This window comes from Gobio gobio, assembly GCF_949357685.1.
Source record: "Gobio gobio genome assembly, chromosome: 20".
NCBI lineage: Eukaryota > Metazoa > Chordata > Actinopteri > Cypriniformes > Gobionidae > Gobio > Gobio gobio.
In genome coordinates this window covers 4013024-4157202 of record NC_137113.1, presented here as the reverse complement: position 1 = coordinate 4157202, position 144179 = coordinate 4013024, and the positions used below count along the sequence as shown (strand labels likewise).

General features: G+C 40.5%; 3 protein-coding genes and 1 pseudogene across 4 annotated transcripts in view; 1 reads left to right on the top strand and 3 right to left on the bottom strand.

The window, feature by feature from the left end:
• Window positions 1-39059: 39059 nt before the first annotated feature.
• Window positions 39060-65375, bottom strand: LOC307143775 (uncharacterized protein; the record flags this gene model as incomplete). The annotated part of the gene is made up of 18 exons (XM_079845536.1): window positions 39060-39163; window positions 39268-39370; window positions 39619-39781; window positions 40012-40257; window positions 40417-40574; window positions 43463-43647; window positions 48354-48506; window positions 48900-49283; window positions 49400-49786; window positions 50018-50089; window positions 51089-51478; window positions 52019-52414; window positions 59073-59132; window positions 59265-59324; window positions 59829-59918; window positions 64467-64569; window positions 64823-64985; window positions 65179-65375. 18 exons carry the CDS (start codon window positions 65373-65375, stop codon window positions 39060-39062), a joined length of 3414 nt encoding a protein of 1137 aa, XP_079701662.1.
• A 1502-nt stretch (window positions 65376-66877) lies between these two features.
• LOC307143774 (uncharacterized protein) lies at window positions 66878-106229 on the bottom strand (the record flags this gene model as incomplete). Its single annotated transcript, XM_079845535.1, has 20 exons — window positions 66878-67048; window positions 69800-70068; window positions 71631-71903; window positions 73316-73717; window positions 76209-76315; window positions 78147-78214; window positions 90349-90434; window positions 90539-90641; window positions 90901-91063; window positions 98854-99099; window positions 99269-99426; window positions 99922-100106; window positions 100181-100300; window positions 100668-100841; window positions 101044-101445; window positions 101572-101964; window positions 102193-102264; window positions 102351-102740; window positions 105539-105961; window positions 106187-106229. The coding sequence occupies 20 exons, from the start codon at window positions 106227-106229 to the stop codon at window positions 66878-66880; spliced, it is 4248 nt and encodes a 1415-aa protein (XP_079701661.1).
• Window positions 106230-112663: 6434 nt separating this feature from the next.
• On the bottom strand, window positions 112664-123369 carry LOC307143773 (annotated as a pseudogene). The gene is made up of 13 exons: window positions 123321-123369; window positions 122288-122689; window positions 118469-118858; window positions 118308-118379; window positions 117755-118147; window positions 117227-117628; window positions 114642-114746; window positions 114361-114545; window positions 113926-114083; window positions 113502-113747; window positions 113232-113394; window positions 112872-112974; window positions 112664-112767 (listed from the first exon to the last, which is right to left on the bottom strand). The product of its transcript is annotated as an uncharacterized misc_RNA (transcript).
• Window positions 123370-136096: 12727 nt separating this feature from the next.
• The window catches only part of hid1b (HID1 domain containing b), a 25786-nt gene continuing 17703 nt past the window's right edge, over window positions 136097-144179 (top strand). The window contains exons 1-5 of the mRNA XM_079845487.1: window positions 136097-136227; window positions 136811-136960; window positions 139439-139609; window positions 140815-140928; window positions 142830-142936. Coding sequence (XP_079701613.1) covers window positions 136162-136227; window positions 136811-136960; window positions 139439-139609; window positions 140815-140928; window positions 142830-142936 — 608 coding nt within the window. The 5' untranslated portion in view covers window positions 136097-136161. The remainder of the gene's footprint in view (window positions 136228-136810; window positions 136961-139438; window positions 139610-140814; window positions 140929-142829; window positions 142937-144179) is intronic.

Genomic DNA, 144179 nt, shown 5'->3' with positions numbered 1-144179 from the left:
GCACAAAGTGTTGCTTTTGCAAGAGATGTCTGATGTTTTGTGTGTTTTGTGTGTAGAGTTACAAGAAATGGAGCCATATTTTCAGAAATTGTGTGTAAGCAATTAGATAAAACTGTAAATGAATCCAGTTTATTTTAGTTCAGGACTCATAGTCCAGGTGTTAGTAATCTGTGCTTAATCTTTGTTCCAGGCAACAATTTTTTAACTCACGATTAAATAGATTAAGGCCTACTCTTGGCATAATTTAAACCCTGTCCAGGAAACCACCTCTTGAAAATCTGCATTGATAATTCATAAAATGTGGTGTGAGCTCAATGTAAATGACAATTACAGAAAAACACAATCTGACTTAACTATAAACAAACAAACTTGTACTTTTCACATTTATGATTAATAGCCATTTAAAAAATCATTCACAGTGCAGGGTGGAAAAAAAATTTTGGTATGTAAACTGTATGCTTTACTTGATTTATTTGTGTGCTTTGGTTCATTGTCTTGTTGCATCACATAACCTCTCTAAAGGTTGAAGACATGAACTGCTGTCCTGTATTTTTTATTTTTTTTTACATAACATTGGTTATTGCTAATGACATACAGAGTAATTAATCTACACTGTGAGCCCGGACAAGTTGAATCTACTTAAAAAATTGGAGCAAACTGGTTGCCCTAAAAATTTAGTAATGTGAACTAAAACGAGTACATTTAACTTAAATTTAAGTTAACATTTTAACTTAAACTTTAAACTTGTTTTAGTAAAAAAAATTCAGAACCTAGATAAAACTCCCCCTGCTGCTACTCTGATTTGCATTTGTGTAGCTCACAGCATCTTCATTTACATGTTAAAGCCTCCCCTAGAATTAAGGGGAGGGGGGGTCATGGGGGGACAACTGCCAAGCAAGGCCCACGTCAATTTACGACAATTTATGGCAGTTTTCGGTGTTGCCTGCAAATTGCCGTGCACAGTCGTAAACCTGAAGTTTCACGGCAATCTACAGTGCCACATTCTGACGAAAATCCCACTTTTCATGCAGTGTCTCTTCTTGGGGCTTCTCTTTGGCTCTTCTCTTGATTCTCTGACTCTCTTCTTGTGGCTGCTCTCTGGCTCTTCTTTTTGCTGGGGCTTCTTTGCTCTGGCTCTTTCTCTCTTCTATTTTCTAAAGCATCTCTCTCTCCCTTCCAATCTCTCAGGTAACATTATATACATGCTGGGTACGATTAATGGTATAAGTTTTTTATCATCTCATACATCTATTTTGCAATTATTTTAAGTGTAACCAAAACCAGAAATTGTCATTAAACATTTTATATTACAAATTATGTGCTATCTAGTTTTGATCCAGTATTAACTTTAATATGCTACCTATTGCAATACAATACACTATCGCAGGGCTCTACCACATATTTTGCTATTGTAACTGCGCTTATTTCCATCGTTGGTGGTAATTGGGTTTGCCAACTTCTGGAAAAGAACATAAGGGACAAACGTGGTTCTTTATAGGAAAATAAGAGACACTCAAAATATTTGTACTGTACCGCACAGTGTATGTCATTTCAGTATCTGCAGCTAAGTGTGTTGTTACATCCCCGCCTTAGTCTAGGGGTATAAGGAGGGAGTAAAAAAAGAAAAATTAAAATTATAACTGAATAAATTAATAAATAAACGTTGAGGAATCTCCTTGTCCACTATCCCAGCTCTGTTCACTCTTATTACACTTGTTTTTTTAGTAAAAAGTTTCCCTAAGCTTTTTACTAACGCTTTTTACTAACACAAACAAAAAAGCAGAACAAGAATCTAGTAAACCAGTGTTTTATTAAAGGGGTTAACAAATCCAGGGTTAAGATAAAGAACAGAAAAAATATAACAGACTTCAATAACCAAATCATCAGGAGAGGGCAAGGCCAAAATAACAAACATAAACGTCTCTTACTAAAGGGTATCAAGCGAACTAAATTCCCTAACACAGAGAGTGAAAATACAGAAAAGACAATAATCTTACCTCTCTCCCTACTAAAAAGAATAAACAGGAGAAAACTTAGGAGTGGGTAAACCACCTGACTGCTTTGATAGCCCAATCCAGCACTTATATAGCCTGGATGCCAGCCGAACTAAAATATAGTAGTAAAATATGTTATTTTGGCAGGGCTGGCAGCTAAAAATCGCATTCCTGGGTCTGTATGTCACATAATTGGGGTCGCTTCAACCCGCAGACATGGCAACACAGTGCAGTTGAGTTCTGTTGACATTTGATAACTAACGTTATGCATCGCTCCGTTGCTCTGATTGGTTGTAGGTCTATCCAATTGAGGTCTTTCCTGGTTCGGTTGAAACACGCCCCATAATCACAGCCCAACGGAGCAGTATCAGACTCACATTCTGACTAGAATTGAGTATGACGACGTCAGGCTAGCACTTATCATTCTATTAATTTTCTGTCTGTCTAATTTATATAAAAAAACAATAAAAAAAACAACAACTGTCCTGTGTGTTCTGAGCTAGATTAACTGAGACTTGCTACAGCACTTGCATACTGTTGCCCTTGACTGTTCTAGTTGCTTCTTTTGCTCTCATTTGTAAGTCGCTTTGGATAAAAGCGTCTGCAAAATGACTAAATGTAAATGTAAATGTAAATGTTGACAGGTTTGAAACCTGGCGGCTGAATTTCTTTTAAAAATGAAGCTAAACCATGGCAACACCGTGGGTTGTAGTAGTCGGTGTCTGGTGTTTGGATTGACGTTATTGTTGAGGAGAGTGGATTGAGTTTATTTCAGTGTCACCCTCTGTCACATTTTTATTTATTTGTATTATTAATTAGAGAACATATGAACATTGTTACATAAAAACACACATCAAAGACAGAAACTTCAAAAACCCTCTGCTACATAATACAAGTACCAGTTACACAAGCACATCCTTTTCAACATACAAAAATATCAGTCCCACCAGTTAACAAGTTATAGAGTTCTGCTTCCCACAGCTAAGCAAGATAAAGCTTTCACACATGATACTGCCCTGCTAAAAAAACTATAGAAACCATTACAGAAATTCTATAGTTTTCATGGGAATTTTATTGGTTGTAATGGGAATTACAGTGGTCTCTGTGGGTCTCTACTGATATACGTTGGGTTCTATTGGTGGGGGCATTAAATCCTAATGGAATATGTCCCAAAAACTCTACCAAAAATAATTCTGTAGTGGTTTAAATGGTAAAAGCCAATGGTTCCTATTGGTATTTTAATAGAAACCATTAGAATTTCTGTGATGGTTTCCAACTTTTTTTAAGCTGGTCTGATCTTCTGTCCTTGTCTAAAGAAATAATTACACACACACACACACACACACACACACACACACACACACACACACACACACACACACACACACACACACACACACACACACACACACACACACACATCATGCTTAATGTTTTATTATCAAGGTGAACACATGAAATTCATCAGTATCTGTGAAATTCACCTACATAAATGAGATTCACAGCACTAACTGTTTCAGCTTTGATCGCCTCGGTAAACACGTATTAAACGTTAACATATACGCCTACTTGCATTTTATCGTTGTCAGCTTTGTTGCATTACATTTACTTCACCAGGAGATGGTGCTGCAATTTCTATCTGAATGAATCTTCGAGTAATGAACCATTTTCGACACAATTGTATCAGAAAGCAATAATGCTTCGAAACGCTTCATTTGGCCATCACTTCTCACACCGAGTCTAAGTGGAAAAGTCTTTGTGATGGCACCACGGATTCACAATACACAATTTGCTCAATAGCAACTAAAGCCACTCTGCGTCTGGGTTAGTGGAAAAGGGACTCCTCCCGAGCGTTGTCTCACTGCTACTTTTATATCCACCACGTTCCCGCTAATTAGAATCAGCTGTGGGTCGTTTGGAGCACTGCAAGACACAGATGCTGCGTCCCAATTCGCATACTCTCCGTACTAAATAGTTTTTTGTAATGAAACGTATCATTACAAAAGTTCTCAATGCTGCTGCAGGTGAAATATAATGTGGCTAACATTGAATAAATATATTTTCGTCAGGTTAAATACTGATAATTGACTCACTCAAGCCCCTTTATCTAATCCTCTCTACTTAACCGTCAGACTCGCGTAACCGTCATGTTTGTAGTTTTTTAACACTTTTTATCCGCGTTTGTAGTTCTCGCAATGGGTTGTGGGCAATATCAGCCGTCTGCACTTCGAATTCTGACCAGAAATAGTAGACCATCCGGGAATCTTTGGAATACTCTTTTCAACATACTACGATTTGGGACATACTAATTCTTTTTCCGAATACTATTTAGTACGGATAGTATGCGAATTGGGACGCAGCATATATTTCTCTCCGATACGGTAGGAAATTAGTATAAAAGTTGACCAGTATAAAAGTTGGTCCAGTGGCTTAAAACCATGGAACTGATATGCAGAAGGTTGCTGGTTCGATCCCAGCAGTCACCACCAGTGTGTCCTTGAACAAGGCACTTTTCTCCATGTTGCTCCGGGGGAATTGTCCCTGTAATAAGGCCACTGTAACTCAGTCCACTTTGGATAAAAGTGTCTGCCAAATGCATAAATGTAAATGTAAAAAAAGGTTGGTTTCACGTGTCACCACAGTGATTTTCAGCCACTGGAAATGCCAGGCGCTTGGCTAATTTGTATGTGTAACCACCAAAGACACATTAAAAGCCACTGCCGATTCTAGCAGCACTGGCGGGCGTTAATGTTAAAGCTGTTCTCGGTGGGAACGGCTGATGATGACTGGAGCTCAAAAACGTTGAAGCAACTTTAAATAGGAGCTATCTTTATGAATAAATGGTATATTTTACGTTTATAAAGCAACATTCTTGCCAAAAAATATCTTAAAAGTACATTACATGACATAAATCGGTAGTATTTGTATATAAGGCTGCCGGCGCGCGAGGTAACTTTTGTGATCGATGGCCGCTGTGGAATTTTGTCCAATATGCGTTCTGAACCTTTTATATTCTTTAACGTTATAGTCAACAAACTATTTTTGTGATAAACAGTAATGTATAATTTGAAATATTACTTACCGTGCGAATCCATCGAATGTTGAAACTCGATTCAACTCTCACTGCGTGAAACCTATGCGTGAAACTGACTGCAAAGGCGCCAAAGAAACAGTATTCAAGCGCATGCGCAGAGAACACGTAAATGTAGCGTTTGTGTAAGTTACATAGAAAAACAATGGAATGGAAAACGCGTTCTGTGTGAAAAGCCTCCAAAATATCAGTCAACGACTGTGTGTGTGTGTGTGTGTGTGTGTGTGTGTGTGTGTGTGTGTGTGTGTGTGTGTGTGTGTGTGTGTGTGTGTGTGTGTGTGTGTGTGTGTGTGTGTGTGTGTGTGTGTGTGTGTGTGTGTGTGCGCTGTAATATTTTATAATATGTGGAGAATTTCCACATATTTCCTATAGTTCAAATTCACATTCACAGTATAGCATTGGAATTCTGAACCTTTTTAGTGTTAAGGCCCGGGTATACTCCGGGTATACTTCGCCGCACACCCCGTCCGCGCGCAGCCCAAATTTTGTGACCGCGCGGACGGTCCGCGTGCAACAGCGCATGCGCCAGCAGTACAGAAGAGTCCACTAGGTGGCAATAAACAAAGTATTGAGCACAGTGTTCAGCCGTCGAAGAAGAGTGTGCAAAGACCGGTTTAAAAACAACACGCTTGGAAAAAAAAGAGAGAATTTTTGATTCTTCAGTGTTTCTTCAAAACTATGTAGCAATGGTGGATGCACAACAGTTCTTCTCCGATCATGCCCAGCGAATGTCCCGTTGATGACAGGACTCAGTGCTGCCCTCCGATGTCTGGTGGAGCATAGACACTTTTTTACTGCGCATGTGTCGAACGCGATCCTCCGCGCATCCGTTGTGTAGTATACTTTGAAAGACGCGCGGACAGGGCTGCGCGCGTGACGCGTCCGGGCGCGGTAAGTGAAGTATACCCGGGCCTTTACACGTTAACAAGGGGTTACTATGATCCTGCAAATATCTTTACCACTGAAGCCATTCATTTTGCTAACTTTAATAGTCTGATAAATGTATCCAGAATGAACAATAATAATCATTGTATGCTTGCTTTTCTTTGAGGTGTTCCTTGCACAGACGGAGTTTCCAGGTTCACATTTTAGTCCAGTCCCAGAGTTTTGTTCCAACAATTTGCACAGTAAGTAGTATTTCATTATGGAGCATCATTCAATATAGTAAACATTTAAGAAAATAGTGGTTATGAAGCATTATATAATATGCTCAACGCTAGAACATTTATATTTGGTTATGGATTTTTTTTTTTATCTTTACTACAGAGACATCCCTTCTTTTTGCTAGCTTTAATAGTGTGGTAAATGTATCCAGAATGAACAATAATAATCATTGTGTGCTTGCTTTCATTTGAGGTGTTCCTTGCACATGCGAGTGACAACAGACAGAGTTTCCAGGTTTACATTTTCAGTCCACTCCGAGAGTTTTGTTCCAACAATTTGCACAATAAGTAGTATTTCATTATGGAGCATCATTCAATATAGTAAACAATCTGTTGACTGATTTAAGAAAATAGTGGTTATGAAGCATTACATAAAATGCTCAACGCTAGAACATTTATATTTGTGATGAAGAGGCTGAAGCGTTCGGATCCATTTGCAGGACTTTATTCACACAGGTAAGCCAACAGAGAAAGGCAGTCATAAAGTTCAAACACAAGAAATAAGCCAGAGGCAGAGTAAGGGTAAATCAAGACTTCACAAATGAACAATGAGCAGAGCAGTCCAGATAAAGGTGAGCTGAGGGTCCACAGGTGATAATAATGAACTAATAATTAGCAGAGGAGCAAGGAAGGGAAATGCAGTCTTAATACGCAGGAGAGAGAGATCTGGTGAAACCAGGAGGAGGCGTTGTCGAGCGTTCCGTGACAGAGCCCCTCCCCTGCGAGCGGCTCCGGAAGCGAGGACCTGGTCGACGGCGGGGTCTACCACGGGGTCTTGGAGCCGGTCGATCTGGGTGGTGTCGGTGAAAAGCAGCAGTTAATGTAGGATCCAGGATATCATGAGACCTGACCCAGGAGCATTCCTCGGGACCGTACCCCTCCCAGTCGATAAGGTATTGCAACACCCCGCCGTGACGCCTGGAGTTCAGGATCTCTCGCACCCGGAAAGCCTCCGAACCGTCTACTTCAATGGGAGGAGTCTGCACAGGAGCGACCTCCTCCCGGCTCCTCTCTCTCCTGGGAGCGACAGCGGGTCTGAAAAGGGACACATGAAATGTGGGTGAGATCTTGTAATGAGCAGGAAGTTCCAAACGAAAAGAAACAGGAGTTATCTGACGAAGGATCTTAAATGGTCTGACGAAACGAGGAGAAAGTTTCTTGCTCGGGAGCTTGAGCCGGAGATCTCGTGCAGAGAGCCACACCCACTGACCGGGTCGGTACCGAGGACCCTCGCGCCTCCTCCGATCTGCATGATGCTGGAAACGGCGTATGGCGTGCTGCAAGTGGACGTGAGCAGCATCCCAGGTGGCCTCACTGCGCTGAAGCCACGCATCTACTGCTGGGAGGTCGGATGGCTCCCCAGCCCACGGGAAGAGGGGAGGTTGGAACCCTAAAACACATTTGAAAGGGGTTAGACCAGTGGCAGGTTTTAACAAAGAATTCTGGGCATACTCAGCCCAGGCCAGGAAGCGACTCCAGTCCTGCTGATTCTGGTGGCAGTAAGTTCTCAGAAATCGAATCAAATCCTGGTTTAGACGTTCAACTTGCCCGTTGGCCTGAGGATGGTAACCAGAAGTTAAACTGACATTGATATTTAGTTTGCAGCACAATTCTCTCCAGACACGGGAGGTAAACTGAGGACCGCGGTCAGAGACAATGTCCTCGGGCAGACCAAAGAGACGGAACACCTGGTTGAAAAGAGCCTCGGCTGTCTGTAAAGCCGTGGGCAAACCGGTCAGAGGAATGAAACGACAGGACTTAGAGAAACGATCCACCACGGAGAGAATAGTTGTAAAAATAGTTGAATTTGTAAAATCAGTCACAAAATCCACTGCGATGTGCGACCAGGGACGCTGTGGTACTGGCAGAGGTTGTAACAGTCCAGCTGGTTTGAGATGAGAGGATTTCACAGTGTTACAAACAGAGCATTGATGAATAAACTTTATGACATCAGACTGGAGTGAAGCCCACCAAAAGCGATTGGAAACTAACTGTATGGTAGCAGCGATACCAGGATGACCGGCGCTGGGAGTGCAGTGAACCCACTGAAGCACACGGTGGCGGAACCCGGGGGGAACAAAGAGACGATCCGCGGGACATTCTGGCGGAGCAGGGTGATTACTTAGGGATGCGGTGATCTCAGTGATAATGTCCCATTGAACAGGAGCCACGATTAGAGTAGTGGGAATAATGGGTTCAGGCTTAGATTCCTCACAAGGACCGTCGAACTGTCGAGACAGGGCGTCAGCTTTGCCATTCTGAGAACCTGGCCTGTAGGTGATCTTAAAATCGAATCTAGAGAAAAACAGAGACCAACGAGCCTGGCGAGCGTTTAAGCGCTTAGCTGATCTGATATACTCTAGATTTCTGTGATCAGTGAGTACCGTAAAAGGCTGACGAGCTCCCTCCAGCCAGTGTCTCCACTCCTCAAAGGCGGTCTTCATGGCCAGAAGTTCGCGATCACCCACGTCATAGTTGCGCTCTGCAGAGTTGAGCTTACGAGAATAAAAGGCACACAGGAACATTTTCGCAGGCTTACCACACCGCTGTGACAGGACAGCCCCCACTCCTGTGTTAGACGCATCCACCTCTATGATAAACTCCCTCTCAGGATCCGGGTGACGGAGGATGGGAGCAGAAGTGAATCTCTCCTTGAGCTGAGCAAAGGCCGCGGTGCAATCCGCTGTCCACTTAAAGAATTTTCCCCCTCCTTGAAGCAGAGAGGTGAGCGGTGCTACAATTACGCTGAAATTGCGGATAAATCTGCGGTAAAAATTGGCAAAGCCCAAAAAGCGCTGCAACTCTTTAACAGAGGAAGGTTGGGGCCAATTCACCACTGCTCTGACCTTGCTGTCATCCATCAAGACTCCGTCCGCACTGATGACATAGCCCAGAAAGGAGATACGCGTCTGGTGAAACTCACATTTGGAGAGCTTGGCATAAAGCTGGTTCTCAATCAGGCGCGTGAGGACTGCTCGCACATCTTGGACATGCTCCTCAAGGGAATCAGAGAAAATCAAAATATCATCAATATAGACAATAACTCTCTGCTGTAACATGTCTCGGAACACCTCATTTACAAAAGCTTGAAAAACTGAAGGACTGTTAGAAAGGCCGAATGGCATTACCCGATATTCGTAGTGCCCGGATGTAGTAGAGAACGCAGTTTTCCACTCGTCACCCCTCCGTATGCGAATTAGGTTGTATGCGTTCCTCAAATCCAGCTTGGTAAAGTAGCGGGCGGTACGGAGCATCTCCAGGGCGGCTGGAACTAACGGGAGAGGATAGCGATATTTCACTGTCACTTCATTAAGACCACGATAGTCAATACACGGCCGAAGACCCCCATCCTTCTTCTTGACAAAAAAGAATCCGGCGGAAGCCGGAGATGTAGAGGTAGTGATGAAACCTTTCGCCAGTTGTTCGTCAATGTACGCCCTCATGGTCTCTGTTTCAGGTTGTGACAACGGGTAAACTCTTCCACGTGGAGGTACAGCTCCAGGCAAAAGCTCAATAGCACAGTCGCCAGCACGGTGAGCGGGAAGATGAGAAGCCTCAGCTTCGCTGAAAGCCAGAGCTAGGTCGTGGTAATCTGGGGGAATTCTCTGAAAATCTACTCCCTTGAGGGAAGCGCTGTGGTGTTCAGTACCTTGGATAGCGACCATGCAGTTGCTCTGACAGAATGCGGACCACCGGGATATCCTCCCTTCAGACCAGGAAATTTGGGGGTTATGTTTCTCCAGCCACGGAAGCCCCAAAATTATGGGATACATAGGCGAATGAATCGTGAATAACTGGATGGTCTCAGAATGCTGTGTCCCGATGCTGAGCGTTAGAGGTTGTGTGGTGTATTGCACCTCTCCTGACCCCAGGGGGCGCCCATCAAGCGCTTCCACTGTTACACCAGGCTCACATGCGAGGAGAGAAACACAAAGAGTTTTGGCGAATGCAAGATCGATGAAGTTTCCAGCAGCACCAGAATCAATCAAGGTTTTTACATTTAGAGTCTGTCCATTAAACTTCAAAGAACAATCCACATGAAATAACTTAGAAGAGGGATTCGAACTCACCGCAGTAGACCTCTTGAGCACTGGGTTAACCGGACATGTGGCCCTCAGATGTCCCGCCTCTCCGCAATACATGCAGAGATGATCTCGGCGTCTCCTCTCCCGCTCCGCCGTAGAGAGGCGTGTGTAACCAATCTGCATGGGCTCCGACTCCGCGTTAGAGGAAGCATACTCAAAGAAGCTGGTCCTGAGAGGTGTGCGTCGGGAGCGAATCAAGTTGTCGAGGCGGATAGCGAGCTCCATGATTTGATTCAAGGATTTACCGTCGTCGCGGCATGCCAGCTCTCCCTGGAGATCCGGGTTCAATCCCTTGCGATACAGGAGCTTTAGAGGTTCCTCCTCCCATCCAGTTTGGGCTGCCAGGGTCCGAAAAGAGAGTGTGTAGTCTGCTGCGGTAGACCTTCCCTGCCGTAACGTAAGCAAAAGTTCTCCTGGATCCTCTCCTCCTGCTGAGTGTTCAAATACTTCTCGAAATTGGGTCAAAAACTCATTATAAGAGGGAAAAGAGAGCTGACCTCCAGACCAGAGCGCAGTAGCCCATTCCAGAGCCCGACCAGTGAGTAGGGAACATATGAAGGAAACGCGGCTCGCATCAGTGGAATAGGACTGTGTCTGCTGGTTGAAATACAAGCTGCACTGCAACAGAAATCCCTTACAGGCAGAAGGTGAGCCATCAAATTTCTCGGGAAGGGATAATTTTGGATGGTTTGAATTGTTACTCACGGCGGGGGGAACGGCTGCAGGTGCAGATGGATTCTCAGCCGCGCTCGGCGGGGTAAGGGCTCGGACCGATCTCACGAGCTCCTCGGTGAGAGCTGTTAATTTCACCAGCTGTTGTTGATGAGTGAGCAGCACCTCCGCTTGAGAGGATACCTCGGAGGCCAGTCGATGAAAATCTGCTGGATCCTGTTTTGGTGAAGTCTTCTGTGATGAAGAGGCTGAAGCGTTCGGATCCATTTGCAGGACTTTATTCACACAGGTAAGCCAACAGAGAAAGGCAGTCATAAAGTTCAAACACAAGAAATAAGCCAGAGGCAGAGTAAGGGTAAATCAAGACTTCACAAATGAACAATGAGCAGAGCAGTCCATATAAAGGTGAGCTGAGGGTCCACAGGTGATAATAATGAACTAATAATTAGCAGAGGAGCAAGGAAGGGAAATGCAGTCTTAATACGCAGGAGAGAGAGATCTGGTGAAACCAGGAGGAGGCGTTGTCGAGCGTTCCGTGACAATATTTGGTTATGGATGTTTGGTTTTATCTTTACTACAGAGACATCCCTTCTTTTTGCTAGCTTTAATAGTGTGGTAAATGTATCCAGAATGAACAATAATAATCATTGTGTGCTTGCTTTCATTTGAGGTGTTCCTTGCACATGCGAGTGACAACAGACGGAGTTTCCAGGTTCACATTTTCAGTCAACTCCGAGAGTTTTGTTCCAACAATTTGCACAGTAAGTAGTATTTCATTATGGAGCATCATTCAATACAGTAAACAATCTTTCTAAAAACACGAAACAAATGTTTTAACCATGCATGTAATACTAGCTTTTCCGAAATGTATGAAAGATTATTTTATAGAAGGGTCGAGTGGTGTGTGTATGAGAGGAAATGGAAACAAGCACAATATGGTGCGTGTCTACTGCCACGGAGCGAGTGTATTCAGTTCATTCCTATGGAAGTTGAGCATCTTCAGGTTCGCAAGAGTGGAGCTCCCCTAGTGTCAACTGGTACGGAGCAGGAGGAGCATTTTCAGTTAATTCTTATTAAAGTTGAGCGTGAAGATCAACTTTTAAAGGAATGAACAGAAAATGCTTTGCTCGCTTCATGCCAGTATTACCATTACGCTGCAGAACAAATATTGCCCAGCACTTAACCTCCAACTTCAGGGAGAAACTGCTGTCTTTCCAGTGCTATGTGACAGGCCTAAGCGAAAAACAAAACATGCATGTTCTCAGATAGGTAATGTGGATCAAACCCCTGTTTGTCATGCCAAAATCTGTCACTATACATAAAAAAGAAAATAAATCAGTCATTGTGAAATCTACTGGAAATGAGAACTACAGGTGATTTTTATTTTTATTGTATTGAAGTCTTTTTTTATTTTTACCAGTATTTACCAAACATACAATATAAAAATAAAAATGTGCAATGTGAAAGTATTTTCAATTTGGTTCTAAAAAGTTTGTCTTATATTCAAAACAATGGGGTATAATTAAGGTAATTCATTTTTCTGCCAACTGTTTATGGATTGTAAAAATTACAAATTTGATAATTTTTTTCAGACAAGTGATGTCCATATAAAGTGAGAGGCTATCCTTAGAGCTCGATGTATCAACCTTGGAGGATGAGGCATGCCTGGTGAAGGAGTACATGGTGAGTGTTGGTATTTTTCTGAAGAACAGTGGGCAATTTAAATGTGCTGGACAAACTGGTGATTCAACTATCACAAAAAGTTGTTGCTCATTTAGGTAATCAGGGCTTTTCGTGGCTCATAAATGGTTAAAAACTCAAGTTGTGTTTGCTCACCAAGGCTGCATTTATTTAATTACGTACAGGAAAAACAGTAATATTGTGAAATATTATTAAAATTGAAATAACTCTTTTCCACTTGAATATGTTACAAAGTTGAATTTTTTTTTTTCATCATTACTCCAGTCTTCAGTGTCACATGATCCTAAATAATTTTTTTAATTAATTTGTTTTCAAAATTATCAATGTTGAAAACTTTTTTTTTTTTCAGGATTCCTTGATGAATAGAAAGTTCAAAAGAACAGCATTTATCTAAAATGCAAAGCTTTTGTAACAATACACTACCATTTAAAAGTTTGGGGTCAGTAAGAATTTAATTTTAATTAGAAATTAATACTTCGTAGTATTTTTCGAGCATCAAATCATCATATTAGAATGATTTCTGAAGGGTCATGTGACACTGAAGACTGGAGTAATGATGATAAATTCAGCTTTGATCACAGGAATAAATTACATTTTAAAATATTTTCAAATAGAAAAGAGTTATTTTAAATTAAGTTTTTACTGTAGTTTTAATTCAATAAATGCAGCCTTGGTGAGCAGACGAAACTTCTTTTAAAGGGATAGTTCACCCAAAAATGAAAATTCTGTCATCATTTGCTCACCCTGAAGTTGTTTCAAACCTGTATGAGTTCTGCTGAACACAAAAAAAGATATTTTGATGAATGTTTGTAACCAAACAGAGAGAGAGCAACCATTCACTACCATAGTATTTATTTCCCCTTCTAGTGAATGGTTGCTCTCTCTGTTTAGTTACAAACATTCTTCACTCAATCTTCTTTTGTGTTCAGCAGAGCAAAGAAACTCATACAGGTTTGAAACAACTTGAGGGTGAGCAAATGATGACAGAATTTTCATTTTTGGGAGAACTATCACTTTAAAAACATTAAAAAATCTTATCAATCACCTTTGATTGTATAAACTTGTCAAACTGTTATGAATCACAAACAATGTCTAATAATGTTTTTTGTTGTTGTTGTTGTTTTTGAATATAGGACAGTCAAAGAGATGACTTCTTGAAAGACCTGGCAAACATCACTATGGGCATGTGTGATTAAAAAGGAAGAAGGAGTTATCTTGGAGACTGACGATATTGGAATTGTTGTTGATGGAGTAATGATTCTTGAGCAGATCAAATCAGCAGATCAAAAGTGTGTTTGTAGAAATTGACTGTTATTATGGGCAATGTTATAAACGTAAGCCATTTGTTAGCAATTGCATTCTAATAAATTGTGTCTGGTTACTTGTGTGGCCAATTGTTACCATACAGTTTTAACAAGAAAGGATGTAACTGACTGTTAATAAACAAGTTTGCTACATTTGCAATCATTAAAGATACGTTTACCAGTCCTTCCAGAAAAATGCGGCTTTTTTTTGTGATTGTTGCGGGCAAAAATCCTTGATTATGCGGCACGTTTTCTTAAAAAATGCGATGAAAAATGCGGGATATTTATGCAATTTTATGCGATAAAATTGCGGGACCTTGCAAAAACTGCGGTTTGATGAGAAAGAGAAAAAAAGCACTACATCACAGAAAGTGCTGGAATATTTAAGTTCTCATCTTGTTTTATTGAAGACCTTAATAATGGCTCAAATTTACAAAACATTTAGTCAATCAAGTTCTGTAGCTTTACAAAAGGAATATGCTACAACTTCTGAAAAAATTAATAAATAACTCCCTGTTTTACAGATGTCGCTATACAAAACAGACATTTGAGTGCTTCCAATGCACAAAGTGCAATCTCTTAAAGGGTTAGTTGACCTAAAAATGAAAATTCTGTCATTAATGACTTCCCTTTATGTTGTTGGACACAAATTAAGATATTTTAGTTGAATTCTGATGGCTCAGAAAGGCCTCCATTGGCACAATGTACACTCTCAAGACCCATAAAAGGTAGCCTACTAAAGACGTCGTTACAAAGTCCATCTCACTACAGTGGTTCTACAATAACTTTATGAAGCGACGATAATAGTTATTGTGTGCAAAAAAAACTAAATAATGACTTATATAGTGATGACTGATTTCAAAACACAGCATCATGATGCTATGAATCATCGAGTCGATTCATGATTCGGATCGCGTGTCAAACTGCTGAAATACGTGACTTTGGCGATCCAACCCGCTGAATCGACTCATTGATTCATAACGCTTCAAACCGCTAAATCAACTCATTGATTCATAACGCTTCAAACCGCTGATCGACTCATTGATTCATAACGCTTCAAAGCTTCATGATGCCGTGTTTTGAAATCAGTCAGCACACAGGGAAACTGCTTTGCTCTTTTGCTGTTATTTTTGTTGGCCAATGGGAGTTTGTGCTTCATCATGGTTTCACCGGTATCTACGGTTTCTCCACGGGGTTTGAAGCTTTTCGATGACGTTCGCGTCGGGTAATCACGTCACTTCAAAACGTTCTCATGGCAATAGGCGGAAATGGCGGCTCTTGTGTGAAGTAAACAAAAATTTTTCAACTTTCTGCTAATATATATGACTTTTTTTGCAACGAAAATGCGGGGATTATGAAATCATGATAGCCCCGCATATTTTGCACGCGGAAATAGGCAATTTATGCGGCGAAAGTGCGGCGTATTTGAAAAAATGCGGACTTTGGCTGATTATGCGTTAAATCACGCGATCGCATAATCGCGTTTTTCTGGAGGGACTGGTTTACAAAATTAAAGTATTTTCTGTGTGCATTTGAAAGCCATATGGCTTATTTATGTAGATGTTTAGCTGGTAGAATAAACAATAAAAATAAAGTAAAAAAAAAAAAGGAAATAAGTAACGATTAAATAGGGGTGGAATCATTTTTTTATACTAAGGTAACTAAATAAAATTGATTAAGTTCAACTAAATGTGTTAAGTATAAGTAACATGATTAAATTGGGGTGGAATTACTAATTCTTTTTACATTAAGGTAACTAAATAAAATTGATTAAGTTCAACTTAATATGTTTGTTTAAATTGAGATAAAAATCAATTGAGTGCAACAACTTACGATAATTTTTTTGTGTATAAGTGTATAAGTAGGCGAATTGGGACGCACGCAGCAAGAGAGATAGCAAGAGAGAACAAGAGGGAGGGGAGAAAACACATCATCACACTGTTCAACAATCATTACTTCAGGACATAACAGTGTGTATAAACTAAACAGTAATTAAGTTGCTGTGGACTGGTTATTTTCTTTTTAAATTGTAGTTTTCTTCCGATTAGTTGTAAATGTCTAACGTGAACCGCGTGGTCATTTGTACAGTGCAGTTCATGACGCCATTTTATGATCACGCACGCCTGTAATAGAGGTGCGCCTGTGTGAGAGCAAAAATCGATCAAAGGTAAAGAATTAATTCATCCATCCTGTGAAAATGATGTATGTTATTGGTAATGTGATTACTTCAGTTTAAGCAGTTACAGTGAACCGCATGGTTATTTGTTCATTTCAGAGTTTCACCGTCGCCATTGTTGGCCATGTGTCTGTATAAGCGAAACGCTATTGATTCAGAGGTAAATTGATGTAATTATATCAGTTTATGAAGAAATTGTAAATGTAGCTGTGTATTAGATGTCCTGGATCTTTGATGTGGAATTTATTTTGAAATTCACTAAATGAATGTTCTGGTCTGTGATCAGGCCAGGTTTTTTTTTTTTGTCTTTCTTGTTTCTATTTTTTCTTCCTTCTTCTCTCTTTTCTTCTTTCTTGATTCTTGGAAACGTGACACCCAAGCGATCTTCTGTGACACCCTGTGAACTTCATGGTTGATGGCGAGCCAAGCAAACCTTTAGCAGAGTAGAAGAAAATACGTCATGGAGAGGACGACGATATCCTTTCTTTGAGTTTTCCAGTTATCGTGAAGCAAGACAAATTTTGATCTAAAGAACTCTTAAAGCTACACTGTGTAACTTTTTTAGTCTATTCTTAGCTAAAAACACTTAGTTCTTTCAAAAATATATGTGCTCATTAATGTATATTTACTTCTTTCAAGTAATAAAGTATTCTCGTAAGTTTATAATATGCCATTGAAAATACATTAGGTAATGGGATCTAACGGTGGTCGCCATGTTGCCCCTCCATCTTGAAAGTACATTAGCCAAAGAGGGACATACCCGTAAATTCAAGCTTCGCCTTTCGCGTTTTAACCGGTTTTAACACTGTGCGCGTCAACTTGTTCAGACTTGTCTGGTGCATGCGCAGAGAGTTTTCATCTCAGCAGCTCCAGTAACAGAGTTATACAGAGTTTTCCTGGCTTGTTTATTCCTCAAAAGTCTGTTTTTCCTTGTGTGGTATTTCTGTGCGTTAATAATAATAACTCCGTAAGTAATAATAGTTATTGTCATTGTGGATGTGTTTCAGAGTGTGTCATCGCGTAATTCAGTTGATGTCACCTCAGAAGTCTTTTTGTGTCATACAATAGCGTATAATGCTCACCTATTTGAATAATCATTCAGTTATTAACAATGTTTATTCGTTTATAGAAAATATTTGCTTGTAATGTATATTGATGGAAATATGTATCAGGTCTGATCGGCATATTAACACTTGTTATACAGAGCTAAACCTGCGCGCACACACTTTTGTAATCCGACACCGCTTGTTAGCAGCAGCAGTGGCAGCTCCGCTCCTTTTAATGCAGCTGCATTTAGCGCCTATATATGTAACTTATAAGTATAGTTATACAGTTCTTAACTGTGTATATTCTGTCATGTCATTATCATGTATATTTACCATCCTAATTTGTTCTCTCACAGAAACCACATTTATGTACATATCCATGCAAACCTGTTTATGCCTTGCAATTGGATGACTGAATAAACATTACTATCATCAAAGTTCACTCTGGATTAGCTGCAGTTCTTTCTAGCCGAATAATTAGGCCAGTTGAGTTCCAACCATCCCACTGCGCACAGAATATCCCACAGGCACCGTGTCGAATGTGGACGAGGTCGAACTGGAAGCCATATTAATCTTGGACTAAATCGGCCACCGTAGGAGTTAAAACGAAATCGGAATTGAACAGAACAGAAACTAAAATTCACTGGAAGTTCACCACTAGATGGGGGAAAATATCACACAGTGTGCTTTAAGGGTGTATGGTCATCCATATACCAGATCAAGAGACATTGTAACCGTATGAGAACACTTGAGGTCTTTTGAGAGAGACACTATACTTTCTCTTTGTGTATTCTTTTATTTTTATTTTATTTATTTATTTTTTATTACTTTTGATGTACTGAATTGACCGGTCTGTGCATATATTTAAGGGAAAAACCGAGTGCACTCAGAGGGAATTTTCAGTCAGTTTTATTGTTTGTCCATGTGATCTTGTAATTTACTTTATTTTATTTTATTAACTTTCTATATTTTCTTTAAAAGTGAAATCAATTATATTTCTATTTCAAATTTAATCTTGTGTCTGTCTGTTGTTTCTCAGTGTAACCCGCTACCTCCTTAGCGATCCCTAAATCTTCTGACAAGTTCAAATCCTAACTGTATTATACAGTAAGCAATCCATTAAACTATTGCTAATTCTTAGACAAGTGCTACATTTGCATCATTTAAATGTAATTGTAAGTGGTTGATGGTCCTCTTAACAGCATGAAAAACAAAACTTATATTCAAATTGTCACTGGGTTATAAATGGAATGCAAGCAAAAAAGTGCTCCCATTACAATGACTAGCTGTCATCAGATCAATGGGTTCACGGCACTCTTGAAAAACCTGTTATAAATCAAGTAAATAAGTCCACAATTAATTCTTCTTGCGTCACTGTATTTCTTGTTACCTTCAGCACTATATCTTCGTGATCCACCATCTACACACATTCCACAATCATCACCAACTGTTATTAATCCCCTCATCACCAGATATAAACACACACACACAGAGAGAGAGAGAGAGAGAGAGAGAGAGAGAGAGAGAGAGAGAGAGAGAGAGAGAGAGAGAGAGAGAGAGAGTGTCTGGCCTCCTCTCGTCTAATGCTTAGACTGCTATCATTTGGATCGACAACTTCCCCTTGTATCAATAAAGTTGATTGTTTACACTCACCTAAAGGATTATACGGAACACCTGTTCAATTTCACATGAATGCAATTATCTAATCAACCAATCACATGGCAGTTGCTTCAATGCATTTAGGGGTGTGGTCCTGGTCAAGACAATCTCCTGAACTCCAAACTGAATGTCAGAATGGGAAAGAAAGGTGATTTAAGCAATTTTGAGCGTGGCATGGTTGTTGGTGCCAGAAGGGCCGGTCTGAGTATTTCACAATCTGCTCAGTTACTGGGATTTTCACGCACAACCATTTCTAGGATTTACAAAGAATGGTGTGAAAAGGGAAAAGCATCCAGTCTGCGGCAGTCCTGTGGGCGAAAATGCCTTGTTGATGCTAGAGGTCAGAGGAGAATGGGCCGACTGATTCAAGCTGATAGAAGAGCAACTTTGACTGAAATAACCACTCGTTACAACCGAGGTATGCAGCAAAGCATTTGTGAAGCCACAACACACACAACCTTGAGGCGGATGGGCTACAACAGCAGAAGACCCCACCGGGTACCACTCATCTCCACTACAAATAGGAAAAAGAGGCTACAATTTGCACAAGCTCACCAAAATTGGACAGTTGAATACTGGAAAAATGCTGCCTGGTCTGATGAGTCTGGATTTCTGTTGAGACATTCAGATGGTAGAGTCAGAATTTGGCGTAAACAGAATGAGAACATGGATCCATCATGCCTTGTTACCACTGTGCAGGCTGGTGGTGGTGGTGTAATGGTGTGGGGGATGTTTTCTTGGCACACTTTAGGCCCCTTAGTGCCAATTGGGCATGGTTTAAATGCCACGGCCTACCTGAGCATTGTTTCTGACCATGTCCATCCCTTTATGACCACCATGTACCCATCCTCTGATGGCTACTTCCAGCAGGATAATGCCACATAATGTCACAAAGCTCCAATCATTTCAAATTGGTTTCTTGAACATGACAATGAGTTCACTAAACTAAAATGGCCCCCACAGTCACCAGATCTCAACCCAATAGAGCATCTTTGGGATGTGGTGGAACGGGAGCTTCGTGCCCTGGATGTGCATCCCACAAATCTCCATCATCTGCAAGATGCTCTCCTATCAATATGGGCCAACATTTCTAAAGAATGCTTTCAGCACCTTGTTGAATCAATGCCACGTAGAATTAAGGCAGTTCTGAAGGCGAAAGGGGGTCAAACACAGTATTAGTATGTGTTCCTAATAATCCTTTAGGTGAGTGTATACTTACCAATCTCTCCAGTCTGTATCACAGTGTGTTTATAATTGCTTGGTTGAAATGAGAGTATTCGTGTGTGTGCAGAACTCAAAAAGCGTTTTGAGGGGTAGCTATTGAGGAAATTCTCACTAACTTAAAAGTTAGATGTATTATTAGTAGTAGGCCTAGTTTTAGTAATAATAGTAATACAATTTTGTAAAGAGACCCTGAATAAAAAAACACACCATATAAATAAAGCATACAATAATTAATTGAACATTTTGTCACACCCAGCTCAATGATGTGACATAAACGGGAAAAAGCACAGCAGAATAAATTCATAGAAAGAATTTCTTAAATCCAAATGAATAAAACAACATAAAGCGTCAGTCATCAGTAATATCAGTAATTATACTACGGGTGTCACCATTCTGTTTAGTTTTGATCATGGATTTTCAGTTTGGTTTCTTTGTTCTGACTCCCGCCACTCGTCTGTCACCATAGTAACGTCATTATTAGTTTATATGTGTCAGCTGTGTGCTATTATCATCCTTGTTTGTGTTTACTACTTAAGTTGTTCCTTCTCCTGCACTCCTTGTCTGGTCACCGTTATGTTTAGTCATTTGCTATTGCCTGCCTGTCTGCCTGTTTTTGGATTAGCTGTGATTTTTGTCTGCCTGCGCGCACCCGTGACAGATGACCGGACCTCCTAAATGAATTTTAGAGCTCGATTTATTTTGATTGCTCAGGAGAGCACAGATTTTCTCACCTTTTCCAACAACTTCTGTCATCTTGCATTCACCAGCCCCTTTGATGACAAGACCCTGAAGAACCTGTTCTGGATCGGGGCTAATTTCCATCAGCACATTGACCTCCCAGACACCACCGGACTGAACTGGAGGGAAACCGTCATTAGGTGTTTGGAGAGCATCCGATCCAGGACACAGCCAGACCCCGAGCCTGAATCACTTCCATCGACTGCATCGCACTCGTGCAAGCCCCCCGCAGACGGAGAGCTACCACCCGCCACGACGCGTCAGCCACACTGCATGAAAAGTGGGATTTTCGTCAGTATGTGGCACTGTAGATTGTCGTGAAACTTCAGGTTTACGACTGTGCACGGCAATTTGCAGGCAACACCGAAAACTGCCGTAAATTGACGGAAATTGACGTGGGCCTTGCTTGGCAGTTGTCCCCCCATGACCCCCCCTCCCCTTAATTCTAGGGGAGGCTTTAACATGTAAATGAACATGCTGTGAGCTACACAAATGCAAATCAGAGTAGCAGCAGGGGGAGTTTTATCTAGGTTCTGAATTTTTTTAACTAAAACATTTTAAGTTAAATGTACTCGTTTTAGTTCACATTACTACATTTTTAGGGCAACCAGTTTGCTCCAATTTTTTAAGTAGATTCAACTTGTCCGGGCTAACAGAGTAGATTAATTACTCTGTATGTCATTAGCAATAACCAATGTTATGTAAAAAAAAATACACACAAAATAAAAAGTTACGGTGTTATGCCTATATGTAATTGAAGCACATTTGCCACACCCATTAACTTAAATAAAGTGAAAATAAATATAAAAGGTTTTTCTGGAGCTCCTTGATGGTCTGAAACCTCAATGAGGTTGAAGAATATAGGGATAAATTAAGCCCCTCTGTGGACTGATTTCCGGACTCTTGTGATTCTCTATCTCTCTCTCTCTCTCTCTCTCTCTCTCTCTCTCTCACACACACACACACACATCTGTGCAGGCAGACACACACACACACACACACACACACGCACACAGCCAAAATACATCAACATTTTTTTTTTTTATTCACCTCTTAACATTCTTTTGTTTCATTTTCTTGTTAATTTAATACATTTCTTAAAATCAGTTTGTTGTTAGACTCCCTTCTTTGTAAACTGTCATAAACTGACGAGATCTCTCGTTCAGACTCAATAAAAGCAACTCGGTCAGTGATGGACATGTTCGTTACCTCCAATAATATCGCATTTTTTATTTGTTTTACAGTTTTTGGAGAAATGCATGACATGATTCAAACGTAATGAAGTAATTTGTATTCATTTTATAAAACAACAACAATGACAACAACAAAAATATATAATACAAACACAATACATCAGTCCTTAAGTAATCATTTAACCATCAGCCTGCATTATTACACTGTTTTCGTTAAAATGGTAAAGTGTAACGTTACACGTCTTTCTTTGCTGCATACCGTATATGCCTAACTACACAAGCCGAGCTCTACATGTTCGCTATCAGTATCGTTCAATAGCTGGTTCATTTCGTTCACAAACAAGTCGAGGAGGAGATCAGTCTTTGGTTCAGAGTCAGAGTCGGACTCAAAAGCATCTCGGTCAGTAAAAGGCGTATTCGTTCACTGAATTCAACAAATCACATGCTCCGTCACATCTTATACTCAAACGCTATTGGCTCGAAGTTTTGTCATTGACAGGATGAAAGAGTCCACACAGCTGCGCATGCGCTCGCTCCTCGCTGCTAATAGTGCCACGCTGCTGTGGAGGGAGGAATTTCAGTGAACGAGAAATATGAGTCAGTGGACCACTTGAACGAGAACGATTCGTTCACCTAAAAGATTCGTTCAAAAAGAACGATTCGTTCACAAACGTAACATCACTACTGCTTTGCTTTTTCGTGATCAACAATGACTGGACGCCGTCTCGCCTTCAGCTCCCCTTCAACTCCTCTGCATGGACGCGACCAACTTTTTCGAAAAATGTTCAGGATTTTCTGTCTGGCGTCTTCACAACTCTGAGGCAAACTGCAGGCGCTATGAACCAGAGCATGGGTAATGTAACGTTACCATTTAAAGAATATGCTTTTATTCAGCTGTATAAGGAAATGGATGCGTTAATAGATCCGAGCTTAAAACTGCACATTTTGTTTACACAGACTATCCTCGCCTCATAACGAAGCCGTGACCTCTTATCTGCTTGGAGCGATTTCCGCGAGTCCAGATTTAACCGCTGATCACGACGAAATTGTGTGTAAGTATAACTTCTAATGTTTTTCTCATTCTTTGTTTAATTTTACTGTGACTGTTTTTATTAATACCAGTCTCATGTAATTGTTTTCCAGCTGCCTGTAAGACGTATTATGAATCGACACGCCGGTGCGGAAACTGCAAAGTTTAGCTCGGAGTCGATCAAGAAGAAAAAGGGTAAGATTTATTATATTAGATCCGTTTTTTGTCAATGTGAGTATTTTTCAGGTTGCTTATTGTCTTTATGGATTGTATTACAGTTGCTGGAAGCGAGAGTGTGCTGGCTGGCTGAGGATGAGGTGGACATTTGGAAGTCCGCGACCATTGAACTCATATCTGATGAGGAAGACGGCTTTGTTGACAGTGTGTCTGGATGGATTGTGCGGCCACCGCCCTCTCGCAGCCTGGAGCTCGCCGAACTTTACATTACATTATGAGACATTACTGCTGCACTGTACATAGTTGTGTGTTTAACAATAAAGCTCTATCTTTGAATAAACAGCTGTGTTTTATAAATGAAGCCCTTTCTTTGAATGAACAGCACGGTCTGTATAATTTTCCCATATATTCCTTGATGGTATGAATACTTCATAGCACAATAACATTGTCAATGTTGTGAGTGACACAAACCAACTGTCACTCATTCTCTCACACATTTTCTGTATTTTCTCACAGAGTGGAAAAATGCAAATCATATAGGACCCTGACAGTTAGACAAACAGAGCAGGTTACTTTTGTATTACGAAATGCAAACCATAAATACCAATGTGACGTGACAGAAAGCTGTTAATAGTTAATAGTAAATAAACACATATGAACATTAGAAGGTATGTTGAAAGATATAGTACAACTTACCTGAATACATTATTTTTCATGTAATCTTTCATGTAATCAATCAATCAGTGTTTAAATTGCGAAAAAAGGTCATATGGAAAATTGCATCCTATGTTTTCACTTAAAGCCATCAATGAAGCATTTATAGAGGTTAGTGACTGTATTATTACTCACAATAACTATTTATAAGAACACAACATGGCTATTAATAACAATATATTCACTTATTTGACAGAAGTAAATCTGAATTACTAAAGTCATTATAACTAAAATATAATAACATATGACTGACTAACTAATACTTATAATTCAGAGTATAAGGGTTTATGAGAATGCATAAATGCATGATTTACAAGTAATTATTTAAAAAAAACTATAACTGTTCCAATAATGCAGTATAAATGGTAAATGGCCTGTAAATATAGCGCTTTCAACAGACCCATGGCCATCCAAAGCGCTTTACATATTGCCTCACATTCACCCATTCATACACCGACGGCGGTGTCAGCCATGCAAGGCGCCATCCAGCTCGTCGGGAGCAGCTGAGGTTACGTGTCTTGCTCATGGACACCTCAACACTTGGTCAGGTGGAACCGGGGATTGAACCACCAACCTTCCGGTTTGTAGACAACCTACATGAACCACTGAGGCACTGCCGCCCATTGAGTATAGGTCTTAATGAGTCTTTATAAATATATTCATAGAATATTAATACTTATAAATAAGTATAAATGGATCCATCCCTCCCCCAAGACCGCCCCCCCCCCCCCCCCCCCCAAGACTTTGATTACTGTTGGGGTATAGGTTATGTTTGGGCATCAGGGGCCGCCCAAAGACGGGGGGATCTGTCACAGGGTGTTTTGGTGACGGTTCATGTTTCATGTTTTCAGTTTGTCATGTTCACAGTCATGTTTTGTCTTGTCATGCACTTCCTGGTCTTGTCATGTGATTCCCTTGCCCTCATGTGATCCTGCCATATGTTGTCATGTCATTGGTTCATTGTTTAATCACTGTTCACTGGTGTCACTTGTCTAGTCATTTGTCTCAGTGTATTTAAGCCCTCATGTTTGCCATGTGTCTTCGTCTGTTATTGACGTTGAAACCTGTTATAAGGCAAGTTTGTTTTTGTCACGTTTTTTGCCAAGTCTTTGTTTTATGTTTTGTTTTGAGTTAAAGTGGACATTCGTTACAACTAAATTCACTTTTATTTATTTTTGATTTATTTAAACATCATTAACAGGTTAAGTAAAATATAATGAATATTTAGGCTAATGTTGTGCATAAATTAAGCAAAAGAGTTATTTTCTCTAGCAAACTAACAATCTTTGGACACTGAATAACTTGCCTGAGGTAAATGTTGTGACATGTTGTTTACAAGCTGTAATTGTAAATTTACTGATGTCTTTCTGCTGCTGATTGAGCGATTACACAAGATGTGATACTTTTCAGTTTTTCTTGCGCCCAACTGAGACGCCTCAGTTGGGCGCATATTAAAGAATGTCAAAACTGTATTTATTGTTTTGTGATAAAATGGAATTTGAAAGATGACACTTATTTCTTATCGAAAGTAACAAAACGCAGAGCTTATTGCGATTATTGGTGGTTAGGCTACAGCACTGTATTCGTCTTGTATACTCCTTTCGTCTTATCCACCTGTCTTTGTCTGTTGACGTAATTCAACGGGAAAACAAAGTGTTCCCAAATGCATTCGTGTAATGCATTCGGTACACATGGGCACCATACCAGAAGTCCTGTACTGAAACGATACGGTATGAATATGTGTACCGTTACACCCCTACTGCACACATTTGTGAATCGCTTCCTGCGCATTTGTGGATCACAGCACATTTGTGGATTTTGAAACATTTATAGCATTAGACGTGCAGACAAACACAAATTAGTGGACTCCACCCACCGTCGACTTAAGCCAAACAGCCACGTTGCACTTACCATTTTTCCTCAGCTCTGGAAAACCTCTGTTATAGTCCCTATCCATAAGTAGCCTACATGTAAGAAGTCTCACTCTTTTAATGATTAACAGCCTTTTGCATTAACCTCGTTAGTTATGAAAGCCTTGGAAAGGGAGATTAAGTTACAGCTTATGACAGTTGCAGGTGAGATGTAAGACCCATTAGTTTGCATATCACGCTAAGTGACGTGGATGATGCAAAACTGTTCCTTTTGAACATTTTACATCAACATTTGGAGAGTGGAGGCACCTTTGCTAGACTGATGTTTGTTGATTTCTCCTCAGTGTTTCGCACCCTGCATCCTAATGTTTTAGTTATATAAAAACAAAAATGTATTGTCATCATGCACAGGTCTTATGGTTTTGGACTTTTTGACAGGTAGGCAGAAAAGAGCAAGAGGTTAAAGCTCGGAGTATGATGATAGTCATGTACTTCATGAGTTTATTACATGGTGCAATGGAGCTGAACTGCAACTAATCTCCAAAACAAAGGAGATGGTGACTGATTTGAGGAGAAATATATAACTGTATATATAACTGAAATATATAACTAAAAAGAGAATTGATTCATATTGGTTATCATTTTCTTTTAAGAGTAAGAATCTTTTGCAAATCATAGTTAGGAACTGTTAAAAAATTACCGGTGTGTCTCTGCAGAGTTTATTACGAGTGGCAAGAGGAAGGCCGATGCACTAGGGGTTGCGTTTACAGACTTATTAAACTCCTTTGGGGTCAAGCAAAACGTGACTTGGCCCACTCATCGTTTTAATCATACACTAGAATTAATTATATCACATAGAATCAATCCTACTGATATAGACATCATACCACAAAGTGATGATGTCACTGATCACCTTGTAACGTGCACACTGCGTACTGCTGATATTTTCCATACTGCTCTGCGTTATCGACCAGGTAAAACGATTCTCCCAAACACTATAGATAAATTCACAAATAACGTGATTTATCTCAGCTGCTCAGTGTGCTGCTCAGTGTGCCCAAACACAAAAATGAACTAGAGGAAATGACAAGCAATATGATCACCATTTTCTCTAGTACACTAGAAACGGTTGCACCGATCAGATTAAAAAAGGTTAGAGAAAAGTAGCCTACTGCACCGTGGTACAACAGTATTACTCATGTTATCAAGAGAGAAACTTGTAATCTAGAGCGCAAATGGAAACAAACTCATTTAGAGGTCTTCAAAATCGCATGAAAAAAAGGCAGCACTTACCATTATAAAAAGGCTCTAAAAGCAGCCAGGACTGAGCATTACAATAAACTGATAGAAAATAACCAAAACAACCCCAGGTTTTTATTTAGTACAGTGGTCAGATTAACAAATAAACACACATCACCTGAACAAAATATTCTAGTACAGTTTAGTTGTAATGACTTTATGAATTTCTTCACTAACAAAATCGAAAGCATCAGAAATACAATTATAAATGTACAACCTTTGACGCATTTTATGATTCAGTCTCAATTATCACCCCTGAAGAACAATTGCAGTGCTTTACAACTATAGGACAGGAAGAGCTAAATAAACGTATCATTGCTTCTACACCAACAACTTGTTGATTAGATCCAATACCCACTAAATAATGAAAGAGTTGTTACCTGTAGCAGAAGAGCCTCTTATTATTAACGCGTCTTTATCTCTAGGTCATGTCCCAAGACCATTCAAGATGGCAGTTATTAAACCTCTCATTAAGAAACCACAACTAGATCTAAATGAATTAGCAAATTACAAACCCATTTCAAATTTTCAATTTCTGCCTAAAATAGTAGAAGAAATTATATCTGCTCAATTGTGTTCTTACAAGAAAACAATATCTATGAAAAATGTATGTCTGGATTCAGACCCCATCATAGCACAGAAACTGTACTCGTTAGAACTACAAATGACTTACTCTTAGCTGCTGACCAAGGCTGTATCTCAATACTGGTTTTACTTGATCTTTGTGCTGCATTCGACACCATAGATCAAAACTCTTACTCTTAGATACTCTTAGATCGTCTACAAAATTACACTGGTATTCAGGGACAGGCATTAAAGTGGTTTAGATTTTATCTATCAGAACGTTACCAATTTGTCTATTTAAACGGGGGTAAATCTAAGATAATGTCTGTAAATTATGGAGTGCCACAAGGATCTGTGTTAGGCCCTCTGTTATTCTCAATATATATGCTGCCACTTGGTAATATTATAAGATAACATGGAATTAGTTTCCACTGTTATGCCAATGATACTCAGTTACACTGCATGAAAAGTGGGATTTTCGACCCCGTAAACGCCTGTAGACTCCCGGAAATCTCCCTAATTTTCGGCAGTTTTCGACAATTTAGAGGCAGCAAACGTCGCGTTCGCCTGTGCCACAAATTGTCGTAAACGAACCATGACGTAGGTGGAGAGCCCCCCGCTGAGAGACCGCGGAGGTGCGACGCCTCTAATTAGCATATGAATAGCAGCGAAACCAGAGAGTCAACGGCCTGACTTGAATTTACTCACTCAGTATTGGCTGAAGCCACTACTTTTAAACAAGAAAAATCCCTCGTGATTGGTTGGCAGATCACTGCAAACCAATCATTATTGGTCACCCTGGCTCATTATAAATGTAAACCCCAATAATAATAATAATAAATATATAATTTATGTTGTAATAATTTATGTTTTATATTAATGTTATTGTGCTATGAACTACACTATTCATACCATCAAGGAATATATGGGAAAATTTGCCCGGACCGTGCCGTTTATTCAAAGAAAGAGCTTTATTTATAAACACACAGCTGTTTATTCAGAGAAAGAGCTTTATTTTTAAACACACAACTATGTAGAGTGCAGCAGTAATGTCTCTTATGTTGTCCTCCAAAAACGTCAAAAAGAAGCGCCCAACACATTCGGGAAACACAGGCATAAATAGTGAGTTGCCCTGTATTTCGGTATCGCCTCTAATCTGGATTGCAAAGTGGCACAGAGTTCGGAGAGCTCCAGGCTGCAAGAGGGCGTGGTCGCACAATCCATCCAGACACCCCGTCAACAATGCCGTCTTCCTCATCAGACATGAGTTCAATGGTCGCGCACTTCCAAATGTCCACCTCATCCTCAGCCAGCACACTTCGTCTCGCTTCCAGCAACTGTAATATAATCCATAAAGACAATAAGCAACCTGAAAAATACTCACATTGACAAAAAACGGATCTAATATAATAAATCTTACCCTTTTTCTTCTTGATCGACTCCGAGCTAAACTTTGCAGTTTCCGCCTGCAATGTAAGTTCAGGTTGTTTGTATCCGAAGCTCCAGCGTGTCGATTCATAATACGTCTTACAGGCAGCTGGAAAACAATTACATGAGACTGGTATTAATAAAAACAGTCCCGGTAAAATTAAACAAGGAATGAGAAAAACATTAGAAGTTATACTTACACACAATGTCGTCGTGATCAGCGGTTAATGCTGCCTTCACGTGCACTCGGAATTATCATAAATACGAGTTTCCTAGGAAAACATTGCACATGAACGCCCTCACATTTTGAAACTTGAATGCAATGCGCTCGTAATCACGACTTCAGAAGTCGGAATCATCATATTTCCGATAGCACGTGAAGGCAGCATAAATGTGAACTCGCGGTAATAGCTCCAAGCAGATAAGAGGTCACGGCTTCGTTATGAGGCGAGGATAGTCTGTGTAAACAAAATGTGCAGTTTTAAGCTCGGATCTATTAACGCATCCATTTCCTTATACAGCTGAATAAAAGCATATTCTTTAAATGGTAACGTTACATTACCCATGCTCTGGTTCATAGCGCCTGCAGTTTGCCTCAGAGTTGTGAAGATGAGCTGAAGGCGAGACAGCGTCCTGTCATTGTTGATCACGAAAAACCAAAGCAGCAAAAACACAGGATATGTATAAAAAAAAAGAGTCCAAAACACGTCTGTTTAAAGCTCGTCTTCAAGTTTTGTACGCGTCATGGCCATGACCTCGCACGTGATTGGACGAGGACGAGAAGCTCGTCGGGCTCCTCCAATCACATGCAAGGTCATTGTTATAAGGATGTTTTCCAGAATTAATGAAAAAACTCTGTATTAATACATTTTCCTGGACAGAATGGAAAATGTATTTAGTACCACATGCATGTACAGACTACAGTTCTCGCTCACAAATTTGATGGGATTAGGATTGATTGTCTTGATATAGACAGTTTATGACAGTTTACAAAGCAAGCCAAGCAAGGCCCACGTCAATTTCCGACAATTTACGGCAGTTTTCGGTGTTGCCTGCAAATTGCCATGCAAAGTCGTAAACCTGAAGTTTCACGGCAATCTACAGTGCCACATACTGACGAAAATCCCACTTTTCAGGCATTGTTATATATTTCAGCACGACCAGATGAAATCTCTAAATTATCCAAGCTGACAGAGTGTGCTAAAGATATAAAATATGTGATGACCTGTAACTTTCTCATATTGAATTCAGAAAAGACTGAGGTATTACTTATTGGACAAAAAACCTGTATGCAGAATCTCTTAGAATACAATTGGCATTTAGACGGATGTACTGTTACTTCATCCTCTACAGTAAAAGACCTGGGTGTTATATTAGACAGCAACTTGTCTTTCAAAAATCATATTTCAAATGTTACAAAATCAGCCTTCTTCCACCTCAGAAACATAGCTAAGCTTCGGAACATGTTATTAGCTCCAGTCTGCCAGCCGCTTATGAAGACTTCAGATGACCATCACCTGTGAAGAGACTACTCAAATCCGTCGAGGACTTCAGATGACCATCACCTGTGAAGAGACGACTCCAACTCCTGCTAGGACTACAGATGACCATCACCTGTGAAGAGACGACTCCAACTCCTGCTAGGACTACAGATGACCATCACCTGTTAAGAGACGACTCAAATCCGTCGAGGACTTGCGCGGGTTGTGAGCACGTTGTTTGTGATTGAGCTCCGTCAAATTGATTCATAATCCTTGATTTTCTTCTTAATACTCGCTTACAAACAAATACTTTCTATTATTTACATCGTGTGAACATATCACAGATACGATTCTCTATAAAAAACAATCGGATTGCTTTGATATCGCTACTTATATCCGAACTTCCGCTACTAGCTGTAGCCCGCTAGCCTTGCACGCGTGGTAACTTGTTTAACGTTACACCCGGTAAACACTGATAGCTACAATTCGCCATCGTAGCACTTCTGCTACAATGGCGAATAACTCGGATGTGTGTCTAATGTTACCTTTGAGTGCAGGCGAGGACACGTTCGAGCTGCATTCGGTGCAGTTGGAGTTGGAGTCGTTGGAGAAGCAGATTCGCGATCTACTAGATAGACAAGCTGTGCTGAGAGAGCGGCGAACGGCGCTTGAAACATCGCGAGCCGATGCTCTCAAGTCAGTGGATAGTAACATTTTGACTCCGACCTCGTCTACTCCGTGTGTTTCTCTGCACAGGACCCAAGCACCCAGGACGCGATCATCATCCCTGGTTTCATTCACTCCGGCACCGACACAGCACCATGGACCCTGGGTGTTTCCACAGCGGAAGACGCGAGCCAGGACCAGAGCTAGGACCTCTCCGCCCCTCCCGGTCTTCGAGATATCCACCCAGAACCGCTTCTCCCCTCTTCGCGAGACGGAACGCGACGCTGTGGTCATCGGTACTTCCATCGTCCGGCATGTCCACGCTACCTCAGGTAAAGGCAAGGTTATCACTCACTGCTTTCCTGGTGCTCGTGTTCTCGATGTCGCTGCGCAGGTTCCCGAGATCCTGAACGGTGACGAGCGCATCGGAGCTGTCGTGCTGCACGCGGGAACGAACGACACCAGGCTGCGGCAGACGGAGGTTCTGAAGAAGGACTACAGGAGCCTGATCGAGACGGTGTGCAGAACATCGCCTGAAGCAACGATCATCGTGTCTGGACCGCTTCCCACATACCGACTAGGACATGAAAAGTTCAGTAGATTATTTGCTCTAAATGAATGGTTAATGTCATGGTGTAATGAACAGAAGCTGCTCTTTGTAAATAATTGGAATCTGTTTTGGGAGCGACCTAGGCTCTTCCGTCCTGATGGCCTTCACCCCAGCAGAATCGGAGCGGCTCTTCTGTCGGACAACATCTCGAGAGCGCTGCACACCGCCATCATATGACTAGTAAGTCAAAGTCCAAATCACAGTATTTGCTGTCCTAACTTAATTGACATAAGTACCAATGTAGAACATTATATAGAAACTGTGTCTATTCCTCGTTTAGTGAGGTCAAACATTAAATCTACTGTAGGATCTAGGAAAAATCTAATTGTGATTAAACCAGAAAATCTCAATATTAGTGAACAAAACCAATTTTGTCCTAACTTAATTGACATAAGTACCAATGTAGAACATTATATAGAAACTGTGTCTATTCCTCGTTTAGTGAGGTCAAACATTAAATCTACTGTAGGATCTAGGAAAAATCTAATTGTGATTAAACCAGAAAATCGCAATATTAGTGAACAAAAACCATTTCTAAAACTAGGTCTTCTAAACATTAGATCGCTCACACCTAAGGCGGTTATTGTAAATGAAATGGTCACAGATAATAGTTTCGATGTACTTTGCCTTACTGAAACCTGGCTTAAGCCAAATGATTATTTCGGTCTTAATGAGTCTACTCCACCAGGATACTGTTATAAGCATGAGCCCCGTCTGATTGGTCGTGGCGGCGGTGTTGCAACAATCTATAGAGATATTCTAAATGTTACCCAGAAAACAGGTCACAGGTTTAATTCGTTTGAAGTACTAGTGGTAAATGTTACACTCTTAGATGTAAGAAAGAAATCCGTATTATCTCTAGCCCTGGCTACTGTATATAGACCTCCAGGGCCCTATGCTGATTTCCTAAAAGAGTTTGCAGACTTTCTCTCAGATCTATTGGTCAACGTCGATAAAGCATTAATTGTTGGAGATTTTAACATACACGTAGATAACACAAATGATGCGTTAGGGGCTGCGTTTACAGATCTATTAAACTCCTTTGGGGTCAAGCAAAACGTCACTGGACCCACTCATCGTCTTAATCACACACTAGATTTAATTATATCACATGGAACCAACCCAACCGATATAGATATTATACCGCAAAGTGAGGATGTCACTGACCATTACATGGTAACTTGCATAATGCGTACTGCTAAAATCTGTCATGTTGCGCCACGTTATCGACCAGGCAGAACAATCCTTCCAACCACTATAGATAGATTCTCAAATAGCTTACCTGATCTGTCTCAGCTGCTAAGTGAACCCAAACAAACAGATGAACTAGAGGAAATGACTAGCAGTATGAGCACCATTTTCTCTAGTACATTAGAAATTGTAGCACCAATTAGATTAATAAAGGTTAAGGAGAAAACTAAAGCACCATGGTACAACAGTGCTACACATGTTATCAAGAGAGAAACTCGTAACTTAGAGCGTAAATGGAAACAAACTAATTTAGAGGTCTTTAGAATCGCATGGAAAGATAGTATGTCACGTTATAAAAAGGCCCTAAAAGCAGCCAGGGCTGAGCATCTCCGCAAACTAATAGAAAATAACCAAAATAATCCAAGATTTTTATTTAACACTGTGGCTAGACTAACAAATAAACAAGCATCGCCTGAACAAAATATTCCGTTACAGTTTAGTAGTAATGATTTTATGAACTTCTTCACTGACAAAATAGAAAGCATCAGAAACAAAATTGTAAATGTACAATCATTAATGATGTCTTATGATTCAACCGCAATTATCCCTCTGAACTACTACACCGCTTTACAACCATAGGACAGGAAGAGCTAAATGAACTTATCATTGCATCTAAACCAACAACATGTTTATTAGATCCAATACCCACTAAACTACTGAAAGAGTTGTTACCTGTAGTGGAAGAGCATCTTCTCAATATTATTAACTCGTCTTTATCTTTAGGTCATGTTCCAAGAATATTCAAGTTGGCAGTCATAAAACCTCTCATTAAGAAGCCACAATTAGATCATAATAACCTAGCAAATTACAGACCATTTTCAAATCTTCCATTCATGTCGAAAATACTAGAAAAAGTTGTGTCCGCTCAATTGTGCTCTTTCTTGCAAGAAAATGATATCTATGAAAAAATTCAATCAGGATTCAGGCCGCATCACAGCACAGAAACCGCGCTCTTAAAATCACAAATGATTTACTTCTAGCTTCTGACCAAGGCTGTATCTCAATACTAGTTCTGCTCGATCTTAGTGCTGCGTTCGATACTATAGATCATAAAATACTATTAGATCGACTTCAAAATTACACTGGTGTTAAGGAACAGGCATTAAACTGGTTTACATCGCATTTATCAGACCGCTACCATTTTGTCTGTCTAAATGGGGAAAAATCAAAGATAACATCAGTAGACTATGGGGTGCCGCAAGGATCCGTGCTAGGCCCTCTGCTATTCTCTATGTATATATGCTGCCACTTGGTATTATTATTAGAAAACATGGAATTAATTTCCACTGTTATGCTGATGACACTCAATTATATATTTCATCACGACCAGATGAAAACGCTAAATTATCTAAACTGACAGCGTGTGTTGATGATATTAAACACTGGATGACGTGTAATTTTATGCTATTGAATTCAGATAAAACGGAGGTATTACTTATTGGTCCAAAAAACTGCCCACAAAACCTCTCACAATACAACTTTAACTTGGAAGGATGTCCTGTCGCTTTATCCACTACAGTAAAAGACCTGGGTGTTATATTAGACCGCAACTTGTCTTTCGAAAATCATATTTCATATGTTACAAGAACGGCATTTTTCCACCTTAGAAACATTGCTAAGCTACGTAACATGCTATCTATCCCTGATGCAGAAAAGTTAGTTCATGCATTCATGACCTCGAGACTAGATTACTGTAATGCTTTATTAGCTGGTTGTCCTGCATCATCAATAAACAAGCTACAGTTAGTCCAAAACGCAGCTGCTAGAGTTCTTACTAGGTCAAGAAAATATGATCATATAACACCAATTTTATCATCTCTACACTGGTTACCTATTAAGTTCCGTATCAATTACAAAGTATTGCTACTGACCTATAAAGCCCTAAATGGTTTAGCTCCAGTGTATTTAACAGATCTTTTATCGCCCTACAATCCATCGCGCTCTTTAAGATCACTAAACTCGAGGCTTCTGGTCATTCCTAGGATATCTAAGTCCACTAAAGGAGGGAGGGCATTTTCACATTTAGCTCCTAAACTCTGGAATAGTCTTCCTGATATTGTTCGAGGTTCAGACTCGCTGTCCCAGTTTAAAACTAAATTAAAGACGCATCTCTTTAGCCAAGCATTCACATTATAAATACGTTTTATACTACAGTTAAATCGCACCAACAGCATTAATATTCTGAACAGCAGCTATGCTAATTATTTCCCATCTGCTTTTCTGTTGTTATCTCGGGACAGTAGTCCCGAGGTAACTAGTTCGTCAGCTCCAGTTTGTATCCAGCCTCTCATGGAGACTTCAGATGCCCCTGTGAAGAGACGACTCGACGCCTGTGAAGAGACGACTTGACGCCTGTGAAGAGACGACTCAACGCCAGCGTTGTTATGGCCTAAAATAATACATGATTGATTAACTTATCTTAACATTTTTCTTTAACATTCTCTTTCTAACATTTTTCAATGTACATTTATGAAATGCACTTTCTGTGAAGCTGCTTTGAAACAATGTGTATTGTGAAAAGCGCTATACAAATAAATTTGAATTGAATTGAATTGAATTGACTTCAGATGACCATCACCTGTGAAGAGACTACTCAAATCCGTCGAGGACCTCAGATGACCATTACCTGTGTAGAGACGACTCCAACTCCTGCGAGGACTTCTGATGACCATCACCTGTGAAGAGACGACTCAAATCCGTCGTGGACTTCAGATGACCATCACCTGTGAAGAGACTACTCAAATCCGTCGAGGACCTCAGATGACCATCACCTGTGTAGAGACGACTCCAACTCCTGCGAGGACTTCTGATGACCATCACCTGTGAAGAGACGACTCAAATCCGTCGAGGATTTCAGATGACCATCACCTGTGAAGAGACTACTCAAATTCGTCGAGGACTTCAGATGACCATCACCTGTGAAGAGACTACTCAAATCCGTCGAGGACTTCTGATGACCATCACCTGTGAAGAGACGACTCCAACTCCTGCGAGGACTACAGATGACCATCACCTGTGAAGAGACTACTCAAATCCGTCGAGGACTTCAGATGACCATCACCTATGAAGAGACGACTCAACTCCTGCGAGGACTTCTGATGACCATCACCTGTGAAGAGACGACTCAAATCCGTCGAGGACTTCAGATGACCATCACCTGTGAAGAGACGACTCAGCTCCTGCGAGGACTTCAGATGACCATCACCTGTGAAGAGATGACTCAACTCCTGCGAGGACTTCAGATGACCATCACCTGTGAAGAGACGACTCAGCTCCTACAAGGACTTCAGATGACCATCACCTGTGAAGAGATGACTCCAACTCCAGCGAGAACTTCAGATGACCATCACCTGTGAAGAGATGACTCAAATCCGTCGAGGACTTCAGATGACCATCACCTGTGAAGAGACGACTCAACTTCTGCGAGGAATTCAGATGACCATCACCTGTGAAGAGACAACTCAACTCCTGCGAGGACTTCAGATGACCATCACCTGTGAAGAGACTACTCAAATCCGTCGAGGACCTCAGATGACCATTACCTGTGTAGAGACGACTCCAACTCCTGCGAGGACTTCTGATGACCATCACCTGTGAAGAGACGACTCAAATCCGTCGTGGACTTCAGATGACCATCACCTGTGAAGAGACTACTCAAATCCGTCGAGGACCTCAGATGACCATCACCTGTGTAGAGACGACTCCAACTCCTGCGAGGACTTCTGATGACCATCACCTGTGAAGAGACGACTCAAATCCGTCGAGGATTTCAGATGACCATCACCTGTGAAGAGACTACTCAAATTCGTCGAGGACTTCAGATGACCATCACCTGTGAAGAGACTACTCAAATCCGTCGAGGACTTCTGATGACCATCACCTGTGAAGAGACGACTCCAACTCCTGCGAGGACTACAGATGACCATCACCTGTGAAGAGACTACTCAAATCCGTCGAGGACTTCAGATGACCATCACCTATGAAGAGACGACTCAACTCCTGCGAGGACTTCTGATGACCATCACCTGTGAAGAGACGACTCAAATCCGTCGAGGACTTCAGATGACCATCACCTGTGAAGAGACGACTCAGCTCCTGCGAGGACTTCAGATGACCATCACCTGTGAAGAGATGACTCAACTCCTGCGAGGACTTCAGATGACCATCACCTGTGAAGAGACGACTCAGCTCCTACAAGGACTTCAGATGACCATCACCTGTGAAGAGATGACTCCAACTCCAGCGAGAACTTCAGATGACCATCACCTGTGAAGAGATGACTCAAATCCGTCGAGGACTTCAGATGACCATCACCTGTGAAGAGACGACTCAACTTCTGCGAGGAATTCAGATGACCATCACCTGTGAAGAGACAACTCAACTCCTGCGAGGACTTCAGATGACCATCACCTGTGAATAGACGACTCAAATCCGTCGAGGACTTCAGATGACCATCACCTGTGAAGAGATGACTCCAACTCCAGCGAGAACTTCAGATGACCATCACCTGTGAAGAGATGACTCAAATCCATCGAGGACTTCAGATGACCATCACCTGTGAAGAGACGACTCAACTCCTGCGAGGGCTTCAGATGACCATCACCTGTGGAGAGACGACTCAAATCCATCGAGGGCTTCAGATGACCATCATCTGTGGAGAGACGACTCAAATCCATCGAGGACTACAGATGACCATCACCTATGAAGAGATGAATCAACTCCTGTGAGGACTTCAGATGACCATCACCTGTGAAGAGACGACTCAACTCCTGGAAGGACTTCAGATGACCATCACCTATGAAGAGACGACTCAGCTCCTATGAGGACTTCAGATGACCATCACCTATGAAGAGACGACTCAACTCCTGCGAGGACTTCAGATGACCATCACCTGTGAAGAGACGACTCCAACTCCTGCAAGGACTTCAGACGCAGCTCTACATCAACATGCACCTATGCTCAATTATCTATATACCCTAATCATTGTTAACCACATGTATTCTTTTTCACTTAAACCACTAACAGTTGAGCGTGGAATATTTAGCAGTGAGGAAATGTCACGAATGGACTTATTGCGTAGGTGGCAACCTATCACTGTACCACGCTTGAGTTCACTGAGCTCCTGAGAGCGACCCATTCTTTCACAAATGTTTGTAGAAGCGTCTGTATGTCTAGTGCTTGATTTATACACCTGTGGCCATGAAGTGATTGAACACCTGAATTCAATTATTTGGAGGGGTGCCCCAATGCTTTTGGCAATATAGTGTATATCACATTGATGTATATGCAAGTATGACTCACATTAAATTCCCTCATTTCAGTTTCTCTTCACATTTTTTAATTAAAAACTTAACTCAGTATAATATAAAAACAATTTTGTTATTTGAGCAATGACTGAACCTGAATTTACATTACCATAAAGAACAATTCAAACAGTACTGACATTGTTTTTAAAGCCCAGAAATGTATTCTGAAATAATTGAGGTGTTTCTTTATTTTCTCATTCTCTAACTGAAATGTTTAAAGCTAGACAGTATTCTTGGGATTTTTATGTTTAATTCGAAATCAATGCATGTCTAACCATAACTGTCTTAGGTGACTAAAACATTACATCCTGTTTGATCAAAAAACATTGAATGCAACATGAGCAAATTCAAATGTTCAAAGGTTGTATTTCAAGGGTTTTTAATACTGGGTTATAAAACTGAAAGGAATCATAGAACAGGAATATTTTAATGATTTGAATAAACATTAATCTGATTGTCTTTGTTATTGTAGCACATTGTGTTGTGTAAACTAGTAGTTGATTAAGTCATTTATCATCTGTAGACAAAGGCTACATGAGTTAAGAAACCCAAAATCTGTGCCATATTCATTAAAATGGAATCAGACAATATGCATGTAAAATGTTGTGGTACTAAACTAAAAGTGCGTCAGGACACTCATCAGAGGAACAAGGAACAGCATCAGAGAAGCACACAGACAAGAAGCCTCAGATACCTTCACTTGGTCTGGGACCCACTCATCTGTGAACAGGGAATATAATGCAATGCAGTGAAATGTAATGTATACATGACAGAAATCATCATAAACCTTTATTACAAATTATTATAACAAATTAAATGTTCACCTGTGTTCCCTCCAGACCACACCAGAGGACCCATGGATATGGAAGCACTGTCATGGAAGTCCAGAGACCTGCCCTCTCTCCGCTGGTGTCCAGAGTCACAGTCCTGATAGAGAAAAGAGCAAAATCCAGCTGTGTGAATCCCTGTTAAATATCACTGAACTAACATGAAACAAAGGTAAGTCTCCAGCAGAGGACAGCAAAAACAGGTGTTTTAGCAGCATTACACACTGACACTGAAGCATTTTATCAAAGATCTAATAAGGAATTTAACAGACATTTTTATATTTATAAAGTGATCCATTACATTTAATATCAATTACTCCTTCATTTAGAGAGGTTTTGTAAACTGACCATTGGGCAGCGATTGCTTGACAGAAGGCAAAGGTGAACAGCACAGTGCAGGTAAAGCTTAGTGGAGTTTGCAGTGAAGATAAACATCCTGAAGGAGAAACGGCTGGATGTGGAGACGCCGTTCTGCAGCAGCTCCACTGTGTCATCATTTGGATTGGGACACCTGAGAATATCAATAATGACAAATTATTTTATTTGAAACATTCAATACAAAAGTGATCCCCTGTAAATTACATTTCATGTTCAAAAATGGAGCTTTGTGCTTCAATTCTGAAATATTGAAACAAAGTTTCTAAGGTAATCATATAAGTGATATGACTGTAATTTATTCAGTAAAATAGTTACATTGAGTTGAGGCTAAGCTTAAAAGAATAGAAAAAAGCACAGCTTTACTCTGAAAGGATGAGATCCCAGCGGAGGCTGTAATCAGGATCATTCACAGGTGTAGCCCAACACGTGTCCATCACCAGGGCAAACTGGCGGCTGTCGACCCCCTCAACACGAACTTCCACATGCATCTCCTGGTCGAGCTCTGCATCCACTCTACCAGTGAAGGGCCGGATAAACTCATCATCCTCATATGGAATCATCCGGACCCGATATCTGCCTTCACCAGCGGGAAGAGTCTTGTGCACAATGCTGATGAAATGTTCAAGATCCATTTAAAACCAAGATTTCAACTTTATCTATGCTTAGAAATATAGAACATTTAGGAGCATAGCATATAGTATTCGGGTATATTCACATTTACTCATTTTTATACTGTGCATTAGTTTTTCCTGCTTTAAAGATCCCCACCTCTCCAGTGAGTTGATCTCCACATTCATGGAAAGTGTTTGTGTTTGAGGATAAGCACAGCTGAAAGAAAGCTTCAGGATTTTCTTTCTGCTGATGAGACCTTCTGACCTCGGTGCCCCCAGAATAAAGTTTTCATAGATGAAGTTGGTGCTGTTAGCCTGTGGACAACAGATATATTATTTGAACGTCAAATGTACCAATATCTCTCCAATTTTTTTCCAGCAAAAGCATGCAGCAACTAGCCTGGTCCTACCAGACTCTCGTACATTTAATTTGTAATGTACAGAGAGTCTGGCCACTCTCCATTGACAAGCGTTTACTTCCTTGGGGCGGGTACTCTGCTGAAGTTTAAAACTATTGGATCTGCCCAGTACCACTCTGGATCTGCCATAACCGATCACTAACGTTTGGTCGTGACGTATGTCATGCGCCGTTCGCCTTTTTTTCTCACATGGAAATCCGTAAAAATAACTGTGCAGATTGTGCAGCCACCTCAGTGATAAAACCTTGTGCATTCGGATTGTGATTTATTCACAGTGGAGGGGAGAGTTTTGTGTTCGGGAACGCACTGCTCACATGGTCCATAACATACTGTAAATAAAATATCATAAGCTTGGTACGATAAGAATAAATGTTGCTGTAAATAACGGCCCAATTCAAATGTTTATGTGCTTTTCTTCGTTTTATTTTTTGAGCGTGATGAAATATATTGCTCTCGAAAATACTTGCCAGCATTTAAAGAAAAAGAAGTCTAGAAATGCATCCAAATGACAGCGAAGTGCGGCCGTACGGTGCTCTGCAGGGGTCAAAAAGGATATAAACAGTGAATTTTGAAGTGTGATATATTTTTGAAAACTCAGAGATGTAGATTCGGACAGCAATTAAATGACCACACAACCTCTGTGTTTGACTAAAACAGTAGGTAATTCTGCCGGGGAATTTTATGCTGGTGGTGGGAGACGGATGGCAATAAAATCACTGACTAGCCCCTGTAAATGATGACAATGCCCTACGACTGCACGCAAAACAATTAACTTACCGGGCTTCAGCCGACTCCTTCACCACTAACAGAGCGAGCTGAAAAGGCTTTAACTTCTGGATATTCGACTGCGGTGCCACAACGGAATGAATGGCTTTGCTTGCATCTTTCTCTGCCGCCATTACTGAACTACAACTCAAACTAGCGCACGACATCAACCTCATCGTTCTCAGCCACTCCCTCTGTTCGCTGATTGGACCGGTAAAAATTTGTCCAGAGAAAACCTAAGACTATACAGCAGTCCCAGACGGAGTACTGAAGGAAAATGAAAATTTAGCGGAAGTACGTAGGAGGGCGGAGCCAGGCTATGCAGCAACAGGGCTTTTGTTAAAATGCCCAGTGCATTATGTGTGCAGAAATTTCCTTACTGGGAATGCCACACGCTTTTTATCTGTTTTCCTAGTCAGGTAGCACATATTATTTAAAAAATGCCATTCTATTGCATAAACAGTTTTCTTATTTGCATATTAAAACAGCTTTGTATAAATCATTGATATGACTGAAGTGTTTGGCATGGTAATGGGTACGACAATGTTAATATGTTTGGTATTGGTGTAATAGATCTGCTACGCGGCTGCTGCTATACAGCAAGTACGGGACTTGTTATTGACAATACATACACGTAGCGATGGCAATTTCAAAACACTGCTTCATGAAGCTTCGAAGCTATACGAATCTTCTGCTTCGACTCAAATGGTCCGGAGCGCATATCAAACTGCCAAAGTCACGTGATTTCAGTAAATGAGGCTTTGTTACGTCATCACAGGCTGAATCCGAAAACGCCCCCTAAACCCTCATTCACTATTCACTATGTTAGTCCACTAATACAGTTCACTTGAAGGAGTGAATGAAAACGAGTGCGTGGAGTCGAACAGCCGTTGTGTATTACATCGGCTGTACACTCGTTATTGCGGTGCAAAGTGGGATTGAAAGAGTGCACTCAATAACGTCCACTATGGTTTCGGACACCCCTACAAATGGCTGTCTCCTCAAATAATGCCCTATTTGAGGGTATAGGGGGCGATTTCGGATTCAGCCTCGGTTTCGAAACACTTTGAAATGTCAATGGTTCACCTCTAGGGGGCGATGATCTCTGTGAACACATGAATCATGAGCAGTCACTGAGAACCATTGAACAAGTGTCTGTGGGTTTTACCTGATCTCTGATCAGTTTAATACATATGTAGACATTTTAATTAGACATTAGTAAAATTAAAATTAATAATGGTGGTTAATAGTCAGTTAAAAGAACTTATTGGCCTGTTTAGCTGAGCCATCCATGGCACAATCAAACAAGCCCTAACAATTGATAAAATAACATATAGATACTTAATATTCAATTTTATTAGATGGTTTTGAAAGATTTTACTTTCAATAAAACATTTGCAATAGATTTGTAAAATGTGTTTTTATGCATGTTTGGCATGGGTTTTGTTGCATTTACACTGTTCGGACCAGCAGGGGTCGCCGTGGAGACGGGTGTCAGATTGATTCGAAGCCTCGACAAAATACAACACATTTGCTTCAACTGTTTTAGTGTTTCACAAAGCCTCTGTGTGCCCATCACTACATACACGACACGCTCCTGTGAGCAAGTAAGACATGCTGCTGCTGTACAATAGAGCGTACATGAATTACCCGTAGCAGATCTATACAGGTGGAGCTGGAAAAGGTAAAGGGTTTCTGAAAGCGTGCTGCACTGCTATAGCAAATGCTACCTGAGTATTTGAAGGTTGAGCAAGCAAGCTCATTGGCTACTGATACAGCAGGAACCAATCAGCTGAGCCCTAAAGATGACGATCTGATTATGAACAAGTAGTTAAAGGACCTATTAGCCTTTCATGACAGAACTTTGTATTTCTTTAGATGTAAAACTTGCCAGAGCAGCGTTTTTAAATCAACATTAGAAACTGCAACAGAAAAATCTAAATGGGTGTATGAGTGTATGAGTAGAAAGAGATTTGCGATGATATGCATTGATTTAGCATTGTGTGTAATATATCCTACCACAAGATTTGTACCGCAGATGTGTTCCTCGTTGTCAAAATGGAATTCCACTCTGCCATTCCGGACTGTTCCTTTGCAGCTGGGATCATTGAGGTGTAAGACATCAGCTGGAAAACCAGCCTCAAAGAGCTGACAGCGCGACACAGACATGGAGCCAGAGCTGCTTTCACAGGTTTCTGAGAAATCTGAGAGGAAACAGCCAAAAGATGGCTGGAATTAATAACAATAATAAAAACAAATTGCAGAAAACCATGTTGTCATGATTCACCAGTGAGAGTGCCCATGATTCCATCAAATTACCCATAATACTTTGCCCATACTCATCAGCACTCATAGACTTGGTCGGCATTACTGGGAGCGCCCACAAATACGTCATATCCGCTTATGCCGCAGGGGAAAACAATCCATTAGAATGAATGCAGGTAGATTTACTCTTTGTAATGATTACGATGTATTTTTGCTTGGTGCAGTCCCGAAAAGTTGCCATGTGGCGTTCTGCACCTATAGTAAGTTAAAAAAAAACCTTATCTGAAGTCTTACTGCCAAATAAACAGACGGAGCCGTTTGTCAATTCCGAAAACATTTGCACTACATGATGCTCGTATTATTGTAAAGATTAAAAAAAGAGATGGCAAAAGTTTGTTGAACAAAACGCCAATAAAGTCATATTTCTCACAGGACTCAATTTATCATTAAAGCAGTTTTTCACGGTGAGCAATCACATACCCACATAATGCGTGAGGTTATTAATGTTCAAAACATTCAAAGTCTTCTTTATTTCATGATGGGAAGGGCTGGGCTCATGCTTGTGCTTCAAGCTGATAGTCACATTACATGTACAACACTTGTACACTTTCTCGTCAAAATGCGGCTGCTCCCACAAATATTACACGACCGTTGCCGTAAAAAAAGTAAATAAAAAACTTTGCTATTGTCAGTAATTCTAATAATATTGTGACTCCAAATATCAATTTAATAGCACAAGACATGTTTTATGATTATTTTAAAATGTTAAATGTATGTAATACATACTTTTAATCCATTATATTCAGGAACACTTAATCGTCTTCATCGGAAGACAGGGTGATTTATGAAGTAGGCATGTCATACCTATATGGGGATCGGCTCTGGCCATTGATTCCGTTGGGTCGTTCATCAGTCACAGATACTGTACAGACAATCTGACCCAATACGGCTCAGTTTTTCTATATATCTGGCTCTGTCGAGCGGCAAAAGGGATTCTACACAGGCTAAACTGGGTTAACCCCATGCATTTCCATTGTGGGGTAATTAACTGTTTTGCCCCACATCGACTCCGCCCCCATGCCGCGCCACTACCTATGACACGACGCCGACCAAGTCTATTGTTTACACCTGTGTCTCATTGACCTCATTTCCTCTGCCTATATCTAGCCTGTTCACCCTGTCATTCACTGTGAGGTTGTGTATGTGTTACACTGCATCTCTGAGCGTTTATGGTCTCTTGTTTTTTGGATTTCATGCCTGTCTTTGGATTACTCTTTTGCCTGTGTCCACTGCCAGTGATGCCAGTAACGCGTTACTTAGTAACGCGTTACTCTAATTTGACCACTTTTTCCAGTAACGAGTAATCTAACGCGTTACTATTTCCAAACCAGTAATCAGATTAAAGTAACTTATCCAAGTCACTGTGAGTTACTTTTTTTTGTCATTTTCCTTAGTAAAAATATATATTTTTGCTTTCTTTTTAGTCTCAGCAGGGGTTTTCCGGCATAGAGAATTACGAGGCGGTCGCCTCCGTCTGTCGACAAAACTCAAGACAGGCAGTCACTTGTTCAGATTAGGCATGTCGTGATAATTAAATAATCATCAGAAATATATATTGTCACATTATCCTTCAGCAATCATTATTAGTATATTATTATTTGCTAGTAGCCTACAAAGTCATCTAAAGCCATAGCTGAATGTCTTTCCTCCGCTGCTCTGTCATTCTCCGTTCAGCATTCAAACTGCGCGTCGTTCGATTCCAGTCAGCAGCAGCACGGTAAAGCTCACTCCATATGATATATACCCGTTATAATACTTGATATGTTGATAAAATAATTTATCTTCCTGGAGTTTATCTTGCGATTTCTGAAAGATGTTGTGCTCGCTACTCAGGCATACCTGTCAAGTATCCCGTTTTGGCCGGGAAAGTCCCGTATTTTACCCTTCTTTCCCGCCGTCCTCCCGTATTAGTATTTTCCTGTAAATCTCCCGTATTTTAACCTGCGTTATTAAAAAACAATGATACCGGAGTAAAAAAACAAAAACATTTCCAATCTGAGCTCTGTAACTAGCCTCGCGATAACTGGCATCTGCAGTAGCCTACAGTATAGGTGTCAGTTGTCGCGAGGCTAGTGTGTGAGGTCAGATGACGAGTGACAATGCGGGAAAAAAACAAAACAGAGACGGATGATGATGGACGTAACGATAGAGACGGATTAAGGCACTCCTGCCAAAACAAAACAAAAAAAAACCCTCGTGTAAATACCGTGATCAATGGGACAGCGAATTTAATTATAAAATGTAAGTGACTTAATGTTAATTAATTGTTTATGGAACTGGCGTATGAAATCAGTGTCATTTCCAGTCGTGATGGTATTCTGGAAAACAACACTCTTGTTAGTGTAATGTTGCTTAACTGTATCATATGTTATAAATATAATAACTACACCATTTTAACAGTGTATGTTAACTGAGTTTCTGTGTGTGAGCGCCGCTCATTTGTTTTCGATTTTCTCTTCGAGAGGCTGCGCGAGCCTCAACCACTCAACATTTTTGTCAGTTCGTTTGATATTATTATCCACTATCGATCGCCACTTACACTAACTGAATGCAGAATCATTATTGCACTTTGGTGATTCCCTAGTTATTTTTTTGTTTTGACATTTTACTCAGGATACTTGTCTGTTGGGCAAGTAAAATTATTTTTCACTTGCCCCTTCAAAAAATCCACTTGTCCCGGTGTTCTGACGATTTGTCCTACCTTGTCAGATTTTGCTATACCTCCCATTAAAACAGTAGGTAGCACGATTCGACAGCAAAAAATGCTGCCTATCAGATTGTGCTACCAGCATCATATTCATCTGATTTGAGGCTTTATTAATATCCATACCTACTCCTACCCTGAACCTACCCTTAAAACTATGTAAATATTTTAAATAAATAAATATTAAATATGGATGTAAAATGCTACCTATCAGATTGTGCTACCAGAATCATATTAATGTGAGTTGCTTTATTAATATCCATTAATATCCATACCTACCCCTATCCCTACCATAAACCTACCCTTAAAATGTAAATATAAAAAATATTGATGTGGGCATGCGCAGTAAGCCTTGGTAGGACAATCTGACGGGTAGGATGAAATGTCAGGACACCGGACAAGCGTACAAGCGTTCATGTCGAGCCCTGCCCATAGCAATGCAAGTTCAGAAAGGGTATTTATGGTACGAAAGATTGTTACAGAGAATAGGATGACATTAGACAACAGAACTGTTTGTGCTCTACTCTCATGTAAAATGAACAACTCTGGCCCAGCCCACAAATACACTCCTTCCAAAACAGTCTTAAAGAATGCAAAGTCTGCAACAAATGTGTACAATAACTCACTAAAAGAGTAAAGAAAAGTTGTGTGAAATGAAAAGAAAAGAAAAACTGTAAAAGAAAAGCAATATGAAATGAAAAGAATGTGTGGAATGAAAATAAAATCTAAAGACAAGCAATTTTAAATGAACAGAAAATATGCAAATAAGCCTTTAAATAAATGCTCATTATATATACCCTTTTGTGTTTTCATTTGGGATATAACACCTGTCTTAAAATGTAAGGGATACTGGAGCTTGGTTGGGGTGGTGGGACTGCTTGCGGTGGGCGCCGAAAAATTTCCCTTATTTTCAAATCCAAAACTTGACAGGTATGTACTCAGGTGACAACACAAGGATTATTAATTAGCATCACACGCACAATAACCAGAATTAAAAACTGTGAAGAAACAAATAATCAGTGAATGTTTGGACCGATAGGCTACATAGTAGACTAGGATTTGTGGGCTCGACGCTCATCTTCTCTTTATGCCGTGGACTTTTCAATGTGCACTCGCGCTGCACTGCACACTCTGATTCCATGTTGCTTTAAGCGCATCATTCTGCACCCGGGATGCGCATAAGCGCTTTGTTGCCGCTCTGTTTTGAAGCGTTTCATATATTTTCATAGTTTTGTGCACTTAAAGATTATTAAAAAATATATTGTTCTCACGGATCGATCATATATTTGTTGTCCCTTTACAGAGCTGCACATTACGTTTACAATAAAATATAAATCTTGTAATTTTATATTATTTGTGTAGGCCCATATAATTATTTACATTCATATATAAATATAAATTAAAAATTAAATATAAATTGTTTTTCATAAATGTATTTAATAAAAACAAAGTAATTTGTACCTTTTCATTAACATGTTTAGGGTTTTATGTTTAGTGTTTTATGTTTAGTATAGTGTAACATGTTTTATGTTTAGTGTTTTATGTTTAGTATAGTGTAACATGTTTTATGTTTAGTGTTGGCAAAAACGGTTGTCATTTTTATGTTGAGGCTGCAGAGGTGTTGTCGGCAACTGATGAATGTAACTAATAAAGTAACTTGTAATCTAACTTAGTTACTTTTAAAATCAAGTAATCTGTAAAGTAACTAAGTTACTTTTTCAAAGTAACTGTGGCAACACTGTCCACTGCCTTGTTTGCTCGTTTGAACTGCCTACCTGTGTTTTTACCTGTTGCCTGCACTTTGGATTACGTATCTGGATTGTCCTTCTAATAAAGCTGCGTTTGGATCTCCAACTCAAAGTCTCAGAGCAGTTCCCTAACACATGTATCCATTTTCGTATTCATTTTCAGTTGTAGAATGAGTTTCACCAAAAGAATCTGATCTGGTCTGGTTCCTGTTACACAAACAGCCATAGACGCCGTTTTTCTCTCCACACCATTCATCCTCTGTGCAGTTGAGTTTGGCACAGGGGTCTGAAGGGGGAAAACACAGAATTAATTAAATGATACAAGGGCATAAACTTTAAATTATTTTCAGAATTATGCACAAATAAGGTCAGCAATACCGCTTATTAAAAATATAAATAAAAGTCAGTATAATGTAAATTCATGTGTAGAAATAAATGGGAAACACACCAGCTAATGTGTTTCTTACTCGTCTTTATTCATTTAATTACAGTTATTAGTTGTGTAATAGTGTAATTTACTGGGGGGGGGTGCATGTCAAAAATGGTATACTGTTACTGTACCAGTGGATGACGTCTCATTAAGGCCTCTGACATCTAAAATGAAAATGATTTCTGTTAATGTCACTCATTTGAAAAAATACGGAAAAAGTTCATGAAAGTGTATGTGATTAATTCTCACCTGCACAGTAAGCGGAACACAATGGTGGCTTGACAAACTGATAAACATAGTAATTTCCTGGACAGGCTTTCACTTGTATAGGGTGGGATGTGTAATAACAGCAGTCACCCCATAAGGAAGCACAGACCTGACGGGTGACCACTCCATCTTCCAGCTGTGGGTGAGATCCATTGAGCCACAGTGGGGTACAAGTGCCACACATGTTCTGATTAACACATGATTCTGGCATCTTAGCATTTCGATCTTTGTATTCCAGCCTGTACCAGCCATTCCACTCCACATTATTATCACACATGCCGATGTCAGAATGGTCTATGGCTCTCCAAGACTCATTCAGACTGGTATAGTTGTAGCAGGGGTCGACACTTGGGGTGGAGAAAGGTACTATTATGAAAAAGAGAACATTATATGCTACAGATTAAATGGATTCAAGGTAATAATATGCAAACCTCAATACATTTCGAAATTGGCATGTCAAACACAAACACAAATTAAAGTACCTGCACAATATACAGGAGCTGGGATTGAAAGAGGTCTGGTAAATTTGTAGACATAATAATTTCCAGGACAAGCTTTGACTTGGATTGGGTCGGATCTGTAGTAACTGCAATGATAATAGCGAGTACCATAAATTTCACGAGTAACAACTCCATCTTCCAGCCGAGGATGAGAGCCACCAAGCCACAGAGAACTAAAACCTCCACATGTCATGTAAGTCACACACCACTCAGGCATCTGAGCACTCAAGCCATTCATGAAGAGTCGATACCAGCCATCCCATTCTACACGAGTGTCATCATGTTCGTATAATCTATACACAGGCTCGTAATTGAGTGTGCTTCTCCATTGGTTGTCGAGTATGTTGTAGTTATTGCACGGGTCATCATCTGTTAGTGAGATCAAAAAAGACCAGTTATATTTCAATGAGCTTCACAAGTATGACCCGGTCGAACACAGTAACAATCATGAGATTCTTAAACCATTCATACACAACATGACTGAACAATAGCGATACTACAAGTCCATGCAGAAAAAGTGCCATTTTATATTGTCTTTTTTTGTGTGATTACCTTTAATAACCCACATATATTAATTTATAAATAACTATAAAAACTTACTTAAGGTCATGCTGGACCCAGTGATATTATCTGGATTTAGAGATGAAACCGTCGGTGAAATGGTGTTGACATCTAAAAGTATATTTAAAGGAAATTAATACGTAACACTTAATATGAAGACAATGCTTGCAATGAATTATAGCCCCATGTATACTTATACTGTATTTATAGAATAGTAATTATATAATAGCAACTTTTATAAATCTTTGTAAAGACTCATTAAGACCTAGCCTACAGCCTACTCCATTATGAGAACATTTATAGTTACATTTATATAATTTTTATAATCACTTATAAATCAGGCATTGTGCATGCTCATAATTATACAATGATTTATAAATGGTCAAATATAAAATAGTTCCAGAGACACCAATTAGTTATTGATTATGTCTGTCACGATCACCAATGAGAGTGCCCGTGATTACCACCAGAGGGCACTCCACCCCGGACTATTTCCATACCATCTTAGACTACATCTCCCATAATCCTTTGCCCGGACACATCATCCATGATTGTTTTCAGCTGTGTCTCATTAACCTCATTATTCTTCATTATTTTATTACAGGTTCATTATTGTTGGAATTATTGTTCATTAGTTACATTTTACAAATAAACAACTGTATGAGCACATCTTCATGTTTCTTAACATTTGTTTTAGGAAAATTGCATCCTTTGTTTTCACTTAAAGCCATCAATGAAGCATTTATAGAGGTTAGTAACTGTCGCAATGCAGTTAGTAACAATGCAGGCTTCATCTTTATAAATACATGGAACCATACGACTGACTAATTAATACTTATAAATCAGTATATAATGGATTATGAGCATGCGCATTGAAAAAGCATATACATGACTTACAATTATAAAAAATATATATAAATGTAGCTATAACTGTTCTTATAATGTTATATAAGGTCTTATTGAGTCTTTATAAATATATTTATAGAATAGTAATACTTTTAATGAATTATAGCTCCATTTATACTTATAAGCACGGCCTTCATAGAAAGTATTACCATAATTTCAAAGGGCTTGAAAGTCTTTGTTAATAAGTGGGGGAAACCACAGTACCTGTGCAGTATCCAGTACACCCATATAGTGGATTCACAAGTTCATAGACATAGTAATTGCCATGACACGCTTTCACTCTGATGGGTCTTGTCTTGTAATAACAGCAGCCTCCCCAATAAGACCTTCCACAGACCTCCCTGATCACCACTCCATCCTCTATCTGAGGGTGAGGATCACTGAGCCACAGACTATAGTGTGTGTTACAGCTGTGTGAACTAACACAGGTCTCTGGCATCCTGATGTCCATTCCATTGTAGAAGAGCCGGTACCAGCCACTCCAGGAGAAACGTTCATCACAAATCTCATCTCCACTTTCATTGTTGGCTCTCCAGGGACGATCCAGAGACTCATAGTTATAGCAGGGATCACTGCTGAGGTTTTGAAAAGCAACTGTCATGGGCGAAAGAAAAATCCAGTATTTCAGTATTTTACATGTTACATAATGATGTGTGTTTTGATATGTATTCAATCACCTTTTGTGTGATTGGATAGTAAGATGTATGATGTAATTTCACAACACTTTCTCCTGTCAAATATAACAGCCACATTTAAGGGCCAAAAATAAGTCGTTTTTAGGTTGAGTTTCCCAAAGACTGAAAATGATCTTTCAGAACATTCATTGCTCTGTTTGTTTGAGGAGCTCAACATGAAAAAATATGGCTCAACAACATAACGTCATTATTTGGAGATAATGGAGCTGTAAAAGTCTGTTTAACATGGACCTAATTATTTTTTTCTGATCAAGGAAGGGTGTTTGGGAAACCTGTTTGAAAATAGTAAATATTGTACCTATTCTGTTTTGAATGGAAATTACAGATTTTGTTCAATTATTGAGTAACATTTGGAAGTGGATCATTAGAATAGCATTAGTATAACATTTGTAAATCATTTAAAAAACACATATTTTGTAAACAGAGCCTTGAACTTCACCTGCACAGTATGTTGGTCTGTGGATCGTCACATCTGGCTTGACGAGTTTATACACGTAATAATCTCCTGGACAGGCTTTGACTTGGATGGACGTGGATCTGTGGCTGCCACACTCGCTGTTCCAATATGTTCCCAAGACTTCACGGGTCACCACTCCATCCTCAAGTGTTGGATGAGAACCATTGAGATACAGTCCAGTGTAACCACCACATCTCACATTACTCACACACCACTCAGACATCTGGGCACTTTCTCCATTCAAATACAGCCGATACCAGCCACTCCATTCAACAAGGGTGTCATCATGCCCATAGAATTCTCTTTTCCCCATGTCTCTCCAATGGTCATCAAGTTTAGTATAATTATAGCATGGAACAGAGCTGGAATTTGTAGGTTCTGTGAGAACAGAGTGAAGATAATACATCTCTAATCAAACTTTCAAAACAGTATAAAGCAGTAACAAATGTGTACAAGCTGTGTAGGGGAATGTTATTTTCAAAAGTAATATGTTACAATATTACATGTTGAGTAACAAATTACGTTTCATTGTTACTTCTTATGGTAAGTAACTATTCTGCTGACTCTCCTCTCGTGTATTTACACATGAATCAGAAATGTGGTATACAATCTACCATGAACCCAAATGCTACCCCACAAAAAAGATTGGTTTGTTTGGTTCGAGTCATAAATCTGTGAATAGATGTGCATTTTGTTCTTATTCAGGTAACAAAACGACAACAGACTGGATTGAATACTACAGACACAAGTGATTTTCAAATAAAAACTTGCCACTTACAATGTTTGAATGGAAAACCAGCAAGGAACAATTTTTTACATTACTAAATGAAATCGAGGGATTGTACAGGAATAAAGTGAAGGGACCCACTTTATATTAGGTGGCCTTAACTACTATGCACTAACATTTAAATAAATAATTTGATGCAATGCACTTATTGTGTACATACATGTTTTTACAATCTAGGCCTACTTAAAATTACCTGCATGTGATTACATCTGTAATTAATTTTTGTAGTTAAATTTATAATTACACTATTGACACTTCCCTTACGCCTAACCCTACCCTTAAACTTACCCACACCACCACACCTGTCCCTAACTTTACCCTTAAACTGACCCACACCACCACACCTGTCCCTAACTTTACCCTTAAACTTTCACATACCAACACACCTGTCCCTAACTTTACCCTTAAACTTACCCACACCACCACACCTGTCCCTAACTTTACCCTTAAACTGACCCACACCACCACACCTGTCCCTAACTTTACCCTTAAACTTTCACATACCAACACACCTGTCCCTAACTTTACCCTTAAACTTACACATACCACCACACCTGTCCCTAACTTTACCCTTAAACTGACCCATACCACCACACCTGTCCCTAACTTTACCCTTAAACTGACCCACACCACCACACCTGTCCCTAACTTTACCCTTAAACTTTCACATACCAACACACCTGTCCCTAACTTTACCCTTAAACTTACACATACCACCACACCTGTCCCTAACTTTACCCTTAAACTGACCCATACCACCACACCTGTCCCTAACTTTACCCTTAAACTGACCCATACCACCACACCTGTCCCTAACTTTACCCTTAAACTTACTCATACCACCACACCTGCCCCTAACTTTACCCTTAAACTGACCCACACCACCACACCTGTCCCTAACTTTACCCTTAAACTGACCCACACCACCACACCTGTCCCTAACTTTACCCTTAAACTGACCCACACCACCACACCTGTCCCTAACTTTACCCTTAAACTAACCCATACCACCACACCTGTCCCTAACTTTACCCTTAAACTTACACATACCAACACACCTGTCCCTAACTTTACCCTTAAACTTACACATACCACCACACCTGTCCCTAACTTTACCCTTAAACTGACCCATACCACCACACCTGTCCCTAACTTTACCCTTAAACTGACCCATACCACCACACCTGTCCCTAACTTTACCCTTAAACTTACTCATACCACCACACCTGCCCCTAACTTTACCCTTAAACTTACACATACCACCACACCTGTCCCTAACTTTACCCTTAAACTGACCCACACCACCACACCTGTCCCTAACTTTACCCTTAAACTGACCCATACCACCACACCTGTCCCTAACTTTACCCTTAAACTTACTCATACCACCACACCTGTCCCTAACTTTACCCTTAAACTGACCCATACCAAGATTCAAGATTCAAGATTCAAGATTCAAGAGTTTTATTTGTCACATACACAGTTATATACACAATATACAACTGGCAGTGAAATGTAAACAGGTCCGCTCCATGGACAGTGCAAATAACAGTTACAAGAAATTAAATAGAAATAGAATAAAATTAGAATAAAAAGTATTAACATAAGTAGAATTATAAATAAATCAAGTAAAAGATAAAATAGGAAATAAGATAAAAATAAAAATATAAAAAATATGTGGATATGATAAGTGAGATAAACTGTAGACTTAAAAATAAGTGGTTAACATAAAATATATAATATGTATATATAAAGAAGTATAATGTGCAAGGTTTATTACAGGTTGTTACGCAGTAACAATAGGGACGTAAAGTGCAGTGCAATTGCAGTATGTGGATGTTAATGTTAAAAGACTGTATGTTTATGTGTGTGCGGGGGTGAAGTGAGTCACGTGACTGAGTTCAGGAGTCTGATGGCCTGGGGGAAGAAACTCCTCCTGAGTCTTTCAGTCTTTGCCATCAGGCTACGGAAGCGCTTACCAGATGGCAGCAGGGTGAAGTGAGAGTTTGCAGGGTGATTAATGTCTCTGATGATTTTAGTAGCTCTACCTCTGCAGCGTTTGGTGTAGATGTCCTGCAGAGACGGGAGAGCTGAGCCTGAGATGCGCTCGGATAAGCGCACCACTCTTTGCAGGGCTTTGCAGTCGTGACTGGTGCTGTTCCCGTACCACGCTGTGATCTGAGTCAGGACACTTTCTATCGCCCCTCGATAGAAAGTTTTCAGGATGGCTGGTGAAACCCTGAATTTCCTCAGCTGGCGCAGGTGGTACAGTCTTTGCCTGGCTTTTTTCACCTGTGTCTGGATGTGTGTAGTCCAGGTCAGATCCTCGGAGATGTTCACACCCAGGTATTTGAAGCTGCTCACTCTCTCTACCGGTGTCCCGCTGATCATGAGAGGGGAGTATGACCGATGCTGTCTCTTCCTGAAGTCCACAATCAGTTCTTTGGTCTTGTTAACATTCAGAGAGAGACAGTTGTCCTGGCACCATGATGTCAGTTGCTCCACTTCGTCCAAGTATGCCGTCTCATTGTTGTTGGAGATGAGACCCAGGACAACAGTATCATCAGCAAACTTGATGATCGAGGTGGAGCTGTGTGTGGACAAACAGTCATGGGTGTAGAGAGAGTAGAGCAGGGGACTCAGCACACAGCCCTGTGGAGCTCCAACACTCAGGGTGATGGAGGTGGAGGTGAACTGGCCTACTCTCACCGCCTGGGGTCTGCCAGTGAGGAAATCTTCAATCCAGAGGCAGAGAGAAGAATTCAGGCCTAGATCCAGGAGTTTGTGTGTTAGCTTAATGGGAACTATGGTGTTAAAGGCTGAGCTATAGTCAATAAATAGCAGCCTGACATAGTTCCCACTTTTGCTGTCGATGTGAGTGAGGCAGGAGTGAAGGACGTGAGAAATGGCATCTTCAGTCGATCTATTGGGACGATAGGCAAACTGAAGAGGGTCCAAAGTGTCAGGAATGGAGGAGCAAATGTTGTTTTTAATGAGTCTCTCAAAGACCTTCATGACTAAAGATGTGAGAGCCACTGGACGATAGTCATTTAGGCAAGAGGGTTTACTGATCTTAGGTACAGGGATGATGGAGGATCGTTTGAAGGAGGTGGGGACAACAGATGTAGCAAGGGACTCGTTGAATATGGATGTAAAGAGCCCTGCGAGCTGATCAGCACAGGACCGCAGAACACGACCTGAAATACCATCCGGCCCAGCAGCTTTCCTGACATCCACACGTTTGAGTGCCCTCCGAACCTCGTCCTCCGAGACAGAGATCACGTGACTGTTGCTGCTCTGAGGGACTCTCTCTGACGCGTCACTCGCCGGAGTCGCGCTGCCGCGATTACCATCAAAGCGAGCGTAGAAAGAGTTTAACTCGTTCACCAGCAACGGATCAGCTCTCACCTCTGCAGAGGATTTAGTTCCAAAAGCACAGATGGTTCTCAGTCCCTGCCACATCCGCCGGGAGTCGTTGAGTTGGAAATGAGATTCCACTCGGTCTTTATAGCGGAGTTTTGCGGCTTTAACGGCGCGCCGGAGGGCGTAACATGAAGCTTTGTACTCCCTCATATCCCCCGTTTGGAGACCGGCATTGTAAGCGGTGGTGCGCGAGTTTACTGCAGTGCGAATTGAACTGTCCACCCACGGTTTCTGATTAGGGAAGGACGTTATAGTTATTGTTTGTGTGGCTTGCTCTGTCAGTGTGTTAATAAAGCAGAGCGCCACTTCTGTGAACTCGCTGACGTCTTCAGAACTCGCGCGGAACATGTCCCAGTCGACGTCATCAAGAGCTGCCTGTAGCGTGATCTCTGAATGGGATGACCAGCGTTTGACTTCCCTCCTCACCGGGGGCTCTTGAACGAGCCTTTGTTTATATTCCGGTGTGAGGAAAATGGCGGCATGGTCCGATTTGCCAAAAGCTGGCTGTGAACGAGCTTTGTAGGCGTTCTTAAACGGAGAGTAGCAATGATCCAGTGTGTTTGCTCCTCGTGTGGGACAGGAGACATGCTGGTGAAAGTTTGGCAATACTTTCTTTAGGTTTGCTTTGTTAAAATCACCCGCGACGATGAAAGCAGCGTCGGGGTGTTTGTTTATGAAGCCGCTGGTCACATCATGGAGGGCAGATAAAGCCAGCCCCGTGTCTGCTTGTGGTGGAATATAAACGGCAGTAGCGATGACCGAGGAAAACTCCCTCGGCAGGTAGAAAGGCCGGCACATGAGAGTTAAATGTTCCAAGTGAGGCGAGCAGGATCGCGAAAGAATGGAGATGTTCCTAGGATCGCACCATTTCTTGTTTATCATGAAACACACTCCACCGCCTTTAGATTTCCCGGCCTCGGCTGTTCTGTCCATCCGAAAAACAGAGAAGTTCTCGGACGGCGTCACGGCTGTATCCGGGACCGCTGGCGTGAGCCATGTTTCGGACAGACAATAGATGTTGCAGTCTCTCATGTCCCGTTGAAAACTTATCCTGGCTCTAAGATCGTCCATCTTATTCTCCAAGGATTGGACATTTGCGAGCAAAATGCTCGGGAGAGGAGGACTGAATGCTCTTTTTCTCAGTCTGTTGCGGATCCCAGCGCGTTTCCCGCGGTGTTTTTTGAATCTTCGCCGTCGACTCGAGTGGCCATTGTTCAACTCGGCGTCCCGGCGAATCTCAGATGGAAGATTGGAGAAAGTGTCCTGAAACAGGTCAGTGTAGCGGTAACCAATTTCCAGAAGTGTTTTGCTGTCATAACAGATCAAAGCAGATGATCCGTTGGAAAAAATAGAGAGTAAAAGAGAGTAGAATAATAAATAAAAGCAAAGTCTTAGCGGAGCGACCTGAACGGCGACCGAGCACGGCGGCGCCATCTTGTCTAACCACACCATACCACCACACCTGTCCCTAACTTTACCCTTAAACTGACCCATACCACCACACCTGTCCCTAACTTTACCCTTAAACTTACTCATACCACCACACCTGTCCCTGACTTTACCCTTAAACTTACACATACCACCACACCTGTCCCTAAACTTACCCACACCACCACACCTGTCCCTAACTTTACCCTTAAACTTACCCACACCACCACACCTGTCCCTAACTTTACCCTTAAACTTACCCACACCACCACACCTGTCCCTAACTTTACCCTTAAACTAACCCATACCACCACACCTGTCCCTAACTTTACCCTTAATCTTACCCATACCACTACCACACCTGTCCCTAACTTTACCCTAAACTTACCCATACCACCACACCTGTCACTAACTTTACCCTTAAACTTACCCATACCACTACCACACCTGTCCCTAACTTTACCCTAAACTTACCCATACCACCACACCTGTCACTAACTTTACCCTAAACTTACCCATACCACCACACCTGTCACTAACTTTACCCTTAAACTTACCCATACCACTACCACACCTGTCCCTAACTTTACCCTAAACTTACCCATACCACCACACCTGTCCTTAACTTTACCCTTAAACTTACCCATACTACCACACCTGTCCCTAACTTTACCCTTAAACTTACCCATACTACCACACCTGTCCCTAACTTTACCCTAAACTTACCCATACCACCACACCTGTCCCTAACTTTACCCTAAACTTACCCATACCACCACACCTGTCCCTAACTTTACCCTTAATCTTACCCACACCACCACACCTGTCCCTAACTTTACCCTTAAACTTACACACACCACCACACCTGTCCCTAACTTTACCCTTAAACTTACCCATACTACCACACCTGTCCTTAACTTTACCCTTAAACTTACCCATACTACCACACCTGTCCCTAACTTTACCCTTAAACTTACCCATACTACCACACCTGTCCCTAACTTTACCCTAAACTTACCCATACCACCACACCTGTCCCTAACTTTACCCTAAACTTACCCATACCACCACACCTGTCCCTAACTTTACCCTTAATCTTACCCACACCACCACACCTGTCCCTAACTTTACCCTTAAACTTACACACACCACCACACCTGTCCCTAACTTTACCCTTAAAATTACCCATACCACTACCACACCTGTCCCTAACTTTACCCATATCTCGCCTCAATATCAGAAAAAGTGTTTTGCAATACGATATGAACACAATAAGTACGGTGTACTTATTTTTGTATGTAAGTACATAGTAGTTAAGCCCACCCTAATATAAAGTGGAACCAAGTGAAGGATTATAATTTATGATAAAGTCAACTATAAGTCGAAGAATGATTGTACTTGAAACTGGAGGGATGATTGTAGCTGTATGACTGATGATTGGTCCATTGGTTATTTCACCTGTTAAACACAAAATTCAAGCATAAAGATTTAACTTTAGAGCACCTTGTTGGTACACACATACTTAAGTATCATTCTAACATGAGAAATTTTGGTCAGTTATACATTTAATTATGTGTGTAAAACACTCACCGTTAACCACCAGCAGCGACACACACAGTAAGATTAGAAACCTCATGGTGATAAACTGACCTGTAAAAACAACGTCATCAAGATTATACAAATTCAAATGCAAAAGGTGTAACATGCATTCACAATTTATTTTTCCTATTGCTATAGGCCAGGGGTAGGGAACGTTGATCCTGGAGAGCCACTGCCCTGCAGAGTTTAGCTCCAACCCTGAAAAAACACACACCTGCCTGTGACTCTAGTAATCCCGAAGACCTTGATTAACTTGTTCAGGTGTGTTTGATTAGGGTTAGAGCTAAACTCTGCAGGGCAGTGGCTCTCCAGGATCAATGTTCCCTACCCCTGCTATAGGCACATGACCTGTCAGTAATTATTTGCATGAATGACGATATTTGTTTTCTAAAGTATTTTGTTTTTTTATTCACTGAAACCATGCAAAACTACTTAAACTATTGTTACCTAAACAAACCAGATTCATGGCAACAAAAACAATTAGATGCATCAAAAGCAGATGACTAAAAGAGCGATTAGAGCTTAAAGTGATAAAGTGAAGAGAAATAACTTTACCTGAGATCAGAGCAAACTCAGGTTTCTTCAGCCGCTCAATACAGTGATGTTGAACTGCAGATTTCACAATCTCATCAGTGCCTTTAATAACTGTGGGAGGATCATTACTGGAAAAGGGAGTAATCTCTAAACAATGCCTTGAAGAAGTCAGTCCTTGAAGTTCTCTTTATGTTGTTGGAGATTGTATCGATGCTCTGTTGTACTGGCTGCTCTGATATTACAATGAAAACAATAGTATATGTTGACCTACAATCAGATCATGTTCCTGTTCATCTGGATCAGTAAGATTCCCAGCAACATTATATTAATATATAATAGAATAGAATATAATAGAATATACTTTATTGTCCCATTGAAATGTGTCTTGAACATCATGACACGGCCAGTGCACAAAAACAAAACATAATAATAAATACAACAACAAAAAAACACATTCCAATATATAAAAATACAGCATCATATCTCAGTCTTGAGATTCTCTATTTAAAATTTTAACAACAGTTGGCATACAAGTATATTCCTCCCTAATGGTAACAAATTAGAATTCACATGTAAAATGTGTGTATCAGCAACATTTTTTTTAGCTTGCTTAAAAAAAGATGCCTCGTACATCACTTGTATGGTTTGTTTTTCCACCAACCCTAATTTTTGAGCAGTATGTTGTGCTAGTTTAGATGAATTTAGATGATTGAACAGTCAGATTTCCATACCATGCAGTGATACCATATCTTATTAAACTCTCAAATACAGTCTGATAAAACAAAAACAAGATCTTCTGGTTCGCCCCCAAACACTTTTAACCTTTTCAGGAAATATAACCTCTGCTGCAATCTAGAACACAGACTGTTGATGTGAGAAGACCAGCATAATAAATTGACTTACGTATATGAAGAAATCTGATCAATAATATTACCATGTATTATTACAGGACTAGGATCTAGGATCAGATCTAGGATCGAAAATCATTTCAACAGGCTTCGTTTCATTTAAAATCAAAGAATTAGTATCACACCAGCCTACAAACCTGGCAACATCAGAAAAGTTTGTCTTGACAAAATCGGAGTCGGACCAACAAGATCTAAAAGCTGCTGAATTTGCTGCCATGGCAGGCGGTATTTATTTAGAATAGCAGCTTCTGCCATGGTAGCCAGGGGACTAAAGTTTTCAAGGATGAAATCGTACACATAGAAATGGCCATAGTTTGACCAAACTCCCCTCCACAATCATGCCCTTTAAATAGACTCCATAATGCTTTGCCTGCTGATGTACCTTTGGATAATATAATTAAAAAGCTAACAACCATCAGTGTAATGGCAATTGTATTATTTGCATGAAAAACGTTTAAATTAACAGAATTATATTCGTATAGACTGAGATGTAAAGAAACAGTGGTGGCCACTATCGGAATGAACTGTCAATAGTGATAGGGCATAGCTAAGAGTGATCCAGACCAACCTTACGAAAGAATTTCTTAAAAAAGGTATTCTTAACTAAGATCGTTTCAGGAAACACATATTAACGTTAAGATACACCTTAAGGTATAACTTAAGAACGACATAGTGTTAAGAAGGTTTCGGGAAATCCAGCCCTGATTCTTTAAAACAGTTACAACAAGTCTTTCAAAGCATTTCATAATATTTGAAGTCAAAGCCACATGTCTAAAAATCACAATTCTCAATTGTGCAAGTTTTCTTAGGAACTGGTGTAATTATAGATTTTTTCCCACAAAGATGGAATAAAAACAGCTGCTAGAGTGAGCTAAATATGATCATATAACAGCACTTTTATCATCTCTACACTGGTTACTATTAAGCTATGTATAAAAAAGTATTGATACTGACCTAAAAAGCCCTAAATGGTTTAGCTCCTGTGTATTTAACTGATCTTCAATCGCCCTACAATCCATCACGCTCTTTACATTCACAAAACACTGGACTTCTGGTAGTACCTAGGATATCTAAATCCACTAAAGGAGGGACAGCAATTTAACACTTGGCTTCTAAACCCTGGATAGCCTTCCTGGTAATGTTCGTGGCTCAGATTCAATCTAGATTAAAGACGCATCTCTGTAGCCAAGCATTCTCATAATACACCCCAAAACCTTGTACTTCAGATATATCTGATCAAATGCATTATCGTAGCTTGAAATGTTTAGAACAACAGCTACACTAATTATTTTCCATCTCGGGATGCCCATCCTGAGGTAACTAGTCTGTCAGCTCCAGTTTGGATCCAGCGGCCAGCCTGTAGTATGTATTTGATAAACTACACCACACAGCCTCTTACGAAGACTTCAGACGACCAACACCTGTGAAGAGACAACTCCAACTCCTGCGAGGAAACTCTGAATCAACATGGACCAATGCAACATTTTCTATATATTGTTATCATTATGTTCACAACTTGTAATTACTTCTTCAATGAGCTCATTGTTTCTGCCTAAAATGAATACATGATGTTAGCTAAATGCGAGATGTTAGAAATGTACATTTCTGAAATATGGACATAACTTGGACACAGTCTCCTCTGATAACAAATCACTTTAAATTTAGTTTAGTTTAGAGTAGTTTAGTTTATTGATTTATAAAGCACATTTAAAACAACAGAGGTTGTAACCAAAGTGCTGTACAAGAAAATTAAAACAAAATCAAAACAAAATTACATATTTGATCCAAACCATTGAGGGCACATGAGAAAACATTTACACAACCAGTTAAAACATAAAGAATACAAATTAGTTTTTAAAGATGATTTAAAAGTAGCAACAGAGGGGGAAGATCTAATATAAAAAGGGATACTGTTCCAGAGTCGAGGAGCCGCCTCCGAGAAAGCCCGGTCACCTTTAGTCTTATAACGAGAGCGCAGAATCGAAAGAAGAAGATGATTAGAAGAGCGTAGGGATCTTGAGGCATTGTGCATGACAAGAGACGCATATATTTTCTGTAAAGTGTAGGATTGAAAATAATCAAAGATATTTGATATTTGAAATCGAACAAAGAGATTTGCTTTACTTTTGTCAACCCCCATCTTTCTTATCAGAAGGGCCATTTGGAATTCCTAAAGACAAAGGATGCTGAAGGCCTGTAGGCCAAATGTGTGTCACCCCTTTAGTACAGTTTGGGAAATTTGGTCTGATTGGTCTTGATTGGGTTTGAATGTCTCATGTTTGGGTTTAGTCACATGGTCATGGAGGAGATAAAAACTGTTGCTCTGTCTCTTTATTCTCTGGCTCTCTTGATTATCTGGTTCCCTTTTCTTGGGGCCTTCTCTTTGGCTCTTCTCTTCTTTGCTCTTCTTCTCTTTGTCTCTTTCTCTTTCTCTCTCTCTCTCTCTTTCTATCCCTCAAGTAACATTCTATTCATATTGGGTATGATTAATAGTATAAGCTTTTATCATCTCATACATCCATTTTGAAACTATTTTAAGTGTAACCATAACCAGATTTTGCCATTAAATCCTTTCTATTACAAATGATGTGCTAACTAGTTTTGATTTGGTATTGACTTTGAAGTGCTCCCTATTGCAATACAATATAGTCACATTATAGCAACGCTCTCCCACATATTTTGCTATTGTAACTGCGCTTATTTCCATCATTGGAATAAGTTGCAGTGGGTGGTAATTGACAAGAAATGTACAGTTTTCTACAATCTTGCTGATAATGTTTCTTTAGTCATTCGGCAACCCTGCAGCCTGAACCACTGTAGGCGACCCACCCTTACAAAAGCCGCTTTGAAACAATATGTATTGTGAAAAGCGCTATACAAATAAGTGTGAATTGAATTGAGTCACTTTTTCTAATTGAAACTGTTAGACGCTAAAAATGATTAATTGGGAATATTATTTTAATTAGAAATGTTTTTTTGTTTTTCTTTTCTAAAACAAATCTCTGGTTTGTGTCACTCTAACACTTTCCATTCTGTCTGATCCAATTACACAAATCAGTTTGATATTATTAACAATTAAAAAGATGGTTAAAAATACCAAACTAATGGAATTGATGTCTTCATCTTGTTCATGGACCAGATCATCTTTCTAAGTCTGTTATAGAAATACTTCCTTGAACTGCAACATAAGCATTTTAATGTTTTAAGTTATAGAACTGGAAGGAATCGTAGAACAAGAATGTCCTTTTAATGCTTTTGCATGATTTGAATAAACACAAATTTGTTATTATGGCATGTCCTCTTAAGTAAAAAATTAATAAGTAACATAGTATATAGCAATTGTGAATGATTCAGAATAATTCATTAATAATTTGTGGTGCTTGTAAGTAAACAGAAGCTACACCGCATCTATGACAAAGAAACAATCAGAAACCCAAAACCAGTATGACATCAGTACCACATTTATTAAAATGGTATTAGACAATAAACATGTAAATTCTGTGGTACTAAACTAAACTAAAAGTGTGTCAGGACACTCATCAGAGGAACAAGGAACAGCATCAGAGAAAACGGATGCTGAAAACTGAAAACTGATGCACACGGACAAGAAGCCTCAGATTCCTTCACTTGGTCTGGGACCCACTCATCTGTGAACAGGGAATATAATGCAATGCAGTGAAATGTAATGTATTCATGACAGATATCATCAGAAAGCTTTATTACAAATAATTAAAACAAATTAAATGTTCACCTGTGTTTCCTCCAGACCACACCAGAGGACCCATGGATATGGAAGCACTGTCATGGAAGTCCAGAGACCTGCCCTCTCTCCGCTGGTGTCCAGAGTCACAGTCCTGATAGAGAAAAGAGCAAAATCCAGCTGTGTGAATCCCTGATAAATATCACTGAACTAACATGAAACAAAGGAAAGTCTCCAGCAGAGGACAGCCAACACATGTATTTCAGCAGCATTACACACTGACACTGAAGCATTTGATCAAAGATCTAATATAAAATTTACAGTCATTTTTATATTTATAAAGTGATCCATTACATTTAATATCAATTAGTCATAAAACATCATTATGAGAGGTTTTGTAAACTGACCGTTGGGCAGTGATTGCTTGACAGAAGGCAAAGGTGAACAGCACAGTGCAGGTAAAGCTTAGTGGAGTTTGCAGTGAAGATAAACATCCTGAAGGAGAAACGGCTGGATGTGGAGACGCCGTTCTGCAGCAGCTCCACTGTGTCGTCATTTGGATTGGGACACCTGAGAATATCAATAATGACAAATTCTTTCATTTCAATCATTCAATACAAAAGTGATCCCCTGTTCAAAAATGGAATACTGAAAGACGTATCTATGGCAATCTTAAAAGTGATACGATTGCTATTTATTCAGTAAAAAATGTTACATTGAGTTGAGGCTAAGCTTAAAAGAATAGAAAAAAGCACAGCTTTACTCTGAAAGGATGAGATCCCAGCGGAGGCTGTAATCAGGATCATTCACAGGTGTAGCCCAACACGTGTCCATCACCAGGGCAAACTGGCGGCTGTCGACCCCCTCAACACGAACTTCCACATGCATCTCCTGGTTGAGCTCTGCATCCACTCTACCAGTGAAGGGCCGAATAAACTCATCATCCTCATATGGAATCATCCGGACCCGATATCTGCCTTCACCAGCGGGAAGAGTCTTGTGCACAATGCTAATGAAATGTAAAAAAAAAATCAAAATTTCTAAATATAGATTGAGTTGTGGTAAATACAAAAATGAACACAGAACTTTATTTTAAGCGCACACCACATGCTAATGCTGTGTTTTTGTTAAGTTCAGTACTTTCAACCACAATCATTGGAAAGTCTGCTGACTTGACAGTTGTCCAGAAGATGATCATCAACACCCTCCACAAGAAGGTTAAGCCACAAAAGGTCATCGCTGAAAGAGCTGGCTGATTGCAGAGCACTGTATCGAAGCATATTCATGGAAAGTTGACTGGAAGGAAAAAGTGTGGCAGGAAAAGGTGCACAAGTAACAGGGATGGCCGCATCCTTGAGAAAGATTGTCAAGCGAAGCCGGTTCAAGAACTTGGGAGAGCTTCACAAGCAGTGGACTGAAGCTGGAGTCAGTACATCAAGAGCCACCACGCACAGACGTCTTCAGGAAATGGGCTACAACTGTCACATTACTAGAACCAAGCCACCCCTGAACCAGAGACAACGTCAGAAGTGTCTTACTTGGGTAAAGGTGAGAAAGAACTGTACTGTAGCTCAGTGGTCCAAAGTCCACTTTCCAGATGAAAGTCAATTTTGCATTTCATTTGGAAATCAAGGTCCCAGGAAGAGTGGAGAGGTACAGAAATTCAACTTGCTTGAAGTCCAGTGTGAAGTTTCCACAGTCAGTGATGATTTGGGGTGCCATCATGTCATCTGCTGGTGTCGGTCCACTGCGCTTCATCAAGTCCAAAGTCAACGCAGTCGTCAAACAGGAGATTTTAGAATACTTCATGCTTCCATCTGCTGATGGAGAGGCTGATTTCCTTTTCCAGCAGGACTTGCCCACAGTGCCAAAACTACTACTAACTGGTTGGCATGCCATGATATTACTGTGCTTGATTGGCCAGCCAACTCGCCTGACCTGAACCCCATAGATGGGATATCTCAATGGGATAACGTCAATGGGAAGTTGAGAAACACCCAACCCAACAATACAACAATACAGATGAGCTGAAGGCCACTATTAAATGGACCTGGGCTTCAATAATGCCTCAGTAATGCCACAGGCTGATCGCCAAAGTGCTATGGCGCATTGATGTAGTAATTCGTGCTTAAAGGAGCCCGACCAAGTATTGAGTGCATAAATGAACATATACTTTTCAGAACTTGAATTTTGTTTTGGAATGTAAATCCTTTTTTGATTTATCTTAGGAAATATACTACTATTTTGAGATTCTGTATTTTTTATTTTCATGAGCTGCAAGCCATTATCATCAAAATAAAATAAAAAAGGCTTGATATATTTTATTTCACATTTAAAGAACCAAGAATATCTGAAAGTGTTACTTTTTGAATTAAATTACGGAAACAAATTCACAATATTCAATTTTTTTGAGACGCACCTGTATTCACTCATTTTTATACTGTGCATTAGTTTTTCCTGCTTTAAAGATCCCACCTCTCCAGTGAGTTGATCTCCACATTCATGGAAAGTGTTTGTGTTTGAGGATAAGCACAGCTGAAAGAAAGCTTCAGGATTTTCTTTCTGCTGATGAGACCTTCTGACCTCGGTGTCCCCAGAATAAAGTTATCATAGATGAAGTGGGTGCTGTTGGCCTGATGGAACACAGATATGAGCATGTCAGAAATTTTACCCACAATCTAAAGTGTAAATTGAGTTACTTTTATGCACAGGGATGCAAACTCTCATGCAACTGACACTCTTCTCACACCACACGTCCATTTTCTCACGCAGTAAAATAAAAACAATCACAGAGCAGAGACGACACAGATAACATGACGACAGACAAGACAGAGCAGGCAGCACTGAGCAGCAGCGAGTTATTCAGACCAATCGGGGGAAATTCACAACTCTAATACATTTTAATTTTTTCCCATGCATGCTGAGTAGTCAGCCTCTCTCCCTATCATCTCATCTCAATTATTTTACATAATCTCATAATAAAAACACAATGCCAGTCATTGTACAATGTGTAAATATTGTAACATTGTCAGTAAACCTAATGAAATTCTGTTCAGTTACCAAATGATTTGACAATAACAATACACTTTGTGTGATGCAAGGAAATGCTCCACAGAAATAATTCTCACTCCATGCTGAACTCATAAGTTGGCAGCCCTTCATTATGTATAACAGAAGAGCTTTGCCTAAATCACTGATCATGACTGGAGTCTCTTGTGAGTGAACATTATAAGTTGTCAAAGAGAACTATTGTTCCCTTTCAAAAGCTACACTCAATGCTGCATAAGCTTATGCATATGGGAGTGTCTTGACATGACCATCTGTGAAAAATAGTGAGAAAACACGTCAATAAAATTGACCCAGAGGTATTTATAGCCTCAGCTGGTGACGTCATAGGTGCACCTGCTACACAAGGCTATAAATAGATGAGCTTTTTGTTTTCAGACCAACTCTGTGTTATGGTGAGTTACAAAGTGTCTGAAAAAATCTCTCTCTCTTTCAAGACTCAACTTGAGGTCTTTGTTAGGATTTAGTTTTCAACTGGCAGTGTGCAGATTTCTCTCTTTTTCATCTCTGTTACAAATAAGGATGCACCGAATCCAGATTTTTGGGGTTCGGCTGAATACCGAATCCACTGGTTAAGATTCTGCTGAATCTGAAACCGAATCCTACTCCCATCCTCAGTCCATTATCACAGTAAACACATTAATGAAGTAAACAACGTCCACAGAAGTGTAATGATGTTAGTAAGTAAAACAAATGTACAGATTCACACTTACCCTGTAACTACATGAAACAAGAGGGTAACAAAAAACACTTTAATTTACAGCCTGTAGATTCACACTTACCCTGTAACTACATGAAACAAGAGGGTAACAAAAAACACTTTAATTTACAGCCTGTAGATTCACACTTACCCTGTAACTACATGAAACAAGAGGGTAACAAAAAACACTTTAATTTACAGTCCGCAGATTCACACTTACCCTGTAACTACATGAAACAAGAGGGTAACAAACACCACTTTAATTTACAGTCCGCAGATTCACACTTACCCTGTAACTACATGAAACAAGAGGGTAACAAACTCGCTTTTCTTACGCAGTACTTTCCGTGCTGTAATCTAAAGTGTTACCAAAAAATGGTATATTTCACATTTAGTTGTGGAATGATACGAACCGAAAGAGTCAGAATGTGGTTGTGGTCTGTGATTGTTCTTTTTACACAAACAGCCATAAACACCATTTTTCATTCCACAACTTTCCTCTTCAGAGCAGCTGAGCTCAGAACAAGGATCTAAGAAAAGCACAGACAGATGAAATACAATATTACAACATAACACATGGAGTCATGTTCCAGTAGCATCTGAGTTAATTTAAAGTAGGACTTGATCCACTCGATATTAAAATAACAGTAACACTTTACAATAAAGTGTTTATAGTGTACATTAGTTACCATGAACTAATAATTAACTGCACTTATACTGACATTTATTTATCTTTGTTAATGTTAATTTCAACATTTACTAATGCATTATTAAAATCTTGTTAACATTATTAAATGCACTAACATGAACAAACCATGAACAGCTGTATTTTTATTAACTAACGTTAAAAAAGATGAACTAATGTTAACTAATACAAGCTTATTGTAAAGTGTTACCAAAATAACTTTGTCTCCTCTCTTCTCCCAGACATGAATAATCATCCACAGAGCCCTTCAATAAGGCACAGGAACCCAATAACTTCTCAGAAACAGCACAAACGGTCACTGCTAGTTGTTCTAACATGACATTTTGGTTTGCAAAGGAACTAGTTCTACAACTATAGTATAACTGTAATGAATATGTAAAACAACAATCCCACAGATAACTGCACATTATATTACCAGATGTAGTGTTCGTGGTTGTTGTTTCGGTGGTTGTTTTTTTAGTTGTATTTTCTGTTAATGTACTTTTAGTGCCTTCAGTTGAAGTTTCTGTGGCTGTAGTTTCTTTGGTTGTAGTTGTCTCTGGTATTACAGTAGTATAGGTAGTGTTTATCCTTACTGGAAACAAAGATAAATATAACATTTAGTGATTAATGGAGTAATGGATTATATGGATGGGATTGTCTCTACTATTGTAGACACTGAAAGGACAGACTGACTTGCGCCGTCTGGTATAAGATAAATGTTATATCAATAACAATCATTTAAAAACAAAATCCAGAGTAAGTAAATGGCTAAATGACCAAAGCACACATGGGTAAATACTCACCTGCACAGTAAGCTCCAAGTAACATTGGCTTGACAAACTGATAAACATAGAAATTTCCTGGACAGGCTTTGACTCTTATAGGGTGGGATGTGTGAGAACAGCAGTCACTCAATGCGGAAGCACAGACCTGACGGGTGACCACTCCATCTTCCAGATGTGGGTGAGATCCATTGAGCCAAAGTGGGGAATAAGTGCCACACATGAACTGTTTTACACATGATTCTGGCATCTGAGTATTTTGACCATTGTAGAACAGCCTGTACCAGCCCTTCCACTCCACATTATAATCACTTATATAGTTAGAATAGTTAAGATAAGAGTTGTCAGTGGCTCTCCCAGGCTCATCCAGACTGGTGTAGTTGTAGCAGGGGTCGGCACTTGGAGTGGTGAAAGGTACTATTGTGGAAAAGTAGAAAGAACATTTTATACAAAAGAATAAATGTATTCAAGATAGTTATACATCAATCAACAGGACTGCATTAGTAGACATAAATAAGAATGGGTCTCTTTCACTAATTATGCCTGCACACACATGAAATGCGCGTGAAATGTGCATACAAACGATTTTACAAATCACGATTCACCAAAAATGTCTTCATAAAAATATAACAACAACTGAAACCACACATACACAAAAAGCACGTACTCTGCATGTATTTCATCCTAACATGACTATATTAACAGTATATTGCATAAGTATATTGTATATTATAAGTATATTGCATTAATTGAATTCAATAATTGTATTATATCTTTTTATATATTGATTATATAATACAATTAAATTTAATCTTAAATAAATTTTCATCATAGACAGTTAAAGGTCCCATGCCATGGATTTTTTATTATTTTATAATGTTTCCTGAGGGGTACTTCTATTGTTAGTATGATTTTTACATCATAAAATGTCATAATTTAGAAATAAAAGGCATTTTTTCTATCCTGATATTAGCCCTCTGGTTTGAATTCTCTGTTTGAAGGAGCGTGTCTGCTGAGATTTCAGTGTAAACACCCACTGTTTTGATTGGCTGACATCTTTGCATTTGAAATGAGTATTAGATTATGTGGCGGAGGGGGCGTGGTTTAGCGAGGTCTGCAAGCACTGTCAGAGAAAGACGGACTGGGCACTCGTAGACCAGAGAGACGGAGAGCTGGCTAAAGATTGCTGAGAAAGGTATATTGTACTGAGTTGTTGAGAGCACTGTGAGCGCGAGATTATTTTGTATGTATCTGTGAGTTCTGAATAAACAGTCCCAGTCACGCCGACCCTGTCTTCTTCCTCCTTATTCTACGAACTTTCTAACACGTGTTCCCGAATACTTTTACTGCGTTTTGTTTTTACTAATCACAGCCGTCGAGATTAACGAATCATGAAAGTGTTGATTATAGCATTATTTTTGTGATATTTTCCCATCACATGAAAGGCTGCAGTGATGAGCATTGAGTAGACAGTCTGTTGATCGCGTGAACCTATTGCAATTTCTAGCCACTTGGGGACCATACAGGCTAGGGGAACTCATATTAAATGTTAAAAAACCTCATACAGTTAAATTTTCACATCATGGGACCTTTAAAGAATAAGAAAAACTGTTATATCTTCAGCTGCGAGGTTTCTCTGAATAACTGTTATATCTTCAGCTGCGAGGTTTCTCTGAATAACGGAGATATACGTATATGTACATCTGGCTAATGAGAGCTCTGTAATCTGGGTCTGTATAAAAGTTGTTTGTTGTGAGAACTGGTGAGAATGGCCCTTATATGGAGGTGGTTTGGTCATTTTATGCAAATGACTAACCTCATGCACACGGCCGCTCATTTAGAAAACTCCAAATTCACTAACATCAGAATGGTATAAAGAACAAATTCATGTGCGTACAAATGTGTTGAGAAGTTGTCCTGTGCGTACAAACATGAAATAATCCTCGCAATTATTAGTAAATGAGACCCAATGAATGTACCTGCAGCTGGGATTGAAAGAGCTGGTCTGGTAAATTTGTAGACATAATAATTTCCAGGACAAGCTTTGACTTGGATTGGGTTGGATCTGTAGCGACTGCACTGTTGATATCGAGAGCCGTAAATGTCACGAGTAACAACTCCATCTTCTATCCGAGGATGAGAGTCACCAAGCCACAGAGCACTATAACCTCCACATTTCATAGAAGACCCACACCACTCAGGCATCTGAGCACTCAAGCCCTTCATGAAGAGTCGATACCAGCCATCCCATTCTACACGAGTGTCATCATAACAAGATATGCGTCCAGACCAGTAATCGAGTGTGCTTCTATAGTCGTTGTCGAGTATATTGTAGTTATTGCATGGATCATAATCTGTGTTAGATGAAGACCAAAACCAAAAGTTGTATTTCAGTGACTCCATGAGTGTGAATCTGAATCAGTCAAACTTAATAATCATGAGATTCTTAAATCACTCATACTCACGATTGTGTAATAGTTTATGCAAAAAAAATCTATTTTTACTGTCAATGTATAGTATAGATAATTAAAGAAGAGGAAAATCATAAACTGTTGTGAATAACCTGAATTATATATTTTACAACATACTCAAGGTGATGGTGGATCCAGTGAAAATATCTGGACTCACAGTGGAAACTGCCTGTGAAATAGTGCTGACAACACTTTCTACAATCAATTTTAAGTCACATTTAAAGACTAAAAAAGTCATTTTTAGGTTGAGTTTCCCAAAGACTGAAAATGTTAGTTTGAGGAGCCGAACATGAAGACTTCTGGCTCAACGACATAATGTCATTATTTTGAGACTAGCAGTAATAGTCTGTTCAACAGGGACCGGATTCATTTGTCTGATCAAGGAGGTTTGTACAGGAACATGCTCAGTAAATTTTGTCCTACTGATAAGCCCTATTCGGACGGGATAAGTTTAACATGGGGAGGTGGGGGTAAAGTAATTTTACCTCAGGACGTCTGTAATATTAATGGCCAATTCGCACGGGATAAGACATCTCAGTAAAACTAGCAGAATTGGGAGGGGTAACTCGCTTTACGCACCAACGTAACCTCCTTGTCGTCATGTGCGTTGCTTCCTGTTTTCACGTGAGCAAACACACAATTTATATGTGTGTGTGTGTGTATATATATACACATATATATGAACGCCGCCACTGCGGGCATCATAAAGTGATCGCGCTTAGGGCATCAAAGCGGCCAGCAGCGGGACTGGTCCCACCACCTACAACGAAACCGAGTGCTTCTTCAAGCGCTTCCATGCTTGCAAAACGCACCAAAACTACTTTTAAACAGGAAATTATGGAATTTTACCGTACATTTTTACACCGGGTCTATTCGAACGGGATTAGTTTTACCCAAGGTCATTTTTCGGGACCTTTTTACAGAAGGTAAAAGTCTCCGTAATCTTTACTAACATTGTCCGTAATGATTACCGAGATGGCACATTCGGACGGGACTAAAATCACAGAGAACCTCTGGTAATAATTACTTTACCCCCACCTCCCCATGTTAAACTAATCCCGTCCGAATAGGGCTTTAGAAAGAGAAATGACACACTGCACTTTTAAGTTCTGTTGAAATTAATTGAATAACATTTGCATAGCATTTGTATGAAATACTAACTGTATGCATGTAAACAGAGCCTAGAACTTCACCTGCACAGTACGAAGGCATGGGGATCGAAACATCTGGCTTGACAAGTTGATAGACGTAATAATCTCCTGGACAGGCTTTGACTTGGATGGACGTGGATCTGTGGCTGCCACACCCGCTGTTCCAATATGTTCCCCAGACTTCACGGGTCACCACTCCATCCTCAAGTGTTGGATGAGAACCGTTGAGATACAGTCCAGTTTCACCACCACATCTCACATTATTCACACACCACTCAGACATCTGGGCACTTCCTCCATTCAAATACAGCCGATACCAGCCACTCCATTCAACAAGGCTGTCATTATGTCCAGAGGGCTCATATGTGCTTAGTCGTATGTCTCTCCAGGATTCATCCAGAGTTTTATAATCATTGCATGGATCAGAGATGGAAGTTGTTGATTCTGAGAGAATGAAGAAAAAGGGACAGTCTGTGATGAAACAGTCACATACCAGAATGTTCCAGATGTCTCACTATAATTGAAACTCCTGATTCAACTCATCAGCTTCTTAGTGTGTTCAATAGAGATACACCGAAAACTTTCTGGGAGGTGTCCTGAGAACCGGAGTTGAGAAACACTGGATCAGATAAACTGACTACACCAAGATAAAGTATGGTGACCCATACTTGGAAATTGTGCTCTGCATTTAACCCATCCAAGTGTACACACACAGTAGTGAACACACACACAGAGCAGTGGGCAGCCATATTGCTGCGGCACCCGGGGAGCAGTTGGGGGTTCGGGGCCTTGCTCAAGGGTCTCACCTCAGTCGTGCTATTGAGGGTGGAGGAGAGCGGTGGTTATTCACTCCCCCCACCAACAATTCCTGCCAGACCTGAGACTCAAAACGGCAACCTTCGGGTTACAAGTCCGACTCTCTAACCATTAGGCCACAACTGCCCATTTCGTAACACAACAACTGTAGTATTTGTAAAAAAAAAAAATTGTATTTTGTAAAATGTGTAAAATGTGTACAGATCTTGTACCAGTGCAGATACTGCGAGAATATCACACGGCTGGAAAAAGCTCTCAGCCAATCAGATTCGAGAACCAGAAAGAACTGTTGTATACATTTCAATATAAACCTCTTAATTGTAAGTGTGGTTTTTACAAATGTAGGAGCTAAATCTAATACTTTAAGCTACTGAGTTGTCTTGGTCCCGGAGAAATTAGGTTGACTCACTTTATTTGGTGTTACGTTGTTTACTTCGTCCATAATAACGAAAAGACCATTCTTCCGTTGCATCACTATACAGAGTTTATTGGCTCCACAAACACCACAGTGCATAATGTCCATTTGAATATTCAATACATTCATCCAAAGGGAAGTTTACATACGTTTACAAACCTTTTTGCCCTTCCGGGTCAAAACACGTCCCTACAGCATAAGGAAGGCTACCTATATACATTGATCTCTCAGTAATGTTCACAGCACCACTCAGTGGTCAAAATAAGAATAACATCACCCTGCCAAACACATTTTGGCTCCTACAACAAATATACAATTACTGCAACACAAATTGTACATTTCATCAAGACTCATCCAATAAAATCAAGACTGTTAGACAAGTTGTGCAAAGATATTGGATCAGATCAAAATTAGACAAATGTTACAAAATGTAAGAATTAATGTATATGTGTAACGGAGGCCAGCTAGTAGTTGCTGTGTGAGTAAACCTCACTCCTCTGAGCTCAAGAGATGCTCTAGCGACTGACGTTAGAGGTTGCAGCCTTTAGCCCCCTTGTTAGAGCGTCCGACTCTCATGCCGGACCTGGGTTCGAGTCCCGCTTGGAGCGGGCAGTTCAAACAGGAGGGGTTGCATTGGTGCCGTGACCCAGATGGGAGTGAGGTTTAGGTGCGAGTAAACCTCGCTCGCACCGCCCTCACTCCTCTGTTCTTAAGAGATGCTCTAGCCTCAACACCCTCACTCGCACAGTTGCTGTGTGAGTAAACCTCACTCCTCTGTCCTCAAGAGATGCTCTAGCCTCAACACCCTCACTTGCACAGTTGCTGTGCGAATAAACCTCACTCCTCTGACCTCAAGCAACGCTCTAGCGACTGACGCTTGAGGTTGCAGCCTTTAGCCCCCTTGTTAGAACGTCCGACTCTCATGCCGGCGGACCTGAGTTTGAGTCCCACTTGGAGCGGGCATGTGCAAACAGGAAGGGTTACATATGCAGCAGCCCAACACATGTATTGATAATTAATAATGAATAAATGATTAAGTTAGGAGTATATTGAAGTTATTAGTGCCCCAAAGTTGTAAGCTTTTAGGAATTTCAACATTGTTAAGCCAAAATATATAATTCATGCAGGAGTTTTGTGTGCTAAAGGTTGGGGGAATACAACCAAAATTTAACAAATCACTCATTTTCAACCAAAGCGCTTTAGCGTTCTTTGAGATTTGTATTATATATCCATTAATATATCAGCCGACTGTGAAAATATTTGCACTCAGCTCACACTATTTCTCTGAAGAACTAACCGGAACAACCCGATTCACAAACGTTCATAATAAAACATTCACATATTTAATAGACAAATTAAGTATAATGATTTAATAATGGGAAATGATTCTCTCAGTTCACAGACTGATCATAAAACACTCACCATTAATCATCAGCAGAGACACACACAGTGAGATCAAAAACCTCATTGTGACGAACGGCACCTGCACACACACACACACACACACACACACACACACACACACACACACACACACAACATTAACATTCACTTATATTTATATTTATTTTTGTTTATTGTGCAGGTTTGTAAAAACAACTTAAATTATAATGTTCACAAATATTTATTTAAAAGATCATTTTGATCGGTCAAAAGCCGGGTCATTTGAGCCCAACAGAATAAAGTGAAGAGAAATAACTTTACCTGAGATCAGAGCAAACTCAGGTTTCTTCAGCCGCTCAATACAGTGATGCTGAACTGCAGATCTCACAATCTTATCAGTGCCTTTAATAACTGTGGGAGGATCATTACTGGAAAAGGGAGAAATCTCTAAACAATACCTTGAATAAGTGTTTCATTTCTCTTTATTTTGTTGGAGATTGTATCGATGCTCTGTTGTACTGGCTGCTCTGATATTACAGTGAAAACAATAGTTGATGTATATGTTGACCTACAGTCAGATCATGTTCCTGTTCATCTGGATCACTAAGATTCCCAGCAACAATATATGAATATATAATACAATCATGACATGAGAAGGATGCAACACTTTGTAAATTTCAAAATGAAGGTGTGACCATCCGACAATGAAATGCTTTGTTGTAGTAGAGTTGCAAAAAAAAGTTTAAGAATGAGGAATGAATTAAGTGTGAAACAACCAGGAACCCTTTAGTCTCCAGTGTCACCATTTTCCAGAACTGCAACCTACCCGAGTCTCCAGAAATATAAGGTGTCAGTTTCTCAGAAGTTAGTTAGTAATTAAGATTTATGTGGTTTGGAATTGTTCAAATGTACTTGGAAAAAATATGATAGAATATCAACTTAAACCAGGGTCACTCCGTACAATTTTGGCCGTAATTTTGAGAATCCTCAAGGACTCTGATCTGAAGTCTTTGATCGTTAGTACTGCCGCACAGTCTGACAGTAATGACAGCTGAGATCCTACAGTGGGACCATGGCTTACAGCAGTGATCATATTCATACATTCATTAATACATCATAAAGGACTATTATCGTACAGTGTGCACTCGGATTTAATTATATAAGCACTGAATATATTACAATTAATTGGTTTATCCCATTCCCATGGCATCCTTGCTCAAGTTGTTACAGTGATTGAATATAAAACCCGAATTACGGAAATGTTGGGATGTTTTTTTCAATTTGAAAAAAATGAAAACTAAAAGACTTTCAAATCACATGCGCCAATCATTTATTCACAATAGATAACATAACAAATGTTTAAACTGAGAAAAGTTACACTTTTATCCACTTAATGAGCTCATTTCAAACTTGATGCCTGCTACAGGTCTCAAAAAAGTTGGCACAGAGGCAACAAATGGCTGAAAAAAGCAAGACGTTTTGAAAAGATTCAGCTGGGAGAACACCTAGCAGCTAATTAAGTTAATCGATGTCAGGTCTGTAACATGATTATCTATAAAAGGGATGTCTTAGAGAGGCAGAGTCCATCAGAAGTAAAGATGGGCAGAGGCTCTCCAATCTGTGAAAGAGTGCTTAAAAAGATTGTGGAATACTTTAAACAGTGCATAACATCATCAAAAGATTAAAAAAAACATCTGTGCGTAAGGGACAATGCTGAAGACCTTTATTGGATGCCCGTGGTCTTCGGGCCTTCAGATGGCACTGCATCACTCATCGGCATGATTTTATCAAGGACATTACTAAATGGGCCCAGGAATACTTCCAAAAACCACTGTCGATAAACACAATCCGCCGTGCCAACTGCAAATGCCAACTAAAGCTTTATCATGCAAAAAGGAAGCAATATGTGAACATAGTCCAGAAGCGCCTTCGTGTCCTGTGGGCCAAGACTCATTTGACTGTTTCAAAGTGGAAAAGTGTTCTATGGCCAGACGAGTCCAAATTTAACATTCTTGTTGGAAATCATGGACGCCGTGTCCTCCCGGCTAAAGAGCCTCAAAAGCCAGAATCTCTGATGGTATGGGGGTGCATAAGTGCATACAGTATGGGCAGCTTACATGTTTTGGAAGGCACTATGAATGCTGAAAGGTATATAAAAGTTTTAGAGCAACATATGCTCTCCTCCAGACGACGTCAATTTCAGGGAAGGCCTTGTGTATTTCATCAGGACAATGCAAAACCACATTCTGCAGCCATTACAACAGCAAGGCTTCATCGTAAAAGAGTCCGGATGCTGAATTGGCCTGCCTGCAGTACAGATCTTTCACCTATAGAGAACATTAGGCGCATCATTAAAGGAAAAATACGTCAAAGACGACCACAAACTCTTCAGCAGCTGGAAACCTATATCAGGCAAGAATGGGACTAAATTCCAACACCAAAACTCCAGAAATTCATAACCTTGATGCCTAGACGTCTTCAAATTGTTTTGAAAAGAAGAGGAGATTCTACACCATTGTAAACAAGCCTCCGTGCCAACTATTTTGAGACCTGTAGCAGGCATCAAGTTTGAAATTAAGTGGATAAAAGTGTAAAATTTCTGTTTAAACATATGTTCTCGATGGTCTATTGTGAATAAAATATTGGCTCATGTGATTTGAAAGTCTTTTTGTTTTCATTTTATTCAAATTTAAAAAACGTCCTAACATTTCCGGAATTTGGGTTGTAAATCTGCACCATGATATAACAGGCCAAAAGGTCTCTCGGGCGGAGCTGAGGTGACGTGTTGACTAATAGACAGCAGACAAACGGCAATCCACCTGTCACTCAAAATGGGCCACACCCTTAATTATGCAGAACTTTAAGGCTTTATATAATGTAAACGAATGTGTTATTAAAAAAATCCTCCCCTCACAGCTGTCAAGAAGGGAAAAATTTGCCGTACAGACCAAAACTACAATGTGTCCCAGACTGTAAACATGTGTTGTTCTGCTGTAAAGTTGGGCATTTTAACATGAGCTCAATGAGATTCTGCTCCTTCTGGAGTCTGTCTCTAGTTGCCCGTCGATGAACTGTAGTTTAAGTCACTTCCGTATTGGCTTCAAGAGAAACTGCGGGAGGTTGCCGCTTGTTTCGGACACCACTACAAATGGCTGTCCCCTCACATAGTGCCCTATTTAAGGATATAGGGGGTGATTTCAGATTCAGCCACAGTGTTATACCAGTGTTTTTTTTTTTAAACATAATTTTACGTATGCAATTTTAATTATGAGCATGTTTTCCCTTTCCACTTTGTCCAAAAACTATGTTTCCTACATTTATCTGTAATGCTAGTGAGCCAGGGTCGTTTTTAGGCATAGGCGAACTATCAGCTGAAGGGTGCCAGTGAGCGCATATCAGGGGTGTGTTTAAAGGGTGTCATGGCCACCCTGAAATATGATTGCTGCCCCCACTGGTTCCCCTAACACTATTGGGCTAGACATAGAGTACTGTCAATCAGACAATTCCTATATTGGATCAAAGTACTGTCAATTACTGTCTGACTGTTGCATGTAAAGTTTGCATTTTTAACAGCCAATTAAAAAAAATTATAATAAAATGTGCTAATTCACTAAATTAATTACATCCTTTGTTAAACTGTCATTCAGTTCTAATAGTGCTTAATGCAAGCAGTGTCATACAGAGGGCATAGCATTGCTTTAATTAAACGGGAAGTTTGAGCGTCAATGAGTAACAAAGACCGCACTGAATCAATATTTATTCTTGTTACTTTCATGTGACTGATCAAGCTTTTATACATAGTTTGCGGGTAAATTTGGAAATATTTCCAAATTGTATTTGTATATATTTGTTAATAAGGATTAGTAATGCCAATAAGGATTTCGCCTAGGGCGTCAAAATGTCTAGAAACGGCCCTGTAGAGAGTGCTTGGTGTTCTCGACATCTCCTGCATTTAGTTGATTGAAATAAATTATGCATTAAACCACCGGATTCGCTTGAGTCATTTACATACTATATTATCCTAGTATATACTACCATAAATATGTTTTTGGGGGTATAAAATGCGGCGCAACATTTTATCTTGTAAAATATTTAAATGATCTTAAAGGGTTACTTCAGCGATTTAGCATTAAGCTTTGTATCAGTAGAAACCCATTTTCTACTGATACAAAGCTTAATGCTAAATCGCTGAAGTAACCCTTTAAGATTGTTTAAATATTTATTACATTTAAATATTAATTTAATAAAAATTATGGTACTTTCTAGGGATGTCCCGATCAGGTTTTTTTGCCCTCGAGTCCGAGTCTGAGTCATTTGATTTTGAGTATCTACCGATACCGAGTTCCGATCCGATACTTCTACGTATAATAAAGGTATATACTTCTATGTGTTAGTGGGCAGTAGATTATCTGTCATACCTCCTCTCTCCTTTTTTCATCATTCTCTCACTTCTATAAACCTCCTCATTTACATCACTCTTTCTTTTTGTCTCCTTCTCTTGCCCTGTCTCTTCCCCTCCTAAAGCTGAGCTCTGGTTGATAGTCTTTTCATTGTTTGTTTAACATTTGATATATTAAAACAGCTGTCAAATATGAAATGTTTAGTTTGGTTACTTGCATCTCGCACAGTTTACTGAAGTGTGTTACTCGCACAGCAGCTTCTGCGTATAAAGCCTGCATACTTTCATTTGATTGGTCATCTCGAATATTTTAATATTGATGAGCGGTGACGGTGACAGACCGCAGGCAGGGCAGCTCAGACAAGAAGATATCCTTGCAGCAGTAAAGTAGTGTTAATACTCTATTAGGCAATTATTTCGCAACATTTATTACATTTAACACATATTAACACTTTGTTGCCCTTGACTGTTCTAGTTGCCTCTATTGCTCTCATTTGTAAGTCACTTTGGATAAAAGTGTCTACTAAATTATTAAATGTATTATGTACACCTCGTAAATATACAGAGGTCCAGACCTCATATCTGGCTACGACCATCGTGTAAGCAGCTTTACCTCAACACTTCAGTTTACATGGTCGGAGCTATTCAGTCTTGTTCAGCTAGTTTCGCCACAGAGCCTTTACTGTACACAATATGTTGCGCTTGTATCAAATTCAAATAGATAAAGCGACTGCCTGGTGCTCGTAACTCGTTATCACTTCAATAGAGCGGCAAAATCGCTGAACGAGTTCATCAGCGCTGGGCGTGAGACGATACAGCTGCTCTCGCGCTTCGAGTCTGTTGGATGCGCTCGCGGTTTAATCAGGTAATGCTGTTTCTTCACCAGGCTTTTGATGCTTGTTCCCAATCCCATACATCTGCAGCACAGAGTAAATAACAGCGCTTAATATGTGGGGGCGTGGTGGGGTTTAGTGAGCGGCGCTCCAGGAAAAGTTTAGGTTCTCCCAATCGACTGTCAATCATTTCCTCGGCCAATCACGGGCCCCCTCTGTGCTCGGGCCCTGGGGACTCAGTCCCAGATAGCCCTTATGTTAATCCAGCCCTGTACATATATACATCCGAGTCCTGATCGGGAGGTAACGTCCGATTCCGATCGAGTCTCAAACCACGTGATCGGGCCCGATTTCCGATCACATGATCGGATCGGAACATCCCTAGTACTTTCCCCCCTCATATCCCCCTGAGACGAGAGAATTATGCATTTTATTTCCGGAAAAAATCCTCCAATGATGCAAATATTGTCATTTTGCATCATCTTAGAATTTTTTGGCCATAGGCTAAAGACTACAGCCAGTAGAAGGAGCTGTTCCGCATGTTTTCAATCCGCCCACAGGGGAGGGATCTCACTCACAGAATGTAAATGAGCACGGCCGCTCGGCTCGGGCATTAAAAACAGTGCAGTTAAAGTGAGTGTTTCAACTTTCCAATGAATTCCTATGAAAGTTAAGCTTCCATAGGCATGATCTGATAACGCACCAGACTGGACAAGCACTGAGAATGACAGCCGCGCTTACCTCAGCTCTGCTCAGCTCTTCTCGTGATGAATGAAATCCGACTCCACTTTATTGAAAAGACACGTTCAGTTTTTAATTGTAGTGTTTATTCTCAAACTGAACAAAATGATTGTATTATTATGAAGATCAAAACGATGGTGGGGGCGGTGTAGGGTGTAGAAGCAAGTGCATTCTGGGAGTTGTCTTTCATCCACATGAGACAAAAATACATTTTCTGTCTTTTCTCAGTCTAGATGACCCAGTTAAAATACACATTCATCTTCACAGTGCTGAAGTACCCCTTTAAATGATTTCACACACTGAATGTGTTAAAGCGCCTGGTGTTTTATTGAAGGCGTCACATTCTCTCTAGTTGGCTCAAACCTACAGGCCCTACTAAATTTGGTGTTTAAAGAAGTTTAGGGAACAGTCTGCAACTCGAGCATTACAATGGCTACTCCTGAACCCTCTGTAATGGGGAGTAACACCAACAAGAAGTTCTGTTGAAATGAAAGAAAACCTTCCTTATGCACGACAGAAAAATCGTTTGACCAAGTTTCTTCATGAAAATTAAGATTTTGTGAAATAGGAATTTCTGATGGCCGATGTTTATGTAGGTGGATTTGTTTTTGGCAAGGCTACGCTATGGAATTTTTTGAAGAATAATTTACATCACAGACACCTTGCGTGCTTTTGCCCACTAAAGACTGGTCACTTTTCTACAATCGTGTTTGGACCGATCTGATTGATAGTAAAACCTTTTACATCGACGATGGAGCTACCCCAAAGGTGACAGTAAGGAACCAAAGTCTGATGATTGTGTACTCATATCAACCTGTTGGATTAACGCTACATGAACAAAACAGCCTTAAATTGATGATACGCTGTGAGGAGGCCAAAGTGAACTCTGATGATGAGTGGGATCGTAATTGGCCTATTCCAGAGGACGACCCCTTAGAATGCTGTACAAAGAGCCTTGTTCTTTGGTGGAGCGACATAACTATTTTACACACAGTCTTTTAAATAATAGACAAGTTGTTGAAGCTGAGTTGAGTTTTAAGCATTGTTGAATGAGCAATCAGTGGTGATATGCAGGGGCAGACTGGGGCAAAAAAGCGGCCCTGCACTTCCAGGCACAGAGCGACCCATCACACCAGGTCCGCAACACACCTCACCATAAACCCACAAGCTCATTCAGCAATGCTTAAAACTCAAACAGTAAATTATGGAATACCACAAGGATCTGTGTTAGGCCCTATTGATTCTCAATATATATGCTGCCACTTGTTAATATTATAATAAACATGCCGATGATACTCAATTATAAATGTCAGCACAACCAGATGAAATATCTAAATTATCCAAATTGACAGAATGTGTTAAATATTAGTAAAATAAGTAAAGTAAAATATTGGATGATCTGTAACTTTCTCCTATTAAATCCTATTAAAGGTATTACTTACTGGACCAAAAACCTGTACACAGAATATCTTCGAATACACTTGGCATTTAGACGGATGTACTGTTACGTCATCCTCTACAGTTAAAGACCTGGGTGTTATATTAGACAGCTACTTGTCGAAAGTCATATTTCATATGTTACAAAAACAGTTTTCTTCCACCTCAGATACGTCGCAAAGTTCTGGAACATACTATCTGTTTCTGATGCAGAAAAGTTAGTTCATGCATTCATGACCTCTAGACTGGATTACTGTAATGCTTTACTAGCTGGTCATTCTGCATCCTCAATAAACACGCTACAATTTCACAGCTAACTATACAGCTACAATTACATGCTATAATTACTATGTCAATGAGCTGATTGTTTCTGCATAAAATTAATACATAATGTTAGCAAACTGCAGGATTTATCTTGGAACTGTACATTTCTGAAATATGGACATAACTTGGACACAGTCTCCTCTGACAACAGGTAACGTCTCGGTTACGTATGGTAACCCTCGTTCCCTGAAGGAGGGAACGGAGACGTACGTCGGTAATAACCGACGAATTGGGATCACTTCAGAGAGCCCCTATCAGCTTCGAGAACTTAAGAACAGGCCAATGAACAATTGGCGTGCGAGATTTGCATCTCGCGCTCCGCCCCGCGCCGCGGGTATAAACAGGAAGTGAGAGCATCGCACTGACGTTTTTCACTGAGGAGCCTAACCAGAGACCGGCCAGGCAGTGATGGAAGGAACTGTGGCGACGGGACGTACGTCTCCGTTCCCTCCTTCAGGGAACGAGGGTTACCATACGTAACCGAGACGTTCCCTTTCAGTCGGTCACTACGACGTACGTCGGTAATAACCAATGAATTGGGATCCCTATGGAAAACGCCACAGTTCCTACCACTTCCAGCGCCCAGCGAGAGCCCCTCAGACCCCGTTCTGAAGCGGGCGGGAAGATTCACGCCAGAAGAGTCATACTGCTGTTCCGCAAGACCCATTCAGCAGACTTGATTGGATAACGCTGGGAAAGCGTGCCCGAAGGACGCTGGGGGAGCCACATCATGCCCGGAGGGAGTTACCATGTGGAGAACACGTATGGGCTGGCCGTGGGTAGCACAACATACGGAAGTCCCAGGGGAGGCCCCGGCCTAATGCAGGCGGGGGACGACACCGTACTGAGACGGCAGAAAACTCTGCCAAGGGAAAGACACGAGCTCACCGTATGGAGCTGTACCGTGGAAATACACGTATGGGACCGCCGTAGGGGTCACGACATACGGAACCCAGCCTGACACAAGTTCCACCAATGCATACGAGTGCCAGACCTGGCATCGGACGCTCCGCAACATCCGACTGCCGAGGGGTGCGGAGGACTCAACAGGGTTCGCCAATCCTGGGGAACTCGACTGGAGAAATAAGCGCACGTATCCGTTCCAGGGGAAGGGAATGGCGCAGCAAGCCGACACTAGAACGGGCACTTCAGTGAAGCTGACTATGGGAAGCGAGCACACGAGAAGCCACCGGCTCTACACGCAGGCTATAAAACCTAGCGAACGTGTTGGGTGTCGCCCAGCCCGCAGCTCTACAAATGTCTGTCAGCGAGGCGCCACGAGCCAGCGCCCAGGAAGAGGCTACACCCCTGGTGGAGTGAGCTCTAACCCCGAGCGGGCAGGGCACGTCTTGGGATTCATACGCCAAGACGATGGCATCCACTATCCAGTGGGCCATCCTCTGCTTGGAGACAGCCTTTCTCTTCTGCTGTCCTCCGTAACAGACGAAGAGCTGCTCTGAGGTCCTGAAGCTTTGCGTTCTGTCCACGTAAGTCCGGAGAGCACGGACGGGACAGAGCAAAGCTAGGGCTGGGTCTGCCTCCTCCGAAGGCAGCGCTTGCAGGCTCACCACTTGGTCCCGGAAGGGAGTAGTGGGAACCTTGGGCACATATCCAGGCCGGGGTCTCAGGGTTACCTGAGAATCACCCGGCCCGAATTCCAGGCACGATTCGTCGACCGAAAATGCCTGCAGGTCCCCTACCCTCTTAACTGAGGCCAATGCAACCAGGAGTATTGTCTTTAGAGACAAGATCTTAAGCTCTACTGACTGTAAAGGCTCGAAGGGCGCCCTCTGAAGTGCGGTCAGCACCAGAGTCAAGTCCCAAGAGGGTATAGAAGAAGGGCGAGGAGGATTTAGTCTCCTCGCTCCCCTTAGGAACCTGACGATCAGATCATGCTTGCCTAAGGACTCACCATTAACGAGGTCATGGCTTGCGGCAATGGCGGCAATATATACCTTGAGGGTGGAGGGAGACAGCCTTCTCTCCAACCCGTCTTGAAGAAAAGATAGCACAGATCCGATCGAACATTTCCGGGGGTCTTCTCGGCGAGAAGAGCACCAGTCGACGAACAGGTTCCACTTCAACGCATATAGCCGTCTCGTAGAGGGGGCTCTGGCGGAAGCGATGGTGTCGACTACCGCTTGCGGTAGGTCACCTAGAACCTCCGCGTCCCGTCCAGGGACCAGACATGGAGTTTCCAGAGGTCTGGACGCGGGTGCCATAGGGTGCCCCGTCTCTGAGACAGAAGGTCCTGCCTCAGAGGAATGGGCCAAGGAGGTGCTGTCGCGAGGAGCACTAGTTCCGGGAACCACGTCCTGTTGGGCCAGTACGGAGCTACCAAGAGGAGTTGCTCCTCGTCCTCCCTGACCTTGCACAGAGTCTGTGCAAGAAGGCTCACTGGGGGAAACGCATATTTGCGCAGAGCCCGGGGCCAGCTGTGTGCCAGTGCATCCGTGCCGAGGGTCCCCGTCCACAGACCCGTCCACAGACCCGATACTGCAAGCCCGTTGTACGTGGCACCCCAACCCGTGGGTGAGGCATCCGTGGAGACAACATGATGCCTGGACACTTGTTCTAGAGGCACTCCTGCCCGTAGAAACGAAGGGTCCGACCACGGGGTGAGGGTTTGGCGGCATCTCGGCGTCACTTGGACACGGAGGGACCCGCTGTGCCACGCCCATCTCGGGACTCGGTCGTGTAGCCAGTGCTGAAGCGGTCTCATATGGAGCAGCCCTAGCGGCGTTACTGCGGCTGCTGCTGCCATATGCCCCAGGAGCCTCTGAAAATGTTTCAGTGGAACCGCTGTATTGCGTTTGAGCGTACTCAAGCAGCTCAGCACCGACTGGACGCGCTCCTCTTTGAGGCGCGCAGTCTTGGCGACCGAGTCGATCTCCATCCCGAGAAAAGAGATCCTCTGTACGGGACAGAGTTTGCTCTTCTCCCAGTTGACCCGAAGACCCAACTGGCTGAGGTGCCGGAGCACCATGTCCCTGTGTTCGCACAACTGCTCCCGCGACTGGGCAAGAATCAGCCAGTCGTCGAGATAGTTGAGGATGCGAACACTACGCTCTCTCATGGGAGCCATGGCAGCCTCCGCGACTTTCGTGAAGACACGGGGCGACAGGGACAACCCGAAGGGTAGGACTTTGTACTGGTATGCCCGTCCGTCGAAAGCAAAGCGTAGAAACGGTCTGTGTCGAGGGAGAATCGAGACATGAAAGTACGCGTCCTTCAGGTCGATCGCTGCAAACCAATCCTGGGGACGGATGCATCTGAAGATGCGTTTCTGGGTTAACATTCGGAACGGCATCCTGTGGAGGGAGCGGTTCAGGTAACGCAGGTCCAGGATCGGTCGTAACCCGCCACCTTTCTTGGGTACAATGAAGTACGGGCTGTAGAACCCGGACTTCATATCGGCTGGAGGGACCGGCTCTATCGCGTCCTTCGCCAATAGGACAGCGATCTCCGCCTGAAGCACGGGGGCGCCCTCCTTCGGTATAGAAGTGAAGTGGACACCCCTGAACTTCGGGGGACGCCGGGCGAACTGAATCGCATAGCCGAGTCTGATGGTGCAGATGATCCAGCGAGACGGGCTGGGGAGCGCTAGCCAGGCCCCCAGAGACCGAGCAAGCGGGATCATCGGCACCACGGACGTACCCGGAGCGGGGCAGCGCAGCGGAACGCAGGGGCCCCAGGACGACATGGGAGTGGTCCGTGCAGGGGTCTGGGTCTGACACACGACCTGCATCCGCTGAGGGGACGGGCGAGCGTGGGGAGGCACTTTGTGTGCGTCCGCACAACCGACGCCCCCTGTTGGCGAGGAGAGAGGTGTCTGAGGGGTACGAGGCATGGTAGCGTCGCACACCGCCAGACGCGCTCTCTTGGCACCCAGAGATGTTAGAAACTGCTCTTTTATTGAGAATTTGGGGAACAGAAAGAAAAATGGGGTTCCCCCGGCCCTCCACCGGGGGAAGGAGTGGTGCTGCAGCCATCTCCTGAAGAGCAGTTTCCTCCATCTCTGGGCGGCCCGTCTCAGGGTCTCTTCCGACGGCGCTTGCCACCTGGCTTGGCAGCGGCCTGAGCGGGCTGGACGTTCTTCCCGCGACCGGCTACACGCCCACGGCCGGTGGAAGGCTGCTGCTGGGCTGGGGCGGGAGCGGGGGCGGCCGCAGGAGGACGTCCTCGGCGACGGGCAGGCGGAGGTGCTGCAGCCGGCGGCTGGGTGGAGGCAGCAGCGGGCCGCCGGTGCAGGATGTGTTTGATGGCCTCCGTCTGCTTCTGGGCGGCCGAGAATTGCTGGGCGAAATTCTCGACCGCGTCGCCGAACAACCCGGCCGACGATATGGGGGAGTCCAGGAACCGGTTCTTGTCAGTCTCCCTCATGTCGGCCAGGTTGAGCCAGAGATGCCGTTCCTGGACCACTAAGGTGGACATCGCCTGACCCACGGAACGGGCGGTAACTTTCGTCACCCGGAGGGCGAGGTCCGTCGCCGCCCGGAGCTCCCGGAGGAGCTCTGGGTCAGACCTACCCTCGTGCATGTCCATGAGTGCCTGGGCTTGGTGCACCTGAAGCAACGCCATGGCATGCAAGGCAGACGCGGCCTGTCCGCAGGACCTGTAGGCCTTCGCAGTTAGACTGGACGAAAACCTACAGGCTTTGGACGGGAGACGAGGATCACCACGCCACTCGGATGCGGTCGCCGGACGCAGCTGCATCGCGACGGCGCGTTCGACTGGCGGGATCCTCTCGTAACCCTTGGCCTGTCCACCGTCAAGGGTAGTGAGGAGGGAGGAGCCTCCAGGTCTGTTTCTGGCACTGAAGGGTGTCGTCCACAACCTGGAAAGCTCCTCATGCACCTCCGGGAAGAATGGCACTGGGGCGGGACGCTGAGAACCAGCGCGACCCCCCCCCAGGAACCAATCATCCAACCTAGAAGGTTCGGGACGTGGTGGAGGGTTCCACACAAGCCCGACCTTTTCGGTGGCCCGGGAAAGCATAGCCGTCAACTCAGGGTCCGACTCAGCCGTTGCCACTCTCCCAGAGGGAGGCAGTACAGCTGAGTCTTCATCCCCCGAGGACTGGAACTCCCCCTCCGATGCTGCAATCGACATCTGCTCGTCCGCGGGCGCTCCGAAAGAGATGACTGGGCGCCCGTGGGCGGGACCAGCGATCTCTTCCGGTGGCGCCACCGGCAGCGGTGCTTGAGAGGGTTCAGGGACCTGCGTAGGGACACTAGGCGGGTTTGTCCTGAAAGTAATCCTCAGATCGCCCCGGCCATCCGTCGAAGTAGGTCTATCCTGGTTAGGGATAGCTCTAGATCGAGGTATGGGGAGGGGGACTCCGCCTTCCCGGAGGTAGGTGAGTCTCGACCTAACCACCGCAATAGTCATGTTCCCGCAGTGAGAACACGAGCTATTCACAAACGCTGCCTCAGCGTGCTGTAAGCCCAGGCACGTGATGCAGTGAGTGTGGCCGTCAGCGGGCGAGAGGGAACGACCGCATCCAGAAACGCACGGGTGGAATGACATCTTGAAAAAGACGCAGTGTCACACCCGTGTTGCTCTTTTTGTGAGGAAACGCTCTTTTAAGAGAGTGCTGAAGCACCCAGGGAAACCGCGGCAACACACAGGAATAGTGCAGCCTGTGTTTGCACTCAATTTGGGAAACGCCCACTGAAACCAACAGGTTTGCTGTGATAACAGCAGTTGTTTCACTTGCAGCTTTGAGTTCGCGGTCCCGCTGGAAAGCGCTGTCACACCAACACACACGATTCCTCTTCTCTGTATTCTTGTAGAAGTTCTTCGCTGAATAATCAGGAAGCAGTCTGTAGACTTCAAACGCCGGTTAGGCTCCGAAGTGAATGACGTCAGTGCGATGCTCTCGCTTCCTGTTTATACCCACGGCGCGGGGCGGAGCGCGAGATGCAAATCTCACACGCCAATTGTTCATTGGCCTGTTCTTAAGTTCTCGAAGCTGATAGGGGCTCTCTGAAGTGATCCCAATTCGTCGGTTATTACCGACGTACGTCGTAGTGACCGACTGAAAGGGAACTCAAAATTAATGTAGACACATGCATTTCTGTAAAACTTCACTTTTTCTACCTGAAAGAGTTAAAGCTAAAAATTATTTATTGGGAATATTATGTTTATTGGAAATTAACCTTTTTTTCCCTTTCTAAAACAAATCTCTGGTTTGTGTCACTCTAACACTTTCCATTCTGTCTGATCCAAATACACAAATCAGTTAGATATTATTAACAATTAAAAAGATGGTTAAAAACACCACAGTGATGAAATTGATGTCTTCATCTTGTTCATGGACCAGATCATCTTTCTATTTCTGAAAGTCTGTTATTGAAATACTTCCCTGAACATAAGAATTTTAATGTTTTAAGTTATAGAACTGAAAGGAATCATAGAACAAGAATGTCCTTTTAATGCTTTTGCATGATTTGAATTAACATGAATTTGTCATTATGGCATGTCCTCTTAAGTAAAAAAATTATAAGTAACATAGTATATAGCAAATGTGAATGATTCATTCAGTGAATAATTCATTAATAATTTGTGGTGCTTGTAAGTGAACAAACAGAAGCTACACCGCATCTATGAGAAAGAAACAATCAGAAACCCAAAACCAGTGTGACATCAGTACCACATTTATTAAAATGGCATTAGACAATAAACATGTAAATTATGTGGTGCTAAACTAAAAGTGTGTCAGGACACTCATCAGAGGAACAAGGAACAGCATCAGAGAAGCACACGGACAAGAAGCCTCAGATTCCTTCACTTGGTCTGGGACCCACTCATCTGTGAACAGGGAATATAATGCAATGCAGTGAAATGTAATGTATTCATGACAGATATCATCAGAAACCTTGATTTCAAATTATTAAAATAAATTAAATGTTCACCTGTGTTCCCTCCAGACCACACCAGAGGACCCATGGATATGGAAGCACTGTCATGGAAGTCCAGAGACCTGCCCTCTCTCCGCTGGTGTCCAGAGTCACAGTCCTGATAGAGAAAAGAGCAAAATCCAGCTGTGTGAATCCCTGTTAAATATCACTGAACTAACATGAAACAAAGGAAAGTCTCCAGCAGAGGACAGCAAAAACAGGTATTTCAGCAGCATTACACACACTGACACTGAAGCATTTGATCAAAGTTCTAATAAGGAATTTAACAGCCATTTTTATATTCATAAGGTGATCCATTACATTTAATATCAATTACTCATCATAAAACATCATTATGAGAGGTTTTGTAAACTGACCATTGGGCAGCGATTGCTTGACAGAAGGCAAAGGTGAACAGCACAGTGCAGGTAAAGCTTAGTGGAGTTTGCAGTGAAGATAAACATCCTGAAGGAGAAACGGCTGGATGTGGAGACGCCGTTCTGCAGCAGCTCCACTGTGTCGTCATTTGGATTGGGACACCTGAGAATATCAATAATGACAAATTCTTTAATTTCAATCATTCAATACAAAAGTGATCTCCTGTTAAAAAATGGAATCTTGTGCTTTAGTTCTGAAATACTTAAAATCGATATGATTGTTATTTATTTAGTAAACCATTTTTACATTGATGCTACACTCTAAAAGAATTGTGCTATATGGCACTAAAAGTGGTTCTTTCTTCTTGTACTGTGGATACAAATGGATGCAAAAAAGTGAGAATTCCAGTCTGAGAAGAAAACGCTTGGTAATTTTTTGTTTTCAAGTGCAAAGAAAATGAAAGAGTCCAATTCTGTGCAGACAGAATACAGTGAATGCACCGGCGAACCCCAGCAAAGCACGTCAAATGTGGCGAAAAAGATTGTGCATTCGGAATCCAAAAGTGTAATGGAAAAGCGAAAGTTTCAAACTCAGTGGCTGTCGGACTTTGATTGGCTTTTGTATAATGAGGAGGAAGATGTGATGACATGCAAGTACTGCAGTAGAAAACCTAGCTTGGTCGGTAAAACGGATTTCGTTTCAGGGTCGTGCAGTTTCAAACGTGAAAATCTCACAGCGCACTCAAACAGCAAATGATATGCAGCTTGTCGTGACAGTGTGATGGCTTCAAGCAAAGACCCTGAGGAACCTGCGATCTCAAAAGGGTTTCAAACTCAAAATTTAAAAAAATGACTGCGCAGAGAGACGTGAGCTTTCTGTGAAAATGAATACAGCATATTATATCGCAAAAGAGTTTCTCTCAGATGAAGCCATTAATTCTGCTGCAGAAAAAAAATGGCCTGGACATTTCCCCTACGTATGATAATGATGTTTTGTAATGAACATTGCCGCAGATTTACAGGATATAGAGGCAAATAAAGTTAAAGATTCCCACTACATATCAGTCATGATTGATGGTGCAACAGATTCTTCTGTGACAGAAAATGAAGCAATCTATGTCAGGTATTTACATGATGGGTTGCCAGTTAATCATCTTGTCTCGATCACAGAGCTATCACATGCTCATGCTGATGGTGTGACTGACTGCATTCGATCCTCAATGTCAAAATTTAGATTAGATGACTGGAAGCAAAAGCTTGTTGGATTCTGTGCTGATGGTGCAAATGTGAACATTGGCCAAACAGCTGGTGTTGCTGCAAAATCCAAAACTGATAGACATTCACTGTATGGCTCACAGGCTGGAGCTGGCACTTCTTGGGGTTTTGAAAGAGGTGAGCTTAGTGAGTCGTGTAAATGAAACACTTGATTTGGAAAACCAACCATTTCAGCCCAAAGAGCCACAGAGAACTTAAGACAGTGTGTGAAGAACTTGAATCTAGGTCCTACAAACCAAAGCCAGTGAAAGGAACACATTGGGTGCCTCATTTAGACAGGGCACTGAATGTCTTCTTAATGCTGCATTCACACCAAACGCGAATAGAGCGTCAAAATCGTGTCTACCGCGTCTAGCTTGACGCGTGAACATTTTGAATCATTTGGACGCGCGTATAAATCAAGCATTTGAAGGGAAATAGACGCACGTTCAAGGCGCTCCAGGAGAAATATGTCATAAAACACCACTCTGCCTCTTTTCATTTTCATTAAAAATATATATTAAACATTAATAACCACACAAATGTGGTCCAGGCAACTCCTACATTATTTAAATATCCCTAAAAAATAAAGTTATGAAACTTCTCTTTGCCCTCAGTCAAAACGATTTGGCAGACAACAAATTATAGATTCATGACACCAAAGATCGACCGTTAGATCCACACAAGATGAACCACTACAGAGACATCAGAGCCAGCGGCAGACGTCCGAAGGTCTAGCCGAGGAAAGGCTGCTCTCGCCGGAGTTAATGAGCGCTGAGCGCCCGGTGATCGCCTGGATCTCACAACTCCAAAAACACAAGATTATTTTTTTTAAATAGGCGCTCTATTTATAAATAAACCACAGATTTGAGCTTTAAACAACTACATTCTCACCTGAAAAAGTCTTAAAACTACATTTTGTGACACAATAGTAGTAATTTTAAATTATGCAGGGTTTCTCACACGTCACTTTACCACATGATCGCAGCAAGCAGGCTCCTGATTGGTTAACGCGGCGCGAATTGATGCCAAAGTTAACATTTTTCAACTCGGGCGTCAGACGCGAATTCGCTTCAAAGGCGTGAATGCACAAAAGCACCACTCGCGTGTAACGCGCGTATCGCGCAAGACGCTCAATTCGCTCGAACTGGACGCGCGAATGAGGCGGATTCGCGTCCTTCGCGCCGTGCGAAACGCGCCTTTCCATTGACTTAACATTGAAATCACTCGCGCCAGACGCTCTATTCGCGTTTGGTGTTAACGCAGCATGAAAGGAAAATATGATCTTTTGAGCCAAGCTGGGCAGTATGCAGCTGTTGCTCTTCACATGGAGAATTTGGCCCAGACCTGTCACATTGCTGACATTGCTGGTAGAGGGAAAAAGGTTTTCAAATCCCTGAAGGATCTGCAGTTTGTTGCGTTTAGTCATTTCCTGGCTGATGTGCTGCAGGAGATAGCAACATTAAGTCAGACTCTACAGAAGGCAGACCTCATCCTACCAAGTGCTGTTGCTGCAGTGGAGAGCCGTTTGTACAGTCTTGACTACATGAAAACCAACCCTCTCCCAGATGGTATGCTGGAAACTTTCATCACACAGTGTCTGGAAAAGCAAACACCTGGTGTTCATACCACAACTTTTCAGGGCATCGACTTGAGAAGGGAAAGAGACAGTCTCATAGATAATTTGAGACAACAGATGGAGCATGCATGTTCAGCCTATGAGAAACACCTTCATGCTAAATTGGATAACCTGCTTGGAGTTAACAAAGATCAAAATGCACAAGCTGTGATGTCAGCATTTGCAATTTTCAACCATGACAAGTGGCCTGATGACAGAAAGCAACTTGAACTGTTGTATGGCAACAAGGATCTGAAGGTCCTCATTGAATGGTTCAGAGAGAAGCTTGTTCAATCTGGATGTCAAGTTGAAGAAATCCGTGGGGAATGGAGACGCTTGAAAAGAAGAGTGTCTAATGATCGTCATGGCAAGTCCTACCTGGACCTGTACCAGACACTGCTACTGAAGCAACCCTACAGAGATGAGATGCGAAACATTCTTCATCTTGTTCAGATTCTTCTTGTTCTCCCAATCAGCTCTGCCAACTGCGAAAGAGCCTTGATTCAGACCAGCTGTAGAGAGGTGGTTGAAGTCAAGTGGCAAGAGAAGGCCATTTCCTAAGAAATGGTCGATTAAATCCATATGCAACCATAAAAATAATAATTCAGACCGATAGAGTATGTTTTTGTTTATTCATTTTTTTCAGTTGCATTGTTCATGAATTTCATGTAAAAGGTCTGGTGAGTAAAATAAATCATCAATCATCCATCAGCAGTCGCCTACAACATTGTTTTGCTTTTCCTATTTCTTTCATTGACATTTGATCAGTAGCCTACATGTGTAACGAGGCATCAGACTCAGTCGGATCCATTTGCAGTTTTATTGAGAACACACGTAGTCGTACAGGCAGAGGTCAATAACAGCAACAACAATGTCAAAGGCAAAGAAGAGTCAGGAACGAAGACAGGCACTGGGTCAGGGCAGGCAGCAGACTAGACAGAGATAACCAGTAAACAGGCAGGTGGGTCACAGGGCAGGCAGCAAGACAAACTCAAGGGTACCAAAACAGTCCAAGGTCAAACACAGGAATACAGATCATAGGGTAAACGCTCAGTAGTGTTAGCCGTAGCAGAACAAGACTTCGCGAAGAGTGCGTGAGCGTGTGCAGCTTAAGTATACTGGGTGATGGGAGACAGGTGTGTGTGTAATCAGTCCAGGTACAGGATTATGGGAAATGTAGTCCAGGAAAGGTTAATACTCAGGAGAGGGAGCCCTCTGGTGGTGATCGTAGGGAGCCACAGAGGCCAAGTTTGTGACAACATGACACTAGAAGTTCTGTCTCTTCCTTGTATAATACTTTTACTTCAGGCAGTGACTGGCAATGAGTTTGATCTTCAAAAGAGACCTTAAGTTTACTAATATTAGTCTCGAATTTCCCCAGCTGAAGATAATTATGCTCTGCTAAGATTTTGTAGATGGACAGTTTTGAGTGTAGCGTCTGGAGTCTCTCTCTCATGGGATCAAAGTGATGAATCGTTTGGAGGAACATCAGAGATGCTTTTCTCCTCCACAGCTCTGCATATAAATTAAATGCCTGCTCCAATGGCTCCAACAAGTCTGAGTTAGATTGCACCACTGACTGGTTAATGACCAGCTAGAGTGTGACCAGAAGATACGATGATGGCCCTGTGAGAGCTTCAATAAGATCCTAATCAGCCCAGACCCCTAAATCACCTTTCAGTCGAGAATGGCCGGGGGATGACCTTAACACACACACATACACAAGCATTCCTCTTTATTTAGCCTTTAATTAAACTATCCCAGAAATTACATATATTATGATTTCTTAAGTATATGCATGCTCCCTATATTTCTTATGTTTGTGTGATGTAAGAGCCATCTTAAATGCTCAAAATGGCTCTGTAAAGAAGATACACTGCTTTTATGCGTTTAAACCAAGGCATGTTTGATGTCTAAAAGGTTCCTCTTTCTTTGTCTTAGTCAATGGTGCAAAGTATATGATTATGAGATGTACCGTTAGTATGTTTAGTCCTTTTGGAGTGAAACTTTACTAATTCTGGCTTCCAGCAAGAACATTCTAAAGTCCGTAATAAAGTAATAGTAATAAAATCCGAACAAAGAAACCTCTCCCGCCTTAAATTCACACCAACGATTGGTCATCTCAGGGAAGATGGGCGTAGGTTAATGGACTTTAAAGGACAGAAACACAAGCACATCTTTGCTCAGTCAACTTGCAAGGATTCCGACGAGACAAATTTTCTTTTCCTCCCATCACATCAGCCAAGCTGGTTGTTTCCTTTGAAGATCGACGCGCTCCGCGACACGGCCAGCGGCGCGCTCCATCAGAGCGCGCGCATCACTGCACACGAGGAACCTTCTTAGCTTGGACGAGATGAACTTTCCCTTCCCAGACACTCGCTTCTAAACACCTTTAAATCTCCCGCGGACCGACCAAGCTCCGGAAGGACCAAACGGAGAGAGAGCTTCAGCGCATGAACGCTCTGAGAAACGCCAACGCACGAATCTTGCTTTACACAACACAAAGAAACCATGCAAGTATCAATTCTATCGAAATTTAGATGCATTTTAAGATTGTACCCCTGTTTAAGGTGATGAAAGTTCTTGCTGGCTCTAGTGGTCATGTTTGGGAAGGTGTCGGATCGGACACGATCATACCCTTCTTCCTTTCCCTTCTCTTCATCCTCCTTCTTTACTTTCCATTATTCTGTATATACATGTATCCTTTATTTAGTCGTATGTAATCGTAGTATCAATCATTATTAAAACCATGGTATCCACGTTTTGATTGTCATTGTTGTTGCTCACAAAACACGAGTCCCTTTAATGTCAGATCTAAGCTACGAGCTCTTATAAGTATCATTGAATGCTTTAATTAATACCATGGGCCCTATTTTAACGATCTGAAACGCAAGTGTCAAAGCGCGAAGCGCAAGTAACTTTGTGGGCGGGTCTCGGCGCTGTTGCTATTTTCCCGGCGGGATAAATGGCTCTTGCGCCCGGCGCAAATCTAAAATGGGTTGGTCTGAAGTAGCTTCATTATTCATAGGTGTGGTTTGGGCGTAACGTGAATAAACCAATCCGAGCGTCATCCAACATTCCCTTTAAAAGCAGGTGCGCAAGTTCCATTATGGATTGCTATTATTATGGCGTATTTACCAGGCGCACGCCAGGAGCGGTTCACAGCCGAGGAGACTGATGTGCTTGTAAGAGCAGTGAAAGACAGAGAAGTTGTGTTGTATGGGGATGGGAGAAACCCACCCAAAAACCCACCAGTGCCGCAAGCGCTACAATGACATCAGAAGACGGGGAAAGTCCAAGCTTGCCAGCATCAATCGGGCACGCCGTGTAACGGGAGGTGGATCTGCCTCTACTCAGGACCTGACGCCAGCAGAGGACATCGCTGCGTCCACCCTCACCCATTTTTTTTCCTGGTTCTTGACGGACAAACCAATTTGTTAGATGTCCTTATATACATATATGTCTTGCCAGAAGTTGCCACTATTGGGCAAACAGGTCTCCTTAATTATTAGACTACAATTAGCCTGAATAATTTGTAAGCTAGATTTATGCCTATTTTTTCACATCTTCGTGGCACACCACAATGATTTCCGTCATCTCATGTGTTAATATTTTTTTAGTGTAACAATTTATGATTTGCAAAAATAACTGTTGCATCTGTGTAGATTACATGAGCAAAGTGTATGCGGGTTGTGCACGCTATACATTATGGTCAAGCATGCGCCCTTAAAATAGCATAATGAACAACGCGCAACGCGCCACTGACTTTAGACTAGGTTTTTTCTGGTCAGTGGCGCAATTGTTTAATGGAACAGCAAAATAGCACCAGGGATTGTTTGCGCCGGAACACGCCTCCTTTTTTGCGCTGAACCGCCCAGGTAGCGCAAGTTCATTCACTAGTTTAGCGACGTGCTTCTGTGGAGGGAAAAGCGCGCTTTGCGCGGGTGCAAAATAGGAATGACACATGCGTCGGTGTACAAAGTCAATTGCGCTGGGTGCAAGATAGGGCCCCATAACTCTGAAAGTTTGTCCTTTGTGGCCAGAGGGATAAACTTCCCGAAAATTGGGTAGAAGACCTAGTGAAAGTTGATAAGGATTGTACTGCTCGTTCGTTAAACAGAATGGATTAGAGGAATTTTGAATCAACTTAGAGGTTATTCTGTGATTATTTAATACAGATATATATCCGTAGTTAATTGCAATAAATTGTTGTTAACCATATAGGTATCTTGGTGCCTATTGTTTACAAACATTCTGAAATGCTGTGTACAGAACATGTTAAGATATGGTGCTATGTAGCACCAAAAGTGGTTCCCCTATGATTACGAGCCAAGAATTTTTTTTTTTAGAGTGTAAGCTTAAAGGGGTCATATAATGAAAATCAGACTTTTTCCCGTGTTTAAGTGCTACAATCGGGTCCCAGATGCATCTACCAACCTGGAAAACGTGAAAGAGGACAACTTTGTGACAGCATGTGAAAAAAAGAGCCGCTTAGATTTCGCTCTCTTAGGAAGGGGATCTTATTATAATATCACCACCCCCTTAGCAAGATGACAACATAAGTTATATCCGTAATTAAACTAAACTACCTGTTCTATCTTAATGCATCAGATATTCTCTGGCTCTGAAGAATCTTATAACAGTTCCGACAGAAGCGATTTATAGATTACCATGACAGAATATGCTAATCAATGACTTGAAGATAGTTAACACCACATCAGCTACATAAATTAATCAACTAACGATTCAGAAACGTCTTGTTGCATTCTATATGTCATAATTTCTTCGTGAGTCTCTCCATCATTGTCTGAACATATTTGGCAGAACAGTTTCTGACACTGCGTGAGGTAATTGAAGCTCAACCCTCTTCTTGAAAGGGGGCGGGGAGCAGCAGCTCATTTACATTTTTGCTCACCCTCAAAAAAATTTTTTTTTTAACATACTATAAAAAATTATTTGTGGGATATTTTGAGCTAAAACTTCACATAACACACTATGGGGACATTCAAGAATTATTTTGCATCTTGTAAAAAGGGGCATGATATGACCCCTTTAAAAGAATAAAAAAAGTACAGCTTTACTCTGAAAGGATGAGATCCCAGCGGAGGCTGTAATCAGGATCTTTCACAGGTGTAGCCCAACACGTGTCCATCACCAGGGCAAACTGGCGGCTGTCGACCCCCTCAACACGAACTTCCACATGCATCTCCTGGTTGAGCTCTGCATCCACTCTACCAGTGAAGGGCCGAATAAACTCATCATCCTCATATGGAATCATCCGGACCCGATATCTGCCTTCACCAGCGGGAAGAGTCTTGTGCACAATGCTGATGAAATGTTAAAAAAAAAAAGGGATGTACATTTTTGTATTTGCCGCAACTCAATTTATATTTAGAAATTTCGATATTTTCACCATATATATTCTTGGAGTATTTTTGCATACATTTACTCATTTTTATACTGTGCATTAGTTTTTCCTGCTTTAAAGATTCCCACCTCTCCAGTGAGTTGATCTCCACATTCATGGAAAGTGTTTGTGTTTGAGGATAAGCACAGCTGAAAGAAAGCTTCAGGATTTTCTTTCTGCTGATGAGACCTTCTGACCTCGGTGTCCCCAGAATAAAGTTATCATAGATGAAGTGGGTGCTGTTGGCCTGATGGAACACAGATAGAATATTTGAGCATGTCAGATATTTTACCCACAATCTAAAGAGTAAATGGGGGTCCTTTCATGCACAGGGATGCAAACTCTCATACAACTGACACTCTTCTCACGACACACGTCCATTTTCTCACGCAGTGAAAAAACATTGCAGAGCAAAGAAGACACAGACAACATGAAGACAGACAAAAGAGTTGCAATGTGAAAACATTGCAACATCATGGAAACATCAAAAGTGGAAACATCATAAGTTGGCAGCCCTTCATTATGTATAACAGAAGAGCTAAATCATGACTGGAGTCTCTTGAGAGTGAACATTTTATTAAAAGTTGTCGAAAAGAAGTATTGCTTTCCACATTTCTATACAAGTAAAACTTGATTGAATCCAACTGGCATCACACATTTTTTGTTTTTTTAACCAAACATTCAGTGACAATTCGAGATGATGGTAATGGTATTGAATAGCATTGTGTGTAATATATCCTACCACAAGAGTTGTCCCACAGATGTGTTCATCGTTATCAAAATGGAATTCCACTCTGCCATTCCGGACTGTTCCTTTGCAGCTGGGATCATTGAGGTGTAAGACATCAGCTGGAAAACCAGCCTCAAAGAGCTGACAGCGAGACACAGACATGGAGCCAGAGCTGCTTTCACAGGTTTCTGAGAAATCTGAGAGAGGAAATAAAGGTAGCTAATGACTGAATTTTTTTATTTTTCACATTTAATTGTGGAATAATACGAACCGAAAGAGCCAGAGTGTGATTGTGGTCTGTCCTTTTTACATAAACAGCCATAAACATTTTTTTTCATCCCACACCTTTCATCCTCAGAGCAGCTGAGCTTAGAACAAGGATCTCTCACATCTAAGAGAAAAACACAGATAAATGAAAAATAACACCACCACACATTGCATTCTCCAGTAGCATTTAAGAAAATGAAAAGTAGGACCACTCAATTAATTAAAATCCTACTTTTATATTAAATAATTTTGTCTCCTCTCTTCTCCCAGACATGAACAATCATCCACAGCACCCTTCAATAAGGCACAGGAACCCAATAACTTCTCAGAAACGGCACAAACTGTCACTGCTAGCTTTTCTAATGTGACATGGTGGTCAATTATAGATTTAACATGCTATATTACAAGCATCACAGACATATACTGTAACATGGATCTGATTTACTCATGCAAAACAAAAATCCTGCAGATAACACAGAACATTATATTACCAGTTGTAGTTTCTGTGGTAGTAGATTTAGTTGAAGTTTCTGTGGCTGTAGTTTCTGTAGATTTAGTTGAAGTTTCTTTGGCTGTAGTTTCTTTGGTTGTAGTTTCTTTGGTTGTAGTTTCTTTGGTTGTAGTTGTCTCTGGTACTACAGTAGTATAGGTAGTGTTTATCCTTACTGGAAACAAAGATAAATATAACATTAAGTGATTAATGGAGTAATGGATTATATGGATGGGATTGTCTCTACTATTGTAGACACTGAAGGGATGGACTGACTTGCGCCATCTGGTATTAGGACAGTTTTATATCAATAACAATACTTTTAAAACAAAATCCAAATAGCAAAATGCCTAAAGCACAAATGGGCAAATATTCACCTGCGCAGTAAGCTCCACAAAGCGCTGGCGTGACAAACTGATAAACATAGTAATTTCCTGGACAGGCTTTGACTCTTATGGGGTGGGATGCGTAAGCACAGCAGTCATATCTTGAGGATGCACAGACCTGACGGGTGACCACTCCATCTTCCAGCTCTGGGTGAGATCCATTGAGCCACAGTGGTTGATAAGTGCCACACATGCCTTCATTTACACATGATTCTGGCATCTGAGCATTTTGGTCATTATAGAACAGCCTGTACCAGCCCTTCCACTCCACATTATAATCACACTTGACATTGTAGTAATTGCTACTATAGTAATAGTTGTCAGTGGCTCTCCAAGGCTCATCTAGACTGGTATAGTTGTAGCAGGGGTCGACACTTGGGGTGGAGAAAGGCACTATTAAGAAAAAAATAGAAAGAGAGCAGTATATATTGCAGATTAAATGTATTGATTAAAATTCATTTTATTAATTGTAATATAATTCATGACAAGCATGTTAAATACAAAGATAAATTAATGTACCTATACAATAAACAGGTGCTGGGATTGAAAGAGCTGGTCTGGTAAATTTGTAGACATAATAATTTCCAGGACATGCTTTGACTTGGATTGGGTTGGATCTGTAGCGACTGCACTGACCATTACGGGAGCCGTAAATTTCACGAGTAACAACTCCATCTTCCAGCCGAGGATGAGAGTCACCAAGCCACAGAGCACTATGACCTCCACATGCCATGTTATTATAACACCACTCAGGCATCTGAGCACTTGATCCATTAATGAAGAGTCGATACCAGCCATCCCATTCTACACGAGTGTCATCTTGACCAGCTTTGAATCCATACGTAGACCAGTAATCGAGTGTGCTTCTCCAGTTATTGTCAAGTTTGTTGTAGTAATTGCACGGGTCATCATCTGTGTTAGATGGAAAACAAAACTAAAAATTATATTTCAATGAGCAACTTCATGAGTGTGAATCTGAATCAGTGAAATATAGAAATAATCATGAGATTCTTAAATTACTCATACACAACAGGACTGTGTAATAGTAATGCTACAAGTTTATGCAAAAAAAACTTCAAATAATTGAAAATCATAAATTGTTGTAAATAACCTCACTCATAGATATAATTTACAACTTACTCAAGGTCATGGCGGATCCAGTGAATATATCTGGACTCACAGTGGAAACCGCCTGTGAAATAGTGCTGACATCTAAAAAGGAGGACATCCAAAACATGATTGAAATCTTTTTAAAAGGTTTAAAAGAATGTCCAAATGTGGAGAAAAAAAAACAGTACCTGTGCAGTATCCAGAACACCAGATGAGTGGATTCACAAGTTCATAGACATAGTAATTGCCTGGACACGCTTTCACTCTGATGGGTTTTGGCTTGTAATCACAGCAGCCTCCCAAATAATTCCCTCCACAGACCTCCCTGATCACCACTCCATCCTCTATCTGAGGGTGAGGATCACTGAGCCACAGATTATAGTATGTGTTACAGCTGTATGAACTAACACAGGTCTCTGGCATCCGGATGTCCATTCCATAGTAGAAGAGCCGGTACCAGCCACTCCAGGAGAAACGTTCATCACAAATGTAATCTCCACTTTCATTGTTGGCTCTCCAGGGACGATCCAGAGACTCATAGTTGTAGCAGGGATCACTGCTGAGGTTCTGGAAAGCAACTGTCATGGACGAAAGGAGAAAATACTTTATATTAGTGTGTAGTGAACAGCACATTCCAGGGCACAGTTTATGGCCGGGCCACTCTCTGTCCATAACAGTGGACAAAGTTTTGCTACATTTTGATTGGATCTTGATAGACTGACAAAAACAAACTGTCCAACGCCATCAGAAAAAGATCCTAACACATCATCCAGACACCTCTTGGAGGGCCAAGAAGACCAGCTCTTGTACCAAGCCCAGGAAGGACAAGACATCTCATTGGTCCACCCAAACCTCTAGTGTCCTGGTCTATGACTGCCATAAAAATACCACAGGACCTTAGCTATAGTGGGTGAAACAAAGACCACAATGATCAATCCCAATCCATTCGTAACCATGTTTGGAAACCTTAAGACTGATGTAAACTACGCACGTTTATTTCATGCTTATTCAGAGAAAAAAGTATTCTCAGTGACAGCTATTTGTAATGCAACATCTTACACAGAATCAGCTGTTCATGAACAAATTAATGAACAGTTCAATCTTTTCCCATCATGTTTGGTTTCTATTTGTTTAGAATATTGCCAAGGGTATTCTGGTGTTGGTTTGGAAAGTGAGAAATGCATTGGTAAATTTTAAAGACACTTTAAAGACTTCTAACTGTGTACATTATGCAAATGAGTTCCACAGGAGAAAGGAGGGTGGGCCACACGGTGTGCCCCCTTTGATACCAGCAGCCAATCGCAACACTGGAATAGAGAAGCGCCAAATTGCAATCTCCTTCTATTCGGAAAAGGATAAAGGTACCCTTTCAACATACACACCTTGTTCTGAGTTTCTCCTTGAGAGAAACTGTGACAGAGCAACCAAGTTCTGAGTCTCCCTTCAAGAGAGACATAACAGATACACCGTAATGTTCTTAGTTTCTCCTTGAGAGAGACAAACAGTTCACCAAGTTCTGAGTCTGTCCCGCGAGGATGAGACTGTGACAGAGCAACCAAGTTCTGAGCCTCTGGTTCATCCAGAGAGACAACAAAAGATCCAAGGATCTGAGTCTACAGCTTGTGAGGCAGCAACAGATACGACCACGTTCTGAGCTTCCAGCCTGTGATGAAAGAGACATAACAACTATTACGTTCAGAGTTTTAGTCCAGCGAGACGACTACAGCACGTCTCGAGTCTCCATGCCAGAGAGACCAAAGAGGATTGACCAAGTCCTGAGTGTCTGACCCACAGAGTCAGAAGACACACAGAGACATTTGCAACAAGGTTAAGCTCAGGAGAGCAAATCTTCACTTCGAGGTTCCTTCGTCTGCATGTTCCAGATTAAGGACCTTCTGCACCTACTTCAGGGCCTCATCTGCGTGTTCCAGATTTTAGGACCCTTTGGTGCTCCAGGAGATCAGCATCCCACAGATCTTCGTGTTCAAGACTGTTGAAACGGATTCTAGCTCCTTTCCCCACTGTATTGTCACCCAGTACAACCAGTGGAAGAAGTCACCTCCACCGGACTGCTTACTCAACTAAGTGGAACGTAAATATCACTTAACCAAGAAACCTTGGCATTGTTGTATATTATCAGTATATGATTTTCTAATTTACATTAGAGGTAATTTAACTGATGTTAGTTAATAACAAATAATCTTAACAAATTATTTGTTAAGATTCAAAAAATTTTATCAAGTAAAAAATTGTTTGATGCATGATAAGGTTCTTCACCTTATTTTCAGAGAAACAACAGTTTATCTTTCTGTAATATAACGCAACTCTTCCATAGCCACACTCAAATTAATCACATGTATTTTATGTATCTTATGCACTTTATTCCTTTATCATTCATTGTATTTATTTAGTAGTTGTGTTAGTTATTCTTGTTATTCTATTTTATTACAATTGTGTCTTGTGCTGATAATACAGAAAAGGCTCTACAAGTTAGAAATCTCACCAATCTTTCAGATAAATCAGCTGACCAACTCTCCCCACTTTACATTCAATCTAAAATGATTGAACCGCCTCCTGTTTGGAGTTTTCTCATAGAGCCAAGGTAAAAGACCTTTACTAGTGTCCCAAACTAAGAGAGGGGCAATGTGGTCATCTGATGTACTCATAACCACACCTTAAGTGACGTGTGATCCAAAAATCACAACGTCAGCGGTGACGTGAGTACCAATCACTACCTTACTTAACGTCCTAGGATGGACGAAGGTAAAATCACTAAATAATTGGCGTCCCTTGTTTGGGCCCAAAAGTGAAATTATTACAAGTAGAATGCTTTTAACATCTTAAATAAATGTCAATAATTAAATAATGATGGCGTGTCGTGACATGCCTTTAAATACATTTTGTGTGGGATAATGCCATTGAAATTTATTGAAGTAACTTTTTTTTTTCCAAACACTTTCTACTGTCTAATTTAAGGTCACATTTAAAAGTAACTCAATTTAAAGTCCATTTAAAACCAAGTAATTTTTAGGTTGAATTTCTCAAAGACTGAAAATGATCTTTCAGAACATTCATTGTTCAGTTTATTTGAGGAGCCCAACATGAAAACTTCTGGCTCAACGACATAAATTATTTTGAGACTAGCAGTAAAAAGTCTTTTTAAAATGGACCGGATTCATTTGTCTGATCAAGGAGGGTTGTACAGGAACATGCTCAGTAAATATTGTACTAATTCTCTTAGGAAGAGAAATTACACACTGCACTTTTAAGTTTAAGTTAAAATAAAACAAATAATTGAATAGCATTTGTATGAAATACTAACTGCATGCATGTAACTCACAAAAACATATTTTATAAACAGAGCCTAGAACTTCACCTGCACAGTACATCGGCCTGGGGGCTGATATGATGGGTTTGACAAATTCATAGACGTAATATTCTCCTGGACAGGCTTTGACTTGGATGGGCGTTGAACTGTAGGCGCCACACTGAGGGGAATACCCAGACCAACTCCCCGATGAATATGCTCCCACAACTTCACGGGTCACCACTCCATCCTCAAGTGTTGGATGAGAACCGTTGAGATACAGTCCAGTTTCACCACCACATCTCATATTACTCACACACCACTCAGACATCTGGGCACTTCCTCCATTCAAATACAGCCGATACCAGCCACTCCATTCAACAAGGCTGTCATTACGTCCAGAGGGCTCATATGTGCTTAGTCGTATGTCTCTCCAGGATTCATCCAGAGTTTTATAACCATAGCATGGATCAGAGCTGGAAGTTGTTGATTCTGAGAGAATGAAGAGAAAGGGACAGTCTGTGATGAAACAGTCACATACCAGAATGTTCCAGATGTCTCACTATAATTGAAACTCCTGATTCAACTCATCAGCTTCTTAGTGTGTTCAATAGAGATACACCGAAAACTTTCTGGGAGGTGTCCTGAGAACCGGAGTTGAGAAACACTGGATCAGATCAACTGACTACACTTAAAACCAAGATAAATCCCTCTCACCTGAGTGTTTTCTAGGATCCATATCTATATCTGTGCGCTCCATTTACACAAATTATTTATTTATTTTATGCCATACATTTCTATATAAACCTCTAAATTGTTAGCGTGGCTGTTATACATACAAAAATGCTAAATGTGCATCAAATAGCAACACAAATAGTAAATTTCATCAAGATATTGAACTTAGACAAATGTAAGAATAATTCATCCTATATCACAACTGAATATTTATATGCAGTAGCCCACCACATGTATTGATAGTTCATAATTAATTGATAATTAAGCTAATTATTAGTGCCCCAAAGTTATAAACTTTTACTAATTCCGCCATTTCTGAGCCAAAATATATAATTCATGCAGGAGTTTTGTGTGCTGATGGTTGGGGGAATATAACCAACATTTTACAAAGCACTCATTTTCAACCAAAGCGCTTTAACGTTCTTTGAGATTTGTATTATATATCCATTAGCATGTCAGCCGACTGTGAAAATATTAGCAGAATGACTGAACTCAGCTCACACTATTTCTCTGAAGAACTAACAGGAACAGCCCGATTCACAAACGTTCATAATAAACATTCACATGTTTAATAGACAAATTAAGTATAATGATTTAATAATGGGAAATGATTCTCTCAGTTCACAGATCATAAAACACTCACCATTAATCATCAGCAGAGACACACACAGTGAGATCAGAAACCTCATTGTGACGAACGGCCCCTGCACACACACACACACACACACACACACACACACAACATTAACATTCACTTATATTTATCTTTCTTTTTGTTTATTGTGCAGGTTTGTAAAATATATGTTAAATGATAATGTTCACAGATATTTATATAAAAGATAATTTTGATCGGTCAAAAGCCGGGTCATTTGAGCCCAACAGAATAAAGTGAAGAGAAATAACTTTACCTGAGATCAGAGCAAACTCAGGTTTCTTCAGCCGCTCAATACAGTGATGCTGAACTGCAGATTTCACAATCTCATCAGTGCCTTTAATAACTGTGGGAGGATCATTACTGGAAAAGGGAGAAATCTCTAAACAATACCTTGAATAAGTGTTTCATTTCTCTTTATGTTGTTCAAGATTGTATCGATGCTCTGTTGTACTGGCTGCTCTGATATTACAGTGAAAACAATAGTTGATGTATATGTTGACCTACAATCAGATCATGTTCCTGTTCATCTGGATCAGTAATATTCCCAGCAACAATATATACATATATAATACAATCATGACATGAGAAGAAAATTTCTTAGGAAATTTCAAAATGACTGTGTGACCATCGGACAATGAAATGCTTTGTTGTAGCAGAGTTGCAAAAAAACAGTTTGAGAAGAAAAGACACTTTAGTGAAAAGTGTTTTCAAAACACTTTAAGAATGAAGAATGAATTAAGCGTGAAACAACCAGGAACCCTTTAGTCTGTCACCATTTTCCAGAACTGCAACCTACCCGAGTCTCCAGAAATACAAGGTGTCAGTTTCTCAGAGACAGAAAACTGCCTAATTATTATACACAACTGAATACAGGGCAATTTTAGCCGTCATCAACAATTACATATCACATATAAATTATATATACAATCTTCATAGTAATTAAGATTGATGTGGTTTGGAATTGGTAAAATGTGCTTGATAAAAAAAATGTGATTAGAATATTGACAAACCGGGTTCATGCTGCACAATTTTGGCCTCGATTTGGCCGTCTGAGATTAATTTTGAGAATCCTCAAAGATTCCTCTGGTCTGAAGTCTTCACTATCAGACTGTATGGCAGTACTAGCGATCAATGATGACTGAGATCCCACAGTGTGACATGGCTTATAGCGGAGATCATGTTCGTACATTGACCAGCAACAGTTATTTTATATATATATATATATATATATATATATATATATATATATATATATATATATATATATATATATATATATATATATATATATATATATATATATATATATATATATATATATATACAATGTAGGCCTCTGAACATGCTTTTCCAGTGACTTCATGAGCTTTAGTAAGATGTAGGAATATTCAAAAAGAGGGTCAGACTGCTTGGACATGCTGGTTCTGATTGAAAGGTGTCAGAATACACAGAGCATCTCAGTTTGTTGTGTATGGGGCGGCACAGCCGCTGACCAGTCAGGGTGCCCATGCTGACCCCTGACCCCGCCCAAAGCACCAACAGTTGCACATCAGAACTGGAGCACGGAGCAATGGAAGAAGGTGGCCTGGTCTGATGGATCACGTGTTCTTTTACATCACGTGGATGGCCGAGTGTGTGTGCGTGGCTCAGAGCCGGCCCAAGGCATAAGCGAACTAAGCGGCTGCTTAGGGGCCCCTTGGCCACCAGGGGGCCCCCAAGAGCACATGAAATGACTTTTTGCTGCATGTTATTTTGATGATTGAAATCGCGAAATGGCCTTAAACAATTACTAAATAAACTGCAAAATGTTAAGTTTTCTAATATATGCTCGGATTGATTCTGACAGCTTTGCATGAGCTCGCAGCGCCATCGGCCAGACACTATCCGCTTGTTATGGTTCAAAGTCCAAAGTGCGAGAAAAATCGGCGCTAAAATGTACTCGTCAGTTGCCAGGTAACCTTTTTATGAATGGATGGATTTGAGAATGCGCTATGGTTTAGTGCGAATATCTTGTCTGATGTGCTGCATGTTTTGGACGGAGTAGGTACAGCATAGCTTCCATTTTCTCAGTAAATGTTTTTCTGCAAGTGCTATATCGTCCCCTTGGAATTATAAGTTGTGTAGCCTACATTTTGGAAGTTTATATTTAGTAAATAAAAAGGTTCTTTCTACAGTCAAATGGAATGCAAAAAAAATTTTTCGGCAAAATAAAAGCTCTGTTTAATGTTTGAAAGAAATCAACATTTCTTGTTATTAAAAGAAGTCTCTTCTGCTCACCAAGGCTGCATTTATTTGATCAAAAATACTGTAAAAATATTAATTATTATTGTGTAAAACAGCTGTTTTCTATGTTTATATATTACACTCTAAAAAAAAGGGTGCTATATAGCACTAAAAGTGGTTCTTTGCTCATAATCATAGGGAACCACTTTTGGTGCTATATAGCACCTTTTTTTTAGAGTGTACTATATAAACATAGAAAACAGCTGTTTTACATAATAACAATCTTGGTGCTTCAGTGGTTCTTCAGCGGTTCTTTGGCTGAGGTGCTATATAGAACCGCTACCATATACAGAACCTGTTAGGATATGGTGCTATATAGCACCAAAAGTGGTTCCCCATGATTACGACAAAGAATCACTTTTAGTGCCATATAGTACCATTTTTTTTTTGAGTGTAAAGTGTAATTTATTCCTGTGATCAAAGTTGAATTACTCATCATTACATTTTCAGTGTCACATGATCCTTCCGAAATCATTCTAATATGACGATTTGATGCTCAACAAACATTTATGATTATCAGTGTTGAAAACAATTGTGTACAATTGTGTTTTTAGGATTTTTTGAAAGCTTTCTATTTCAGAGAAATGCTGTTCTTTTGAACCTTCTATTCATCAAATAATCCTGGGGAAAAGTGAGCATATTCAGCATAAGAGACTACTATAAATTAAAACAAAAAAAAGTGCATATCCCAGTCTGAAGTGTAGTACTGTACGGCTTTGAATATTAACACCTGAGCACTCTTGTGGGTTTGCTACTGTTATAATTAAAAACCGTATAAGGATAAAAACATGACAGCCAGGCATGATGTAAGCAACACAGCTACAATTAATAACATAGATACTTGGTGTGCGAATTATCAAGAATTGACAAAAGTCAATCGTATTCGTGGCACAGAGGGGCCCCCAAATACAATTCTGCCTAGGGCCCCATAAGGGCTTGGGCCGGCCCTGGCGTGGCTTACCTGGGGAACACATGGCACCAGGTGCATTATGGGAAGAAGGAGTGGCGGCGGAGGCAGTGATGCTTTGGCCAATGTTCTGCTGGGAAACCTTGGGTCCTCCATCCATGTGGATGTTACTTTGACATCCCACCTTCCCACCTACCTAAGCATTGCTGAGACCACCTTTCATGGAAACGGTATTCCCTGGTGGCTGTGGCTCTTTCAGCAGATAATGCGCCACCACAAAGCACAAATGCTTCAGGAATGGTTTGAGGAGCACCTCACAACTTACAGGACTTAAAGGATCTGCTGCTAACACCTTGGTGCCAGAAACCACAGCACATCTTCAGGGGTCTAGTGGAGTCCATGCCTCGACAGGTCAGGGCTGTTTTGGGACCAACACAATATTGTGTAATATCATAATTATGCCTGATCGGATATGTACATATAGTGCAATAATCACTACATATGTTGAAAACAGTTTCATAAATTAACACATTTGAAAGGGATAATTAATAGAACACTTCAAACAGTGCGGCAAGCCTGCAAAATTCTTCAAAGCTTTTAGAATTGAAAATAGAAAATCACACTTATGCATATGGTGTATGGTATGTATGGTACCATGAACATCAACTTTCTCTGTCAACTCAGGGTTTAATCGTGATTTCATGTGCACATTAAAGTGTGACATCAGTAGCGAACAGCCAATCACATGCCTTGAAACAACTTCATTTTCTCTTCTGACGAAGATTAAGAAATTGAAGAATATAAATGATATAAATTCATTTACACAGCAAGAAGAAATATATTGCTATATCAGTGCAAGTGAAAATTATTATGTTAGAGATTTGAACAGGTATAAGCTCACATGTAGCAATTTTTAAAGCTGTATCTATTGATTCTAAAGTGTATTTATATTGCATATTATTTGTATATTTTGTATGTATATACATTTAAACTAAATGCTTTATTAATAATAATAATATTAGTTCAAATAAAATTGCTCACGTGTAATGGATTAAAGGGTTAGTTCACCCAAAAATGAAAATTCTGTCATTAATTACTTACCCTCATGTCGTTTGACACCCGTCAGACCTCCGTTCATCTTCGGAACACTTCGGAAGCGTTATGAATCACTGAGTCGATTCAGCAGTTTGAATCGCCAAATTTGAGCAGTTTGGCGGTTTGACACGCGATCCGAATCATCATTCGGCTCAGTGATTCATAACGCTTCGAAGCTTCATGATGCCGTGTTTTGAAATCGTCATCACTATGTAAGTCGTTATTTAGGGTTTTTTTGCGCACAAAAACTATTGTCGCCGATTCATAGTTATTTTAGAACCACTGTAGTGAGATGGACTTTGTAACGACGTCTTTAGTGCCTTTTAAGGGTCTTGAGAGTGTAAAGTGCATTGAGCCAATGGAGGCCTTTCAGAGCCATCAGATTTCAACTAAAATATCTTAATTTCTGTTCCGAAGATGAACGGAGGTCTGACGGGTGTCGAACGACATGAGGGTAAGTAATTAATGACAGAATTTTCATTTTTGGGTGAACTAACCCTTTAAGTGTGTAATAATTATATAAATAATTATTCATTGCTAAAAGATGATTTTATCCTAAAATCTGTTTAACTGAAGAAGTGACTATTGTGTCTGGCATGTGTAACTTTGCTCACAGTTGATTGGTCCGATTTCGGGTTGATGTCACTTATGAACATCTGTGAAGTCACTATGGCAATGAACAACACTAAAAGCCAAGCCACTTTCATGGTGCCTAAAACCCAGCGTCCGCACACATTAAACTGAAACTTACCTGATACCCACCTAAACTGGCTTCATAGTATAGACCCCTGAAGTTTATGTTACCATTTATTGCTTATTTGGGACAATAAAGGACAACGCAAGTTCATTATCTGGTAGTATGTTACTGGTACTGGAGACAAGAAGTTCCTGTGGCCCTGTTTCCCTTAAAGTAAAGAGCTAGTACATAACACCATTCAGAAATATTCCAGCCGTTTCTTCCATTTCCCCCCCTCAATTCTCTAATTGAAATAGAGCTAAACATGATTTCTTGGGAATATTGTTTAAACTGGAAGTTAATTTAAATGTCCATTTTGTTCCTTTCTAAACCTCTTGTTTGCATTAGTCTAAAACTTGATAAGATCAGCAATTCAAAAGACGCTGATTCATGTCTTCATCTTGTTCATGAAACCAGATCATCTTTCTATTACTGAAAGCCTGTTATAGAAATACATTGTTGAGCTGCAATGTAAGCGTATTCACTTTTTAAACAATAGAACTGAAAGGAACCAGAAAACAGAAATTATCCTTTTAATGATTTGAATAAACATGAATCTGATTGTCTTTGTAATTTTTTGCACATCCTCTTGCGTAAAACAACATGTAATATAACAATTCATGTAAATGATTAAGTAAATTAATTTATGATTGTAGACAAAGGCTACACCAGATAAGAAAACATTTAGAAACCCAAAACCAGAGTGGCATCTGTGCCACATTCATTCAAATGGAATCAGACAACGTACATGTAATATGTTGCACATTGTTTTGTGGGACTAAACTAAAAGTGTGTCAGGACACTCATCAGAGGAACAAGGAACAGCATCAGAGAAGCACACAGACAAGAAGCCTCAGATTCCTTCACTTGGTCTGGGACCCACTCATCTGTGAACAGGGAATATAATGCAATGCAGTGAAATGTAATGTATTCATGACAGATATCATCAGAAAGCTTTATTACAAATGATTATAATAAATGAAATGTTCACCTGTGTTTCCTCCAGACCACACCAGAGGACCCATGGATATGGAAGCACTGTCATGGAAGTCCAGAGACCTGCCCTCTCTCCGCTGGTGTCCAGAGTCACAGTCCTGATAGAGAAAAGAGCAAAATCCAGCTGTGTGAATCCCTGATAAATATCACTGAACTAACATGAAACAAAGGTAAGTCTCCAGCAGATGACGGCAAAAACAGGTGTTTTAGCAGCATTACACACTGACACTGAAGCATTTGATCAAAGATCTAATATAGAATTTAACAACCATTTTTATATTTATAAAGTGATCCATTACATTTAATATCAATTACTCATCATAAAACATCATTATGAGAGGTTTTGTAAACTGACCATTGGGCAGCGATTGCTTGACAGAAGGCAAAGGTGAACAGCACAGTGCAGGTAAAGCTTAGTGGAGTTTGCAGTGAAGATAAACATCCTGAAGGAGAAACGGCTGGATGTGGAGACGCCGTTCTGCAGCAGCTCCACTGTGTCGTCATTTGGATTGGGACACCTGAGAATATCAATAATGACAATTGTACAAAATTGGAAACCTGGGCTTAAGTTTTGAAACACTGATAGATAAAGTATCTCAGGCAATCGAAAAAAGCACAGCTTTACTCTGAAAGGATGAGATCCCAGCGGAGGCTGTAATCAGGATCATTCACAGGTGTAGCCCAACACGTGTCCATCACCAGGGCAAACTGGCGGCTGTCGACCCCCTCAACACGAACTTCCACATGCATCTCCTGGTCGAGCTCTGCATCCACTCTACCAGTGAAGGGCCGAATAAACTCATCATCCTCATATGGAATCATCCGGACCCGATATCTGCCTTCACCAGCGGGAAGAGTCTTGTGCACAATGCTGATGAAATTTTCAAAATCCATTAAAAATAAAAAGATCTCAAGTTCTATATTCAATGTTATATTTGCCACAACTCAATCTATATTTAGAAAAGAGCACAGCATATATATATTATATATGTAGTATATATATATATATAATACTATGCAGTAGTTTTTCCTGCTTTAAAGATCCCCACCTCTCCAGTGAGTTGATCTCCACATTCATGGAAAGTGTTTGTGTTTGAGGATAAGCACAGCTGAAAGAAAACTTCAGGATTTTCTTTCTGCTGATGAGACCTTCTGTCCTCGGTGCCCCCAGGATAAAGTTATCATAGATGAAGTGGGTTCCGTTAGCCTGATGAAACACAGATATAACATTTGAACATGGCAATCGGTTTATTTTACTCTAACATTTGAACCACAATCTAAAGAGTTTGTTAGTGGGGGTTCCCAGAATACAATGGAAGAGCTTTGCCTAAATCACTAACCATGACTGGATTCTCTAGAGCAAGAGCAGCATTATTGAATCAACATTAGAAATTGCAACATCATCAGTCAGTGATAATTTAAGATTCATATAGTACAGTATAAGATATAGTACATTGAATAGCATTGTGTGTAATATATCCTACCACAAGATTTGTACCACAGATGTGTTCATCATTATCAAAATTGAATTCCACTGTGCCATTCCGGACTGTTCCTTTGCAGCTGGGATCATTGAGGTGTAAGACATCAGCTGGAAAACCAGCCTCAAAGAGCTGACAGCGAGACACAGACATGGAGCCAGAGCTGCTTTCACAGGTTTCTGAGAAATCTGAGAGGAAACAGCCAAAAGATGATCAGAATTGATAATATTAACTAATTAATTGCAAAAAAACTTTTGTTGTTGTTGTTGTAGAATTAGTTTCACCAAAAGAATCTGATCTGGTCTGGTTCCTTTTACACAAACAGCCATAGACGCCGTTTTTCTCTCCACACCATTCATCCTCTGTGCAGTTGAGTTTGGCACAGGGGTCTGAAGGGGGAAAACACAGAAAGAATGAAAGAAAGAAAAAAACATAAAATGGGTATGGGGCATCAACTAAAATGACATTCAGTATTATGTCCAAATCATGATGTCGGTTTATTCCTTAAAAATATGAATGAAAGAGTCAATGAATGCCAGTTCATGTTTATAAATGAGCAGAACACAGAGATGCTAATATGATTTTGTAGGTCTAATACAATTCTTACTTATCTGTATTTATTTAATAAATTGAGTAATTTTGTACCCTAGTGTAAAAGTGTAATGTACTAGGGAAAAAAATAAGAAGTACTTCATGTGTAACGAAAAGACATGTAAAAAAGGTATAAACTGTTCAAAAGTAGGGGGGGGGGGGGCTAGGTAGAATTTTGATGCATTCAATTACAATAAATTACATTAAATTAATTCATCAATTGATATATCACGATATAAAACCGCGACGATATGTATCGTTGAAGTAAACGATATGATTTGCGATATAGAGTTGTTTTATCCAAGGCTCGGCTTGCTGTATTTTTAAGGTATAATTCACCCAAAAATGTAAATTCTATCATCATGTACTCGCCCTCATGTCGTTTCATTTAAATTCCAAACACAAACAAAGATATTCTTTATGAAACCGGAGAGATTTCTGTCCTTCCATTTAAGTCAATTTCTCTCAAACTTAAAAGATCCCAAAAATGTTATAAAGGCATCATAAAAATAACTAATCAAGTGTCTAATCCAAATCCCAGTCTTCTGAAGCGACGCGATAGCTTTAAATGATGAACGACCCGCATACTGTACTGAAAACAACATGTGAGTAAATGCAGAGAGATCCATTGTTTCAGTGACATTACTACATTAAACGATTATATATAATGTTGAACATAATGTATAATAATGCAATGGGGGAATATTTGTGAGTCCTAACAAAATAATGAATAATAAAGAATATTATTTTAATAATAAAAAAGTAAAAAAAAAAAAAAAAAACTTTATTTTTGCCTAAAATATTGTGATGCATATCGTATATATCGAATAGTGACATGAGTGTATCGTTACACCCCTAGTAAAGAGTAATGTAACAAAATATTTCTGTTTCAAATAAATGTTTTTCTATACATTAAAGAATCCTCAAAAACAATGCACCACGGTTTCCACAAAAATATTAAGCAGCACAACTGTTTTCAACATTGAAAAGAATGTTTCTTCACATTTTACATTATGTTCAAAAAGAAAATAGTTCTTTTAAACTGTAATATTTAAAGCTGCAGTCCGTACTTTTTCCACTTTGTCGCCATCTCTGTTCGAAATCTGCAATTGCAGCTATTCGTGAAATTATCAACTTTACGTGAATTGTGCACGGCACAGTGCAGATGAATTTAATGTTTTGAGGAGAATGTGCAACTGTCAGTCACCACGCCGGTGTGGATACTGTCATTTGGAATCACAGCTTCTACTTTTTTTAAATTATGACCAACATAAGAATTTTCACCAGAATATGTCATCTGAACAAGTAGCTATCATCCACTTTTGTTCTGACCAACTAAGGGAAAAAAGCATTGCAATAAATCGTGATGATCAAATATAACGATCGCTTATCATATCACTTCAAACCGTGCAAATTATACTTTGTTTTCAAATTGTTAAATGTTAACAAGATCAGCATTGCGTGACTACATTTAATGTGTATTAGGGCTACCTGTAGTTCAGTTTACATTTCTGTGCCGTCTAATTTCTAACTGTCATATACCAACAAATTAATGTGAAGTAGAGAATTGCTCCCTCTCATAGCTAGCACAAGATAATTGATATTTACCATAAAACGAGAAAGGCACAACAAAGAAAACTCCGTAACTGTATGAATTAAGTGAACAATTGTGCTTCTGTTACATAATTTAACCATTGAAATGTCTTGTCCAGCAGAAAAAAGCCGTCTCTGCGTCTGAGTTCACGCCACCTTTCAAAGCCCTTTTTATCCTTGTTTTCGCATGGGCTCTTTTTTTTCTGTAGCCACTCTGAAAGTCTGAAGTCTTTTGCATTTTACAACGGGTGAATCTTCAGTTGTCGTTATTACAAGCTTACCATTGTAAATCGAGCTAAGGTAAGCAGATCGCTTTGAACACTGGCTGGTTATGTACTTGCTCAAAAATTTATTTGGGATAATTTTTAACCAAAAAAAGTTACGGACTACAGCTTTAACAATATTGATTTTGACTATTTTTCCATCAGATAAATCCTGCCTTGGTGAGCACAAGTCTTCTTCCGAAAGACAGTATTTAAAAAAAGATCAAACTAATCTTTTCTGTTGTACAGTAGTGTACACAAGGACTCTCGTAGCATATTAGGGAAACAGTACTTTACCAGTGGATGATGTCTCATTAAGGCCTCTGACATCTGATATGAGAAAGATTTCTGTTAATGTCACTCATTTCCAAAAAAGAATTGCAAAGTTAATGAACAAAGTATGCATGGTTGAATCTATATACCTGCGCAGTAAGCTCCACAAAACATTGGCTTGACAAACTCATAAACATAGAAATTTCCTGGACAGGCTTTCACTCTTATAGGGTGGGAGGTGAAAGTACAGCAGATATCCCATGTGGAGACACAGACCTGACGGGTGACCACTCCATCTTCCAGCTGTGGGTGAGATCCGTTGAGCGACAGCGGGTAATAAGTGCCACACATGCCTTGATTTACACAGGATTCTGGCATCTGAGAATTTTTACCATTGTAGAACAGCCTGTACCAGCCATTCCACTCGATATTATAATCACACATCCTATAATAGTAATAGTTATTATAGTAAGAGTTGTCAGTGGCTCTCCAAGGCTCATCCAGACTGGTATAGCTGTAGCAGGGGTCGACACTTGGAGTGGAGAAAGGTACTATTTATGAAAAAGTAAAATTGAGATTAAATGGATTCATGATACATTGATATTTAAAAGGTCTGTCATATGATAACCAACAAAAGAATTCATAATCATGTCAAAAATGAAGAATAATGAATGTACCTGCACAATATACAGGTAATGGGATGGAAAGAGTCGGTCTGGTAAATTTGTAGACATAATAATTTCCAGGACAAGCTTTGACTTGGATTGGGTCGGATCTGTAGTGACTGCACTGATAATCACGGGAGCCGTAAATTTCACGAGTAACAACTCCATCTTCCAGCCGAGGATGAGAGTCACCAAGCCACAGAGAACTAAAACCTCCACATGACATGTAAGACATACACCACTCAGGCATCTGAGCACTTGATCCATTAATGAAGAGTCAATACCAGCCATCCCATTCTACACGAGTGTCATCATGACCAGATATAGATCCATACATAGCCCAGTAATTGAGTGTGCTTCTCCAGTAGTTGTCGAGTATGTTGTAGTTATTGCAAGAGTCGTAATCTGATGAGAGAAAACAGTACATTTCACAAACAATTCATATACAACATGACTGTATAAAAGTGAATTTAGATGGCAACGCAGAACAATCATTGAAAAAGCCAAAACATAAAATTACAGAAAGTTTTAATCTTGTTCAAATGTATAATTATTAGCAACTTACTCAAGGTGATGGTGGATCCAGTGAAAATATCTGGACTCACAGTGGAAACCGCCTGTGAAATAGTGTTGACATCTAAAAAGGAGGACATTCAAAACATGATTGAAATCTTTTTAAAAGGTTTAAAAGAATGTCCAAATGTGGAGGGGAAAAAAACACAGTACCTGTGCAGTATCCTGAACACCAGATGAGTGGATTCACAAGTTCATAGACATAGTAATTGCCGGGGCACGCTTTCACTCTGATGGGTCTTGACTTGTAATTACAGCAGCCACTCCAATGATAACTACCACAGACCTCCCTGATCACCACTCCATCCTCTATCTGAGGGTGAGGATCACTGAGCCACAGGTTGACGTATGTATTACAGGTGTATGAACTAACACAGGTCTCTGGCATCCGGATGTCCATTCCATAGTAGAAAAGCCGGTACCAGCCACTCCAGGAGAAACGTTCATCACAAATGTAATCTCCACTTTCATTGTTGGCTCTCCAGGGACGATCCAGAGACTCATAGTTATAGCAGGGATCACTGCTGAGGTTCTGGAAAGCAACTGTCATGGAAAAAAGAGAAATAATGAGTTATGCATTCAAACACCTTCTGTGTAAGAGAAAATACAATGGTTTGTTGTATTTATACAGTCAAAATACAGTATTTTTTAAACCCTTTCTTCTACTCTATTGTAACAAAGCAGACATCTGTAGGTTGTAGGGATGGGACGATTACCTGTTTCATGTTATTCACGATAAACCACGATAAAATGTACTGGTGGTTAGTAATATCGTTTAAATTGAATTATCATTAAAACCGTGTTTGATTATCACGATTTTGAAAACTTGCAGTAAATCGTGTCCAGCCAGCATCAGTGTGTTTTCTGAACGAGAAGAAATGGCGGAAGGCAGTGACAGCGCTCGGGAGATTTTGGCTTTTACAAAAGTCCTGAGGGAAACTTAATCGAGGATGGTCACACTGTCTACAGAACATGCAAAAATAAAGTCTCTGCTATAGGGGCAAACACTTCAAATCTGCTGAGTCGTCTTCAGTGTATAGCGAACACAAGGCAAGTGGACTTTGACCTCAGTTCCAAAACTACTTCTGGAAAATAATTGGACTTAAAGTTGAGTTTAAATATTTTATCTCACTCGCTTGAAGTTAACGTGAAGCTATGGGGGTAGATTTGTTGCATTATTCCAAACAAATAGATTGTTATCCACAAATAAATGTAAAGAGATTCACAAAAATTTAATAAATTCACAAATAAATAGAATGAGATCCACAAATATATGCAGGAGTTTCACAAAAATGAATTAGATTCACAAATAAATACAATGACATTGCCTTGCATTCATTTGTGAATCTCTTCCTGTGCATTTGTGAATCGCTTCCTCTGCATTTGTGGATCGCTTCTTGCACATTTGTAAATCGCAGCACAGCGCGTGGATTTTGAAACATTTCTAGCGTCTACACTCAAACAAATCCACAAATAGGTGGACTCCACCCACCGTCTACTTGAGCCAATCAGATAACGGCCATATTGTGCTGACTAGAGCCACAGAGCTCTCAATAGTTCCAAACAACTCCGCGCTGTCAGTCTGTTTTAATAGGATTTAGCAGGATAGACAGCATTTTCACTGTATTTGCAGCGATTTCTGTCGAATATTAACACAATATGTGCATTGACTTCGATTAGGCTTTACAGTAGCATTTTATTCTGGGGAGAGATAAAGAAAAGACAACGTTAATCTTTTTTTGAGTGATCTGGTCATTTTATTTGGGTCATGACAGTACAACATGATATTACATCGTTGAGTATTGTAGTCAATCACGGGCATTTCTGTTGAAAATAATAACCAATCACAGTGTTTCCCACACATAGACTAACTTTTTTTTAACGCTATTTAAAACGTTCAGCTGCATTTCCTTTCCATTCTCTCCCTCCGTCTCTCTGTCACTCACGCGCGTCTCTCGCTCTCAAATTACCAAACCTGCTTTTGATATGAAACAAAGTCTAAGCGTTTACATTTTTTTAAGTTTTAAAACGAAATTCAAACAATAAAAAGTGGTGTGGCACTAATCAGTAAAGTCAGAGGCGTTGAAAAACTACCTGCTCTCATCTCCCGGCGGCACGCGCGGTCACGTGGTTCATGGAGCTCTCAGACGCTTTTGACTGAAAGATCTCAGAGAATCTAAAAACTGTTGAAATGACAGATAGCATCTGGATATAGTAGCTGTTGCAGTGGTGCTCACGTTATCTAACTGAAGTCTAACGATATATTATATAACACTAAACATTACCTCTAACGTGCTTCACAAAATACATCTTCTATCAAAATTCCTGAGAGGTCAACTAATGTCATAAAATCTCAAAATATGCAGTAATTTCATCAGTTTGCCAGGAGTGTGCTTTACACTGAAATGAATGGGGTTCAGGGTTCAATGCTGGAACTATTATTGGTCACTCCATGACACTCTTTAAGTCTATGGGAGTGGTAACTAACGGCTCTGGACAAAACGTGATTGGTTGGAGCGAGAATGTGCTACGATTGGTCAGCACAATATGGCCGTTATCTGATTGGCTCAAGTAGACGGTGGGTGGAGTCTACCTATTTGTGGATTTGTTTGAGTGTAGACGCTAGAAATGTTTCAAAATCCACGCGCTGTGCTGCGATTTACAAATGTGCAAGAAGCGATCCACAAATGCAGAGGAAGCGATTCACAAATGCACAGGAAGCGATTCACAAATGCACAGGAAGAGATTCACAAATGAATGCAAGGCAGAGTTGTGTTTGTGACATAAAAACATATGTGTGGATATTTTTTTTATTCACAAATGTCATTGTATTTATTTGTGAATCTAATTCATTTTTGTGAAACTCCTGCATATATTTGTGGATCTCATTCTATTTATTTGTGAATTTATTTAATTTTTGTGAATCTCTTTACATTTATTTGTGGATAACAATCTATTTGTTTGGAATAATGCAACAAATCTACCCCCATATGAAGCTTCCATAAAAAAAAGTTTGCAGCATGTGGCTTTGAGCCAAAGATGAAAGAACAAGTTCAAATTAGACTATTAAGGGTGACATTTAAGGGATAATAATGTATATTCATTGTACACTTATTACACAGACTTTCTTTACCTCATAAATAATTTCTGGAACAATTTGAATTAAGACCCGTTTATAAATCTATTTTGTACAGTGCACAAAACAATTATCCAGACAAGATTATCAAAAGAAGTTAGTAATTATATTAATAATTATAGTAGTTAATAGTAATATCCTCTGATTTCATTTTCAATACAATCAAAAACAGAGATGCAAGTAGCATTTGAATGAAGCAAGAGAGCGCGTCTGTTGTGATACATAGATATGTGCTGTTTATAATGCGCTGCTATTGACGACGGGCATTATAAGGTAATGCCACAGAATAGAATCTTGCTGAAAGTACAGATATGCTTGTTTTATTTGTTGTTTGTTGATTTTCAAATATAAAACTTGTTGAAATGTTTTCAGTGTGTGCATCTGTTCTTTTTGAATGCTTCCATCTTATTTTAACAAAACCGTGATAATTTAGATTACTATAATCGTGATATGAAATTGCCATAGGCCTACTGTCCCATCCCTAGTAGGTTGAGATTCCAAAAGAGTGAAAATATTCATTTAGATCATTGCTCTTTTTTCTTAATAAGTCCAACACAACTTCTGGCTTGATTAATGTGAAAAATTTGGCGCAAGACTACATGTAATAGTGACCAGTCTATTTTGTCTGAACAATCAGAGTACAAGGACGGTTTGGGAGACATTTGACCAAATCAGCTTGGAATAGAAATTGCACAATTTCCCTAAATTAATTTAAAATTCTTAAGTTTTTTTTTGTTAAGTAATTGAATGACATTTGTAGGTGGAGCTTTAACATAATATTAACAGCATGTGATCTACAAAAATTGTATTTTCGTAAAAAGAGCCTAGAACTGCACCTGCACAGTATGTTGGTCTGGGAATTGATGTGTTAGGTTTAACAAATCCATAGACGTAATAATCTCCTGGACAAGCTTTAACTTGGATAGATGTGGATTTGTGTTCACCACAATGAGAGGAATACCACAAATGAGTTCCCACAACTTCACGTGTCACCTCTCCATCCTCAAGTGTTGGATGAGAACCGTTGAGATACAGTCCAGTGTAACCACCACATCCAGCATTACTCACACACCACTCAGACATCTGGGCACTCTCTCCATTCAAATAGAGCCGATACCAGCCACTCCATTCAACAAGGGTGTCATCATATCCAGAGTAACTGCTTTTCCGTATGTCTCTCCAATATTCATCAAGAGTGTTATAATCATAGCATGGATCAGCAATGGAAGTTGAAGGCTCTGAATGAAGAGAATGAAAGGTGACTAAAGAGAATCACAAGCAAACATTCTCTTATACTCCAGCTCGTTCAGGATCATTGGAATCAAGAGAACAAAACAACTGAGAGAAACAGGACATTTTTAAATATATAATATATTATGGATATATGAATAGTAAGTATAAATGAAGAACTATATGGAAGAAAGGATGGTAAACTGAGGATGGATCTCAGAGTGACTACATGTATAAATCTCTCTACACTCCATAATATTAACCAACATAAGTAACAAATTGTTACTTCTTATGAAAAGTAACTCTTCAGCGGACTCTCAATCTTAACCCCAACAATTACATTTTTTAGTGCAGGGAGAGAAAAAGTATCTTTTTCAACAAACTAAAACAGAATAAAACTTCCATCCCATAATCTGGGAGTTGCTTTATTTTTGGGATGAATGTAAGTGATTATAACTAATGATAACGTGAACTATTAAGTTGAAGAATGACTGCTGTACCTGATGTTTGTCCATTGATTATTTCACCTGTTAAAAACAAATTCCCAGCATATTTAGTTAATATTATGGCATCTAGTCCTCTGACATTTAAGTGCGTCATTCTGAGAGATATGTGATCACTTATGAATTATACACTCACCATTAATCAGAAGTAGTAGCGACACATACAGTAAGAACAGAAACCTCATTGTGACAAACTGACCTGTAAACAAAACATTTAAAAACTTTTCTTGATTCTTGAATGGTCAATTGTGTAATGAAAAACTTTCTGTATAATTAATCACTTTCCTGGCATCTGATGTCCTACACTGCTAGCTTGATGTCTCTTGTTTATTATCACAAAACTAGACTAGAGTGATCTTTTTATGCTGGGGTGATCAAATCAACTAATTGAATATTATCCTTTGATTTGATTTTCTGTTAGTCTGTAGCATCACTTTTGTAATACATTTTGACTGAGAGCATATCAGGGGACAACAATACTTATATTATCTTAATTTGTTGTTTTTACTTATTCATATTAAGTTATGCATTATGTAAAATACACCTTCACTACAACTATTCCAGAAGTCATCAACTAGAACAAATAATTCAAACAGAAGACTCAAGGCTATTAATAAATGATCAGATCCATCTCAAGCAAATGAGTGAAAGCTTGATCAGAATACAATGGGATAAAATGGAGAGAAATATTACCTGAGAAAAAAAATGCAAAGCAGATTCTCTTCAGCAGCTGAATATAGTGATGCTGAACTGCAGTGCCTTTATTTATAATCGTGGGTGGACCATAACTGGAACCAAGAGCAATCTCTAAACAATTACTTAAACCAGTTCTTCCATTTCTTTTTAAGCTGTGTGAGTGTAGCTATGGTTTGCGTGCCATTTAATCAGTTTACTTCATTGTGCAGCTCTGTTGGTACTGGTTGCTCTGATATTAAAATGCAGAGAAAACAATAGCTAATGATGTATATGTCAGCCTAAAAATCAGACACCACATCTGAGCACTCAAGCCATTCATGAGGAGTCGATACCAGCTATCCCACGAGTGTCATCATGATCAGATATGAATCCATACACAGACCAATAATTGAGTGTGCTTCAATAGTTGTCAATTATGTTGTAGTTATTGCCAGAGTCGTAATCTGATGAGACAAAACAAACGGTCAACCACAGTACCTTTCACAATTCATACACAACATGTAAACGTATACTGTTCCTGAGATTCCCAGCAAAAAATATATATATACAAAATCAGGTTTGATTCTACTTAAGTGCAATTAATTACCAATGAATATTGCGCATTTAAAGGTTCACCCAAAAAAGAAAATTAGCCCATGATTTACTCCCCCTCAAATCATCGTAGGTTTATATCTTTCAGACGAATAAAATTATGTTTTATAAACATAGTTCGGGAGGAGCACGTTCAGATAATTGACACAGGTGGAGAGCACTCAGCTAATCAACAGTAAGAGGTGTATATATACACGCAGCAGTCTTACCTCCATTCATTGACAGTTTTCTAGCATCCCTCCACCACCCCTTCTCCACACTTTTATTTTATCAAGCACTTACATACATGGGGGTTACTCTGGGTTCGGGCCAAATTCCGAGCTCGAAGCCCTTCCCCTGGACACCACGCCAAATACGCAGTTAAATTACTCTCCATAAATTATATGTAAGTGTGAACTTGTGAAATCTGAGTTATATTAAAAAAGTCCAGGCTAATCCAAGCTTTATAATGGCAGTGAATTGTTGCCTCATTTATGAAGTCCTTAAAAGTGCATCTATCCATCATAAAAGTGCATCTATCCATCATATAACTGCTCCACACAGCTCCAGGGGGTGAATAAAGGCCTTCTGAAGCGAAGTGGTGCGTTTGTGTCAGAAAAATATCTATTTTTAAAACTTTATAGACTAAGGGTGGGTTGCACCAACAAGGATTAATCTTAAATCTAGAATAAATCAAGGTTTATCTAATTATTCTGTTGCACCAAACTTTAAACCTTGTTTAAAAATAAGCAGGTTTACATTTAATTACATAATTTTGATCCTGGATTTAATTTATATTTAAGATAGATTCACTTTAATCCTGTTGCTCCATAACTTTAAACTTAGATTTAAATCGAGTCCGGGATGCAGATCCGTCACTCATCTCGATACACCTCGCCTCGGTGTCGGACAAAGAAAAGAAGAAGAGTATATTTAGCATTTAACGGTGTCACAGTTCTATGAGAGAGGACTCAAATGCAAGAATGAGGGATCAGGGGTTTATTGACAAACAGCAGACAAGACAAGAAATGGTGAGGAGGTGAACACAGTCCAAACAGTAGGCGGGTTAGGAGCACAATCACAGGCAGGAAGAGCAGCCACTATTACGAGCTCCAGAAGGTGGTAGACTGGAGAGCACTTCTGACAGAGCAGTAAGAGACCAGAGGATACCAGCGATGGCCAGGCAGGAATCCTAGAGCAATGCAGTCAGGTCTTATCAGGAAACTCACCAAGCTTGCAGCTAGGCAAGGAGAGCAAGCTGCCAGGGAAGCTCTACTTGCAGGACAGGAACTAGAGACACAGAAAACAAGACAAGACCGAAAGGTAGCACAAACACTTAGCAATACTAGCATAACACACGTAGGTACAGCGTATAACGAACCAGCAACCACATGAGGGAAAGAACACACTTTATAAAGGGAGCAGAGAACACGAGGAACAGGTGAACACACTCAGACAAACAAGGAGCAGAAAACATGAGGAAAGGGTGAGCACACTCAGACAAGGAACAGGTGAGCACACAATCAATTAATCAATGAGGACTAGACAAGGACTAAACAAGGGGGCGTGGTAACAGGAAACAAGGAGGCAGGACACAGGGAGCACATGGCAAACACAAACCAAGACAAAGCCATGTGTTCATGCACAACACAAACAAAGACAAATCATACAGAGCTGTCAGAGGAGAACCCTGACTAACGGCAGCGGGGATGAGGTGAACACCTCGCGTTTCTCATGCCCGCTCCAGTTGATCAAACGGAATGGCAAGCGATCAAGCGGATCAAGCGGATCAAGCGATCAAGCGTGCAATACTGCAATTGCACTGCACTTTACTTTACGTCCCTATTGTTACTGCGTAACAACCTGTAATAAACCTTGCACATTATACTTCTTTATATATACATATTATATATTTTATGTTAACCACTTATTTTTAAGTCTACAGTTTATCTCACTTATCATCCACATATTTTTTATATTTTTATTTTTATCTTATTTCCTATTTTTATCTTTTACTTGATTTATTTATAATTCTACTTATGTTAATACTTTTTATTCTAACTTTATTCTATTTCTATTTAATTTCTTGTAACTGTTATTTGCACTGTCCATGGAGCGGACCTGTTTACATTTCACTGCCAGTTGTATATTGTGTATATAACTGTGTATGTGACAAATAAAACTCTTGAATCTTGACAAGGCGCCGCTGTCAAGAGCAGAGATAGTCACTCCGCCAATCTTGACAGTTGTTTGTCATAAGTTACGCTGCCACAATATACTCCATTAATTGATACTTTAAATATATTTCCAGGCTTATGAAATCCGCACGCGCTGCCGCAATTTTTTCATTACCTACAAGTTTATTTACTTTATCGGCAAGAGCTATAGCCAATACTTATGTCAGAGAGAGAGAGAGAGAGAGTAAGTGAGCTTCTGGTGGTCAATAAAGAAGGAAATTGAATATTACACAAACACAAAGCACACAAAATAATAGGAGACGGCACACACACGCTGCATTTGGAGTTTGAGTGGATGCCCTTGGGGTGGCGTTTGAGGACAATGAGATGTTCCACAAATCGTTATAAATTGCACTTCGTTTATGTAACAAATTCGGCTGATTTAATATGATGTGTTTTTTGTTTTTTTGTTTTTTTTTTGGGGGGGGGGGGGGGGTTGCATGTTTGTTTGGATGTATATGTGTTATTTGTGAAGCACCATGTGAGCCTAACTTAAATGTTTTGCCCCAAGGGAATAAATAAAGCTCTAAAGTAAAGTAAAGTATTAGTATTGTTGGTGTCAATGGCGAATCCATCATGCCGGCGAAATTTTATTGTAAATGGAGGTTTTAATCCCAGGTTATATTCTAATCCCGGATTTGTTCATCTGGGTTTAAAATTAAGTGGTGCAACATAACTCAATTTAAAATAAAGCCAAGATCAACAAATCCTAGATTAGCTCTAAACTGATCTTAATTAAATTTTTGTTAATGCAACCCACCCTAAAATAACTAGCTTCCGGCGGATTGCCGAACACATCCATTTACGGCGAAAGAGTAACCCTTGACACATGTGTATTGATGAATGCAGAAGCGCAGAGGACAGAGCAAAACAAAACACCGGTCATGAATTAGAGTCTAAAACATATAAGAGAAGAGGGAGAAGAGTGTGTTGCCCAGCACTATCCACAAGAGGCGTCAAAGCTTGAGATGCTCCTGAACATCGCTTCAGGAATTACTCTTTTAGGGCAAGTTGATAGAATTGAAAATAGAAAAATAAAACACTCAAGTTCGTCAATACGCATACGTCAAGGGTTCAAGGGTCAAGGGTTACTCTTTTGCTGCAAGTTGAATTGCGTGCGGCTTTCCACCGGAAGTTAGTTATTTTAGTAAAATAAACATTTGGATGAGCTAACCCTTTAATATTCTTTTTAGTCTAATGTGTCCAAATTTCTTTGAAGTCATACTTTTTCATACAATTTTAATATCTATCGTGCATATACTGTAATAATGTCTTGTTCCGGTCAGGCATTTCCACACCAAAAATATAAGATAGCAAAATAAGTCTTAATATCGCATGCACTTCTTTTTAATGCCAAATGAGTCAATATTTTTAACTGGTAAACAAGATTAAAACAATATGTATTTTTGCAGTGTAGAAAAGCTTGTATAGATGTGGATTGTAAGCAATTGTTCCTAAAGCAGCAGAGATGTCAGTGGTAAATTAAACAAATTACAATGTTCAGTGCACAATATTAAAATACGTACCTCTCCATTTTAAATCCAGGCATGAGGTCAGCAAAGACATACACAAATGACAGAGCAAAACTTTATCTGTGGGAGGAAGGAAAGTAATACTAATATGACAAAAGGTATAGATAATATTTTGAAAAGATAATTTATGTTCGCTGTGTTTTAATTACCTCTTCGTTATGCCAGTCAAAAAAAAAGTTGTCCTTGTTTGTAACAGGAGTTCAAAGTTGATTTGTGGGGGGCTGGGTTTGATTTGGCACTCATTCCACTACTACACTGCGGACAAACGTCAAGTAAAGCATTTTGCATTCTGGGAAACAATATTCAGTGCAGGCTTTACTAGTGTAGTTAGGGGTCAAACACTGAAGGTGCGAAGGCACCTATTGAAATCGTTAGCGTTCTTATTATTCTTCTTCTTGGAGTCTATGGTAGCCCCTTGCGGGAAAGTTATGAAATTTGGCACACAGATAGAGGATAGTCCCAACTGTCACTATAGCAAATTGAGTCTCTAACTCAATCCCTCTAGCGCCACCACCTGTCCAAAGTTTGATTCATGTTTATCCTAATAACTTTTTAACCCTAAGGGCTAGACACAAAATTATTTTTCCTCTGATTCCTTGACTCAAGACAATTCGATTGCACCCTATTGCACGTCATTTTCCGTCAAGAACATTTTCCTGCCATTTTTTATTAACTGAAAAACCTACTTTTGCAAACTCTTCCAAGGCCATTGCTCTGCTTTTCACAAAAATTGAACCAGATCATCTTCAGACCATGCTGACAAAAAGTTATGGAATTCAAGTTGATTCGTCAAATCGTTTTCGATAAACTCGCAAAACAAATTTTACGTAGCGATTGCAAAAATACACTTAAGGCTATATCTCCGCAATGCTTTATCGTATTCAAACCAAACTTGGTACGTCATCACAAGCATGACCTGAGGCAACATTCAGCGTAGCGCCACCTACTATTTTTGCTTATAACTTCTGAACTGTTTGTCCAAAAATCATAAAAGTGGTCTCGTTAGATTCCGGGTATCATGCCGAGTTGTCTGGTTTCCAATTTCAGGCTCTCGGCCATTTTGAATGATGTGCTAAAATGCTGTATTTAAGCAAACTCATGAACGGATTGTTACGAAACTCGGTATGGGTCATCAGCACGATACCCTGAAGGAGCCTGAGAAGTTTCGAAAAAGCGGCACTTGGTGGAGAATTTTTTTCTTCAAATGCTTATAACTTTGGGTGTGATTGACTTATTTTCATGGAAGTAACTTTTTTGTCTCCTTTGTCTCCAAGATTCCAGACTTGCCAGGTTTCGGCGTATGGTTTGTGCAGCGTGGTAATTTAGCGCTTATAAAACGTTGATATCTTCGAAACCGCTAGTCTGATCGAAACGAAACCAGCGTCAGAAGTTCAGAAACATAGGTTGATAGCTAAATACTGATGCCCAACTGTCAAAATATTGATAGTAAGGGGGAGTAAAATCCAATCAAAGTCAGGTGTCAGTCATTTTTTACGTGTTTTTTCATTTAAATGTCTATAACTCCAAAACAAAATTAGATATTTTCACCAAAATTGACACACACATGTATGGGCTCACTCTGAGGACACATAAAAAATGGTAGAATTGTGCCTCTTGGTGGCGCTATAATAGAACAAAACATAGACTACAATGCATTTTTAAGCCTTTTTGCCTAAAATTGGCATGTCTTGTCTTCTTATTTGCGCTTGGCCCCGGTATTGCTGCTTGCAGCTATATTTTAAAACTGTAGTCGCCCTGCATATTTTGCATATGCAGTATTAATTGTGCATATTGCCGAAATAGTAAGTATAATTTTCCAAGCATAGCCCAGGACTTTAAATGCTGCAATATAGACGTAAATAAAATGAACACTTAATATTGCAGGGGACATGGAAGCACTTGAAGACGACAGAGTCACTTGGATTTCTTGGATTTAATACGCTGGCTGCTTTTGTTTGGTTAGTTTTGCCTCTTATTGAGTGTTGGTTAACAAGTTACAGTAAGCAGGTGTTTTTTATTGTAATAAAATCGATGTAAAATACTTCAATTTGTTTTAGATGTCCCAGTACCTGCTATTTTGTCAATACCTAATCCTCTTTGGACCCCATATCTATATCATTAAAGTTAAACAATTCCAATTTTTATTCCGTATGACAATGGACATGAAACCGCAAAACTCAGGGAGAGAAAAGAACAACAGGACTGTGACATAACTCCCCCATTGATTTATGTAATACTTTTCAAAATTTTGAAATCAATTTGGAGGTTAAGTTCACCCAAAAATGAAAATTACCCCATGATTTACTCCCCCTCAAGTCATCCTAGGTGTATATGACATTCTTCTTTCAGACAAATCAAATTCAATCACAGTTATATTCAAAATGTCCTGGCTCTTCCAAGCTTTATAATGGCAGTAACTTGTTGCTTCATTTTTTAAGCCCATAAAAGTGCATCTATCCATCATATAACTGCTCCACACAGCTCTGGAGAGTTAATAAAGGCCTTCTGAAGCAAAGTGGCCAGTTGTGTAAGAAAAATGTACATATTTAAAACTTTATAAAGTAAAATATCTAGCTTCTGCCTACAACTGTGCTTTGAACTGCATAAACTGGGCGAAAATCATGTGATCATTTAGACATAAAAAACATAAACTGACATGATTGCGAGTGCGTCTCACACCTTCGGACAATAGTGTCAATTGGATTTGATTTTGAACTCCTATATGATGAAAAATTATATTTGTGTAAGTCTTGAACAAAGCACACGCTTGTCAACAGATTTCTATATTTGGTGGCTTAAATGCCCACTTGAGGTCTTTTAGTGCCGCTTTGAGAGAGTTCACGTCCATAACACTGTTTTTTCCTCATAAAAGCGAACCTGAAAAATTTAATAAAATAGATATTTTATGTTCCGTGGAAAGCCAACCTTTCTTCATTCAGTGGGCATTTTGTTTATGACGTGTAATTCACAGAATTCATAAAAAAATGTTGTCACCTAAAACTTTAACCTATAACCCTCTATGGTACGCAATATTATATCAACTAGGCAAAAATATTTGTGGTGTTTTTCCTGCTTAAAATTGGATACTATAACAATATCAATAAAACATTTTTGAATTTTTTTTTTGTTTTTTTGAAAGTTTGTTGCCTCAAGGCAACATTGTACCCCAATGGACAAATTGAAACATTTGGCATTTTCATGTAGAAAAATAAATATATTTATTGAAAACATCAATTTCTTTAAGGTTTTAATGTATTACAAATTTTATATTTAATAAAAAGTAACATTTGAAATTCAGCTGTTTCTCTCAGGCAACATTGTACCATTGTAGAACAGAAGTAACCATCATATCAAGTTTTCATATCACGTTATCATATCCATCTTCATCCTCATCTCCATCTTCACTTCACTTTTTTCTCCCTGCCGGATTGTCATCTCATCTTCCTCATCACAGTACGACACCTCATCCTCACCCTCATCAACTGCAGTTGTGTTTTATACCTTTTTTGTGCTATAGAAAATGTGCAGATCATAATATGTGCAGTAACTGCAGTTATAGTATGTGACTTACTATTCTTATAAGTGCACTACAAAATCATGCAATAATGCAAATATATTTAGAGAATTCTAACTCTTTGCCTTACAAATTTGTATCCAACCCAGTGTGTCTGGTATGGCCTTATGTGATTCCATTATGGTACAATGTAGCCTTGAGGCAACACACAGTTTTTTGTTATTTACTCTAAAACATTTTATGATAAATAATGTAAAGTTCTTGAAAAAAAACTTATTTACTTACGAGTGAAGGTGACACAAATTTTTTTGTGGGTAATTAACTGGATGCAAATTAGTGAAAAATGCACTTTTCAGTGGAGAAAATATGGAGCCATGTGACCTGTGCACATGTGCTGAAACAGGACACAAAATGGACCCCTATGGGTTCGCTTACGAGAGTACTCTCGTATTGCGTTTGCTAAACGCTTATGGGGAAATTCCTTTCCTCGAGATATTGAAGCAAATTTTTATCCAAAAATACATTTTACACGCGGTGCAGCTGCACAACTCTCAGCAGGAAGCAGCAGCGTGCTGATTGGCTGTGCCGCTGCAACTGCAGCAACCTGTAGCGAGACCGTGGGGCGGGACGGACCAATCAGGTCCTTCTAAACTCCCGCCACAAGGGGCAACAGAATTTGCATAGCCAAGGGTATATAAGACCCCGTCTCGCAAGGTTAGACAGATTAATTCTTCTTCAGCGACTGCTATCGCTGAGCTCTGGATCGAAGCCTGCCGTCGACACGCACCCAGCGGAACTCTGCAGCCTGAGGACGTCGGATTCTCCGCCTTCAGCCTGCCTTCCAGCTGCGCCATCCGGCACATATCCTTTTAATACCTTCTGTGTTTTACACATTCAAAAAGAGCCGAGACGTTGTTCCAAATGTCTCGTTCCTGCGCCTCGTGCAGAGGTTTTATCGCGGACGAGGATCGTCACATCATCTGCGTGTCATGTCTCGGACGAGACCACACGCAGGCTGCACTCAACCAGGGCGGCTGCCCTGAGTGCGACGAACTAGCGCTGCAGACCCTTCGGGCTCGGCTCGCCAGTTTCGACCTGAATCCCGTCCCTTGCTCTCAGCCTCTCGAGCCACGGAAGAAGAAACGTCACGACCAGAGGCCACCGGAGCGCTCTGACGAGCACACGCCGGGCATGTCGGCCCTCGCATGGCGGCTGCTGCTGTTTCCTTCGGCACACAGGAGGAGGAAGAGGATGAAAGCCTTTCCCTTGCTGCATCCGAAAGCGGGTGGTCAGAGACCGCCTCGGAGCACGCCACTTCGACGCGGACGGTCAGCGGCGCCATAACCTCAGTCGACGCTGAGCTTATGCGTCTACTCACGAAGGCCGTGGACGACCTCGGCATTGACTGGTCTCAACCCGAGGAGCCCACGAGAAGCCGACTGGATGAGTGGTTTTTCGAGAACCGCCGTCAACAGACCGCTCAAAGACCCGCTCCCTTCTTCCCAGAAGTCCACGAGGAACTAACAAAGTCGTGGAAGGCGCCATTTTCTTCTCGCGCCAAATCCTCTTTTTCTCCAGCGCTCTCGGTGGTCGATGGCGCACAGAAAAAAGTATACCAAGCCCTTCCTCCCCTCGAGGAAGCCATCGCTGCACACCTTTGCCTGCCCTCCGCCAGAGGATGGCAGTCAAAGGCTGTGCACCCTTCCAAGGCCTGCCGCACTACGTCCAACCTCGCCGGTCGAGCATTCGCCTCCGCCGGCCAGGCGGCGTCAGCGCTACACTCGATGGCGGTCCTTCAGGTCTTCCAGGCCAAAATCCTCCGTTCCCTGGATGAGTCTGTTCCTGACAACGAGGCTCTGAAGGATCTGCGCGGCGCCACTGACTTGGCCCTGCGCGCCACCAAGGCCAACGCTCAGGCGATTGGCAGATGTATGGCCAACTTGACGGTGTTGGAGCGCCATTTGTGGCTCAACCTGACCGAAATGAAGGACGCGGACAAGACCGCTTTCCTGGACGCGCCCACGTCGCCTTCAGGATTATTTGGTCCCGCCGTGGTTGGGTTCACAGAGCGCTTCACTGAAGCACAGAAGGCTTCGCAGGCAATGTGACATTTCCTGCCTAAGCGTTCCAGCTCCTCCGCTAGCCGTCAAGCTAAAGCTGGACCAGCCCAGCCCACCAAGGCGCCGCCATCAGCTCGCCAGCCTCACGCGGCTTCTAAGCCCGGTCAGCGTTCCCGCTCTACGAGCCGCAGCAGACCGCCAGAGCGTCGAGGTCCCCGACCCAGCAAGGTGTCGAAGCCTGAGCCTCCGAAGCCGTCCTAGCCAGAGGTATAAAGAGAAGGTGGATAGTGCCTGCTTCGGCCGGTGTACCGTCTCGCTCTCTTCTAAAACGTTCCCCAGCTCCCTTCAAGGTGGCTGGGAACACCACATTTACAGCCAACGAGCCCGCAAGCAAGCGCGCTCGCCTGTGCACAAACGCCGTTTTCACAGCGACCCATATGAGTCACAAAAAGAGCTTTTTCTCTGTAGGCAGTGTGTCAGCATTAAAGCATGTACCCCTACACTCAAGCACTCCCCCATGTCCCCCAGATCCCCTGCACTCAGGTGGCTGGAAACATTACTCTCACAGTCAACGAGCCCGTACTCAAGCGCGCTCGCCTGTACACAAGCACCAATATTCCATGCCCCCCGGCCCCTTGCACTCAGGCGGCGGGAAACATTTCCCTCATAAGCGTCAGCTTGGCGCAAAATTATCGGGCCACCGAGTCCCTGTTACTCAGCGACTCGCCCCACAGATTAATTCAGCCCCTGGCTTCGAAGGCCGAGGCCTGGCAGGCCATTCCCGGCATTTCGAGATGGGACATGAGAATCATCAACATCCAACATCATCAACAATTGCGCCCATCATCAACATCCAAGTGCTTACAATTCCCAATTTAATTCATAACCAGTAACTATACTGTTAGTATTTCAAATACACAATATTTGTAGACCTTGTTATAGGGTCTATATATTTGCATGTAGCAGCTAAATAATGGTGCAGGAAACAATGTTCACAAATACAACAGGTGGCTTTTCCAGCTAAACGCCTTCAAGAAAAACATATGTGACCCTGGAGCACAAAACCAGTCATAAGTCGCACAGGTTTATTTGTGGCATAGCCATCAAAATTATTGATTTTTCTTTTATGCCAAAAATCATTAGGATATTAAGTAAAGTATTTTTATTAAATGTCCTACCGTAAATATAGTAAATATAGATATATTAGTAGTAGGCCTAATGTGCATTTCTAAGGGTTTAATTTGGACAACTTTAAAGGCAATTTTCTCAATAGGCCTATTTAGATTTTTTTTTTTTTGTTACACACTCAGATTCCAGAATTTTCAAATAAAATCCTATCCTAACAAACCATACATCAATGGAAAGCTTATTTATTCAGCTTTCAAATGATGTATACATCTTAATAAATAAATAAAAAAAGATTACCTTTATGACTGGTTTTGTGGTACAGGGTCACAATGTTTAAGTTCATGTCCCGACTTGATGAGTCTCAAAACTGTATTATAATGATGCTCACAAGCCCTAGGTGTAGCTCAGTCAGATATCAATCATATTTGTGGACATATTGGTATATGGCTCTCATGAATCAATGTCTGTATGTGTTTATGTATCTATGCCTTGGTTTTTTTTATGTTGTATGTCTTGTTGTTGGGCCTAGAGCCTGTAATAAAGTTTATATATTACACGGGAGAGAGATAATATGTTTCTTTTGTGTTTATGTTTGTATTTTGTATAGTGGAGAGAGATAATATAGTCCATTTGTGTTTATGTTTGTATTTTGTATAGTGGAGAGAGATAATATATTCCTTTTGTGTTTATGTTTGTATTTTGTATAGGATATAATGCCACAGTGCAGACTAAAAGAATGAATCACCAACGGATAGTGTGAATCATTCTAACTAAGCATACCGTCCATTGTATTAAAAGTTAGCAACGCCTCAAAAGTAACAACTTAATATTAATTCACAGTGTGCTTAAGGCACGCGACTTTTAAAGAGTAATCTTTGAGCAAATATGTATTTTACACACCCGGAAACCAACCATGCTTGCATCCTGGTCAGGAAACAAACGAGTCCTACTATGGAAAAGACGTGTCTCATGTATATTCATGACGTGTCGAGAAGTTACCTCAGATGATCAACCTGATTGGATAATGCCTGAAATAGCGCCAAGGCAGCTGGCGAATCACTGAATCCTACATGACGCTCAAATATGAATACATTGTGTGATTGGATGCGCCGGTCAGATTAACGGCAACGTCAGTATGGTACATTAATATTCATGAGCTAAACCTTTGCTGTAGTAGGATTGGTAACTTGGCGTCGTGTTCACCTGCGCCACAGGTGCGCGGTGGACAGATCTGAGAGAGATGGGTAATTCAGACTCCAAACTGCACTTCAGAAAAGCGGTGATTCAACTTACTACCAAAACACAGGTCGGGTTCGTTTTATGTGACTTTCATAAGTGTGTATGTGGGGTTAGAAATTTTCCAAAACGCTGTTAAAGTGTAACAGATGGAATACTATCGCTTGATGTCTTTTTCTTGTATTCTGATTTTGTTAAACTTAAACGTTTGGACATTTAAGATTTCGTTTGATATTAAATATTAAGTTTTTAAATCTTGATTTTATGTCCAATGATTAAAAACTTTGCACAGAAACGAGAGAAAATCAGAAAATTAATTCACATGACAGCTGTGTGCAGTTTGTTTTTGTTACATGTTCTCCTTTCATGAGTTTTTACAGGTGATGGTCATTTAAGGTGAAGCTGAGCTGCTTTGTTTAATTTTTCTTTTGTTTGTGAAGGATTTAAAATAATATCCATTGTCCTATAACAAAGACTGTTATAAACAAAGAAAAAATATTGTATTTTGCATAAAGAAAATTTAGATGCTTTGCATTTTTATGATTTTAATGAGAATTAAAGGGCAAGAGCCCTTCGTGTCACTGAATCTCATCTCAACACTTCTAATGAATGTTTGTGGTTTTATTAATTTTAACTTATGACATTTTTTACAGCCTGTAGAGGCCTCTGAGGATGTGTTCTGGGACCAATTCTGGACTGACGTCAACTTGACGTCACAGGATATTTTTGCTCTAGTTCCTGCCGCTGAGATCCGTGCTGTGAGAGAGGAGTCTCCGTCCAATCTGGCAACCCTCTGTTACAAGGTACTTTATGGCTGCGTCCGAATTCGCATACTCTCTTGAGTAGGTACTTATTTTGAATAAGTAATCACGTTTGCTAAAAAAGTATGTTCTATATAGTATGAATGTAATCTGGATGTACTACATCCGCCATGTTGTCATTATCATGTGACCTACCAGCGTCAGTTGCGTCACTTCATTGTCATTCACAATCACAAATCCTCTCCTGTGGCCTCATGGGATAGTAAAGTGTCCATGCACACTTCTCGTCGGAAGAAGTAGGTCATCCGGGTGCTTTTAACCTACTTTTTTGAGTATTGTGAAGTCGGACATGCTACATTTGTCACATACTGTTTTTGCCTACTTTATAGTAGGGAACTTTGCGATTTTCGGCGGTTAAAGTCACAATATGTACGATTTTTGGATTAAAATATCCAAAAACCACTAGAACGGTGTTATATACACTCACCTAAATAATTATTAGGAACACCACACTAATACTATGTTTGACCCCCTTTCGCCTTCAGAACTGCATTAATTCTACATGGCATTGATTCAACAAGGTGCTGAAAGCATTCTTTAGAAATGTTGGCCCATATTGATAGGAGAGCATCTTGCAGTTGATGGAGATTTGTGGGATGCACATCCAGGGCACAAAGCTCCCGTTCCACCACATCCCAAAGATGCTCTATTGGGTTGAGATCTGGTGACTGTGGGGGCCATTTTAGTTCAGTGAACTCATTGTCATGTTCAAGAAACCAATTTGAAATGATTGGAGCTTTGTGACGGTGCATTATCCTGCTGGAAGTAGCCATCAGAGGATGGGGACATGGTGCTCATAAAGGGATGGACATGGTCAGAAACAATGCTCAGGTAGGCCGTGGCATTTAAACCATGCCCAACTGGCACTAAGGGGCCTAAAGTGTGCCAAGAAAACATCCCCCACACCATTACACCACCACCACCAGCCTGCACAGTGGTAACAAGGCATGATGGATCCATGTTGTCATTCTGTTTACGCCAAATTCTGACTCTACCATCTGAATGTCTCAACAGAAATCGAGACTCATCATACCAGGCAACATTTTTCCAGTCTTCAACTGTCCAATTTTGGTGAGCTCGTGCAAATTGTAGCCTCTTTTTCCTATTTGTAGTGGAGATGAGTGGTACCCGGTGGGGTCTTCTGCTGTTGTAGCCCATCCGCCTCAAGGTTGTGTGTGTTGTGGCTTCACAAATGCTTTGCTGCAGACCTCGGTTGTAACGAGTGGTTATTTCAGTCAAAGTTGCTCTTCTGTCAGCTTGAATCAGTCGGCCCATTCTCCTCTGACCTCTAGCATCAACAAGGCATTTTCGCCCACAGGACTGCCGCATACTGGATGTTTTTCCCTTTTCACACCATTCTTTGTAAACCCTAGAAATGGTTGTGCGTGAAAATCCCAGTAACTGAGCAGATTGTGAAATACTCAGACCGGCCCGTCTGGCACCAACAAGCTCAAAATTGCTTAAATCCCCTTTCTTTCCCATTCTGACATTCAGTGTGGAGTTCAGGAGATTGTCTTGACCAGGACCACACCCCTAAATGCATTGAAGCAACTGCCATGTGATTGGTTGATTAGATAATTGCATTAATGAGAAATTGAACAGGTGTTCCTAATAATCCTTTAGGTGAGTGTATTTTGTTGACTTGTGTACTTCCATTATCCCAAATGTTTCCAAAAATGTTTAAATCCAGGGAAATAAGTGATTTTTAACCAGGACACGGACCGTGTGGCGCCTATCACTGACATCACATCCGCGTTACCTTCGATTTCTGGGGTTTTTTTTGTAGAAACCATGGAAACATTGAAGACGCTTTAATATATGATGTATTTTATTAGACAGGTGAGCAACTGTTTGGAGACATTCATTGACAAACTAATCATTGTTCTCCAGCTCAACACAGTTAGTCTTACTGTTTAAATCTCGTTTTCTTGATTTACTGTGAGTACCACGTTTTACCAGTCCTAATATGATCTCGCTCACTGCAGTGTGAACAAGTGCAAGTGTCTCATCCGAGCGAACGCACAGAGTAGCATTATAACATCACTTTAACACACTCAAATGTGTGTAATATGATAAACAGCGCTGCGTTCCCCCACATACGCATGAACGGAAGAAGCGGAAGCGCTCGTCTACGGCAGAATAAAAGCGCTAAGAAATCAATGCGTCTTCAAGCTTTGCCTTTGTTTTGATTAAGTGCCCTCTGAAAAAAATGACATATTTTGGCTTTAATGGAAAAAATGTGATCTATTTTTGACCAGTCATGAGTTATAAGTTCAAATGAACTTATTTAAACCAATTGATTTGTCAAAAGAACTACTCATCTCTTTAGCGTCAAAAGAACTACTCATCTCTTTAGCGTCAAAAGAACTACTCATCTCTTTAGCGTCAAAAGAACTACTCATCTCTTTAGCTTCAAAACATTATCTTGTGTGTGTGTGTGTGTGTGTGTGTGTGTTGCAGGCAGTGGAAAGGCTCGTGTTGAACGCAGACTCCGGCTGTGTGTGTGAGAGAGACAGACAGACCGTACTGAGCTGCACTCGTCTGTTGACTCGGATTCTGCCGTACATCTTTGAGGATCCAGACTGGCGTGGTTTCTTCTGGTCCACCGTGCCAAAAGCGGGCAAGTCTGTTGTGAGTACTTCACTGAGGGATTGTTCAACATTGCTTTCAGCGTGATTTAATAAAGTTCTCCAAATGGTTGATTGTGCACACCCTCCCAGAGCGTGCATAAGCTGTGCATGCCGTAGGTTTTTAACCCTCTGGTGTTCTTCGGTCATTTCTGACCGGAAAATGTTCTGTTTTGAAATCACAGCTTCATCGGAATGATATGAAACTTGGTGACTTTTCTAGCATTAGGTATGTAAACACTTGGGGTCATGATTTGAGCATGCTAATTGGTCGTAAAAAAAAAAAGTAGCGTTCATTGTCTTCGGTCATAAATGACCAATCATAGGAAATGAATGGGAATCTGCAAAAACACAAATCCACAGAAAAAATCTATATTTCTAACAACAACAAAAATCTAAAACTTTATAATAAATAGTCTTTGAGATTTTTTTAAATATATATTCAAATCATTAAAAGTGTTCAAAAGAGAACTAGGGAATTCTCAAGCCTCTCCATAGAGACCTCTAGTGATTACACCCATGGTTGCATGATTTCTTTAATAATTCCAAAAGAGGGCGCTAATCTGCCTTCAAAAAAAATATTTTGAAGGCCTAGTCTCTATTTTAACCTGAAATATTGCAATAATTAAAAAAAAAAATGTTGTAGAATTTTCAATGGCAAAAATAGACCATAATTATTGCATAAATATAAAAAAAAATACCATCAAATCATCTCAAAATACAAAATTAAAAAGAAAAAATATTATTGAAGAAAAATAATTTGCATTGGTTTTACTGGGGTGGAGGAAGTTTAATTTTTAGGTGTCCGGTCACTTATGACCGGGAAGACAACCAATGCAACCCCTAAACGAAGAGCACCAGAGGGTTAAGAAATGCACTGAAAACCTTTGCCTTGCTTGAACTTTAAATCATGAGCTGCATGTGTGTGAGAGAGTTTGTTCTCCAGTGCATTTTTACGGTCTCCTGTTTCCAGCCTGAACACTGTTCTGATTGTGTATGTCTCAGAACGACGGGGTATCAAATATCATGTGATTTTAAAGGGTTGAAGCGAGCAGAATGAGTGTATTGAAGATGACGTGATCATGTGTATGAACCTCTTCAGAAAGCGAATAGCTCCTGAAACACTGGTCAGACAAGCTTGTCTCGGATGGTGTTTGTACTGATTGAAATGAATTTACTGATTTGTGATTAAAAACATTTTGTTGACAGGATGAAAGCGATGACGAGTCCACACGGCCGTTGGCGGAGTCTCTCCTCACAGCTGTGTCTGATCTGCTTTTCTGTCCAGACTTCACTGTCGAGAGCCACTACAGGACCACTGTGGTATAACCCTCTCCATCTCCATCCTTTCTAGTGTGCCAGAGCTTTTGACTGTTAAGGTTATTCTGACCAAGAGAGATCAGCTGTAGTCCCCCTGTAGTCAATCATTTTATCCCTTAAAACTGATCTTTGATCACCAAAATGACACATAAAAAAAAAAACATATTGTGAAAATAATATCTTCATAGCCTAATATAGCTGTATGTTGAATGTAACTCTACATCCTTGCTTCATTTAGCATACGTGGGATCATGAATATGCAAATTAGCCCCGCCTCCACTCACTTACACCAGCTTTGATTGCCTTATCCACTCGCTAAACTGTGGTAAACGCTGTGGCAAGGGACATATTGGTTTAATTCAGAAGTAGAAGAGAAGGAGGAAAAGATAATTACACAGGCTCGTCTACTGGCTTCTGTATCGTTCTCTACAACATCAGACCCTTTGACGTGATTGGTTAAAACAGATTTTGTGACGTAGAGAATACCGGCGATATCAAAACGTCTTTGGTTCACTGGAGTTTAAAATGCTCAGCAATGCTGAATTTAAAAACACCACATAGACATATAAACAACATTAATAAGTTGATTTTCACCATTTAGTAATACTGTAAACCCCCATTCAACACAATGGTTACTCTTTTAAATAATAATGTCACGGCAGTCTCCAAAGTTGCGCAGACAACACCAAAGAAATCTGTAGAAAATGTGTAGACATTTACTTTTTATGCATTTGGCAGATTTGCTTTTATCCAAAGCATCTCACACTGCCTTTAGTGTAAAGGTTTTATCAGTATTTCCTGCGTGATTCCTAAAATTTTATCAGCGGAACCTTTTTTGACATTGATGGCCAGATTTATGAACCGCTTGCGCCATCGCAAACCTTCTTTTGCCGTTAAAGCCACTGTCAGGATGTAAAGACACGCAGTGAAAAAATTAGCACTGAATAGGTGTGGACAGCGTTATTTTTGCGGCTGACGTTATTGCATATGCATTTGTAAGAGTTTCCCTTTCAGATGCAGTATTTATGAGAGGAGAGTATTTAAATGAATTATGCAAGGTGATTTACTAAGGTTTGCGTTTGTCAATTTGCAGAATTTTGCCATTTACTGCCCAAAAAAGCTTGTCCTAAACCAGAGGCTAACTGGTAGATTGTGTTGTTCATGAAATGATCCGGTTGCGTCTGTGTTCTTTAATGTGTGCTTTGTCAGTCGAGAACTTTCCACTCTCATATGCGCTTTTTTGGAATTGCGCTCTCATGCTAATTTCCCCCGTTTAGTAAATCTGGTCTTAGTCAAGTTCCCCTGAGATTTTACGCTAGTTGTTCACTAATTTGACCATATATTTGCATGTTTACAGTTCTCTAATGTCACATGACATGCAGGTAAACAAACAAAATATTTAGTACTTTTTTATAAAATATATTTTGTATATGTTATATGTGATTTTATCTTGTAATATTTTTTAAAATATATTTTAGTTAGCCTTTTATGAAAGACAACAAGATTTCCGCAGAAGTGCTCACTGTTTCAAAGTAAATCCTACACGTTTTTTTTTTTTCAGTGTATAACCCTGCAGACTCTCTCTGTCTCGTGTGTGTGTGTGTGTGTGTGTGTGTGTGTGTGTGTGTGTGTGTGTGTGTGTGTGTGTGTGTGTGTGTGTGTGTGTGTGTGTGTGTGTGTGTGTGTGTGTGTGTGTGTGTGTGTGTGTGTGTGTGTGTGTGTGTGTGTGTGTGTGTGTGTGTGTGTGTGTGTGTGTGTGTGTGTGTGTGTGTGTGTGTGTGTGTGTGTGTGTGTGTGTGTGTGTGTGTGTGTGTGTGTGTGTGTGTGTGTGTGTGTGTGTGTGTGTGTGTGTGTGTGTGTGTGTGTGTGTGTGTGTGTGTGTGTGTGTGTGTGTGTGTGTGTAGGGTGGTGCTGCTGATATCCAGTCTATAGACAGCTGTGAGTTCATCTGGGAAGCTGGCGTTGGATTTGCTCAGGCTCCGCCTCTCAGTCACACCTACGATTCCAACAGGTCAGAGACCCGCCCACTTCATACTGCCCACCTGTGTTTATTTGATCAAAAATACAGTGAAAACAATAATATTGTGAACTATTATTACAATTTTAAAATGTAATTTATTCCTGTGATCAAAGCTGAATTTTCAGCATCATTACGCCAGACTTCAGTGTCACATGATCCTTCAGAAATCATTCTCATATGATGGTGTGCTGCTTATCAATGTTGAAAACATTTGTGCTGCTTCATAATTTTTCTGGAAACAGTGATGCAGTTTTTTCAGGATTCTTTGGTGAACAGAAAATTCCAAATCTTTATTAATATTATGGCTCGGTTTCACAGACGAGGCTTAGATTAAGCCAGGATTAGGCCTTAGTTCAATTAGGACATTTAAGTCGCTTTTTTAAACGTGCCACTGGGTGAGCGCCCCCTGCTGGCCTCAATAACAGGGTCTTGTTGGCCATAATCGTGGCTGCTGGCTGCTGTGCACTTAGGGTGCTTTCACACTAGTAGTTTTGGTGCGCACCCGAGTTCGATTGACGTCGGAGTTCGTTACATTTGGATGATGTGAACGCGGTCTTCCGAACTCGGGTGCGCACCCGCGAACCGTACCAGAGTCCGATTAAAAAGGGTGGTCTGGGGTACGGTTCATGTGAACTCCAGTACGGTTCGCTGCTGATGTGAACGCAATTGTACTAAATCGCGGAAGTGAACCGCTATTAATTACATATGATTTGATAAAAATGTGTGTTTGTGTGTGCTTTACTCATTTTCCTGGCGAGCGTGACTGATGTACTGCAAGCAGAGAGCTGTAAATCTCATTTCTGCTTGTCTTCAGTGTTCTTTAGAGCATTGCAGTATATTCACGGCATATAGACGCAAGTGCCATTACATACTGAAGCTTTAGAAAGAAAACCAACGGTTAAAAAACTAAAATATAAAAGTGAGGTGAGCAACACTATGCATTTTGCCGCCTTCATGCTCGCTGTCATTACTAACTTAACCGTGTAAACAGCTGCTGCTTTGACGCAAACGCACCCCGGTTCGGACCCAAATAATATAATATGAACACAGTCCAGCGGGGGGAGGGGGGAGCAATCAAACTCGGGTTCAGTCCAGGCAATCGAACCAGGTGTGAAAGCACCCTAAATCATGATTTCTCTCAACATGGAGACTGTCAACATAGTCGTAACTTAGATATTTTGTTGTAAATTTAAAAGTAATGCATTTCTTTACTAGTTACTTGAAAAAAGTAATC